The sequence below is a fragment of the Coregonus clupeaformis genome, chromosome 7 (genome assembly GCF_020615455.1).
Source record: "Coregonus clupeaformis isolate EN_2021a chromosome 7, ASM2061545v1, whole genome shotgun sequence".
NCBI classification, from domain to species: domain Eukaryota; kingdom Metazoa; phylum Chordata; class Actinopteri; order Salmoniformes; family Salmonidae; genus Coregonus; species Coregonus clupeaformis.
The window spans coordinates 53,231,395-53,375,573 of NC_059198.1; the positions used below are offsets into that span (position 1 = coordinate 53,231,395).

A 144,179-nucleotide genomic window follows, 5' to 3' on the forward strand; every position below is an offset into this window, starting at 1 on the left:
ATATACTTAAGTATCAAAAGTAAAAGTATAAATCATTTCAATTCTTATATTAAGCAAACCAAATGGTACGATTTTTTAAATTAATTTTTTATTTACGGATAGTCAGGGGCACACTCCAACACTCAGACATAATTTACAAACCAAGCATTTGTGTTTGGTGAGTCCGACTGATCAGAGGCAGTAGGGATGACCAGGGATGTTCTCTTGATAAATTAGACAATTTTCCTGTCCTGCTAAGCATTAAAAATGGAATGAGTAAAAATGGAAAATGTATCGAGTAAAAAGTACATTATTTTCTTTAGGAATGTAGCGAAGTAAAACATGAGTCAATAGTAAAATGAAGTACAGATACCTAAAAAAACTACTTAAGTAGTACTTTAAAGTATTTTTACTTAAGTACTTTACACCACTGTCTATATGAGAGCACATTTGGCAATACAAATATACATTTGTCTCATGGAAAATAAACATTTCATATTATTGGGATTGGTGCGATGGACCCAGTTTGATTGACACTGACATCGTCCAATAAAAATACGAAGTTTCCCCTTAGACAAGCAATAGGAGCGGTGCATCGTGAACAGGGTGGGAACAACTCTGAGAGCTAGCTCTGAGGGAAGCTAGCTAGCTGTTTCCAAAAAGCCATATGATAACAGCCAGCAAGCCAAGTTGTGAAAGGTTATCTCAGCAAGCTAGGGTTTTTTGGGGTCCTAGCTAGCCACCATCCATCTCCACGGGCGTTTCAAATACCCCTTTTTCGGTATAATATGGTAATTTCATCAAGCGAAAAAGGACAGGTACGGCCGATCAGCTACTAAGTTCGCAGGTAAGAAGACCAGATGGATCTGTGATGTTCATTATTGCCAGCGTTTTAATTAGCTTCGCCAACTAGCCTGTTATGGTCTAACGGTAGCTGGCTGGGTAGCTAGATAGGTATGTTAGCTACAAACTGTGACCTCAAATCTGGAATAGAGGCACAGCCTGACAATAAAATACACTCCTTATTTAACGTTGTAGCTAAACGCTGAGAAATAGCATCTCGTTTAGCTACACACCAACGCTTACTTCACAAGCTAACTAACTGGCTAGATGGCTAACGTTAGTGTTAGCCATCTAGCTAGCTCGTCGAGCCAGGGTACCGACGGGTTAGCTTGGCTGGCTTTGATTGTTGCTGTCTCACGGATTCAGTTTCATGCAATACCCTCAGTTAGAAAACAATTAAATGATTATTGGTCAGAACCCGTCGTAATTGGGGCCCGTCGTCTTACATTTTGTCAAGGCATTTTAAACTTGGAATGCTTGCTTAGTTAACCAGCCAATTTACTGCATAACTAGTTAACTAGCTAGGCGACTTTTTTTGTAAAATGTCCCAAGCCATTTGCCACTCAATCACGGATCACCGGGTGCCCCTATCAAGAGCTTCTTAGCTAACTGATCTTTCACTCATGACTCTGTGGAAAAGCATTGATTGTCATCTGGACCTTGTCATGTTTTCCTAACGACCTAGCTAGTTAAGTTATTATTATTATTATTATTATTATTATTATTATTATTATTATTATAATTATTAACCCCACCAAGCTGGGTTAGCTTTACTGTCTGGCACGTTACCTGTGTTTACCTGTTTAACCTCTAGCCAACCAACATGTTATCAAGCTTATCTTTTGACAAAACGGGTTGGATCAAAGACATTGTTTTAATGCAGAAGTCATCATTCAAATAGTTACGTCTGTATCTGTGAGCGGAAACAACAGACAGAATGAGATGCAGTCACTGTGACTGCCCATCACAATATCATAAATGGGTTATGTTCCATGTTTGGCTTGTCAGAAGGAAATCCTGGACTAAAACATTATGTGTTACATGCTCATAGTGAATATGCAGGGTGCAAATGCCAAGTATCTATTGTCCTTGTCACCGTAAGAGAAATCCGAGCATCTGCGCCTGCAATTTAACGTCACTATCAGAAACCGCTATCGTTGAGGGGGTTCGATTAATCTCGCCCGGGCGCCCGTTCTTCCGTGTTTTGCTTCGGCTGAAAGTTGATTGCATTAGATTTGGAACTGGGCTGCCTCCCGGGCGTGAGCTAGGTTCCCCGTTCAAAGCCCACGGCGAAGTCGGCTCAAAACCAAAATTGTGTAATTAAGCACGTGTAGTAATTAGTAGGATTCTGGGTTTTCCCATGCAAAAAGGGATTGCTTTCAATAAAAACGCTTTATCAGAAAATTCAAACATTTATTTTAATAGAAAACATATGTTGTATGTGTCTGAACGATGCACCATGCTGCCTTGTTGACAACATGACCAAACGGCACAGATCACTGTTCTATTTGAGAAGGGCTTTCGCCCTTTTGACGTGACGGGCCTATGCCCGGTGCCCCGCGGCTCAGCATAATCGAATCCGCTCAGGGTCCTGTCCTGCGACAGCACTGTGAACGGCGGCACATTGAAGCATATGATTGGTCTGGTTATGTAAGGGATCAAGGGGATTGGATGCGCGTTTTTAAAGAAACGCCCCTCAAGATTAGTGTCGGAGCTCGATGGAGAGGGAACGCGGCAGCGCTGTGTTATGAACAATGTTGTCAACAAAATGAGGTTGCTGTTACTCTCGTCCCGATTACAGAATGCAGCCTTTTGACAGCGTAAAGTCGATTTAATCCTCACATGTATTAGTCCCCTCGTTTGGTGATTGGCATTTAGGCTGGGACAACGAAAAGGCACTAGGCTGACCTACAGTGTAGTATGTTTTAGCAGGTAAGTTTGGTAAAGTGGACAGATTATTATTATTTTTTTAACTATCAAAATACATTTATCAAACACTGGGAACCCAGAAGTGTAATTTGACATTTTAGTATTGTGGAGATGGTAGGGGGGACTCACAACTCATAAACATAATATTATGTCTATGTAGAGTAAGATGATGACAGGGCTCTTCAACTAGTAGGAATAAACCACCTGAATAATGATTTTCATTAGATTTTTCTTTAAGGTTGGGTGATTTTGAGAAATGTAATTGTTATAACAAGAACATTTTCAAACACCCGGCACTTGGGAAACAGGTCAGGGGTCAGGGGTGGCCAACCCCTCCTGGAGAGCAAGCAGGATTTTCTTCCAGCCCTATTTTTTTTAAAGAGAGTTCACCTAAAAATACAAAATGTTTGTGACCTCTTGTGATGGTTGTGAGGTTGCTTTGGGCCCCTCAATTCAGCCATTTCCAACACCAGGTGCTCTCGGGAGGCCAACTGGGCGAGAGGGGTTTGACCTTTTGCTTTGGCCATCTGCTTGTGGAGAATCAAAGCATGTACTGTAGCAATGTCCGCAAAGTGGTTAAAAAAAAGAGTCTTATACCACTTCCTGGTCTTGTGGAGGACCTTGTAGTAGCCTATCAGAGCATCAGATAGGTCGACACCCCCCCCACGCTGGCATTGCAGTCCTTCACAGAAACAGGAATGGGGACATTCTTCCTTTTTCACCCTCCTTGAGACATGGTTGTTATTGAATGCCTTATGCTGCAAGGTTACTTCCCTAGTGTCCTTCCATTTCACAACAAGCAGCTTGTTAGTCCTGATGCAACATATTGTCCCCCTCGCCGCTGTCTTGGTCATGTGGTTTACCTTGGTCTTGGGGAAACCCATTCTGATAGGATGAATGGTGCCACAAGCCCCTATTGTATTTTTCAAGAGATCTATGAAAAGTGGATGTAGAACCATCAGACGGGGTGATTGACACAGCAGTGGGGGGTGAAGACCCAAATGTCATCATCCAAATCCTCTGCATCCTCCACTCTGTGGTGAATAAAATAAAGGGATATATTGTTGTAAGACACACAGAATTACAGTTGACTAAATTTACAAAACGACATTACTGTAAAGTAAAAACACCAAGCCTAAACTTTATCTGTACAGTGATGCTGGCATTAAGATTGCACTCAATGAATGAGCTGTATAAGACCATAAGTAAACAGGAAAACGCTCATCCAGAGGCAGCGCTCCTAGTGGCCGGGGACTTTAATGCAGGGAAACTTAAATCTGTTCTACCTAATTTCTACCAGCATGTTAAATGTGCAACCAGAGGGAAACAAACTCTAGACCACCTTTACTCCACACACAGAGACGCGTACAAAGCTCTCCCTCGCCCTCCATTTGGCAAATCTGACCATAACTCTATCCTCCTGATTCCTGCTTATAAGCAAAAACTAAAGCAGGAAGCACCAGTGACTCGGTTAATAAAAAAGTGGTCAGATGATGCAGATGCTAAACTACAGGACTGTTTTGCTAGCACAGACTGGAATATGTTCCAGGGATTCTTCAAATAGCATTGAGGAGTACACCACATCAGTTACTGGCTTCATCAATAAGTGCATCGATGACGTCGTCCCATTAGTGACTGTACGTACACACCCCAACCAGAAGCCATGGATTACAGGCAACATCCGCACTGAGCTAAAGGGTAGCGCTGCCGCTTTCAAGGAGCGGGACTCTAACCCGGACACTTATAAGAAATCCCGCTATGCCCTCCGACGAACCATCAAACAGGCAAAGAGTCAATACCGGACTAAGATTTAATCGTACTACACCGGCTCTGACACTCGTCAGATGTGGCAGGGCTTGAAAACTACTACAGACTACAAAAGGAAGCACAGCCGCGAGCTGCCCAGTGACACAAGCCTACCAGACGAGCTAAATCACTTCTATGCTCGCTTCGAGGGAAGCAACACTGAAGCATGCATTAGAGCACCAGCTGTTCCGGATGACTATGGGATCACTCTCCGTAGCCGATGTGAGTAAGACTTTTAAGCAGGTCAACATTCACAAGGCCGCAGGGCCAGACGGATTACCAGGACGTGTACTCCGAGCATGTGCTGACCAACTGGCAAGTGTCTTCACTGACATTTTCAACATGTCCCTGACTGAGTCTGTAATACCAACATCTTTCAAGCAGACCACCATAGTCCCTGTGCTCAAGGACACTAAGATAACCTGCCTAAATGACTACCGACCCGTAGCACTCACGTCTGTAGCCATGAAGTACTTTGAAAGGCTGTTCATGGCTCACATCATCACCATTATCCCAGAAACCCTAGACCCACTCCAATTTGCATACCGCCCCAACAGATCCACAGATGATGCAATCTCTATTGCACTCCACACTGCCCTTTCCCACCTGGACAAAAGGAAAACCTACTTGAGAATGCTATTCATTGACTACAGCTCAGCGTTCAACACCATAGTGCCTTCAAAGCTCATCACTAAGCTAAGGATCCTGGGACTAATCACCTCCCTCTGCAACTGGATCCTGGACTTCCTGACGGGCCGCCCCCAGGTGGTAAGGGTAGGTAACAGACCATCTGCCACACTGATCCTCAACACGGGGGCCCCTCAGGGGTGCGTGCTCAGTCCCCTCCAGTACTCCCTGTTCACTCATGACTGCATGGCCAGGCACGACTCCAACATCATCATTAAGTTTGCTGACGACACAACAGTGGTAGGCCTGATCACTGACAACGATGAGACAGCCTATAGGGAGGAGGTCCAAGACCTGGCCGTGTGGTGCCAGGATAACAACCTCTCCCTCAATGTGATCAAGACAAAGGAGATGATTGTGGACTACAGGAAAAAAAAAGAAGAGGACTGAGCACGCCCCCATTGTCATCGACGGGGCTGTAGTGGAACAGGTTGAGAGCTTCAAGTTCCTTGGTGTCCACATCACCAACAAACTATCATGGTCCAAACACACCAAGATAGTCGTGAAGAGGGCACGACAAAGCCTATTCCCCCTCAGGAGACTGAAAAGATTTTGCATGGGTCCTCAGATCCTCAAAAAGTTATACAGCTGCACCATCAAGTCCTGTGTAGCTCAGTTGGTAGAGCATGGCGTTTGCAAGCCAGGGTTGTGGGTTCGATTCCCACGGGAGGCCAGTATGAAAAATGTATGCACTCACTAACTGTAAGTCGCTCTGGATAAGAGCGTCTGCTAAATGACTAAATCGAGAGCATCCTGACTGGTTGCATCACCGCCTGGTATGGCAACTGCTCGGCCTCCGACCGCAAGGCACTACAGAGGGTAGTGTGTACGGCCAGGTACATCACTGGGGCCAAGCTTCCTGCCATCCAGGACCTCTATACCAGGCGGTGTCAGAGGAAGGCCCTCAAAATTGTCAAAGACTCCAGCCACCCTAGTCATAGACTGTTCTCTCTGCTACCGCACAGCAAGCGGTACCGGAGCGCCAAGCCTAGGTCCAAAAGGCTTCTCAACAGCTTCTACCCCCAAGCCATAAGACTCCTGAACAGCTAATCATTGCTACCTCGACTATTTGCACTGCCCCCCCACCCCCTGCTATCTTTTTACGTTGCTGCTACTCTGTCTATTATTTATGCATAGTCACTTTAACTCTACCCACATGTACATATTACCTCAACTACCTCAACTAGCCGGTGCCCCCGCACATTGACTCTGTACCGGTACCCCCCTGTATATAGCCTCCCTACCTGTTATTTTATTTTACTGCTGCTCTTTTTCGTTATTTGCTTTTTAAAAATTTTTTTACTTAACACTTAGAAGAAAAAAAAAAATATATATATATATACACACACACACACAGTGGGGAAAAAGTATTTAGTCAGCCACCAATTGTGCAAGTTCTCCCACTTAAAAAGATGAGAGAGGCCTGTAATTTTCATCATAGGTACACATCAACTATGACAGACAAATTGAGAAAAAGAAATCCAGAAAATCACATTGTATGATTTTTAATGAATTTATTTGCAAATTATGGTGGAAAATAAGTATTTGGTCAATAACAAAAGTTTCTCAATACTTTGTTTAATACACTTTGTTGGTAATGACACAGGTCAAACGTTTTCTGTAAGTCTTCACAAGGTTTTCACACACTGTTGCTGGTATTTTGGCCCATTCCTCCATGCAGATCTCCTCTAGAGCAGTGATGTTTTGGGGCTGTCGCTGGGCAACACGGACTTTCAACTCCCTCCAAAGATTATCTATGAGGTTGAGATCTGGAGACTGGCTAGGCCACGTTTCGCTGGGTCTTTCAGCATGACAATGATCCCAAACACACCGCCCAGGCAACGAAGGAGTGGCTTCGTAAGAAGCATTTCAAGGTCCTGGAGTGGCCTAGCCAGTCTCCAGATCTCAACCCCATAGAAAATCTTTGGAGGGAGTTGAAAGTCCGTGTTGCCCAGCGACAGCCCCAAAACATCACTGCTCTAGAGGAGATCTGCATGGAGGAATAGGTCAAAATTGGGCCAGCAACAGTGTGTGAAAACCTTGTGAAGACTTACAGAAAACGTTTGACCTGTGTCATTACCAACAAAGTGTATTAAACAAAGTATTGAGAAACTTTTGTTATTGACCAAATACTTATTTTCCACCATAATTTGCAAATAAATTCATTAAAAATCCTACAATGTGATTTTCAGGATTTTTTTTTCTCATTTTGTCTGTCATAGTTGACGTGTACCTATGATGAAAATTACAGGCCTCTCTCATCTTTTTAAGTGGGAGAACTTGCACAATTGGTGGCTGACTAAATACTTTTTTTCCCCACTGTATATATATTAGTGTAACAGTCAAAAGTTTGGACACCTACTCATTCAAAGGTTTTTCAATATTCCTACATTTTTTTTACATTGTAGAATAATAGTGAAGACATCAAAACAATTTGCTGCAGGAGGGACTGGTGCACTTCACAAAATAGATTGCATCATGAGGAAGGAAAATTATGTGGATATATTGAAGCAACATCTTAAGACATCAGTCAGGAAGTTAAAGCTTGGTCGCAAATGGGTCTTCCAAATGGACAATGACCCCAAGCATACTTCCAAAGTTGTGGCAAAATGGCTTAAGGACAACAAAGTCAAGGTATTGGAGTGGCCATCACAAAGCCCTGACCTCAATCCTGTAGAAAATGTGTGGGCAGAACTGAAAAAGCGTGTGCGAGCAAGGAGGCCTACAAACCTGACTCAGTTACACCAGCTCTGTCAGGAGGAATGGGCCAAAATTCACCAAACTTATTGTGGGAAGCTTGTGGAAGGTTACCCAAAACGTTTGACCCAAGTTTAACAATTTAAAGGCAATGCTACCAAATACTAATTGAGTGTATGTAAACTTCTGACCCACTGGGATTGTGATGAAATAAATAAAAGCTGAAATAAATCATTCTCTGTACTATTATTCTGACATTTCACATTCTTAAAATAAAGTGGTGATCCTAACTGACCTAAGACAGGGAATTTATATTAGGATTAAATGTCAGGAATTGTGAAAAAAATGGAGTTTAAATGTATTTGGCTAAGGTGTATGTAAACTTCTGATTTCAACTGTGTATATATGTGTGTGTGTATATATATGTATGTGTATATATATATATATATGTGTGTGTGTGTGTGTGTGTGTGTGTATGTGTGTATATATATATTTGTATCTGTAATATTAGTTAGTTATTTCAGTTGTGCTACCAGTTATCAACATTATGTTTGAAAAAAGATAAAGCCCAGTAGTTATTCTGTGACTTTAGCTAATACGCTTTATTTTTGCTAACCATGTTAACGTTTCGAAACTAAACCTGGTATCTGTATCGAAGTAAGTTCTGTTATGGTGACAACACTACCTAAGACTACATTGAGTCAGTCGATACGAGGAACAGTCGGTTGTATTTGACAAAAATGTTACTACAAACTATTGCAAACAAAGGCCTGCCTTTACACAGGACTAACAAAGGTACACAGCAAAGGTTTAAGAATTTAAAGTATCGACTGATAGCGACTCAATGTAGTCTGTGGTAGTGTTGTCATGGGTTCAGTCCTCCCTGTCGTCGCCAGTCAACTCCATCGAGAATCTCCGCTATGTAGATTACTGCTATTGTTGGTCTGAAATATAGTATCTGACTCTCTCCTTTTTTGAAACTTTTTTTTTCTTGAACAAGTCATCACTCAAAATATAGGCCTATCTGTTTGTGTTTTTAGCATTATGAAGATTACATGCCAGCAGGTGCACTTATCTTATTCCAGCCGGTTTCCTGTAGCTGGATGAAAGCGTAGCTAGATGACTGAATGGAATGGAAATGTTGAGCGGCTTCACTGCAGGTAGATTGTAAATAATAAAGTCCTCTGTTTTCATACCCAGTCTGCTCTGCTCAACATGATCTTCTTTTGAGTTCAATATTTCCCTTTCTGTCCTCACTGGAAAAAACATTTTGTGACTGGGTCGCCGTGTGAGAGCGAGGGGGAGGCGTGTGCGGAGCAGGGGGTGAAGTGTAGTTTCTGTAATTATTGTCACACTTGACAGGCCTCTTCACAGTCTCAAATGTAAGGTTCCTTGGATGGGAAGAGGGAGACTGTATCCCAGTGCGCTGGGAGTCTAGGGGGAGGAAAGAGGGGGAGGGGGAAGCTATAGCTCGCCAGGGGAAGGGGGTCAGGCTATTTATAAAGGGCCATTTCCTTTAAGGCTAAAAGTCACCCCAGTCCATGGAGAGATTTACTGGACTGGCGATAACTGGTCATTGGGAGCCTCTCTAGCCCTGTGGAGAAGAAGGCCTTTCCCTCTCCCAGGCCTCAGCCCCTTCCCCAGGCTCTAGCCCCTTCCCCAGGCTCTAGCCCCTTCCCCAGGCTCTAGCCCCTTCCCCAGGCTCTATCCCCTTCCCCAGGCTCTAGCCCCCTCCCCAGGCCTCAGCCCCTTCCCCAGGCCTCAGCCCCTTCCCCAGGCTCTAGCCCCCTCCCCAGGCTCTAGCCCCTTCCCCAGGCCTCAGCCCCTTCCCCAGGCTCTAGCCCCCTCCCCAGGCTCTAGCCCCTTCCCCAGGCTCTAGCCCCTTCCCCAGGCCTCAGCCCCTTCCCCAGGCTCTAGCCCCCTCCCCAGGCCTCAGCCCCTTCCCCAGGCTCTAGCCCCCTCCCCAGGCTCTAGCCCCTTCCCCAGGCTCTAGCCCCCTCCCCAGGCCTCAGCCCCTTCCCCAGGCTCTAGCCCCTTCCCCAGGCTCTAGCCCCTTCCCCAGGCTCTAGCCCCCTCCCCAGGCTCTAGCCCCCTCCCCAGGCCTCAGCCCCTTCCCCAGGCTCTAGCCCCCTCCCCAGGCTCTAGCCCCCTCCCCCAGGCCTCAGCCCCCTTCCCCAGGCCTCAGCCCCTTCCCCAGGCTCTAGCCCCTCCCCAGGCCTCAGCCCCTTCCCCAGGCTCTAGCCCCTTCCCCAGGCTCTAGCCCCCTCCCCAGGCTCTAGCCCCCTCCCCAGGCCTCAGCCCCTTCCCCAGGCTCTAGCCCCTTCCCCAGGCTCTAGCCCCCTCCCCAGGCCTCAGCCCCTTCCCCCAGGCCTCAGCCCCTTCCCCAGGCTCTAGCCCCTCCCCAGGCCTCAGCCCCCTTCCCCAAGCTCTAGCCCCTTCCCCAGGCTCTGGCCCCCTCCCCCAGGCTCTAGCCCCTTCCCCAGGCTCTAGCCCCTTCCCCAGGCTCTAGCCCCTTCCCCAGGCCTCAGCCCCTTCCCCAAGCTCTAGCCCCCTCCCCAGGCTCTAGCCCCTTCCCCAGGCCTCAGCCCCTTCCCCAGGCTCTAGCCCCCTCCCCAGGCCTCAGCCCCTTCCCCAGGCTCTAGCCCCTTCCCCAGGCTCTCAGCCCCCTTCCCCAGGCTCTAGCCCCCTCCCCAGGCCTCAGCCCCTTCCCCAGGCCTCAGCCCCTTCCCCAGGCTCTAGCCCCCTCCCCAGGCCTCAGCCCCCCTCCCCAGGCTCTAGCCCCTCCCCAGGCTCTAGCCCCTTCCCCAGGCTCTAGCCCCCTCCCCAGGCTCTAGCCCCTTCCCCAGGCTCTAGCCCCCTCCCCAGGCCTCAGCCCCTTCCCCAGGCTCTAGCCCCCTCCCCAGGCCTCAGCCCCTTCCCCAGGCTCTAGCCCCTTCCCCAGGCTCTAGCCCCTTCCCCAGGCTCTAGCCCTTTCCCCAGGCTCTAGCCCCCTCCCCAGGCCTCAGCCCCCTCCCCAGGCCTCAGCCCCTTCCCCAGGCTCTAGCCCCCTCCCCAGGCTCTAGCCCCTTCCCCAGGCTCTCAGCCCCCTCCCCAGGCCTCAGCCCCTTCCCCAGGCTCTAGCCCCTTCCCCAGGCCTCAGCCCCTTCCCCAGGCCTCAGCCCCTTCCCCAGGCTCTAGCCCCCTCCCCAGGCTCTAGCCCCTTCCCCAGGCTCTAGCCCCCTCCCCAGGCCTCAGCCCCTTCCCCAGGCTCTAGCCCCTTCCCCAGGCCTCAGCCCCCTCCCCAGGCTCTAGCCCCCTCCCCAGGCCTCAGCCCCTTCCCCAGGCTCTAGCCCCCTCCCCCAGGCCTCAGCCCCTTCCCCAGGCTCTAGCCCCTTCCCCAGGCTCTAGCCCCTTCCCCAGGCTCTAGCCCCTTCCCCAGGCTCTAGCCCCCTCCCCAGGCCTCAGCCCCTTCCCCAGGCTCTAGCCCCTTCCCCAGGCCTCAGCCCCTTCCCCAGGCTCTAGCCCCCTCCCCAGGCTCTAGCCCCTTCCCCAGGCCTCAGCCCCTTCCCCAGGCTCTAGCCCCCTCCCCAGGCCTCAGCCCCTTCCCCAGGCTCTAGCCCCTTCGCCAGGCTCTAGCCCCTTCCCCAGGCTCTAGCCCCTTCCCCAGGCTCTAGCCCCTTCCCCAGGCTCTAGCCCCTTCCCCAGGCTCTATCCCCTTCCCCAGGCTCTAGCCCCTTCCCCAGGCCTCAGCCCCTTCCCCAGGCTCTAGCCCCCTTCCCCAGGCTCTAGCCCCTTCCCCAGGCTCTAGCCCCTTCCCCAGGCCTCAGCCCCTTCCCCAGGCTCTAGCCCCCTCCCCAGGCCTCAGCCCCTTCCCCAGGCTCTAGCCCCTTCCCCAGGCTCTAGCCCCCTTCCCCAGGCTCTAGCTCCTTCCCCAGGCTCTAGCCCCTCCCCCAGGCCTCAGCCCCTTCCCCCAGGCTCTAGCCCCTTCCCCAGGCCCCAGCCCCTTCCCCAGGCCCTAGCCCCTCCCCCAGGCTCTAGCCCCTTCCCCAGGCTCTAGCCCCCTCCCCAGGCCTCAGCCCCTTCCCCAGGCCTCAGCCCCTTCCCCAGGCTCTAGCCCCCTCCCCAGGCCTCAGCCCCTTCCCCAGGCTCTAGCCCCTTCCCCAGGCTCTAGCCCCTTCCCCAGGCTCTAGCCCCCCTCCCCAGGCTCTAGCCCCCTTCCCCAGGCTCTAGCCCCCTCCCCAGGCCTCAGCCCCTTCACCAGGCTCTAGCCCCTTCCCCAGGCCTCAGCCCCTTCCCCAGGCTCTAGCCCCTTCCCCAGGCTCTAGCCCCTTCCCCAGGCTCTAGCCCCTTCCCCAGGCTCTAGCCCCTTCCCCAGGCCTCAGCCCCTTCCCCAGGCCTCAGCCCCTTCCCCAGGCTCTAGCCCCCTCCCCAGGCCTCAGCCCCTTCCCCAGGCTCTAGCCCCTTCCCCAGGCTCTAGCCCCTTCCCCAGGCTCTAGCCCCTTCCCCAGGCTCTAGCCCCCTCCCCAGGCCTCAGCCCCTTCCCCAGGCTCTAGCCCCTCCCCAGGCCTCAGCCCCTTCCCCAGGCTCTAGCCCCTTCCCCAGGCTCTAGCCCCTTCCCCAGGCTCTAGCCCCTTCCCCAGGCTCTAGCCCCTCCCCAGGCCTCAGCCCCCTTCCCCCGGCTCTAGCCCCTTCCCCAGGCTCTAGCCCCTTCCCCAGGCTCTAGCCCCTTCCCCAGGCTCTAGCCCCTTCCCCAGGCTCTAGCCCCTTCCCCCAGGCCCCAGCCCCCTCCCCAGGCCTCAGCCCCTTCCCCCAGGCTCTAGCCCCCTCCCCAGGCTCTAGCCCCTTCCCCAGGCTCTAGCCCCCTCCCCAGGCCTCAGCCCCTTCCCCAGGCTCTAGCCCCCTCCCCAGGCTCTAGCCCCTTCCCCAGGCCTCAGCCCCTTCCCCAGGCCTCAGCCCCTTCCCCAGGCCTCAGCCCCTTCCCCCAGGCCTCAGCCCCTTCCCCAGGCTCTAGCCCCCTCCCCAGGCTCTAGCCCCCTCCCCAGGCTCTAGCCCCTCCCCCAGGCTCTAGCCCCCTCCCCAGGCCTCAGCCCCTTCCCCAGGCTCTAGCCCCCTCCCCAGGCCTCAGCCCCTTCCCCAGGCTCTAGCCCCTTCCCCAGGCGCTAGCCCCTCCCCAGGCCTCAGCCCCTTCCCCAGGCTCTAGCCCCCTTCCCCAGGCTCTAGCCCCTTCCCCAGGCTCTAGCCCCCTCCCCAGGCCTCAGCCCCCTCCCCAGGCTCTAGCCCCCTTCCCCAGGCTCCTAGCCCCTTCCCCAGGCTCTAGCCCCCTCCCCAGGCTCTAGCCCCTTCCCCAGGCCTCAGCCCCCTTCCCCAGGCTCCTAGCCCCCTCCCCAGGCCTCAGCCCCCTCCCCAGGCTCTAGCCCCCCTCCCCAGGCCTCAGCCCCTTCCCCAGGCTCTAGCCCCTTCCCCCAGGCCTCAGCCCCTTCCCCAGGCCTCAGCCCCTTCCCCAGGCTCTAGCCCCCTCCCCAGGCCTCAGCCCCTTCCCCAGGCTCCTAGCCCCCTTCCCCAGGCTCTAGCCCCTTCCCCAGGCTCTAGCCCCTTCCCCAGGCTCTAGCCCCCTCCCCAGGCCTCAGCCCCTTCCCCAGGCTCTAGCCCCTTCCCCAGGCTCTAGCCCCTTCCCCAGGCTCTAGCCCCTTCCCCAGGCTCTAGCCCCTTCCCCAGGCTCTAGCCCCCTCCCCAGGCTCTAGCCTGCTCCCTGAGGTCTACAGTGTACAGCAACAGTCAGCAGCCCTGCCATTCAGTCAAGGGGGGGGCCCCTGCTCCACTTCCCAGCCCTCCTCTCCACGTCCCAGCCCTCCTCTCCACTTCTCAGCCCTCCTCTCCAGAGCCTCTTGGTGGAGTGCAGATCTTGGTGGAGTGCAGTGACGTGGCCTCATTTACTAAATGTGTGTCTCATTCACAAGCCCTGCATCCTGCCTCGCGCCGCACAGCTCTGCCTAGAGGGCAAGGCTAGCTAGCATTAGCCACTTTGTACAGACTAGATTTGAGCTGAAACAGTATCAAAAGCAGTCCAGACAAAGTGGTGACTAGCCTAACGGGTGGCAGGTAGAGTCCTGGTTGGATTTCTGGAGGCAAAAATGTCACTGTGCCCTTGAGCAAGGCACTTTACCCCAATAGGATAATAAAAATGACGGCCTCATTGGCTAAGTGTACATTTCTACTCTGTATTGCATGAGCACAGTATACATGATCTCAATTTGAGCTCCAAGACGGCGACAATTTATAAAAGTGAAAAAATAGATTGCTCTGATTTTTATAGGCTTGCCGTAGTTTTAAGAACTCCGTAGCTTGTTCTCAAACGATGACGTCATATCTGAATTCCTCCGTCTTTATGCACCTTCGACATTGCTACAGTGGCACCTTGACCCCTGACCCCACTCCCTGCGAGTGTCTCTGGGAGATGGGATATACAATAAAAACATTTATAAAATGACTAATATAAGCACCCCCAAATAATACAAATATGAATTATTAGCATCGAGTCTTCTTGGGTATGACGCTACAAGCTTGGCACACCTGTATTTGGAGAGTTTCTCCCATTCTTCTAAGCAGATCCTTTCAAGCTCTGTCAGGTTGGATGGGGAGCGTTGCTGCACAGCTATTTTCAGGTCTCTACAGAGATGTTCGATCGGGTTGAAGTCCGGGCTCTGGCTGGGCCACTCAAGGACATTCAGAGACTTGTCCTGATGCCACTCCTGCGTTTTCTTGGCTGTGTGCTGAGTGTCGTGGTGAACCTTCGCCCCCAGTCCAGTCTGAGGTTGCCTTTTGGCAAACTCCAAGCGGGCTGTCATGTACCTTCTACCGTAAAGTCCTGATTGTTGGAGTGCTGCAGAGATGGTTGTCCTTCTAGAAGGTTCTCCCATCTCCACAGAGGAAATCTGGAGCTCTGTCAAAGTGACCATCGAGGTCTTGGTCACCTCCCTGACCAAAGCCCTTCTCCCCCCGATTGATCAGTTTGGCCGGGCGGCCAGCTCTAGGAAGTCTTGGTGGTTCTAAACTTCTTCCATTTAAGAATGATGGAGGCCATTGTGTTCTTGGGGACCTTCAATGGAAACCGGATGCACCGGAGCTCAATTTCGAGTCTCCTAGCAAAGGGTCTGCATACTTATGTAAATAAGCTATGTCGGTTTTAGATTTTATATACATTTGCAAAACATTCTAAAAACCTGTTTTCGCTTTGTCATTATTGGGGTATTGTGTGTAGATTGAGGGAAAATAATTAATCCATTTTAGAATAAGGCTGTAACATAACAAAATGTGGGAAAAGTCAACGGGTCTGAATCGTTTCCGAATGCACTGTATGTCAATAATAATAATATTAGGGACTCATAAAATCTTATTTTTTGCCTGATTTGCTAGATTCCCCCCCCCCCCCCCCCTCCCCAAATTCAGTTTTATCAGATTTTTGTTTTTCCAGGTTTCTGTTTTTTCACTTTTTTTCAGGTTTTCAAAAAAATAAAATAAAATAAATAATGTCCAATTTTGTAGTTTTTTCTAATTTCACAACAATGCTTAAACCACATCAAGAGACCACCTTTTGAGGTCTGGGAAAAATAGATATTTAGATTTTTGTGATTAGTTACCCTTTAATGCAAGTGTGCACCAGCCAGAGACCGTTGTTTGGTTAGTGATGTTGCCGTAGCGATCGTGATTGCAAAGTTTGATAAACAAATGGCCACTGGATTGATGCAAATAATCATGATATCATTCTGCCAGGTCGGCCTTTCCATCTCTACCAGAAGAAGGTTATCATTAGCATCATCGCTAACGGCTACACAAAATGTATACATGCGCGCGCAGACAGACAGACAGACAGACCGACAGACAGACAGACAGATTGGGGCATTCCTGTGCCGTTTCAGAAAGTTGCAGGGAAAATACCAATCACTGACGCATTTTGTTAATGTCTTTATTAACTTGGGCAAATTTAATGCATTGTGTGTAATAAGTTGAATACATTTAGTTGATTTCCTACTAGGTTCAATACATTTTTGAATATTGTTGATCTCCGTAATTCCGTCCTCGTTCTCCACAACACCAATTATATAGGGTCCTATAAGATGTGGTTCAGTTTTAATCTAATTGTTTCTGCTTTAGCTCCACTTCCTGTAAATTCCTTTTACCAGTCTGTCTAAAGCTCTGGTTACCTCAGAGAGAACACTCACTTTTCTCTGGTAAGATGTGGCTGAAAACTCCCTCTGGTCAAATGATAACTCTGCTCTATTAGGTGGTTCACGTTTTGGACTAAATTGAGTAATGGAGGAAAAAAGAAGCTCACCGCAATCTTACCTCACTTCTCTAATGCACTTGCCAGATCCAATATTGCATAAAGCTGAGCTGCCTTTCACTTCCTCATTTCTGGTTGATGATATGTCTCTCTGGCTGACTGGTTTTACTATGGCTGCTCATGCGTGTGGACACATGTCTCAACACTCATTTAATAACCTGGGGTTGGAACTAAAATGTATTTTCCAATCGTTTCGTTCTGAACAGAACCCACATTTTTGTTTTGTTTTATTCCACTGTCAAAACCAGCAAAATAAAGTTCTGAACTGGTTCGAACCCCAAGTTTATATCATACCTTTCTGTTCCTTTTTTAACCTGTGAAGTCAACAGTTTTTTTCACATTTAGCTCATTAAATGACTTCACTAATCGGTGTGGATAGAGCAGGCGAGCTGGTTGTTTACATGACTTCACTAATCGGTGTGGATAGAGCAGGCGAGCTGGTTGTTTACATGACTTCACTAATCGGTGTGGATAGAGCAGGCGAGCTGGTTGTTTACATGACTTCACTAATCGGTGTGGATAGAGCAGGCGAGCTGGTTGTTTACATGACTTCACTAATCGGAGTGGATAGAGCAGGCGAGCTGGTTGTTTACATGACTTCACTAATCGGTGTGGATGGAGCAGGCGAGCTGGTTGTTTACATGACTTCACTAATCGGTGTGGATGGAGCAGGCGAGCTGGTTGTTTACATGACTTCACTAATCGGTGTGGATGGAGCAGGCGAGCTGGTTGTTTACATGACTTCACTAATCGGTGTGGATAGAGCAGGCGAGCTGGTTGTTTACATGACTTCACTAATCGGTGTGGATAGAGCAGGCGAGCTGGTTGTTTACATGACTTCACTAATCGGTGTGGATAGAGCAGGCGAGCTGGTTGTTTACATGACTTCACTAATCGGTGTGGATAGAGCAGGCGAGCTGGTTGTTTACATGACTTCACTAATCGGTGTGGATAGAGCAGGCGAGCTGGTTGTTTACATGACTTCACTAATCGGTGTGGATAGAGCAGGCGAGCTGGTTGTTTACATGACTTCACTAATCGGTGTGGATAGAGCAGGCGAGCTGGTTGTTTACATGACTTCACTAATCGGTGTGGATAGAGCAGGCGAGCTGGTTGTTTACATGACTTCACTAATCGGTGTGGATGGAGCAGGCGAGCTGGTTGTTTACATGACTTCACTAATCGGTGTGGATGGAGCAGGCGAGCTGGTTGTTTACATGACTTCACTAATCGGTGTGGATAGAGCAGGCGAGCTGGTTGTTTACATGACTTCACTAATCGGTGTGGATAGAGCAGGCGAGCTGGTTGTTTACATGACTTCACTAATCGGTGTGGATAGAGCAGGCGAGCTGGTTGTTTACATGACTTCACTAATCGGTGTGGATAGAGCAGGCGAGCTGGTTGTTTACATGACTTCACTAATCGGTGTGGATAGAGCAGGCGAGCTGGTTGTTTACATGACTTCACTAATCGGTGTGGATAGAGCAGGCGAGCTGGTTGTTTACATGACTTCACTAATCGGTGTGGATAGAGCAGGCGAGCTGGTTGTTTACATGACTTCACTAATCGGTGTGGATAGAGCAGGCGAGCTGGTTGTTTACATGACTTCACTAATCGGTGTGGATAGAGCAGGCGAGCTGGTTGTTTACATGACTTCACTAATCGGTGTGGATAGAGCAGGCGAGCTGGTTGTTTACATGACTTCACTAATCGGAGTGGATAGAGCAGGCGAGCTGGTTGTTTACATGACTTCACTAATCGGTGTGGATAGAGCAGGCGAGCTGGTTGTTTAAATTACTTCACTAATCGGTGTGGATAGAGCAGGCGAGCTGGTTGTTTACATGACTTCACTAATCGGAGTGGATAGAGCAGGCGAGCTGGTTGTTTACATGACTTCACTAATCGGTGTGGATAGAGCAGGCGAGCTGGTTGTTTAAATTACTTCACTAATCGGTGTGGATAGAGCAGGCGAGCTGGTTGTTTACATGACTTCACTAATCGGAGTGGATAGAGCAGGCGAGCTGGTTGTTTACATGACTTCACTAATCGGTGTGGATAGAGCAGGCGAGCTGGTTGTTTACATGACTTCACTAATCGGTGTGGATAGAGCAGGCGAGCTGGTTGTTTAAATTACTTCACTAATCGGTGTGGATAGAGCAGGCGAGCTGGTTGTTTAAATTACTTCACTAATCGGTGTGGATAGAGCAGGCGAGCTGGTTGTTTACATGACTTCACTAATCGGTGTGGATAGAGCAGGCGAGCTGGTTGTTTACATGACTTCACTAATCGGTGTGGATAGAGCAGGCGAGCTGGTTGTTTGCATGACTTCACTAATCGGTGTGGATAGAGCAGGCGAGCTGGTTGTTTACATGACTTCACTAATCGGTGTGGATAGAGCAGGCGAGCTGGTTGTTTACATGACTTCACTAATCGGTGTGGATAGAGCAGGCGAGCTGGTTGTTTACATGACTTCACTAATCGGTGTGGATAGAGCAGGCGAGCTGGTTGTTTACATGACTTCACTAATCGGTGTGGATGGAGCAGGCGAGCTGGTTGTTTACATGACTTCACTAATCGGTGTGGATAGAGCAGGCGAGCTGGTTGTTTACATGACTTCACTAATCGGTGTGGATGGAGCAGGCGAGCTGGTTGTTTACATGACTTCACTAATCGGTGTGGATAGAGCAGGCGAGCTGGTTGTTTACATGACTTCACTAATCGGTGTGGATAGAGCAGGCGAGCTGGTTGTTTACATGACTTCACTAATCGGTGTGGATAGAGCAGGCGAGCTGGTTGTTTACATGACTTCACTAATCGGTGTGGATAGAGCAGGCGAGCTGGTTGTTTACATGACTTCACTAATCGGTGTGGATAGAGCAGGCGAGCTGGTTGTTTACATGACTTCACTAATCGGTGTGGATAGAGCAGGCGAGCTGGTTGTTTACATGACTTCACTAATCGGTGTGGATAGAGCAGGCGAGCTGGTTGTTTACATGACTTCACTAATCGGTGTGGATAGAGCAGGCGAGCTGGTTGTTTACATGACTTCACTAATCGGTGTGGATGGAGCAGGCGAGCTGGTTGTTTACATGACTTCACTAATCGGTGTGGATAGAGCAGGCGAGCTGGTTGTTTACATGACTTCACTAATCGGTGTGGATAGAGCAGGCGAGCTGGTTGTTTAAATGCGTGATGGATGGACAGTGTAGCCCATGGCGCAAGGGTCTTCAGAATTTTTGCAAGTGGGGAGAGGGGGTTGAGGAGGAGGCTTGACGCGCTGGGCATCTTGTTATGAAATGCATTATATGAATTAGGAACACAGAATTCTATCTAGGTGGAGCGGCCTCTATGGAGCTTAGCTAGCTCTTTGAGCTTAGCTAGCTAACGAGCTTGTGTGTGTGTGCAGAGCGGCACCAGAATTGAAAACACGTCATACCCTTTTGTAGGTACAGGAGCCTCTGCTTCGGAGGGGGGAGGGGCTACAGGAGCCTCTGCTTCGGAGGGGGGAGGGGCTACAGGAGCCTCTGCTTCGGAGGGGGGAGGGGCTACAGGAGCCTCTGCTTCGGAGGGGGGAGGGGCTACAGGAGCCTCTGCTTCGGGGGGGGGAGGGGCTACAGGAGCCTCTGCTTCGGAGGGGGGGGGGCTACAGGAGCCTCTGCTTCGGAGGGGGGAGGGGCTACAGGAGCCTCTGCTTCGGAGGGGGGAGGGGCTACAGGAGCCTCTGCTTCGGAGGGGGGAGGGGCTACAGTAGCCTAAACACGCATAGGCAAATATTTTCAGCTTGCAGGCAGACACTGGAATACGTTTCTGAGTGAGGGGCTTTGCATGCGTGTTTTGTTGTGGGACTAGAAAAAAATGGCTGTAACGTTTAAAAACATTATTAAACGGTTCTCAAGCTTTTAACATAACAGTTCTCGTCCGCAGCAGTATGGATCATTTTCGTTCCGTTTCAGTTCCTTGAAAATGTTCTTTTGTTTTCGGTTCTGTTTCCTGAACTGGTTCCAACCCCTGTTAATAACAGAGGAATGAACAGTCATCAATAGGAGATACAGTGGGGGAAAAAAGTATTTAGTCAGCAACCAATTGTGCAAGTTCTCCCACTTAAAAAGATGAGAGGCCTGTAATTTTCATCATAGGTACACGTCAACTATGACAGACAAATTGAGAAAAAAAATCCAGAAAATCACATTGTAGGATTTTTAATGAATTTATTTGCAAATTATGGTGGAAAATAAGTATTTGGTCAATAACAAAAGTTTCTCAATACTTTGTTATATACACTTTGTTGGTAATGACACAGGTCAAACGTTTTCTATAAGTCTTCACAAGGTTTTCACACACTGTTGCTGGTATTTTGGCCCATTCCTCCATGCAGATCTCCTCTAGAGCAGTGATGTTTTGGGGCTGTCGCTGGGCAACACGGACTTTCAACTCCCTCCAAAGATTTTCTATGGGGTTGAGATCTGGAGACTGGCTAGGCCACTCCAGGACCTTGAAATGCTTCTTACGAAGCCACTCCTTCGTTGCCCGGGCAGTGTGTTTGGGATCATTGTCATGCTGAAAGACCCAGCCACGTTTAATCTTCAATGCCCTTGCTGATGGAAGGAGGTTTTCATTCAAAATTTCACGATACATGGCCCCATTCATTCTTTCCTTTACACGGATCAGTCGTCCTGGTCCCTTTGCAGAAAAACAGCCCCAAAGCATGATGTTTCCACCCCCATGCTTCACAGTAGGTATGGTGTTCTTTGGATGCAACTCAGCATTCTTTGTCCTCCAAATACGATGAGTTGAGTTTTTACCAAAAAGTTCTATTTTGGTTTCATCTGTCCATATGACATTCTCCCAATCCTCTTCTGGATCATCCAAATGCACTCTAGCAAACTTCAGACGGGCCTGGACATGTACTGGCTTAAGCAGGGGGACACGTCTGGCACTGCAGGATTTGAGTCCCTGGCGGCGTAGTGTGTTACTGATGGTAGGCGTTGTTACTTTGGTCCCAGCTCTCTGCAGGTCATTCACTAGGTCCCCCCGTGTGGTTCTGGGATTTTTGCTCACCGTTCTTGTGATCATTTTGACCCCACGGGGGTGAGATCTTGCGTGGAGCCCCAGATCGAGGGAGATTATCAGTGGTCTTGTATTTCTTCCATTTCCTAATAATTGCTCCCACAGTTGATTTCTTCAAACCAAGCTGCTTACCTATTGCAGATTCAGTCTTCCCAGCCTGGTGCAGGTCTACAATTTTGTTTCTGGTGTCCTTTGACAGCTCTTTGGTCTTGGCCATAGTGGAGTTTGGAGTGTGACTGTTTGAGGTTGTGGACAGGTGTCTTTTATACTGATAACAAGTTCAAACAGGTGCCATTAATACAGGTAACAAGTGGAGGACAAAGGAGCCTCTTAAAGAAGAAGTTACAGGTCTGTGAGAGCCAGAAATCTTGCTTGTTTGTAGGTGACCAAATACTTATTTTCCACCATAATTTGCAAATAAATTCATAAAAAATCCTACAATGTGATTTTCTGGATTTCTTTTTCTCAGTTTGTCTGTCATAGTTGACGTGTACCTATGATGAAAATTACAGGCCTCTCTCATCTTTTTAAGTGGGAGAACTTTCACAATTGGTGGCTGACTAAATACTTTTTTCCCCACTGTAAATGTAGGGAACACTAATAGAGGTAAATGTAGGGAACACTAATAGAGGTAAATGTAGGGAACACTAATAGAGGTAAATGTAGGGAACACTAATAGAGGTAAATATAGGGAACACTAATAGAGGTAAATGTAGGGAACACTAATAGAGGTAAATGTAGGGAACACTAATAGAGGTAAATATAGGGAACACTAATAGAGGTAAATGTAGGGAACACTAATAGAGGTAAATGTAGGGAACACTAATAGAGGTAAATGTAGGGAACACTAATAGAGGTAAATGTAGGGAACACTAATAGAGGTAAATGTAGGGAACACTAATAGAGGTAAATGTAGGGAACGCTAATAGAGGTAAATGTAGGGAACACTAATAGAGGTAAATGTAGGGAACACTAATAGAGGTAAATGTAGGGAACACTAATAGAGGTAAATGTAGGGAACGCTAATAGAGGTAAATGTAGGGAACACTAATAGAGGTAAATGTAGGGAACGCTAATAGAGGTAAATGTAGGGAACGCTAATAGAGGTAAATGTAGGGAACACTAATAGAGGTAAATGTAGGGAACGCTAATAGAGGTAAATGTAGGGAACACTAATAGAGGTAAATGTAGGGAACGCTAATAGAGGTAAATGTAGGGAACACTAATAGAGGTAAATGTGGGGAACACTAATAGAGGTAAATGTGGGGAACACTAATAGAGGTAAATGTAGGGAACGCTAATAGAGGTAAATGTAGGGAACGCTAATAGAGGTAAATGTAGGGAACGCTAATAGAGGTAAATGTAGGAAACGCTAATAGAGGTAAATGTAGGGAACGCTAATAGAGGTAAATGTAGGGAACGCTAATAGAGGTAAATGTAGGGAACACTAATAGAGGTAAATGTGGGGAACACTAATAGAGGTAAATGTAGGGAACACTAATAGAGGTAAATGTAGGGAACACTAATAGAGGTAAATGTAGGGAACACTAATAGAGGTAAATGTAGGGAACACTAATAGAGGTAAATGTAGGGAACACTAATAGAGGTAAATGTAGGGAGGGTGTGTAGCTTGTACATTATCAGCCAGGTCTCCTAGTCTGGCTAGCTAACATGTCCATGTTGACAGAACAACTTGAATCATCCATAGGCAAGTTCATTTTGCATGGCCATATGTAATGCTGTCTGAACTGGTGGGACTGAGTTTCTCTCCTATAATTAGAGATGCACAGTCTGCACTGATTTATCTGGCGGCGTCTGAAACGATACCCTGTGGCCTCTGGTCAAAGGCAGTGCAGTGCATGGTGTATAGGGTGCCATTATAACACAACCTCTGTGTGCAGCGGAAAGTTCTCAACAGTTCATCTTGACTTATCATGCAGAAGACTGAAACAGCAGTGGTTTAACTTCCTCTTTCTGTGTAGGGAAGTTGTCTGTCTGTCTTTCTTTCGTGGTTTTAATTACGTAGTTAGAATGATGTGTCCACTGTTCATGTTGGAGGTCTTTCTATGAAGAGATTTTATATCGCAACCAAAGTAACTTCCCATATTTCATTTCATCTAGTGGTTCTCTAGAGATTGAGACATATTGTTTTATTTGCTCAAAAGAAAACAAGTGATAGACGACAATACACTTTTTTTTTTTTTTTTGGTGTGGTTGGAAGCCTTATATAAAAACTACACCACAAAAAAACAATATACAATGTATAATTACTAAAGTAAAAAATGTTTGTTCAAACAGATGATTAAACCTACTAATTATGAATGTATAAATGAATTGATCAGTAATCACAACATTCTGATGGACTACAGATCTGCCAAACCTAGCCTACAGCAGTCTAACCTAGCCTACAGCAGTCTAACCTAGCCTACAGCAGTCTAACCTAGCCTACAGCAGTCTAACCTAGCCTACAGCAGTCTAACCTAGCCTACAGCAGTCTAACCTAGCCTACAGCAGTCTAACCTAGCCTACAGCAGTCTAACCTAGCCTACAGCAGTCTAACCTAGCCTACAGCAGTCTAACCTAGCCTACAGCAGTCTAACCTAGCCTACAGCAGTCTAACCTAGCCTACAGCAGTCTAACATTTCATGGTTTAGTGAAGGACAATGTCTTCAAGGTGGTAACAGTTGAAGGGGGAAGATTAGGCTACTCCATGGGAGATGTGGTGGTACATGAAGACTAGGCTACTCCATGGGAGATGTGGTGGTACATGAAGGGGGAAGACTAGGCTACTCCATGGGAGATGTGGTGGTACATGAAGGGGGAAGACTAGGCTACGCCATGGGAGATGTGGTGGTACATGAAGGGGGAAGACTAGGCTACTCCATGGGAGATGTGGTGGTACATGAAGGGGGAAGACTAGGCTACTCCATGGGAGATGTGGTGGTACATGAAGGGGGAAGACTAGGCTACGCCATGGGAGATGTGGTGGTACATGAAGGGGGAAGACTAGGCTACTCCATGGGAGATGTGGTGGTACATGAAGACTAGGCTACGCCATGGGAGATGTGGTGGTACATGAAGGGGGAAGACTAGGCTACTCCATGGGAGATGTGGTGGTACATGAAGGGGGGGAAGACTAGGCTACGCCATGGGAGATGTGGTGGTACATGAAGGGGGGAAGACTAGGCTACTCCATGGGAGATGTGGTGGTACATGAAGGGGGGAAGACTAGGCTACTCCATGGGAGATGTGGTGGTACATGAAGGGGGAAGACTAGGCTACTCCATGGGAGATGTGGTGGTACATGAAGGGGGAAGACTAGGCTACTCCATGGGAGATGTGGTGGTACATGAAGGGGGAAGACTAGGCTACTCCATGGGAGATGTGGTGGTACATGAAGGGGGAAGACTAGGCTACGCCATGGGAGATGTGGTGGTACATGAAGGGGGAAGACTAGGCTACGCCATGGGAGATGTGGTGGTACATGAAGGGGGAAGACTAGGCTACGCCATGGGAGATGTGGTGGTACATGAAGGGGGAAGACTAGGCTACTCCATGGGAGATGTGGTGGTACATGAAGGGGGAAGACTAGGCTACTCCATGGGAGATGTGGTGGTACATGAAGGGGGAAGACTAGGCTACTCCATGGGAGATGTGGTGGTACATGAAGGGGGAAGACTAGGCTACGCCATGGGAGATGTGGTGGTACATGAAGACTAGGCTACGCCATGGGAGATGTGGTGGTACATGAAGGGGTAGACTAGGCTACGCCATGGGAGATGTGGTGGTACATGAAGACTAGGCTACGCCATGGGAGATGTGGTGGTACATGAAGGGGTAGACTAGGCTACGCCATGGGAGATGTGGTGGTACATGAAGACTAGGCTACTCCATGGCAGTTGTTGTGGTACATAACGAGATTAGGCTTCAACGGTTTCACTATTAAGCAGTTAAGACTTAAGAAAACTGATCTCACCAGCACATTGGAGGAGATAGGAGTGCTCCCAGAACAGGAAACAGAGGCCTACAGTTTGTGTGTCAGTGTGCACGTGTACAGGAAGTGTGCACACCTCCAACCTGATTTCTATATGGAAGGAACATTGCCAGGTGTGGTTCTGTGTGAGAGAAATGAAACGTCTGTTTCCTTCTCTCTCTTTCACCCGTCTTTCAAACATTTCCCTGGTTGTATTTAACTGGCCTCCATCTGGGCCGGGACCACCCCATTATCACCAGACTCCTCAGTATCGTGGCAAGGAAACAAAACACCAAGCAGATTTATCTTCTTTAGGAAAACAGCCCTAATGTTGGGAACAAAATCATTATGTTGTCATCCAGAGTCTGATTTATTTTCCAAGCTATAGATCACAATATTTTACATACAGCAGGTTTTTAAAGGACTGAAGAGATCTGTCTGCTTGGTGTTTTAATTTTTGCCTAACATGTGTATGGCATCTTGCCTTCCAGAATAGCTCCCTCTGCTTCAGAGTTCCGTCGGTCCCAAGTGGCTCGTTTATTCCTATAGTGACAGCCTGACAGCAGCCCGGGGCTTGTTTATTCCTATAGTGACAGCCTGACAGCAGCCCGGGGCTGGTTTATTCCTATAGTGACAGCCTGACAGCAGCCCGGGGCTTGTTTATTCCTATAGTGACAGCCTGACAGCAGCCCGGGGCTTGTTTATTCCTATAGTGACAGCCTGACAGCAGCCCGGGGCTTGTTTATTCCTATAGTGACAGCCTGACAGCAGCCCGGGGCTGGTTTATTCCTATAGTGACAGCCTGACAGCAGCCCGGGGCTTGTTTATCCCTATAGTGACAGCCTGACAGCAGCCCGGGGCTGGTTTATTCCTATAGTGACAGCCTGACAGCAGCCCGGGGCTGGTTTATTCCTATAGTGACAGCCTGACAGCAGCCCGGGGCTTGTTTATTCCTATAGTGACAGCCTGACAGCAGCCCGGGGCTGGTTTATTCCTATAGTGACAGCCTGACAGCAGCCCGGGGCTTGTTTATTCCTATAGTGACAGCCTGACAACAGCCCGAGGCTCATTCCTGTCAGGCAGTCACTATTTGAGGACAGTCACTGGATCCATTTTCATCTCACACAACCTGTCCAGATCATTATCTCTCTGCTGTTTTACACATGAGCTGCTATTTTGGCTGCAACAATGGATCCTTCCAGGAGTGTAGTATGGTGAAGAGGTGTTCAGCAACAGCTAGCCTATATCTGACTTCATGTTGATTTGGATACCATCACCTTCCTCCATGAATGACGCTAGCTACTTAGCTTTACTCAGTTTAACAGACAACTGAAAACCCTCTAACGGTCTCTCCAATGTCTCATTGTCTCTACTGGAAACGACAGTTGATATCATGACCATCCTGTGTTTTGTCCATTTCTGGACAGTCAGTCTGTCAGGTCAGTGATGGAGGAAATCCCCCCCTGGAGTGGAGCAGAGCAGAGCAGCCTAGCCTAGCCTAGCCTAGCCTAGCCTAGCCTAGCCTAGCCTGCCGGTCGATCGATCACCATGAGATACTTTTCCTGGTTTATTTGTATTTCTCCTGTTACCCCGGTTGGACGGATGACCTGGATTGTTGTGGAGAGCAGATGGAGCTGGCAGGGTGGTGTTGTGGAGAGCAGATGGAGCTGGCAGGGTGGAGAGGTGGATGTGCAAGCTGTGCTGACGCAGGAAGGCTTTGGTTGGTTGGTAACAGAGGATTCAGGAAACAGAGGATTCAGGAAACAGAGGTTTCAGGAAACAGAGGTTTCAGGAAACAGAGGATTCAGGAAACAGAGGATTCAGGAAACAGAGGTTTCAGGAAACAGAGGATTCAGGAAACAGAGGATTCAGGAAACAGAGGTTTCAGGAAACAGAGGATTCAGGAAACAGAGGATTCAGGAAACAGAGGTTTCAGGAAACAGAGGATTCAGGAAACAGAGGTTTCAGGTGGTGACTGACTGACGGAGGAGATTCAGGCCTATAGGCCTATATCAAGGTAGTATAGGGACAAGCTTTTCTATCCTATCCAATTGTAGGACCCTATAAACTCTGTGTTGCGGAGAACGCATACGAAATCACGGAATCCAGACATTAAAAACGGAATTCAATCATATTTAAAAAATGTATTGAACTTAGTAGGAAATCGAATAAATGTATTGAACTTATTAGAAAATTCATTTAATTTGCCCAAGTTAAATCATAAGACACTAACAAAATGCATCAGTGATTGATATTTTCCTGCAACTTTCTGAAATGGCTCAGGAATGCCCGTGTGTGTGTGTGTGTGTGTGTGTGTGTGTGTATGTCTAAACGGTGTGTATATGAAGAGAATTTGCATCAATCCAGTGGCCATTTGTTTTTCAAACTCTGCAATCACATGAGCGCTACAGAAGCATCGCTAACCAAACAACGGTCTCTGGCTGGTACGCAGTTCAATTGTAGGTCAACAAAAAAAATGTGGTCGCCTGGTGTGTTCTTTTAGCATTGTTGTGGACTTAACATCCAATTTGGTTGTTTTTCTATAAAAACGAAGTGTGCTTTTGCGAGTTGGGGAAAACCGAAACCTGGAAAAACTAAACTGAGAGAATTTAATTTAGGGAAAAACTAAACTGAATAAAAAATACACCAGATTTTATTGGGCCCTACATTTGTCTACAAGGGATATAGTGTGTAAGAGGAGACTTCAGATATTGTTATTTAAAAAAAAAAATATTTCACCTTTATTTAACCAGGTAAGCCAGTTGAGAACAAGTTCTCATTTACAACAGCGACCTGGCCAAGATAAAGCAAAGCAGTGCGATAAAAAACAACAGCACAGAGTTACATATGGGGTAAAACAAAACATACAGTCAAAAATACAACAGAAAATATATATAAAGTGTGTGCAAATGTAGCAAGTTATGGAGGTAAGGCAATAAATAGGCTACAGTGCAAAATAATTACAATTAGTATTAACACTGGAATGCTAGATGTGCAGAAGATGATGTGCAAATAGAGATACTGGGGTGCAAATGAGCAAAATAAATAACAATATAGGGATGAGGTAGTTGGGTGGCTAATTTCAGATGGGCTGTGTACAGGTGTAGTGATCGGTAAGCTGCTCTGACAACTGACGCTTAAAGTTAGCGAGGGAGATAAGTCTCCAGCAGATTTGGAAAGGCACACACCTGTCTATATAAGGTCCCACAGTTGACAGTGCATGTCAGAGCAAAAACCAAGCCATGAGGTTGAATGAATTGTCTGTAGAGCTCTGAGACAGGATTGTGTCGAGGCACAGATCTGGGGAAGGGTACCAAAAATGTTTGCAGCATTGATGGTCCCCAAGAACACAGTGGCCTCCATCATTCTTAAATTGAAAAAGTTTGGAACCACCAAGACTCTTCCTAGAGCTGGCTGCCCGGCCAAACTGAGCAATCGGGGGAGAAGGGCCCAATGGTCACTCTGACAGAGCTCCAGAGTTCCTCTGTGGAGATGAGAGAACCTTCCAGAATGACAACCATCTCTGCAGCACTCCACCAATCAGGCTTTAATGGTAGAGTAGCCAGACGGAAGCGACTCTTCATTAAAAGGCACATGACATCCCGCTTGGAGTTTGCCAAAAGGCACCTCAAGGCTCTCAGACCATGAGAAACAAGATTCTCTGGTCTGATGAAACCAAGATTGAACTCTTTGGCCTGAATGCCAAGCGTCACGTCTGGAGGAAACCTGGCACCATCCCTACGGTGAAGCATGGTGGTGGCAGCATCATGTTGTGGGGATGTTTTTCAGCGTCAGGGACTGGGAGACTAGTCAGGATCGAGGCAAAGATGAACGGAGCAAAGTACAGAGCGATACTTGATGAAAACCTGCTCCAGAGCGCTCAGGACCTCAGACTGGGGGCGAAGGTTCACCTTCCAACAGGACAACGACCGTAAGCACATAGCCAAGACAACACAGGAGTGCCTTCGGGACAAGTCTCTGAATGTCCTTGAGTGGCCCAGCCAGAGCCCGGACTTGAACCCGTTCGAACATCTCTGGAGAGACCTGAAATTAGCTGTGCAGCGATTCTCCCCCTCCAACCTGGCAGAGCTTGAGAGGATCTGCAGAGAAGAATGGGAGAAACTCTCCAAATACAGGTGTGCCAAGCTTGTAGCGTCATACCCAAGAAGACTCAAGGCTGTAATCGCTGCCAAAGGTGTACATGTCGTATTGAATTTTTTTATTATTAAACTTGTTTTTGCTTTGTCATTATCGGGTATTGTGTGTAGATTGATGAGGAGGGGGGGAAACAATTTAATCCATGTTAGAATAAGGCTGTAATGTAACAATGTGGAAAAAGTCAAGGGATCTGAATTCTTTCCGAATGCACTGTATTTAGCCTTCATTATTATGAGGTGGAACCTAATCGTGAATTTCCTCTCTACGACAGGAAATTACGTCGAAATAGTGGGGGCAACTTCCTCTGGGGGGGTCGTTTAAACATTTCTGAAGTTTATTTTCATGATGGTCTTTGTCCATAACCGTTGGTTACATGGCTGTGCTGTAATAAGCCTAACTATGAGAGTCATTGGACCTCTGTCTATTCTCAGATGGTCTGATCCAGATGTTGTGTCTATTTCAGGCTTTCCCAACTCTGCAAATGGTTTTCCCAGGGGGTGGCTAGCTAACCAACTGATTTCACATGGTGTTGTTAGCCCTGCTCTCTCTCTCTGTGCTCTCTGTGCTCTCTGTGCTCGCTCTCTCGCTCTCTCGCTCTCTACTCTCTCTACTCTCTCTACTCTCCCTCTACCCTCTCTCTACTTTGGGGTCAACTACAGTTTTTGGGTTCAGATACGTTCCCTTGGGTTAAGTGTAGTCTGTACGATCACACCCACTTGTAACTCTGTCTAGTCTTCTCTGACCTGGTCTGTCCATTCTTGGTTCAGCCACTCCGTGTGTGTTTTAGCCTATACCAGTGTAGTGGAAGGAAGTGCAGCAGCTCTCTGGGCCTTGCTCAGAGCTCACAGAGCAGCACATTACAACAGCCTGATATTAGCAACCTGTCTGAGGGGTTAGGTTACTCTGCTGTCTCCCTGTCTGTCTGTCTCCCTGTCTGTCTGTCTGCTATTTCTGTCTGTCTGCTATTTCTGTCTGTCTGTCTGCTATTTCTGTCTGTCTGCTATTTCTGTCTGTCTGCTATTTCTGTCTGTCTGTCTGCTATTTCTGTCTGTCTGTCTGTCTGTCTGCTATTTCTGTCTGTCTGTCTGTCTGCTATTTCTGTCTGTCTGCTATTTCTGTCTGTCTGCTATTTCTGTCTGCTATTTCTGTCTGCTATTTCTGTCTGTCTGCTATTTCTGTCTGTCTGCTATTTCTGTCTGCTATTTCTGTCTGTCTGTCTGTCTGCTATGTCTGTCTGTCTGCTATTTCTGTCTGTCTGCTATTTCTGTCTGTCTGCTATTTCTGTCTGCTATTTCTGTCTGTCTGCTATTTCTGTCTGTCTGCTATTTCTGTCTGTCTGTCTGCTATTTCTGTCTGCTATTTCTGTCTGTCTGTCTGCTATTTCTGTCTGCTATTTCTGTCTGTCTGTCTGCTATTTCTGTCTGTCTACCATTTCTGTCTGTCTGCTATTTCTGTCTGTCTGCTATTTCTGTCTGTCTGCTATTTCTGTCTGCTATTTCTGTCTGCTATGTCTGTCTGTCTGCTATTTCTGTCTGCTATGTCTGTCTGTCTGTCTGCTATGTCTGTCTGTCTGTCTGCTATGTCTGTCTGTCTGTCTGCTATTTCTGTCTGTCTGCTATTTCTGTCTGCTATTTCTGTCTGCTATTTTTGTCTGTCTGCTATTTCTGTCTGTCTGCTATTTCTGTCTGTCTGCTATTTCTGTCTGTCTGCTATTTCTGTCTGTCTGTCTGCTATTTCTGTCTGTCTGTCTGCTATGTCTGTCTGTCTGTCTGCTATTTCTGTCTGTCTGTGCTATTTCTGTCTGTCTGCTATTTCTGTCTGTCTGCTATTTCTGTCTGTCTGTCTGCTATTTCTGTCTGTCTGTCTGCTATTTCTGTCTGTCTGCTATTTCTGTCTGTCTGCTATTTCTGTCTGCTATTTCTGTCTGCTATTTCTGTCTGTCTGCTATTTCTGTCTGTCTGCTATGTCTGTCTGTCTGCTATGTCTGTCTGTCTGTCTGCTATTTCTGTCTGTCTGCTATTTCTGTCTGTCTGCTATTTCTGTCTGTCTGCTATTTCTGTCTGCTATTTCTGTCTGCTATTTCTGTCTGTCTGTCTGCTATTTCTGTCTGTCTGTCTGCTATGTCTGTCTGTCTGTCTGCTATGTCTGTCTGTCTGTCTGCTATGTCTGTCTGTCTGTCTGCTATGTCTGTCTGTCTGTCTGCTATTTCTGTCTGTCTGCTATTTCTGTCTGCTATGTCTGTCTGTCTGTCTGCTATGTCTGTCTGTCTGTCTGCTATGTCTGTCTGTCTGTCTGCTATTTCTGTCTGCTATTTCTGTCTGTCTGTCTGCTATTTCTGTCTGTCTGCTATTTCTGTCTGCTATTTCTGTCTGTCTGCTATTTCTGTCTGCTATATCTGTCTGCTATTTCTGTCTGCTATTTCTGTCTGTCTGCTATTTCTGTCTGTCTGTCTGCTATTTCTGTCTGTCTGTCTGCTATTTCTGTCTGTCTGTCTGCTATTTCTGTCTGTCTGTCTGCTATGTCTGTCTGTCTGTCTGCTATTTCTGTCTGCTATTTCTGTCTGTCTGTCTGCTATTTCTGTCTGTCTGCTATTTCTGTCTGCTATTTCTGTCTGCTATTTCTGTCTGTCTGCTATTTCTGTCTGCTATATCTGTCTGCTATTTCTGTCTGCTATATCTGTCTGCTATTTCTGTCTGCTATTTCTGTCTGTCTGCTATTTCTGTCTGTCTGTCTGCTATTTCTGTCTGTCTGTCTGCTATTTCTGTCTGCTATTTCTGTCTGCTATTTCTGTCTGCTATTTCTGTCTGTCTGCTATTTCTGTCTGCTATTTCTGTCTGCTATTTCTGTCTGCTATTTCTGTCTGCTATTTCTGTCTGCCTGCTATTTCTGTCTGCCTGCTATTTCTGTCTGCCTGCTATTTCTGTCTGCCTGCTATTTCTGTCTGTCTGCTATTTCTGTCTGTCTGCTATTTCTGTTTCACTGTTTCCGAGCCCCGGCACAGATTCTACAATCTACTTTGAAGATGGAGGAGTAGAGATATGTGGTATTAATCTGATCCCGAGATTACCTTGTTTTCTTCTACTGAATGTGTCTTATGTAGGCCAATCAAATCAAATCAAATCAAATCAAATTTTATTGGTCACATGCGCCGAATACAACAGGTGCAGACATTACAGTGAAATGCTTACTTACAGCCCTTAACCAACAGTGCATTTATTTTAAACAAAAAAGTAAGAATAAAACAACAACAAAAAAAAGTGTTGAGAAAAAAGAGCAGAAGTAAAATAAAGTGACAGTAGGGAGGCTATATATACAGTAAAATAAAGTGACAGTAGGGAGGCTATATATACAGGGGGGTACCGTTGCAGAGTCAATGTGCGGGGGCACCGGCTAGTTGAGGTAGTTGAGGTAATATGTACATTTGGTTAGAGTTAAAGTGACTATGCATATATACTTAACAGAGTAGCAGCAGCGTAAAAATGATGGGGTGGGGGGACAGTGCAAATAGTCCGGGTAGCCATGATTAGCTGTTCAGGAGTCTTATGGCTTGGGGGTAGAAGCTGTTGAGAAGTCTTTTGGACCTAGACTTGGCACTCCGGTACCGCTTGCCGTGCGGTAGCAGAGAGAACAGTCTATGACTAGGGTGGCTGGAGTCTTTGACAATTTTGAGGGCCTTCCTCTGACACCGCCTGGTATAGAGGTCCTGAATTGCAGGGAGCTTTGCCCCAGTGATGTACTGGGCCGTACGCACTACCCTCTGTAGTGCCTTGCGGTCAGAGGCCAAGCAGTTGCCATACCAGGCGGTGATGCAACCAGTCAGGATGCTCTCGATGGTGCAGCTGTAGAATTTTTTGAGGATCTGAGGACCCATGCCAAATCTTTTTAGTCTCCTGAGGGGGAATAGGCTTTGTCGTGCCCTCTTCACGACTGTCTTGGTGTGTTTGGACCATGATAGTTCGTTGGTGATGTGGACACCAAGGAACTTGAAGCTCTCAACCTGTTCCACTACAGCCCCGTCGATGAGAATGGGGGCGTGCTCAGTCCTCTTTTTTTTCCTGTAGTCCACAATCATCTCCTTTGTCTTGGTCACGTTGAGGGAGAGGTTGTTGTCCTGGCACCACACGGCCAGATCTCTGACCTCCTCCCCATAGGCTGTCTCATCGTTGTCGGTGATCAGGCCTACCACGGTTGTGTCGTCGGCAAACTTAATGATGGTGTTGGAGTCGTGCCTGGCCATGTAGTCATGGGTGAACAGAGAGTACAGGAGGGGACTGAGCACGCACCCCTGAGGGGCCCCCGTGTTGAGGATCAGTGTGGCAGATGTGTTGTTACCTACCCTTACCACCTGGGGGCGGCCCGTCAGGAAGTCCAGGATCCAGTTGCAGAGGGAGGTGTTTAGTCCCAGGATCCTTAGCTTAGTGATGAGCTTAGAGGGCACTATGGTGTTGAATGCTGAGCTGTAGTCAATGAATAGCATTCTCACGTAGGTGTTCCTCTTGTCCAGGTGGGAAAGGGCAGTGTGGAGTGCGATAGAGATTGCATCATCTGTGGATCTGTTGGGGCGGTATGCAAATTGGAGTGGGTCTAGGGTTTCTGGGATTATGCTGTTGATGTGAGCCATGACCAGTCTTTCAAAGCACTTCATGGCTACAGACGTCAGTGCTACGGGTCGGTAGTCATTTAGGCAGGTTATCTTAGAGTTCTTGGGCACGGGGACTATGGTGGTCTGCTTAAAACATGTTGGTATTACAGACTCAGTCAGGGACATGTTGAAAATGTCAGTGAAGACACTTGCCAGTTGGTCAGCACATGCTCGGAGTACACGTCCTGGTAATCCGTCTGGCCCTGCGGCCTTGTGAATGTTGACCTGCTTAAAAGTCTTACTCACATCGGCTACGGAGAGCGTGATCACATAGTCATCCGGAACAGCTGGTGCTCTCATGCATGCTTCAGTGTTGCTTGCCTCGAAGCGAGCATAGAAGTGGTTTAGCTCGTCTGGTAGGCTTGTGTCACTGGGCAGCTCGCGGCTGTGCTTCCCTTTGTAGTCTGTAATAGTTTTCAAGCCCTGCCACATCCGACGAGCGTCAGAGCCGGTGTAGTATGATTCAATCTTAGACCTGTATTGACTCTTTGCCTGTTTGATGGTTCGTCGGAGGTCATAGCGGGATTTCTTATAAGCGTCCGGGTTAGAGTCCCGTTCCTTGAAAGCGGCAGCTCTACCCTTTAGCTCAGTGCGGATGTTTCCTGTAATCCATGGCTTCTGGTTGGGGTATGTACGTACGGTCACTGTGGGGGACGACATCATCGATGCACTTATTGATGAAGCCAGTGACTGATGTGGTGTACTCCTCAATGCTGTCTGAAGAATCCCGGAACATGTTCCAGTCTGTGCTAGCAAAACAGTCCTGTAGCTTAGCATCTGCGTCATCTGACCACTTTTTTATTAACCGAATCACTGGTGCTTCCTGCTTCAGTTTTTGCTTATAAGCAGGAATCAGGAGGATAGAGTTATGGTCAGATTTGCCAAATGGAGGGCGAGGGAGAGCTTTGTATGCGTCTCTGTGTGTGGAGTAAAGGTGGTCTAGAGTTTTTTTCCCTCTGGTTGCACATTTAACATGCTGGTAGAAATTAGGTAGAACGGATTTAAGTTTCCCTGCATTAAAGTCCCCGGCCACTAGGAGCGCTGCATCTGGATGAGCGTTTTCCTGTTGATTAATGGCCTTGTACAACTCATTCAGAGCAATCTTAATGCCAGCATTGGTTTGTGGTGGTAAATAGACAGCTATGAAAAATATAGATGAAAACTCTCTTGGTAAATAGTGTGGTCTACAGCTTATCATAAGATACTCTACCTCAGGCGAGCAAAACCTCGAGACTTCCTTAGTATTTGATTTTGTGCACCAGCTGTTGTTTACAAATATACACAGACCGCCACCCCTTTGTCTTACCAGAGTCAGACGTTCTGTCCTGCCGATGTAGCGTATAGCCTGCTAGCTGAATGTTATCATTGTTGTCGTTCAGCCACGACTCCGTGAAACATAAGATATTACAGTTTTTAATGTCCCGTTGGTAGGATAACCGTAATCTTAACTCGTCCATTTTATTCTCAAAAGATTGAACGTTGGCTAGTAGGATTGATGGGAGAGGCAGTTTACTCGCTTCGCCGTCGGATCCTTACAAGGCACCCGGATCTGCGTCCGCGATATCTCCGTCTCTTCCTCACGCGAATGACGGGGATCTGGGCCTTGTCGGGTGTCTGTAGGATATCCTTCGCGACCGCCTCGTTGAAGAAAAAATCTTCGTCCAATGCGAGGTGAGTAATCGCTGTCCTGATATCCAGAAGCTCTTTTTGGTTATAAGAGACGATGGCAGAAACATTATGTACAAAATAAATTACAAATAACGCGGAAAAACACACATAATAGTACAATTGGTTAGAGGGCTGTAAAACGGCAGCCATCTTCCCGGCGCTGTTCTGGTGTTCACTGGATCTGAAGCCACTCTCCTTAGTAGGGCTGGGACCTCACCATATGATATTATCACCATACTTAGGTGCCGATAATAATATGTATTGCGATTTGATGTTCCAAACATATTGCTCACTATAGTCTACTGCAGAGAGACGACAGAGGGCATGAGAACATGTCAGGGAAATAAAAGTGCTGAAAACATGTTGGCTCACTAGGAGAACAAGCTATAGGTTGAAAAAAATACAGGCGTTTTGGCGCAGGTAAAACAGACTTATATTTTTTAAACAAATTGATACTTTCAGTCAAATATCAATATAATATCGTGCAAAAATAGTGAAATGAACCACTTCAAACTCTAGTCTGTGGACAATCTATTTGATTCCATTCATCAAGTCTTCTCCTCTCTCTGAACTATCATCATAAAGAGATGACATCTCTATCTCACCAGCCCTGTGTTGGGAGGAAGCTGTGCACCATGTTGCTTTTGATACCCAGACCATTGTTGTGGTGGAAGGGTTGCAACGCTCTGAAAACTGCTGTAGTTTTGGTTTGCGTTCAATTTGCACACTGCAGTGCACTTTTCCTGCTTCCTCTAACTAACCTGCTGATGATTGATGCAGCCGTACTAGAGATAAGCATTAGGGTTAACATCATTAAGGTGTAAGAGGTGAGAGTTAGGGTGGTGTTATCCTGCAAGAAGAGAATGTTGAGAGGATTACTGTTTTAATGAGGGGGTCAGGAGGCTAGGTGGGCTATGACCTGGTGTTGGTCCACAACCACCACCTCTACAGGGGGTCAGGAGGCTAGGTGGGCTATGACCTGGTGTTGGTCCACAACCACCACCTCTACAGGGGGTCAGGAGGCTAGGTGGGCTATGACCTGGTGTTGGCCCACAACCACCACCTCTACAGGGGGTCAGGAGGCTAGGTGGGCTATGACCTGGTGTTGGTCCACAACCACCACCTCTACAGGGGGTCAGGAGGCTAGGTGGGCTATGACCTGGTGTTGGCCCACAACCACCACCTCTACAGGGGGTCAGGAGGCTAGGTGGGCTATGACCTGGTGTTGGCCCACAACCACCACCTCTACAGGGGTCAGGAGGCTAGGTGGGCTATGACCTGGTGTTGGTCCACAACCACCACCTCTACAGGGGGTCAGGAGGCTAGGTGGGCTATGACCTGGTGTTGGTCCACAACCACCACCTCTACAGGGGGTCAGGAGGCTAGGTGGGCTATGACCTGGTGTTGGTCCACAACCACCACCTCTACAGGGGGTCAGGAGGCTAGGTGGGCTATGACCTGGTGTTGGTCCACAACCACCACCTCTACAGGGGGTCAGGAGGCTAGGTGGTGGGCTATGACCTGGTGTTGGTCCACAACCACCACCTCTACAGGGGGTCAGGAGGCTAGGTGGGCTATGACCTGGTGTTGGTCCACAACCACCACCTCTACAGGGGGTCAGGAGGCTAGGTGGGCTATGACCTGGTGTTGGTCCACAACCACCACCTCTACAGGGGGTCAGGAGGCTAGGTGGGCTATGACCTGGTGTTGGTCCACAACCACCACCTCTACAGGGGGTCAGGAGGCTAGGTGGGCTATGACCTGGTGTTGGCCCACAACCACCACCTCTACAGGGGGTCAGGAGGCTAGGTGGGCTATGACCTGGTGTTGGCCCACAACCACCACCTCTACAGGGGTTCAGGAGGCTAGGTGGGCTATGACCTGGTGTTGGTCCACAACCACCACCTCTACAGGGGGTCAGGAGGCTAGGTGGGCTATGACCTGGTGTTGGCCCACAACCACCACCTCTACAGGGGGTCAGGAGGCTAGGTGGTGGGCTATGACCTGGTGTTGGTCCACAACCACCACCTCTACAGGGGGTCAGGAGGCTAGGTGGGCTATGACCTGGTGTTGGTCCACAACCACCACCTCTACAGGGGTCAGGAGGCTAGGTGGGCTATGACCTGGTGTTGGTCCACAACCACCACCTCTACAGGGGGTCAGGAGGCTAGGTGGGCTATGACCTGGTGTTGGTCCACAACCACCACCTCTACAGGGGGTCAGGAGGCTAGGTGGGCTATGACCTGGTGTTGGTCCACAACCACCACCTCTACAGGGGTTCAGGAGGCTAGGTGGGCTATGACCTGGTGTTGGCCCACAACCACCACCTCTACAGGGGGTCAGGAGGCTAGGTGGGCTATGACCTGGTGTTGGTCCACAACCACCACCTCTACAGGGGGTCAGGAGGCTAGGTGGGCTATGACCTGGTGTTGGTCCACAACCACCACCTCTACAGGGGTCAGGAGGCTAGGTGGGCTATGACCTGGTGTTGGTCCACAACCACCACCTCTACAGGGGGTCAGGAGGCTAGGTGGGCTATGACCTGGTGTTGGTCCACAACCACCACCTCTACAGGGGGTCAGGAGGCTAGGTGGTGGGCTATGACCTGGTGTTGGCCCACAACCACCACCTCTACAGGGGGTCAGGAGGCTAGGTGGGCTATGACCTGGTGTTGGCCCAGCGTCGTCCAGGGTAGGGGAGGGAATGGCCGGCAGGGATGTAGCTCAGTTGGTAGAGCATGGCGTTTGCAACGCCAGGGTTGTGGGTTCGAGTCCCACGGGGGGCCAGTATGAAAAAAAATATATATGTATGCATTCACTAACTGTAAGTCGCTCTGGATAAGAGCGTCTGCTAAATTACTAAAATGTAAAATGATGGAGAGTGGGTAAGCAACACTCACGGTGTGATGGAGAGTGGGTAAGGAACACTCACGGTGTGATGGAGAGTGGTAAAGCAACACTCACGGTGTGATGGAGAGTGGTAAAGCAACACTCACGGTGTGATGGAGAGTGGTAAAGCAACACTCACGGTGTGATGGAGAGTGGTAAAGCAACACTCACGGTGTGATGGAGTGGTAAAGCAACACTCACGGTGTGATGGAGAGTGGTAAAGCAACACTCACGGTGTGATGGAGAGTGGTAAAGCAACACTCACGGTGTGATGGAGAGTGGTAAAGCAACACTCACGGTGTGATGGAGAGTGGGTAAGCAACACTCACGGTGTGATGGAGAGTGGTAAAGCAACACTCACGGTGTGATGGAGAGTGGTAAAGCAACACTCACGGTGTGATGGAGAGTGGTAAAGCAACACTCACGGTGTGATGGAGAGTGGTAAAGCAACACTCACGGTGTGATGGAGAGTGGTAAAGCAACACTCACGGTGTGATGGAGAGTGGGTAAGCAACACTCACGGTGTGATGGAGAGTGGTAAAGCAACACTCACGGTGTGATGGAGAGTGGTAAAGCAACACTCACGGTGTGATGGAGAGTGGTAAAGCAACACTCACGGTGTGATGGAGAGTGGTAAAGCAACACTCACGGTGTGATGGAGAGTGGTAAAGCAACACTCACGGTGTGATGGAGAGTGGTAAAGCAACATTCATGTGAGCTTCATGAGAACCACATGAACGCCAAGAAGGAAGCTACAGCCCCTAAACAGGCCGGCAAGTCAGCCGGTCCTCCTCTCCTCCTTCCCCAAGCACCACAGTTGTCAAGGCAACACGAAACAAGGCCCATGAAAACGGAGCGTAGTGCAACCCATTTGTTTGTGGGGCTTGCTCACACAAAGCCCTGAAGCTTGTGTTAAGGGACGGCTATAAGGGCACAGTACAATGTCTGATACAGTCAACAAATGACTGTTTTTATATGTTGTCATGTATATATTTTCACAAATATTCTTTACAATTGTTCATGCACTGGTGCTTTTGTTTAGGAATACAGCAAATCATTTACCTGCACACCTGACTGGTTATATTATAATAATAATAATAATAATAATAATAATAATAATAATAATAATAATAATTATTATTATTATTATTATTTCTATTTTGTCAAAAGAAGCTGTAACTGGACTTTATTAATTACTGTAACTCTATTACTAATTGAATCTACAGATCAAGTTATAAAATGGATGACACTAATGTTGTTATTGTAAGGGAAACCAAAATGGGCTATAGACCAGTGATCATCAACTAGATTCAGCTGTGGGCCGATTTTAAAATAAAATATATATACATGTTTTTGAGCGGGTGTTTGGGTGGCCAGAACATAATTACAAATAATTTGTAGACTGCAAATTGACCACAAGACGCCCAAACAGATATATTTGACCAAAACATAATCATTTCAAACCTTGCTTCCATTTGTATATGATCACGTGTGTCTATTATGTGTGAGAATACTTGAACAGATTTACAAAATTAAAATCACTTAGAGCTGATGTTCAGTCTACACTGGGGTGGGAGAGGGTCTGTCTACAGTGGGGTGGGAGACGGTCTGTCTACACTGGGGTGGGAGACGGTCTGTCTACACTGGGGTGGGAGACGGTCTGTCTACACTGGGGTGGGAGACGGTCTGTCTACACTGGGGTGGGAGACGGTCTGTCTACACTGGGGTGGGAGACGGTCTGTCTACACTGGGGTGGGAGACGGTCTGTCTACACTGGGGTGGGAGACGGTCTGCCAGTTGGGGTGGGAGAGGGTCTGCCAGTTGGGGTGGGAGACGGTCTGTCTACACTGGGGTGGGAGACGGTCTGTCTACACTGGGGTGGGAGATGGTCTGTCTACACTGGGGTGGGAGACGGTCTGTCTACACTGGGGTGGGAGACGGTCTGTCTACACTGGGGTGGGAGATGGTCTGTCTACACTGGGGTGGGAGAGGGTCTGCCAGTTGGGGTGGGAGACGGTCTGTCTACACTGGGGTGGGAGACGGTCTGTCTACACTGGGGTGGGAGATGGTCTGTCTACACTGGGGTGGGAGACGGTCTGTCTACACTGGGGTGGGAGACGGTCTGTCTACACTGGGGTGGGAGATGGTCTGTCTACACTGGGGTGGGAGACGGTCTGCCAGTTGGGGTGGGAGAGGGTCTGCCAGTTGGGGTGGGAGACGGTCTGTCTACACTGGGGTGGGAGACGGTCTGTCTACACTGGGGTGGGGAGATGGTCTGTCTACACTGGGGTGGGAGACGGTCTGCCAGTTGGGGTGGGAGAGGGTCTGCCAGTTGGGGGTGGGAGACTGTCTGTCTACACTGGGGTGGGAGACGGTCTGTCTACACTGGGGTGGGAGAGGGTCTGTCTACACTGGGGTGGGAGAGGGTCTGTCTACACTGGGGTGGGAGAGGGTCTGTCTACACTGGGGTGGGAGACGGTCTGTCTACACTGGGGTGGGAGACTGTCTGCCAGTTGGGGTGGGAGAGGGTCTGTCTACAGTGGGGTGGGAGACGGTCTGCCAGTTGGGGTGGGAGAGGTTCTGTCTACACTGGGGTGGGAGAGGGTCTGTCTACAGTGGGGTGGGAGACGGTCTATCTACAGTGGGGTGGGAGACGGTCTGTCTACAGTGGGGTGGGAGACGGTCTGCCAGTTGGGGTGGGAGACGGTCTGTCTACAGTGGGGTGGGAGAGGGTCTGTCTACACTGGGGTGGGAGACGGTCTGTCTACACTGGGGTGGGAGACGGTCTGTCTACACTGGGGTGGGAGACGGTCTGTCTACACTGGGGTGGGAGACGGTCTGCCAGTTGGGGTGGGAGAGGGTCTGCCAGTTGGGGTGGGAGACGGTCTGTCTACACTGGGGTGGGAGACGGTCTGTCTACACTGGGGTGGGAGACGGTCTGTCTACACTGGGGGTGGGAGACGGTCTGCCAGTTGGGGTGGGAGAGGGTCTGCCAGTTGGGGTGGGAGACGGTCTGTCTACACTGGGGTGGGAGACGGTCTGTCTACACTGGGGTGGGAGAGGGTCTGTCTACACTGGGGTGGGAGAGGGTCTGTCTACACTGGGGTGGGAGACGGTCTGTCTACACTGGGGTGGGAGAGGGTCTGTCTACACTGGGGTGGGAGAGGGTCTGTCTACACTGGGGTGGGAGACTGTCTGCCAGTTGGGGGTGGGAGAGGGTCTGTCTACAGTGGGGTGGGAGACGGTCTGCCAGTTGGGGTGGGAGAGGGTCTGTCTACACTGGGGTGGGAGACGGTCTGTCTACACTGGGGTGGGAGACGGTCTGTCTACACTGGGGTGGGAGACGGTCTGTCTACACTGGGGTGGGAGACGGTCTGTCTACACTGGGGTGGGAGACGGTCTGCCAGTTGGGGTGGGAGAGGGTCTGCCAGTTGGGGTGGGAGACGGTCTGTCTACACTGGGGTGGGAGACGGTCTGTCTACACTGGGGTGGGAGATGGTCTGTCTACACTGGGGTGGGAGACGGTCTGTCTACACTGGGGTGGGAGACGGTCTGTCTACACTGGGGTGGGAGATGGTCTGTCTACACTGGGGTGGGGAGACGGTCTGCCAGTTGGGGTGGGAGAGGGTCTGCCAGTTGGGGTGGGAGACGGTCTGTCTACACTGGGGTGGGAGACGGTCTGTCTACACTGGGGTGGGAGATGGTCTGTCTACACTGGGGTGGGAGACGGTCTGCCAGTTGGGGTGGGAGAGGGTCTGCCAGTTGGGGTGGGAGACGGTCTGTCTACACTGGGGTGGGAGAGGGTCTGTCTACACTGGGGTGGGAGAGGGTCTGTCTACACTGGGGTGGGAGAGGGTCTGTCTACACTGGGGTGGGAGACGGTCTGTCTACACTGGGGTGGGAGACTGTCTGCCAGTTGGGGTGGGAGAGGGTCTGTCTACAGTGGGGTGGGAGACGGTCTGCCAGTTGGGGTGGGAGAGGTTCTGTCTACACTGGGGTGGGAGAGGGTCTGTCTACAGTGGGGTGGGAGACGGTCTGTCTACAGTGGGGTGGGAGACGGTCTGTCTACAGTGGGGTGGGAGACGGTCTGCCAGTTGGGGTGGGAGACGGTCTGTCTACAGTGGGGTGGGAGAGGGTCTGTCTACACTGGGGTGGGAGACGGTCTGTCTACACTGGGGGTGGGAGACGGTCTGTCTACACTGGGGTGGGAGACGGTCTGTCTACACTGGGGTGGGAGACGGTCTGCCAGTTGGGGTGGGAGAGGGTCTGCCAGTTGGGGTGGGGAGACGGTCTGTCTACACTGGGGTGGGAGACGGTCTGTCTACACTGGGGTGGGAGACGGTCTGTCTACACTGGGGTGGGAGACGGTCTGCCAGTTGGGGTGGGAGAGGGTCTGCCAGTTGGGGGTGGGAGACGGTCTGTCTACACTGGGGTGGGAGACGGTCTGTCTACACTGGGGTGGGAGAGGGTCTGTCTACACTGGGGTGGGGAGAGGGTCTGTCTACACTGGGGGTGGGAGACGGTCTGTCTACACTGGGGTGGGAGAGGGTCTGTCTACACTGGGGTGGGAGAGGGTCTGTCTACACTGGGGTGGGAGACTGTCTGCCAGTTGGGGTGGGAGAGGGTCTGTCTACAGTGGGGTGGGAGACGGTCTGCCAGTTGGGGTGGGAGAGGGTCTGTCTACACTGGGGTGGGAGAGGGTCTGTCTACAGTGGGGTGGGAGACGGTCTGTCTACAGTGGGGTGGGAGACGGTCTGTCTACAGTGGGGTGGGAGACGGTCTGCCAGTTGGGGTGGGAGACGGTCTGTCTACAGTGGGGTGGGAGAGGGTCTGTCTACAGTGGGGTGGGAGAGGGTCTGTCTACACTGGGGTGGGAGAGGGTCTGTCTACACTGGGGTGGGAGACGGTCTGTCTACACTGGGGTGGGAGACGGTCTGTCTACACTGGGGTGGGAGACGGTCTGTCTACAGTGGGGTGGGAGAGGGTCTGTCTACAGTGGGGTGGGAGAGGGTCTGCCTACACTGGGGTGGGGAGACGGTCTGTCTACACTGGGGTGGGAGACGGTCTGCCTACACTGGAGTGGGAGACGGTCTGCCTACACTGGAGTGGGAGACGGTCTGCCTACACTGGGGTGGGAGACGGTCTGTCTACACTGGGGTGGGAGACGGTCTGTCTACAGTGGGGTGGGAGAGGGTCTGCCAGTTGGGGTGGGAGAGGGTCTGTCTACACTGGGGTGGGAGAGGGTCTGTCTACACTGGGGTGGGAGACGGTCTGTCTACACTGGGGTGGGAGAGGGTCTGCCTACACTGGGGTGGGAGACGGTCTGTCTACACTGGGGTGGGAGACGGTCTGTCTACACTGGGGGTGGGAGACGGTCTGTCTACACTGGGGTGGGAGACGGTCTGCCAGTTGGGGTGGGAGAGGGTCTGCCAGTTGGGGTGGGAGACTGTCTGTCTACACTGGGGTGGGAGACGGTCTGTCTACACTGGGGTGGGAGAGGGTCTGTCTACACTGGGGTGGGAGAGGGTCTGTCTACACTGGGGTGGGAGAGGGTCTGTCTACACTGGGGTGGGAGACGGTCTGTCTACACTGGGGGTGGGAGACTGTCTGCCAGTTGGGGGTGGGAGAGGGTCTGTCTACAGTGGGGTGGGAGACGGTCTGCCAGTTGGGGGTGGGAGAGGTTCTGTCTACACTGGGGTGGGAGAGGGTCTGTCTACAGTGGGGTGGGAGACGGTCTATCTACAGTGGGGTGGGAGACGGTCTGTCTACAGTGGGGTGGGAGACGGTCTGCCAGTTGGGGTGGGAGACGGTCTGTCTACAGTGGGGTGGGAGAGGGTCTGTCTACACTGGGGTGGGAGACGGTCTGTCTACACTGGGGTGGGAGACGGTCTGTCTACACTGGGGTGGGAGACGGTCTGTCTACACTGGGGTGGGAGACGGTCTGCCAGTTGGGGTGGGAGAGGGTCTGCCAGTTGGGGTGGGAGACGGTCTGTCTACACTGGGGTGGGAGACGGTCTGTCTACACTGGGGTGGGGAGACGGTCTGTCTACACTGGGGTGGGAGACGGTCTGCCAGTTGGGGTGGGAGAGGGTCTGCCAGTTGGGGTGGGAGACGGTCTGTCTACACTGGGGTGGGAGACGGTCTGTCTACACTGGGGTGGGAGAGGGTCTGTCTACACTGGGGTGGGAGAGGGTCTGTCTACACTGGGGTGGGAGACGGTCTGTCTACACTGGGGTGGGAGAGGGTCTGTCTACACTGGGGTGGGAGAGGGTCTGTCTACACTGGGGTGGGGAGACTGTCTGCCAGTTGGGGTGGGAGAGGGTCTGTCTACAGTGGGGTGGGAGACGGTCTGCCAGTTGGGGTGGGAGAGGGTCTGTCTACACTGGGGTGGGAGACGGTCTGTCTACACTGGGGTGGGAGACGGTCTGTCTACACTGGGGTGGGAGACGGTCTGTCTACACTGGGGTGGGGAGACGGTCTGTCTACACTGGGGTGGGAGACGGTCTGCCAGTTGGGGGTGGGAGAGGGTCTGCCAGTTGGGGTGGGAGACGGTCTGTCTACACTGGGGTGGGAGACGGTCTGTCTACACTGGGGTGGGAGATGGTCTGTCTACACTGGGGGTGGGAGACGGTCTGTCTACACTGGGGTGGGAGACGGTCTGTCTACACTGGGGTGGGAGATGGTCTGTCTACACTGGGGTGGGAGACGGTCTGCCAGTTGGGGTGGGAGAGGGTCTGCCAGTTGGGGTGGGAGACGGTCTGTCTACACTGGGGGTGGGAGACGGTCTGTCTACACTGGGGTGGGGAGATGGTCTGTCTACACTGGGGTGGGAGACGGTCTGCCAGTTGGGGTGGGAGAGGGTCTGCCAGTTGGGGTGGGAGACGGTCTGTCTACACTGGGGTGGGAGAGGGTCTGTCTACACTGGGGTGGGAGACGGTCTGCCTACACTGGAGTGGGAGACGGTCTGCCTACACTGGAGTGGGAGACGGTCTGCCTACACTGGGGTGGGAGACGGTCTGTCTACACTGGGGTGGGAGACGGTCTGTCTACAGTGGGGTGGGAGGGGGTCTGCCAGTTGGGGTGGGAGAGGGTCTGTCTACACTGGGGTGGGAGAGGGTCTGTCTACACTGGGGTGGGAGACGGTCTGTCTACACTGGGGTGGGAGAGGGTCTGCCTACACTGGGGTGGGAGACGGTCTGTCTACACTGGGGTGGGAGACGGTCTGTCTACACTGGGGGTGGGAGACGGTCTGTCTACACTGGGGTGGGAGACGGTCTGCCAGTTGGGGTGGGAGAGGGTCTGCCAGTTGGGGTGGGAGACTGTCTGTCTACACTGGGGTGGGAGACGGTCTGTCTACACTGGGGGTGGGAGAGGGTCTGTCTACACTGGGGGTGGGAGAGGGTCTGTCTACACTGGGGTGGGAGAGGGTCTGTCTACACTGGGGTGGGAGACGGTCTGTCTACACTGGGGTGGGAGACTGTCTGCCAGTTGGGGTGGGAGAGGGTCTGTCTACAGTGGGGTGGGGAGACGGTCTGCCAGTTGGGGTGGGAGAGGTTCTGTCTACACTGGGGTGGGAGAGGGTCTGTCTACAGTGGGGTGGGAGACGGTCTATCTACAGTGGGGTGGGAGACGGTCTGTCTACAGTGGGGTGGGAGACGGTCTGCCAGTTGGGGTGGGAGACGGTCTGTCTACAGTGGGGTGGGAGAGGGTCTGTCTACACTGGGGTGGGAGACGGTCTGTCTACACTGGGGGTGGGAGACGGTCTGTCTACACTGGGGTGGGAGACGGTCTGTCTACACTGGGGTGGGAGACGGTCTGCCAGTTGGGGTGGGAGAGGGTCTGCCAGTTGGGGTGGGAGACGGTCTGTCTACACTGGGGTGGGAGACGGTCTGTCTACACTGGGTGGGAGACGGTCTGTCTACACTGGGGTGGGAGACGGTCTGCCAGTTGGGGTGGGAGAGGGTCTGCCAGTTGGGGTGGGAGACGGTCTGTCTACACTGGGGTGGGAGACGGTCTGTCTACACTGGGGTGGGAGAGGGTCTGTCTACACTGGGGTGGGAGAGGGTCTGTCTACACTGGGGTGGGAGACGGTCTGTCTACACTGGGGTGGGAGAGGGTCTGTCTACACTGGGGTGGGAGAGGGTCTGTCTACACTGGGGTGGGAGACTGTCTGCCAGTTGGGGTGGGAGAGGGTCTGTCTACAGTGGGGTGGGAGACGGTCTGCCAGTTGGGGTGGGAGAGGGTCTGTCTACACTGGGGTGGGAGACGGTCTGTCTACACTGGGGTGGGAGACGGTCTGTCTACACTGGGGGTGGGAGACGGTCTGTCTACACTGGGGTGGGAGACGGTCTGTCTACACTGGGGTGGGAGACGGTCTGCCAGTTGGGGTGGGAGAGGGTCTGCCAGTTGGGGTGGGAGACGGTCTGTCTACACTGGGGTGGGAGACGGTCTGTCTACACTGGGGTGGGAGATGGTCTGTCTACACTGGGGTGGGAGACGGTCTGTCTACACTGGGGTGGGAGACGGTCTGTCTACACTGGGGTGGGAGATGGTCTGTCTACACTGGGGTGGGAGACGGTCTGCCAGTTGGGGTGGGAGAGGGTCTGCCAGTTGGGGTGGGAGACGGTCTGTCTACACTGGGGTGGGAGACGGTCTGTCTACACTGGGGTGGGAGATGGTCTGTCTACACTGGGGTGGGAGACGGTCTGCCAGTTGGGGTGGGAGAGGGTCTGCCAGTTGGGGTGGGAGACGGTCTGTCTACACTGGGGTGGGAGAGGGTCTGTCTACACTGGGGTGGGAGAGGGTCTGTCTACACTGGGGTGGGAGAGGGTCTGTCTACACTGGGGTGGGAGACGGTCTGTCTACACTGGGGGTGGGAGACTGTCTGCCAGTTGGGGTGGGAGAGGGTCTGTCTACAGTGGGGTGGGAGACGGTCTGCCAGTTGGGGTGGGAGAGGTTCTGTCTACACTGGGGTGGGAGAGGGTCTGTCTACAGTGGGGTGGGAGACGGTCTGTCTACAGTGGGGTGGGAGACGGTCTGTCTACAGTGGGGTGGGAGACGGTCTGCCAGTTGGGGTGGGAGACGGTCTGTCTACAGTGGGGTGGGAGAGGGTCTGTCTACACTGGGGTGGGAGACGGTCTGTCTACACTGGGGTGGGAGACGGTCTGTCTACACTGGGGTGGGAGACGGTCTGTCTACACTGGGGTGGGAGACGGTCTGCCAGTTGGGGTGGGAGAGGGTCTGCCAGTTGGGGTGGGAGACGGTCTGTCTACACTGGGGTGGGAGACGGTCTGTCTACACTGGGGTGGGAGACGGTCTGTCTACACTGGGGTGGGAGACGGTCTGCCAGTTGGGGTGGGAGAGGGTCTGCCAGTTGGGGTGGGAGACGGTCTGTCTACACTGGGGTGGGAGACGGTCTGTCTACACTGGGGTGGGAGAGGGTCTGTCTACACTGGGGTGGGAGAGGGTCTGTCTACACTGGGGTGGGAGACGGTCTGTCTACACTGGGGTGGGAGACGGTCTGTCTACACTGGGGGTGGGAGAGGGTCTGTCTACACTGGGGTGGGAGACTGTCTGCCAGTTGGGGTGGGAGAGGGTCTGTCTACAGTGGGGTGGGAGACGGTCTGCCAGTTGGGGTGGGAGAGGGTCTGTCTACACTGGGGTGGGAGAGGGTCTGTCTACAGTGGGGTGGGAGACGGTCTGTCTACAGTGGGGTGGGAGACGGTCTGTCTACAGTGGGGTGGGAGACGGTCTGCCAGTTGGGGGTGGGAGACGGTCTGTCTACAGTGGGGTGGGAGAGGGTCTGTCTACAGTGGGGTGGGAGAGGGTCTGTCTACACTGGGGTGGGAGACGGTCTGTCTACACTGGGGTGGGAGACGGTCTGTCTACACTGGGGTGGGAGACGGTCTGTCTACACTGGGGTGGGAGACGGTCTGTCTACAGTGGGGTGGGAGAGGGTCTGTCTACAGTGGGGTGGGAGAGGGTCTGCCTACACTGGGGTGGGAGACGGTCTGTCTACACTGGGGTGGGAGACGGTCTGCCTACACTGGAGTGGGAGACGGTCTGCCTACACTGGAGTGGGAGACGGTCTGCCTACACTGGGGTGGGAGACGGTCTGTCTACACTGGGGTGGGAGACGGTCTGTCTACAGTGGGGTGGGAGAGGGTCTGCCAGTTGGGGTGGGAGAGGGTCTGTCTACACTGGGGTGGGAGAGGGTCTGTCTACACTGGGGTGGGAGACGGTCTGTCTACACTGGGGTGGGAGAGGGTCTGCCTACACTGGGGTGGGAGACGGTCTGTCTACACTGGGGTGGGAGACTGTCTGTCTACACTGGGGTGGGAGACGGTCTGTCTACACTGGGGTGGGAGACGGTCTGCCAGTTGGGGTGGGAGAGGGTCTGCCAGTTGGGGTGGGAGACGGTCTGTCTACACTGGGGTGGGAGACGGTCTGTCTACACTGGGGTGGGAGATGGTCTGTCTACACTGGGGTGGGAGACGGTCTGTCTACACTGGGGTGGGAGACGGTCTGTCTACACTGGGGTGGGAGATGGTCTGTCTACACTGGGGTGGGAGACGGTCTGCCAGTTGGGGTGGGAGAGGGTCTGCCAGTTGGGGTGGGGAGACGGTCTGTCTACACTGGGGTGGGAGACGGTCTGTCTACACTGGGGTGGGAGATGGTCTGTCTACACTGGGGTGGGAGACGGTCTGCCAGTTGGGGTGGGAGAGGGTCTGCCAGTTGGGGTGGGAGACGGTCTGTCTACACTGGGGTGGGAGAGGGTCTGTCTACACTGGGGTGGGAGAGGGTCTGTCTACACTGGGGTGGGAGAGGTCTGTCTACACTGGGGTGGGAGACGGTCTGTCTACACTGGGGTGGGAGACTGTCTGCCAGTTGGGGTGGGAGAGGGTCTGTCTACAGTGGGGTGGGAGACGGTCTGCCAGTTGGGGTGGGAGAGGTTCTGTCTACACTGGGGTGGGAGAGGGTCTGTCTACAGTGGGGTGGGAGACGGTCTGTCTACAGTGGGGTGGGAGACGGTCTGTCTACAGTGGGGTGGGAGACGGTCTGCCAGTTGGGGTGGGAGACGGTCTGTCTACAGTGGGGTGGGAGAGGGTCTGTCTACACTGGGGTGGGAGACGGTCTGTCTACACTGGGGTGGGAGACGGTCTGTCTACACTGGGGTGGGAGACGGTCTGTCTACACTGGGGTGGGAGACGGTCTGCCAGTTGGGGGGGGGAGAGGGTCTGCCAGTTGGGGTGGGAGACGGTCTGTCTACACTGGGGTGGGAGACGGTCTGTCTACACTGGGGTGGGAGACGGTCTGTCTACACTGGGGTGGGAGACGGTCTGCCAGTTGGGGGTGGGAGAGGGTCTGCCAGTTGGGGTGGGAGACGGTCTGTCTACACTGGGGTGGGAGACGGTCTGTCTACACTGGGGTGGGAGAGGGTCTGTCTACACTGGGGTGGGAGAGGGTCTGTCTACACTGGGGTGGGAGACGGTCTGTCTACACTGGGGTGGGAGACGGTCTGTCTACACTGGGGTGGGAGAGGGTCTGTCTACACTGGGGGTGGGAGACTGTCTGCCAGTTGGGGTGGGAGAGGGTCTGTCTACAGTGGGGTGGGAGACGGTCTGCCAGTTGGGGTGGGAGAGGGTCTGTCTACACTGGGGTGGGAGAGGGTCTGTCTACAGTGGGGTGGGAGACGGTCTGTCTACAGTGGGGTGGGAGACGGTCTGTCTACAGTGGGGTGGGAGACGGTCTGCCAGTTGGGGTGGGAGACGGTCTGTCTACAGTGGGGTGGGAGAGGGTCTGTCTACAGTGGGGTGGGAGAGGGTCTGTCTACACTGGGGTGGGAGACGGTCTGTCTACACTGGGGTGGGAGACGGTCTGTCTACACTGGGGTGGGAGACGGTCTGTCTACACTGGGGTGGGAGACGGTCTGTCTACAGTGGGGTGGGAGAGGGTCTGTCTACAGTGGGGTGGGAGAGGGTCTGCCTACACTGGGGTGGGAGACGGTCTGTCTACACTGGGGTGGGAGACGGTCTGCCTACACTGGAGTGGGAGACGGTCTGCCTACACTGGAGTGGGAGACGGTCTGCCTACACTGGGGTGGGAGACGGTCTGTCTACACTGGGGTGGGAGACGGTCTGTCTACAGTGGGGTGGGAGAGGGTCTGCCAGTTGGGGTGGGAGAGGGTCTGTCTACACTGGGGTGGGAGAGGGTCTGTCTACACTGGGGTGGGAGACGGTCTGTCTACACTGGGGTGGGAGAGGGTCTGCCTACACTGGGGTGGGAGACGGTCTGCCTACACTGGGGTGGGAGACGGTCTGCCTACAGTGGGGTGGGAGACGGTCTGCCTACACTGGGGTGGGAGACGGTCTGTCTACACTGGGGTGGGAGAGGGTCTGTCTACACTGGGGTGGGAGACGGTCTGCCAGTTGGGGTGGGAGAGGGTCTGCCAGTTGGGGTGGGAGAGGGTCTGCCAGTTGGGGTGGGAGAGGGTCTGCCAGTTGGGGAACTAGAGGCTATAGGCCTACCTTTTTTTCTAGGACTTTGTAGAATTATGCAAAACATATCCTTGACTGTATCTAAACAATTATATCTATTTTTTTATATATTTCCATTAATATATCTTCATGCAATTAATCCTTTACAATAGTTTATACACTATTTATCAAGCGTTTATTTATCGAGCATGTTTGCGCGCTTTGCTGGTTGATATGCATCTGATGCTAAAGGAGTCACCTGGCAACGTTCTCTAGCAGGTACCTATATGCTGAAAGGAGACACCTGGCAACGTTCTCTAGCAGGTACTTATATGCTGAAAGGAGACACCTGGCAACGTTCTCTAGCAGGTACTTATATGCTGAAAGGAGACACCTGGCAACGTTCTCTAGCAGGTACTTATATGCTGAAAGGCCAGGCGGTTCTAGTGTTAAGTCACATAAGTTGCATGGACTCACTCTGTACAATAATAGTGTTTAACATGATTTTTGAATGACTACCTCATCTCTGTACCCCACACATACAATTATCTGTAAGGTCCCTCAGTTGAGCAGTGAATTTCAAACACAGATTCAACCACAAAGACCAGGGAGGTTTTCCAATGCCTCGCAAAGAAGGGGACCTATTGGTAGTTTGGTAAACATAACAAAAAGCAGACATTGAATATCCCTTTGAGCATGGTGAAGTAATTAATTACGCTTTGGATGGTGTATCAATAAACTGAATCACTACAAAGATACAGGCGCCCTTCCTAACTCAGTTGCCAGAGAGGAAGGAAACCGCTCAGGTATTTCACCATGAGGCCAATGGTGACTTTAAAACAGTTAGAGTTTAATGGTTGTAGTAGGTGAAAACCGAGGATGGATCAACAACATTGCAGTTACTCCACAATACTAAACTAAATGATAGGGTTAAAAGAAGGAAGACTGTACAGAATACAAATATTCAAAAACATGCATTTTTTCACTTTGTCATTATGGGGTATTGCGTGTAAGTGGGTAAAACATTTAAAATCAATTTTGAATTCAGTCTCTACGCCCCAGAATGTGGATTAAGTCGTGAGGTATGAATACTTTCTGAAGGCACTGTAAATGTCAGTGTTTGCGGGACGACAGAGCCGGAGAGATCGCAGGAAGATCCCCCCCCCCCTCCCCTGACAGGTGTCTGTCTTTCTGTCTGTGGAACAGATGCAAACAGAGCAGTTAAAGACATGCTGCTGTGGCGCTTCCTTCCTCCATGTTCCTCACATTCACTAGCTGAAGTAAGACAACATTCTCCTTTATCAGAACCACAGAACAGCCTCCCTGAATACCTCCTGGGTCTCAGCCTCCCTGAATACCTCCTGGGTCTCAGCCTCCCTGAATACCTCCTGGGTCTCAGCCTCCCTGAATACCTCCTGGGTCTCAGCCTCCCTGAATACCTCCTGGGTCTCAGCCTCCCTGAATACCTCCTGGGTCTCAGCCTCCCTGAATACCTCCTGGGTCTCAGCCTCCCTGAATACCTCCTGGGTCTCAGCCTCCCTGAATACCTCCTGGGTCTCAGCCTCCCTGAATACCTCCTGGGTCTCAGCCTCCCTGAATACCTCCTGGGTCTCAGAACAGTAACATCATCAAAGGCTCCTGGCCTAGTTACGTGATGCTACAGGATTACATCGCATTTACATTTGGAATCTGCAAAAGTGACAAGTTAATCCGTTGGTGATTTCAGATCAAAAGTGTGTGGAGGGAAGCATCAATTATGCGGAGGAAAAAAGTATTTGATCCCCTGCTGATTTTGTATGTTTGCCCACTGACAAAGAAATGAACAGTGAGAGACAGAATAACAACAAAATGAGGGAAATAAGTATTTGACCCCCTCTCAATCAGATAGATTTCTGGCTCTCAGGTGTCTTTTATACAGGTAACGAGCTGAGATTAGGAACACACTCTTAAAGGGAGCAGGAGAGGCTATATGGACACAGTTCACTCGGCCCGCAAAACAATGACGTATCACACAGTTGCGAGCCGAGTGAACTGAATCACACAGGGTTGTGACAGCTAAGGACAGGTTGTGGTTGCCGTTCATGGTCTCCCCATTGAGTAGACTGTGACCATCTAGATGGCTACCAATATTAGTTATTTATTGTGTAGGCTGCTATAAATTGGCCATGTACAGTGGGGAGAACAAGTATTAGAAAAATTTGCAAAATCGGCAGTGTATCAAATACTTGTTCTCCCCACTGTAGCTAGCTACTGCTGGCCGGTGGGAGCACCTTCGAGCACCTCGATACAACACTGGTCATTCACACCGGCTTTAGTGAAGTGTAACAGCCCTTCAATCTCCGAAAAACGTAAAAAATTGGTAATATTTTTTGAACTGCTAGAAACAAGCCATTTTCTCTGTAGTAATGGTGAAAACGGTCACCAATCCGCACTCAATGGCACTGCACAGAGGCTAGGCTAGGCTAGCTCAGCGAAGCCGATCATCACAACATTTTACTAGCTGGATATTTACAGCTGGATATTTACAAGCAACTTGGAGCAGACCAAAATGGCTTGTGTCAACTTGAGTTAGCTAAGAACACATGCAGTAATGCAATAAAGATACTAATAAACAAGTTAAGGTGCTTAAAATATTATTCCACTTCAAGAAGATATTTACTAAAATAGTAATGTGTCAACACCAACAGCCTGAAACGGATCATTTTAATCTACATAAGCTATTACAGCTATTACTGTAAAGAAAGGATGTTAGATTAATTTTACAGCAGGCTTCCAATTACAGTTAACAGTATTTTTCAGCATTTTACTCAATGCACTGCAATCTACAGAATTAACGCTGTAAAACACATTTACGGTATTTTACTGTGCATTCTACAATGTTTTTTACTGTTGAAAGTACAGACAATTCTTGGTGTGGTTATTTCAATATTCCCACATACAGTGGGGAGAACAAGTATTTGATACACTGCCGATTTTGCAGGTTTTCCTACTTATAAAGCATGTAGAGGTCTGTAATTTTTATCATATGTACACTTCAACTGTGAGAGACAGAATCTAAAACAAAAATCCAGAAAATCACATTGTATGATTTTTAAGTAATTACTTTGCATTTTATTAACAGAGGGTAGCAGCAGTGTAAAAAAGGGGGTTGGGGGGGGGACAATGGAAATAGTCCGGGTAGCCATTTGATTAGCTGTTCAGGAGTCTTATGGCTTGGGGGTAGAAGCTGTTAAGGAGCCTTTTGGACCTAGACTTGGTGCTCCGGTACCGCTTGCCGTGCGGTAGCAGAGAGAACAGTCTATGACTACGGTGGATGGAGTCTTTGGCAATTTTTAGTGCCTTCCTCTGACACCGCCTGGTATAGAGGTCCTGGATGGCAGGAAGCTTGGCCCCATTGATGTACTGGGCCATACACACTACCCTCTGTAGTGCCTTGCGGTCGGAGGCCGAACAGTTGCCATACCGGGCGGCCCTGCGGCCTTGTGAATGTTGACCTATTTAAAGTTCTTACTTACGTCGGCTATGGAGAGCGTGATCTCACAGTCGTCCGGAACAGCTGATGCTCTCTTGCATGCGTCAGTGTTGCTTGCCTTGAAGCGAGCATAGAAGTAATTTAGCCCGTCTGGTAGGCTCGTGTCACTTGGCAGCTCTCGGCTGTGCCTCCCTTTGTACTCTGTAATAGTTTGCAAGCCCTGCCACATCCGACGAGCGTCGGAGCCGGTGTAGTAAGATTCAATCTTAGTCCTGTATTGACGCTTTGCATGTTCGATGGTTCGTCGGAGGGCATAGCGGGATTTCTTATAAGCGTCCGGGTTAGAGTCCCATTGTTTGAAAGCGGCAGCTCTACCCTTTAGCTCAGTGCGGATGTTGCCTGTAATCCATGGCTTCTGGTTGGGGTATGTACGTACGGTCACTGTGGGGACGACGTCATCGACGCACTTATTGATGAAGCCAGTGACTGATGTGGTGTACTCCTTAATGCCATCGGAAGAATCCCGGAACATGTTCCAGTCTGTGCTAGCAAAACAGTCCTGTAGCTTAGCATCTGCATCATCTGACCACTTCCGTATTGAGCGAGTCACTGGTACTTCTTGCTTTAGTTTTTGCTTGTAAGCAGGAATCAGGAGGATAGAATTATGGTCAGATTTACCAAATGGAGGGCGAGGGAGAGCTTTGTATGCGTCTCTGTGTGTGGAGTAAAGGTGGTCTAGAGTTTTTTTCCCTCTGGTTGCACATTTAACATGCTGGTAGAAATGAGGTAAAACGGATTTAAGTTTCCCTGCATTAAAGTCCCCGGCCACTAGGAGCGCTGCCTCTGGATGAGCATTTTCTTGTTTGCTTAAGGCCTTATACAGCTCATTGAGTGCAATCTTAGTGCCAGCATCAGTTTAGTGTGTAGATTGATGAGGCTGTAACTTAACAAAAAGTTTAAAAAGTAAAGGGACACACCTACTCATTCCAGGGTTTTTCTTTATTTTTTACTATTTTCTACATTGTAGAATAATAGTGAAGACACCAAACTATGAAATAACACATGGAATCATGTAGTAACCAAACAAGTGTTAAACAAAGTAGCCACCCTTTGCCTTGATGACAACTTTGCACACTCTTGACATTCTCTCAACCAGCTTCATGAGGTAGTCACCTGGAATGCATTTCAATTAACAGGTGTGCCTTGTTAATACTTAATTTGTGGATTTTCTTTCCTTCTTAATGCGTTTGAGCCAATCCGTTGTGTTGTGACAAGGTAGGGGGGGTATACAGAAGATAGCCCTATTTGGTAAAATACCAAGTCCATATTATGGCAAGAATAGCTCAAATAAGCAGAGAGATACGACAGTCCATAATTTCTTTAAGACATCTGTCAATACGGAAAATTTCAACAACTTTGAAAGTTTCTTCAAGTACAGTTGCAAAAACCATGAAGCGCTATGATGAAACTGGCTCTCATGAGGACTGCCACAGGAATGGAAGACCCAGAGTTACCTCTGCTGCAGAGGATAAGTTCATTAGAGTTACCAGCCTCAGAAATTGCAGCCCAAATAAATGCTTCACAGAGTTCAAGTAACAGACACATCTCAACATCAACTGTTCAGAGGAGACTGTGTGAATCAGGCCTTAATGGTCGAATTGCTGCAAAGAAACCACTACTAAAGGACACCAATAATAAGAAGAGACTTGCTTGGGCCAAGAAACACAAGCAATGGACATTAGACCGGTGGAAATGTGTCCTTTGGTCTGGAGTCCAAATGTGAGATTTTTGGTTCCAACCGCCGTGTTTTTGTGAGACACGGTGTTGGTGAACGGATGATCTCCGCATGTGTGGTTCCCACCGTGAAGCATGGAGGAGGAGGTGTGATGGTGTGGGGGTGCTTTGCTGGTGACACTGTCAGTGATTTTATTTAGAATTCAAGGCACACTTAACCAGCATGGCTACCACAGCATTCTGCAGCGATTTGCCATCCCATTTGGTTTGCATTGAAGGGTCTAAGTGTGGATGCTGCAGAATGCATGTAAATAACATCCCCATTATCCAATACAGACATAAAAGTGGCCTGAACCAATTTCTTTTTATTAACAGATGACAAACAGGCTTTGTTTCTGGAAAAGAAACCAAACTTAAACTTTCTTACCAGCTCAGATATGTGTTTTGAAAGACAACTTGTGATCTAGCCATATACCAATATATTTGTAATAAGGAACTAGTTTAACTTCTATACCATTTAGACTAATAATTTTATAGTCATTTAGATTTAAATTATCTAGAGAATAGCATATTTTTTGTTTTGTTGGCATTTTGCACCAACTTCAAATCAGAAAGTGTCTTCTGCAGTACCAGAAAATCAGATTTCAAATTTGAAAATGCCGATATAGTATAACACAGTATAAATGAATTTGACACTTTTCCATGATCAACAAAGCTTTGGATAGGTCAATAAACAGCACACCTTTTTCTATTATCCAAGGTGTTTGTCCTTCACAACAAGCATTGTGGCGTTAGTAGTGTTTAGGTCTAAAGCCACGTTTTGATTTATATTGATTCATTTACATATAGAAAAGAGCTCACGGCCTTCTGCATTATTTTGGTGACGTTGTCAGCCAACCCATCTATGGCTCAATAACGCGTTTTACTATCCTTGTGGGGACCAAGAAATGTATTCCCATTTTTTAAAATCCTATTTTCTCTAAACCTTAATTCTAACACATTGTAACCCTAAACCCCTAAGCCTAAAATAGTTTTTTTCCCTTGTGGGGACTGTGCTTGTCTGAACTTTTCCTTGCTTTGCTATCTTTGTGAGGACTTCTGGTCCAAACCACACACACTTCTCTTAGCTGAGGGCAACTCGGCGTAGAGAAGTTATCCCATTAGCAGCACACATTCATTTAAAATGTATGTGTTCATGCAAAACATTTTAGGGCATCGAATCGCACAGAATCGTTTCAAACAAAAAATAGTCGTTGCTGAATCATATCGGAGCGGATTGAGTTGTTCATCAAAGGAGAGATGCACATCCCTAACAGTCTTATTGACCAAGCCTCTCCTCTCCTCTCCTCTCCTCTCCTCTCCTCTCCTCTCCTCTCCTCTCCTCTCCTCTCCTCTCCTCTCCTCTCCTCTCCTCTCCTCTCCTCTCCTCTCCTCTCCTCTCCTCTCCTCTCCTCTCCTCTCCTCTCCTCTCCTCTCCTCTCCTCTCCTCTCCTCTCCTTGATCAACATGATCTCATCTACATGCCTCTGTCTTGAGTGGCGAGGAGGAGACTTGGATGTAGCATAGCCTATTCATGAAATATGAGCTCTTTGGCCTCAATGCTGTGATTAGTCTTGTATTTGAACAGACACCGTCTTATTGACCAAGCCTGGCTTTGCTCCGATCAACATGACAGTGTGGACTCTCTGGGGACACAGGGTGATAATCTGATGTAGGCCTACTAGCTAGTTACTTACAGTTGTCTCTTCTTTATTGATTTAGTTTAGTTTCTGGACAGCAACGATGTAATTCTCAGTATACTGTTGCACCAGACAACAGAGTGATGTTGAGAATACAATTTTTCACTTTGAAAATGCATGTCAAACAAAAACCAATAATTGACAAGTTAAACCATAACTCTGTGCACAAGGACTAGTTTGAACAATTTCCACAGATGTTTCCAAAAACACATTACTTGAAGAACAGTACAGATGCAAAGTTTGGTAACAGAATGACGGCACCATCAGCACAAACCCTCATTCTGTGCGGTTTTGTTTAACTTTGCGATCATAGTTTTTTGTTTGACATACATTTTAAAGAGACAAATCTGAGGCTCAGCATCACTCTGTTACCATGGACTTGCCCACAAGCTAGGACTAATTTCCAACTGCAGTCCCTAACAGAGTACTACTCCTTCCAACTCTGTTGCTCCGCCATCCTCTTCCTGACTGATATATCCCTGGGTTGTAACAACAGACAATAGACATGTCTGGACACCAGCGGAGAGGAAACCCTTCCCTTCTCTTCTGTAATGAGGAGCAGGCGACTGGATGATAAAACTGTAATCTGTCTGTTTGCAGTGATCAGTGTTGAAGTCAACTTCATCTGCTATTTACCCATGTGAATGTCAGTCACACAATAGATGGGAAGACTGCATCACCTGGGTTTATGATGATGAATTGAACAATATCAGAATTATTTCATGGTAGTGTTGGTTTAAGATGGGCAATCAATATTATATTAACCACAGGATATATCTCCAAGGAAAATAACAGAATTGTTGAGAAATGTTTTTCTGTTTTCTTTATTCAGGTCATCAGAGGAGCATCACAACTTTGAAGTTGACAGCTTTGATGCAGTACAGGTAAGATGCTCAGTGTTTCCTCTATATTAAGTTAGCAGCAGCCACTGCTAAATCATTGCTGACAATAATTCTGCTGAGAGGTGTTTTTTAAACGCCCACACCAGTAGAAATACACTTTATCGAGCTGAAAGACGATGGCCAGAGCTTACCCATGATGTTGCACAACGATTTCAGTCAGTAAGGCATCGTCTTAGTCAAAGTATGATATATTTGGGCTTGCAGAGACAAATCCGAACTGCCCACAAATCCGTGTGAATGCGGTGTCTTTTCCTATGATATGACACACACATTATTTTCAGCCTACGTTTTGTTTTATTTGAATGTTACCACCCACCAGCATTGTTTATTAATCAGAAACAGCTGCAAAGGTATTCCTCTTCATGACAGAGATGAGCCAAACAGGCTTGACTTGGCCGCCTGAGCCAAGGACAAAATAAACGTGGTGCAAACTTGTTTGGCCCGCCACCTTCATAATCCATTCCATCATTTGTCAATTTTCACTTATTTTTGAGCTAGTCTTTATGAAACATAGACACTCAGTGGCCAGTTTATTATGCATGAGAGAAAAACAATCTTACCATCTTTTTGTGTTTTTTTGTAAACTTGTGTTTTTGCGCCTCCACTGTTTTCCTCCAGTAATGTTCCATAATCCATTGCATCATTTGTCAATTTTCATGTATTTTTTAGCTGGTCGGTATTTAAAGATATACACTACCGGTCTAAAATTTTAGAACACCTACTCATTCAAGGGTTTTTCTCTATTTGTACTACATTGTAGAATAATAGTGAAGACATCAAAACTATGAAGTAACACATATGGAATCATGTAGTAACCAAAAAAGTGTTAAACAAATCAAAATATATTTGAGATTCTTCAAATAGCCACCCTTTGCCTTGATGACAGCTTTGCACACTCTTGGAATTCTCTCAGCCAGCTTCATGAGGTCGTCACCTGGAATGCATTTAAATTAACAGGTGTGCCTTCTTAAAAGTTAATTTGTGGAATTTCTTTCCTTCTTAATGCGTTTGAGCCAATCAGTTGTGTTGTGATAAGGTAGGTGGGTATACAGAAGATAGCCCTATTTGGTAAAAGACCAAGTCCATATTATGGCAAGAACAGCTCAAATAAGCAAAGAGAAATGACAGTCCATCATTACTTTAAGACATGAAGGTCAGTCAATCCGGAAAATGTCAAGAACTTTGAAAGTTTCTTCAAGTGCAGTCGCAAAAACAATCAAGCACTATGATGAAACTGGCTCTCAGGAGGACAACCACAGGAAGACCCAGAGTTACCTCTAAATTCTTCGTAGCTGTCTATTTGTCCAATTATAATGTAGAAAAACTCATATCAGCCGTCTTTCAATAGTTATCCATATTACTGGCGCTTCAGCTTATTCTTTCTAACCGTTTCTATGGCGGATTTATGGAAGATGCCAGAATAATAATAATAATAATAATAATAATAATAATAAAAGCCATTTAGCAGACGCTTTTATCCAAAGCGACTTACAGTCATGTGTGCATACATTTTTACGTATGGGTGGTCCCGGGGATCGAACCCACTACCCTGGCGTTACAAGCGCCATGCTCTACCAGCTGAGCTACAGAGGACCACGGCGATAACAATAAATGGCGAAATCAAAGATAGGCTGGTTTCCATCTGTGGCAAAGTTTTCCCTAAATCAATGCTTATGACACATCTAGCTGCAGAACCAGCCATAGACCCGTCTGGCTAATCTTTTGAAAATGGTGTAGATAAAAAAAAAAATAAATACAGCAACATTAGCTAGCTAGATTAAGGTTAGCAAGATAGCTAGATAAGGTTAGCATGCTATCTTGCTACACTGAGGTGGAACCTAAACATGCATTTCAAATCAAATCCAATTCTGTCACATGCTTGGTAGAAAACGGGTGTAGACTCATGCTGAACCCACCGCCCGCGTTCCTATAATGCTGAACCCACCGCCCGCGTTACTATCATGCTGAACCCACCGCCCCCGTTACTATCACGCTGAACCCAATGCCCGCGTTACTATCATGCTGAACCCACCGCCCCCGTTACTATCACGCTGAACCCACCGCCCCGTTACTATCATGCTGAACCCACCGCCCGCGTTACTATCATGCTGAACCCACCGCCCCCGTTACTATCATGCTGAACCCACCGCCCGCGTTACTATCACGCTGAACCCACCGCCCGCGTTACTATCACGCTGAACCCACCGCCCGCGTTACTATCACGCTGAACCCACCGCCCGCGTTACTATCACGCTGAACCCACCGCCCGCGTTACTATCATGCTGAACCTACCGCCCGCGTTACTATCATGCTGAACCCACCGCCCGCGTTACTATCATGCTGAACCCACCGCCCAGCGTTACTATCATGCTGAACCCACCCACCGCCCCGTTACTATCATGCTGAACCCACCGCCCTCGTTACTATCATGCTGAACCCACCGCCCCGTTACTATCACGCTGAACCCACCGCCCTCGTTACTATCACGCTGAACCCACCGCCCCGTTACTATCATGCTGAACCTACCCACCGCCCCCGTTACTATCATGCTGAACCCACCGCCCCCGTTACTATCATGCTGAACCCACCGCCCCCGTTACTATCACGCTGAACCCACCGCCCGCGTTACTATCACGCTGAACCCACCGCCCGCGTTACTATCACGCTGAACCCACCGCCCGCGTTACTATCACGCTGAACCCACCGCCCGCGTTACTATCATGCTGAACCTACCGCCCGCGTTACTATCATGCTGAACCCACCGCCCGCGTTACTATCATGCTGAACCCACCGCCCGCGTTACTATCATGCTGAACCCACCCACCGCCCCCGTTACTATCATGCTGAACCCACCGCCCTCGTTACTATCATGCTGAACCCACCGCCCCCGTTACTATCACGCTGAACCCACCGCCCTCGTTACTATCACGCTGAACCCACCGCCCCGTTACTATCATGCTGAACCTACCCACCGCCCCGTTACTTATCATGCTGAACCCACCGCCCCTGTTACTATCATGCTGAACCCACCGCCCCGTTACTATCATGCTGAACCCACCGCCCCGTTACTATCATGCTGAACCCACCGCCCCGTTACTATCATGCTGAACCCACCGCCCAGCGTTACTATCATGCTGAACCCACCGCCCCGTTACTATCATGCTGAACCCACCGCCCCGTTACTATCAAGCTGAACCCACCGCCCCCGTTACTATCATGCTGAACCCAATGCCCGCGTTACTATCATGCTGAACCCAATGCCCGCGTTACTATCATGCTGAACCCACCGCCCGCGTTACTATCATGCTGAACCCACCGCCCGCGTTACTATCATGCTGAACCCACCGCCCGGCGTTACTATCATGCTGAACCCACCGCCCTCGTTACTATCATGCTGAACCCACCGCCCTCGTTACTATCATGCTGAACCCACCGCCCGCGTTACTATCATGCTGAACCCACCGCCCGCGTTACTATCATGCTGAACCCACCGCCCGCGTTACTATCATGCTGAACCCACCGCCCCCGTTACTATCATGCTGAACCCACCGCCCCCGTTACTATCATGCTGAACCCACCGCCCGCGTTACTATCATGCTGAACCCACCGCCCCCGTTACTATCATGCTGAACCCACCCACCGCCCCCGTTACTATCATGCTGAACCCAATGCCCCCGTTACTATCATGCTGAACCCACCGCCCCCGTTACTATCATGCTGAACCCACCCACCGCCCCCGTTACTATCATGCTGAACCCACCCACCGCCCGCGTTACTATCATGCTGAACCCACCGCCCCCGTTACTATCATGCTGAACCCACCGCCCCCGTTACTATCATGCTGAACCCAATGCCCGCGTTACTATCATGCTGAACCCACCGCCCCCGTTACTATCATGCTGAACCCACCGCCCCGTTACTATCATGCTGAACCCACCGCCCCCGTTACTATCATGCTGAACCCACCGCCCCCGTTGCTATCATGCTGAACCCACCGCCCGCGTTACTATCATGCTGAACCCACCCACCGCCCCCGTTACTATCATGCTGAACCCACCGCCCCCGTTACTATCATGCTGAACCCACCCACCGCCCCCGTTACTATCATGCTGAACCCACCGCCCCCGTTACTATCATGCTGAACCCAATGCCCCGTTACTATCATGCTGAACCCACCGCCCCCGTTACTATCATGCTGAACCCACCGCACCGCGTTACTATCATGCTGAACCCACCGCCCGCGTTACTATCATGCTGAACCCACCGCCCGCGTTACTATCATGCTGAACCCAATGCCCCCGTTACTATCATGCTGAACCCACCGCCCGTTACTATCATGCTGAACCCACCGCCCGCGTTACTATCATGCTGAACCCACCGCCCGCGTTACTATCATGCTGAACCCACCGCCCCGTTACTATCATGCTGAACCCACCGCCCGCGTTACTATCATGCTGAACCCACCGCCCCCGTTACTATCATGCTGAACCCACCGCCCGCGTTACTATCATGCTGAACCCAATGCCCGCGTTACTATCATGCTGAACCCACCGCCCCCGTTACTATCATGCTGAACCCACCGCCCGCGTTACTATCATGCTGAACCCACCGCCCAGCATTACTATCATGCTGAACCCACCCACCGCCCCCGTTACTATCATGCTGAACCCAATGCCCCGTTACTATCATGCTGAACCCACCGCCCCGTTACTATCATGCTGAACCCACCCACCGCCCGCGTTACTATCATGCTGAACCCACCGCCCCCGTTACTATCATGCTGAACCCACCGCCCCGTTACTATCATGCTGAACCCAATGCCCCCGTTACTATCATGCTGAACCCACCGCCCCCGTTACTATCATGCTGAACCCACCACCCGCGTTACTATCATGCTGAACCCAATGCCCCCGTTACTATCATGCTGAACCCACCGCCCGCGTTACTATCATGCTGAACCCACCGCCCCCGTTACTATCATGCTGAACCCACCGCCCGCGTTACTATCATGCTGAACCCACCGCCCCCGTTACTATCATGCTGAACCCAATGCCCCCGTTACTATCATGCTGAACCCACCGCCCCCGTTACTATCATGCTGAACCCACCCACCGCCCGCGTTACTATCATGCTGAACCCAATGCCCCCGTTACTATCATGCTGAACCCACCGCCCGCGTTACTATCATGCTGAACCCACCGCCCCCGTTACTATCATGCTGAACCCAATGCCCCCGTTACTATCACGCTGAACCCACCGCCCGCGTTACTATCACGCTGAACCCACCGCCCGCGTTACTATCATGCTGAACCCACCGCCCCCGTTACTATCATGCTGAACCCACCGCCCGCGTTACTATCATGCTGAACCCACCGCCCCCGTTACTATCATGCTGAACCCACCGCCCCGTTACTATCATGCTGAACCCACCGTCCCCGTTACTATCATGCTGAACCCACCGCCCTCGTTACTATCATGCTGAACCCACCGCCCCGTTACTATCATGCTGAACCCAATGCCCCCGTTACTATCATGCTGAACCCACCGCCCGCGTTACTATCATGCTGAACCCAATGCCCCCGTTACTATCATGCTGAACCCACCGCCCCCGTTACTATCATGCTGAACCCACCGCCCCCGTTACTATCATGCTGAACCCAATGCCCGCGTTACTATCATGCTGAACCCACCGCCCCCGTTACTATCATGCTGAACCCAATGCCCCCGTTACTATCATGCTGAACCCACCGCCCCGTTACTATCATGCTGAACCCACCGCCCCCGTTACTATCATGCTGAACCCACCGCCCCCGTTACTATCATGCTGAACCCAATGCCCGCGTTGTGTTCACGAGCGCTGCAAAATACATTTACACGTCATTCAATTATTTCATCGAAACTGCTCACGCGCTTCAACGTGCGTCTGTGGAGACAACGTCCTCTGGGGGAGCCCTTTTTTTTATGATCAGTTACAATTTACAAGTTACCTATCTTCCTCAGATTCTCATCAGCTAGCTAGCTACCTTGTAATCCCGGAAGTGAAGCCAACCCTATTAATGGATATTTAATATTTGTTCGCTAAAATGCAGTAACGGAATTAATATAGATTTGGCTGGTGATGTCATTGAGATCAAGAGGTCAGATTACTACTTATTATTATTATTATTATTATTATTAGAACATAATAAAATGCTAATGCATTTGGAGTAGAAAAAATAAATAAATAAAAAATCACCAGAAGTGATGTCACGGACCCCCCGAGGAAGACCCCCCTACATTTGCCACTGCTGCTGAAAAAAAAAAAAAAACCCCTAGGGGAAACACTGATGCTTATATTATTAATCATTCCTTTGGCCACACTGTGTGAACTCCCAATGTTCCCTCTAGTGATTGGCCACATAACCAACTCCCAATGTTCCCTCTAGCGATTGGCCACATAACCAACTCCCAATGTTCCCTCTAGTGATTGGCCACATAACCAACTCCCAATGTTCCCTCTAGTGATTGGCCACACTTGGAACTCCCAATGTTCCCTCTAGTGATTGGCCACATAAGCAACTCACAATGTTTCCTCTAGCGATTGGCCACATAACCAACTCCCAATGTTCCCTCTAGCGATTGGCCACATAACCAACTCCCAATGTTCCCTCTAGTGATTGGCCACATAACCAACTCCCAATGTTCCCTCTAGTGATTGGCCACATAACCAACTCCCAATGTTCCCTCTAGTGATTGGCCACATAACCAACTCCCAATGTTCCTCTAGCGATTGGCCACATAACCAACTCCCAATGTTCCCTCTAGTGATTGGCCACACTGTGTGAACTCCCAATGTTCCCTCTAGTGATTGGCCACATAACCAACTCACAATGTTTCCTCTAGCGATTGGCCACATAACCAACTCCCAATGTTCCCTCTAGTGATTGGCCACATAACCAACTCCCAATGTTCCCTCTAGTGATTGGCCACATAACCAACTCCCAATGTTCCCTCTAGTGATTGGCCACATAACCAACTCCCAATGTTCCCTCTAGTGATTGGCCACATAACCAACTCCCAATGTTCCCTCTAGCGATTGGCCACATAACCAACTCCCAATGTTCCCTCTAGTGATTGGCCACATAACCAACTCCCAATGTTCCCTCTAGCGATTGGCCACATAACCAACTCCCAATGTTCCCTCTAGTGATTGGCCACATAACCAACTCCCAATGTTCCTCTAGTGATTGGCCACATAACCAACTCCCAATGTTCCCTCTAGTGATTGGCCACATAACCAACTCCCAATGTTCCCTCTAGTGATTGGCCACATAACCAACTCCCAATGTTCCCTCTAGTGATTGGCCACATAACCAACTCCCAATGTTTCCTCTAGCGATTGGCCACATAACCAACTCCCAATGTTTCCCTCTAGCGATTGGCCACATAACCAACTCCCAATGTTTCCCTCTAGCGATTGGCCACATAACCAACTCCCAATGTTTCCTCTAGCGATTGGCCACATAACCAACTCCCAATGTTCCCTCTAGTGATTGGCCACATAACCAACTCCCAATGTTTCCTCTAGCGATTGGCCACATAACCAACTCCCAATGTTCCCTCTAGCGATTGGCCACATAACCAACTCCCAATGTTTCCTCTAGCGATTGGCCACATAACCAACTCCCAATGTTCCCTCTAGCGATTGGCCACATAACCAACTCCCAATGTTTCCTCTAGCGATTGGCCACATAACCAACTCCCAATGTTTCCTCTAGCGATTGGCCACATAACCAACTCCCAATGTTCCCTCTAGCGATTGGCCACATAACCAACTCCCAATGTTTCCTCTAGCGATTGGCCACATAACCAACTCCCAATGTTCCCTCTAGCGATTGGCCACATAACCAACTCCCAATGTTTCCTCTAGCGATTGGCCACATAACCAACTCCCAATGTTCCCTCTAGCGATTGGCCACATAACCAACTCCCAATGTTCCCTCTAGTGATTGGCCACATAACCAACTCCCAATGTTCCCTCTAGTGATTGGCCACATAACCAACTCCCAATGTTCCCTCTAGTGATTGGCCACATAACCAACTCCCAATGTTCCCTCTAGTGATTGGCCACATAACCAACTCCCAATGTTCCCTCTAGTGATTGGCCACATAACCAACTCCCAATGTTCCCTCTAGTGATTGGCCACATAACCAACTCCCAATGTTCCCTCTAGTGATTGGCCACATAACCAACTCCCAATGTTCCCTCTAGTGATTGGCCACAGAACCAACTCCCAATGTTCCCTCTAGTGATTGGCCACATAACCAACTCCCAATGTTCCCTCTAGTGATTGGCCACATAACCAACTCCCAATGTTTCCTCTAGCGATTGGCCACATAACCAACTCCCAATGTTCCCTCTAGCGATTGGCCACATAACCAACTCCCAATGTTCCCTCTAGTGATTGGCCACATAACCAACTCCCAATGTTCCCTCTAGTGATTGGCCACATAACCAACTCCCAATGTTCCCTCTAGTGATTGGCCACATAACCAACTCCCAATGTTCCCTCTAGTGATTGGCCACATAACCAACTCCCAATGTTCCCTCTAGTGATTGGCCACATAACCAACTCCCAATGTTCCCTCTAGTGATGCATCCCAAAAATATTTCCTTTCTCCTGAAGTGACTCATTTACTACATACCACAAATCTCAAAGCATCGTATTAGTGGAGGCAGAACATACAAGTTGAGGATGCAACGATGTGAGGTCCTTCTTACCGAATGTTGATGCGCACTGGGAATTAAGGTGAATGTCCACATTAACTTTTCCTCAGCCAACAAGACGAGTAACGAACAGCTGAGTCTCTAGCCTATCTAATATCCCCTATAGTAGGTCAGCTTGTTGAGAAAGAAATCGCCTGTTCCAAACTGACTCCGGGACAGTTGTGACACGATAGATCCTAAATTCATCCAACCAGTAGGCCTCGGATACATTACAAAAATAAAACGTTAAAAAGCAATGAGTCTGATGTAACAGATCAGAACGTTGAGCTTAAAGTGTTGGTACAGTATTACTTTGTCGCAGAAGGCTACGCGCAGATGTTCGTTCCATAAAGCAATTAGCGGGAAAATATGGTTGTCAAAAGCGCACTGCATGTGAGTGGTTTCATGTGACAGAGATGTAAAAACATCTGTTAGACATTTTAGAAAGAGAAATATGCAACAACTAGGATGGGTTGCTAATATGACTAGGAGTGTGCCTCTGGCTACTGGACAATTAAATAAAGTGTGTTTTATAAAATAATTAATTGCCTCTACGGATATGGTCTGATTTTTTGGCAAAGGCTATTTTGAAGCAAGGTAAGACATGCCTCGTATTAAAACAATGAAGTATATGTTTTCAAAATGCCTACTGCCTCCAGCTCATTGCGAAGGGGTGTGACGCGCTGATGAAGCCTGTCTATACATTTACTGATGCTGTAGCAGCAGCTCTTGCGCTGTCTGACAGATTTTCAGCTCACAGGCTGTATATCTGAACGCGTGTGATGAGATACATAACGAATATACTGTACACACCCAATTTAATGCCACGAAATCATGCAAATTAACCTATAGACCCTCCACCAATGAAGAGGCTAAAAAGCAATGGAATGTTTTCCTTCTTCTCTCTGACAATTGGCCGTAAACATTTTTATTTATCGGCTTTTCAATTTTTTTTATTGGCCAAAAGTCGGCTGTTACCGGCTAACGGAAACCCTGTGTCCTTTATGAAATTACCCCGTTAGTGTAAAAAAAAGACCAAATACACTGACTGTTTAAAGCAACTACCAAAACTATCTCTAATGGTGAACCTGAACAATCTTATTAAAATCTGAATGATTGAAAACCCCAATCAGTAGTTGCGTAAAACACCTTTTTTCTACAGCGAGTTTGGTAACAATGACCCAGCAAATTACATTGGTTCTCACTCAACTAATAAAGTCAATGATTTGACATTGCGAAAGCCATTTTACAAGCACCTGAATGCTGAGGGTGCCGTGCAGATATCTAATTAGAACAGGGATAGGCCTACCTGTCATTGGTGCCAGAAGCGCTCCCACGCTGTGCGCATAGTTGTTATCTGACAGTTACATGCATAAAGTTGGATAGGCTACTGAACTGAAGAGGAGGACACCTACATTGAGTTACAACAGATAGGAGGTTTGGCTGTTTTCGGAATAAAACAATAGGAGTGAAAAAACATTAGTGAACCAGCAATTTGTAATGTTTGAATCGGTTTTCTGACCAATGCTTTATTTGTATGGTTTGGAATCCCGTAGACTACCATCTTAAACATTTGAACCGGGGACCGATGCATATTGGTGAATCCTTACAATCCCTACTAAACTGTACTCTCTCTCTCTCCCCAGGTCCAGAGGTCCAAGATGACGGAAGAGGTGATTGTCATCGCCAAGTTTGACTACCTGGCTCAGCAGGACCAGGAGTTGGACATTAAGAAGAACGAGCGGCTGTGGTTGTTGGACGACAGTAAGTCCTGGTGGAGGGTCCGCAACGCCATCAACAAGACCGGCTTCGTACCCTCCAACTATGTCGAGAGGAAGAACAGCGCCAGGAAGGCATCCATCGTCAAGAACCTCAAAGACACACTAGGTCAGAAACTGTCCTAACCCTGACCCACACTAGGTCAGAAGCTGTCCTAACCCTGACCCACACTAGGTCAGAAACTGTCCTAACCCTGACCCACACTAGGTCAGAAACTGTCCTAACCCTGACCCACACTAGGTCAGAAACTGTCCTAACCCTGACCCACACTAGGTCAGAAACTGTCCTAACCCTGACCCACACTAGGTCAGAAACTGTCCTAACCCTGACCCACACTAGGTCAGAAACTGTCCTAACCCTGACCCACACTAGGTCAGAAGCTGTCCTAACCCTGACCCACACTAGGTCAGAAACTGTCCTAACCCTGACCCACACTAGGTCAGAAACTGTCCTAACCCTGACCCACACTAGGTCAGAAACTGTCCTAACCCTGACCCACACTAGGTCAGAAACTGTCCTAACCCTGACCCACACTAGGTCAGAAACTGTCCTAACCCTGACCCACACTAGGTCAGAAACTGTCCTAACCCTGACCCACACTAGGGTTAACAACTCTAACATATTAAGTGAAACTTCTCTTTGTAAACATTTGTAACAGTTTTGAACATCCGTGGCTGGTCTACCCTAGTGATGGGGGTTAGGGTTAGGGTTAGAAATTGATAGTTACATATCGAGATATTATTTGACTATTTATCAAATAGTTTTGACAATATTGCAATATTTTTTTGCGCTATTTCGCTGTACCTGCACCAAAACAACTTTTCCTTCATATGGTATCATGAGAATCACAATACATATGATATCATGAGAATCACAATACATATGATATCATGAAAATCACAATACATATGGTATCATGAGAATCACAATACATATGATATCATGAAAATCACAATACATATGGTATCATGAGAATCACAATACATATGGTATCATGAGAATCACAATACATATGATATCATGAGAATCACAATACATATGGTATCATGAAAATCACAATTCATATGATATCATGAGAATCACAATACATATGGTATCATGAGAATCACAATACATATGATATCATGAGAATCACAATACATATGATATCATGAGAATCACAATACATATGATATCATGAGAATCACAATACATATGATATCATGAGAATCACAATACATATGTTATCATGAGAATCACAATACATATGGTATCATGAGAATCACAATACATATGGTATCATGAGAATCACAATACATATGATATCATGAGAATCACAATACATAATGTATCATGAGAATCACAATACATATGATATCATGAGAATCACAATACATATGATATCATGAGAATCACAATACATATGGTATCATGAGAATCACAATACATATGGTATCATGAGAATCACAATACATATGATATCATGAGAATCACAATACATATGATATCATGAGAATCACAATACATATGATATCATGAGAATCACAATACATATGATATCATGAGAATCACAATACATATGTTATCATGAGAATCACAATACATATGGTATCATGAGAATCACAATACATATGGTATCATGAGAATCACAATACATATGGTATCATGAGAATCACAATACATATGATATCATGAGAATCACAATACATATGGTATCATGAGAATCACAATACATATGATATCATGAGAATCACAATACATATGATATCATGAGAATCACAATACATATGATATCATGAGAATCACAATACATATGTTATCATGAGAATCACAATACATATGGTATCATGAGAATCACAATACATATGGTATCATGAGAATCACAATACATATGGTATCATGAGAATCACAATACATATGGTATCATGAGAATCACAATACATATGATATCATGAGAATCACAATACATATGGTATCATGAGAATCACAATACATATGGTATCATGAGAATCACAATACATATGGTATCATGAGAATCACAATACATATGATGAAAGATAAAAAGTGTTCATGGTAAATGTAACTATTGTTCTCAATTTCATAAAATACAACGATGACTAAATATTTTTAGTAGACAGTTACTTTACATTAGCGGCTCTAGCTAAATGATGGAATATATCCAGGAAATGCATGGTTGATGTTTTGAATTGCAACCTGTCAAAATATGATCCAGAATGATCAGATTTATTTTTGGCTCTTCAGAGATTTTGCCGACAACTTTGTGCATATTGGTCTGTAGGCTGTTATTCACCGCCTGAGGAAGTGGGAACTAGGGATGCAAATTTTGGTCCATTTTGCTGCTGACTTAACCGACCCTCATTAACCGGTCAACAAACGTTACATTTTTCCCAAACAATAAAATGACTGGACCACCAGAAAATACTATGCCTGCATTAAGAGCATAATGTCAACATGCAACAATAGCAAGCCTATCATCTTACGGTTAAAAGGCTATAGCCTATTATTGAACATGCAACTCCTGTAATGAAGCAGTTAATAAAACTTTTCAAACATTTGCCAAAATGCAATTTGCGGGAAAACACCGTCCTAAACAGGACTCCTAATGCGAGCGGTTCCATATGTGACAGATGAACATTTCCGTAAGAAACCTCTAAAAAAGGGCTTCTGGACAACGAAAGAAAGTTGATATTAAAACCAATAGAACAGGAGAGAAATGCTGATTAATACCATGAAGAAGTCTTTAGAGAATAATCGCCTCCACGTTTTTATGGTTTTGATTTTGGCTGCTTTGAAGCAAGGCAAGACATTCCTCATTCAAGTTTCAAACAATTATACTGCCTCGAGCTCACATTTACATGATACTGCCTCGAGCTCACATTTACATGATACTGCCTCGAGCTCACATTTACATGATACTGCCTCGAGCTCACATTTACATGATACTGCCTCGCGCTCACATTTACATGATACTGCCTCGAGCTCACATTTACATGATACTGCCTCGAGCTCACATTTACATGATACTGCCTCGAGCCCACATTTACATGATACTGCCTCGCGCTCACATTTACATGATACTGCCTCGAGCTCACATTTACATGATACTGCCTCGCGCTCACATTTACATGATACTGCCTCGCGCTCACATTTACATGATACTGCCTCGAGCTCACATTTACATGATACTGCCTCAAGCTCACATTGTAAAGTGGTAGGTGACGGGCTGATAGGCTGCCTACCGTGGTCCTCTGTAGCTCAGCTGGTAGAGCACGGCGCTTGTAACGCCAAGGGTAGTGGGTTCGATCCCCGGGACCACCCATACGTAAAAATGTATGCACACATGACTGTAAGTCGCTTTGGATAAAAGCGTCTGCTAAATGGCGTATTATATATTATATTAGACTATAGCATATGCACTCAAATGGCGAATGGGAGGCGCACTTCAATTACGAGATGATGATATTTTGAAATAAAAATAGTAGCTCTTTTTAATCGTGGCCATCAAAACAGTTTTTAACACGCGATTTGCATTTAGAATTGTTATTTGTTGTACCAATGACTGGGCTTATAAAAGCACCCTAGTGGGAGCTCAAAACACTTGCTAACTCTAAACATGATGCTGTTGCAATAGAGCCATGCAGGCTAATTGATCTATCAGTTAAATAAAGGCTAATGTCCTACTAGAACGTTCCAGTGCTAAGCCTAGGCTACTTGATGTAGCCCTATTCACTGGGATCGGCTCCACATCAAAACCAGACTACACAGCCTACTCCGGTTGTAACGTGGCGCCATGAACGCAATAGTAACCGGTGAGAAATGCATGATATACTCACAGAACGCTGTGACTCTCCTCTCTGTAACTAGAACAACAGTAGTTGCTTTGAAAACTGTATTTTTCCCGCAATTGCATTTTGAGCAACGGTCATATGCTTGTTCGTCCCTCCTCCGTGTCACCGTGGGTAGAGTCAGCGGTCGTCAGACAAACAGGGGCATGCAGATACTTTCATAGCAGGAATCGTCATAATGCGTAGGCTATTAACTGTTGACCAAGTAATGGTTCTAGAACAATCTACAGCCGTGGTCACCAACCGGTCGATCAAGATCTACTGGTCGATCTTCAAGGCATTTCTAGTCGATCACCAAACATTTCTGTAGAAAAGCCAACGATTTTAAGGCTTGCCCTCCTTTTAAAAATAAATACATGTATTGGTGTTGCGCTGTTGGCAGTAGGTGAACTAGATTAAAATAATTCAAAGAATACAGCAAAGAGCTGCTGTTTTTATGAGTGAGTTCATGTTTAAGTTTATATTCACCTCTGTCAACACTGTTTATATTCACCTCTGTCAACACTGTTTATATTCACCTCTGTCAACACTGTTTTTATTCACCTCTGTCAACACTGTTTATATTCACCTCTGTCAACACTGTTTATATTCACCTCTGTCAACACTGTTTATATTCACCTCTGTCAACACTGTTTTTATTCACCTCTGTCAACACTGTTTATATTCACCTCTGTCAACACTGTTTATATTCACCTCTGTCAACACTGTTTATATTCACCTCTGTCAACACTGTTTTTATTCACCTCTGTCAACACTGTTTGTATTCAACACTATTACAAAACATAAACCGCACTTGTCCCTACTTCCACTAGCGCTTCAGCTGCAATGAATGAGGAGCCAAGTGTATTATTATTATTAGCAGCTCGTGTCTATTTTAATATCGAGGAATATTGAACTTTCTCTGGTCATAGGAACAAAATGAGTTTGTGCATGAGGCAAATACGGTGTGACTAGAGTTTGGCCATCGGTTGGAAGACTGTGTCCCTTCTCTCTGTTGTTGTGTTGGGGGGGTGTTGTTGTGTTGGGGTGTTGTTGTTGTTGTGTTGCGGGGTTGTGTTGGGGGGTTGTTGTTGTGCTGGGGGGGTGTTGTCGTGTGAATGTTGATTGTTTGTGCCTTTCTTCCCATTGCCACCGGGAACAGAGGTCTTACCTGGACTTGAAGAACGCACTGCCACCTTTACCACCTTTCCAGGTTCCAACTATAGCCTAGAGATTCAACCATGTTGTCCCACCCAGACTGTCTCTCCTGCTTAGTGTCCCTGTGTTTCAGCTACCTACTGCAGTCTCTTATAGGCTGGTAGATAGGTACTGGTTCGAATCCCCGAGCCGAAGAGGTGAAAATCTGTCAACGTGCCCTTGAGCAAGGCACTTAACCTTAATTGCTCCTGTAAATTGCTCTGGATTAGAGCATCTACTAAATGACTAAAATATAAAATGTTTCCAGAAGCTTCCATTCCTGTGTCCCATACAGTAGTTCTCCTCTCTCCTCCTGGTGGTGTTGATGTGTATAGTAGCCTATAGTAGCCTAGCTTAACAGAGCCACAGATGGTGAAATCTCTATTGCACTCCACACTGCCCTTTCCCACCTGGACAAGAAGAACACTTACGTGAGAATGCTGTTCATTGACTACAGCTCAGCGTTCAACACCATAGTGCCCTCAAAGCTCATCACTAAGCTAAGGACCCTGGGACTAAACTCCTCCCTCTGCAACTGGATCCTGGACTTCCTGATGGGCTGCCCTCAGTTGGTAAGGGTAGGTAACAACACATCTGCCACGCTGATCCTCAGCACGGGGACCCCTCAGGGGTGCGTGCTCAGTCCCCTCCTGTACTCCCTGTTCACCCATGACTGCATGGCCAGGCACGACTCCAACACCATCATTAAGTGTGCCGACGACACAAAAGTGGTAGGCCTGATCACCGACAACGATGAGACGGCCTATAGGGAGGAGGTCAGAGACCTGGCCGTGTGGTGCCAGGACAACAACCTCTCCCTCAATATGATCAAGACAAAATAGATGATTGTGGAGGACTGAGCACACCCCATTCTCTTCGACTATCATCGTCCGAACACACCAAGACAGTTGTGAAGAGGGTATGACAAAGCCTATTCCCCCTCAGGAGACTGAAAAGATTTGGCATGGGTCCTCAGATCCTCAAAAAGTTCTATAGCTGCACCATCGAGAGCATCCTGACTGGTTGCATCACCGCCTGGTATGGCAACTGCTTGGCCTCCGACCGCAAGGCGCTACAGAGGGTAGTGCATACGGCCCAGTACATCACTGGGGCCAAGCTTCCAGGTGGTGTCATAGGAAGGCCCTAAAAATGGTCAGAGTCATAGACTGTTCTCTCTGCTACCGCACGGCAAGCGGTGAATACATGTATTTTTTTTATACTGGCCCCCCGTGGGAATCGAACCCACAACCCTGGCGTTGCAAACGCCGTTGCAAACGCCATGCTCTATCAACTGAGCTACATCCCTGCCGGCCATTCCCTCCCTTCCCGGCCATTCTCTCCCCTACCCTGGACGAATTGTGCACCGCCCATGAGTCTCCCGGTCGCGGCCGGCTGCGACAGAGCCTGGATTCGAACCAGGATCTCTAGTGGCACAGTTAGCACTGCGATGCAGTGCCTTAGACCACTGCGCCACTCAGGAGCACTCAGGAGTTCTTTTACAGCTTCTACCCCCAAGCCATAAGACTCCTGAACAGCTAAGCATGGCTACCCGGACTATTTGCATTGTTGGTTAAGGGCTTGTAAGTAAGCATTTCACTGTAAGGTCTACACCTGTTGTATTCGGCGCATGTGGCAAATAACAATTGATTTGATGTGTATAGTAGCCTAGCCCGTCCTGGATGTCCTAGCTGCGTCCTGGCTGCATCCTGGCTGTGACTCTGTGAGGGAAAACTAGAGCTTTGCACAAGAACCAGGTCTTCCCAATCCCAGGAAACCCACACAGCACAGAGGGCATTAGTTAGTTCTGACTCAAACCCAGGAAATCCTAAACACAAACCACTCACTGGGTCCTGATCCACCTCGCGCAACGCGCATCAACACTGCCTGGCTGGGGAGCTGTGCACACTGTGATTTATATCAAGATTCAGTTTTAGAAGCGCTGCACAAAGGCATAAAAGTTGGTGTAATTTACTCAAGTCTACTAATGTGAGCCTCTGTCCTTTTTGTTGGCTATTTACATTGTTTTGTTAGGTTGGTTTTAAAAAGTTTGAGCGTATGCTTCAGCGAAGACATGGCAGGCACACTGTAACTGTTGACTCCAGCTGGTCAAGTGCCCTCATTGCCACGGTAACCTCTTGTCCTTTAAATGGGCAGCTGAACATTTGTCTAATCTGTGATATTTTGGTTAAAAGACTGGTCACAAAAAATGAAATAAAATGATGCTACAGTGAGGGTAAAAAAGTATTTGATCCCCTGCTGATTTCATACGTTTGTTTCCTTCCTCCATGTTCCTCACATTCACTAGCTGAAGTAAGACAACATTCTCCTTTATCAGCCTCCCTGAATACCTCCTGGGTCTCAGCCTCCCTGAATACCTCCTGGGTCTCAGCCTCCCTGAATACCTCCTGGGTCTCAGCCTCCCTGAATACCTCCTGGGTCTCAGCCTCCCTGAATACCTCCTGGGTCTCAGAACAGTAACATCATCAAAGGCTCCTGGCCTAGTTACGTGATGCTACAGGATTACATCGCATTTACATTTGGAATCTGCAAAAGTGACAAGTTAATCCGTTGGTGATTTCAGATCAAAAGTGTGTGGAGGGAAGCATCAATTATGCGGAGGAAAAAAGTATTTGATCCCCTGCTGATTTTGTATGTTTGCCCACTGACAAAGAAATGATCAGTCTATAATTTTAATGGTAGGTTTATTTGAACAGTGAGAGACAGAATAACAACACAAAAATCCAGAAAAACGCATGTCAAAAATGTTATAAATTGGTTTGCATTTTAATGAGGGAAATAAGTATTTGACCCCCTCTCAATCAGAAAGATTTCTGGCTCCCAGGTGTCTTTTTATACAAGTAACGAGCTGAGATTAGGAGCACACTCTTAAAGGGAGTGCTCCTAATCTCAGCTTGTTACCTGTATAAAAGACACCTGTCCACAGAAGCAATCAATCAATCAGATTCCAAACTCTCCACCATGGCCAAGACCAAAGAGCTCTCCAAGGATGTCAGGGACAAGATTGTAGACCTACACAAGGCTGGAATGGGCTACATGACCATCGCCAAGCAGCTTGGTGAGAAGGTGACAACAGTTCGTGCGATTATTCGCAAATGGAAGAAACACAAAATAACTGTCAATCTCCCTCTGCCTGGGGCTCCATGCAAGATCTCACCTCGTGGAGTTGCAATGATCATGAGAATGGTGAGGAATCAGCCCAGAACTACACGGGAGGAGCTTGTCAATGATCTCAAGGCAGCTGGGACCGTAGTCACCAAGAAAAGAATTGGTAACACACTACGCCGTGAAGGACTGAAATCCTGCAGCGCCCGCAAGGTCCCCCTGCTCAAGAAAGCACATATACAGGCCCGTCTGAAGTTTGCCAATGAACATCTGAATGATTCAGAGGAGAACTGGGTGAAAGTGTTGTGGTCAGATGAGACCAAAATGGAGCTCTTTGGCATCAACTCAACTCGCCGTGTTTGGAGGAGGAGGAATGCTGCCTATGACCCCAAGAACACCATCCCCACCGTCAAACATGGAGGTGGAAATATTATGCTTTGGGGGTGTTTTTCTGCTAAGGGTACAGGACAACTTCACCGCATCAAAGGGACGATGGACAGGGCCATGTACCGTCAAATCTAGGGTGAGAACCTCCTTCCCTCAGCCAGGGCATTGAAAATGGGTCGTGGATGGGTATTCCAGCATGACAATGACCCAAAACACACAGCCAAGGCAACAAAGGAGTGGCTCAAGAAGAAGGACATTACGGTCCTGGAGTGGCCTAGCCAGTCTCCAGACCTTAATCCCATAGAAAATCTGTGGAGGGAGCTGAAGGTTCGAGTTGCCAAACGTCAGCCTCAAAACCTTAATGACTTGGAGAAGATCTGCAAAGAGGAGTGGAACAAAATCCCTCCTGAGATGTGTGCAAACCTGGTGGCCAACTACAAGAAACATCTGACCTCTATGATTGCCAACAAGGATTTTGCCACCAAGTACTAAGTCATGTTTTGCAGAGGGGTCAAATACTTTTTTCCCTCATTAAAATGCAAATCAATTTATAACATTTTTGACATGCATTTTGTTGTTGTTATTCTGTCTCTCACTGTTCAAATAAACCTACCATTAAAATTATATAGACTGATCATGTCTTTGTCAGTGGGCAAACGTACAAAATCAGCAGGGGATAAAATACTTTTTTCCCTCACTGTATATACCACATCACTACTTACTATTTGTTGTAGAGACATTATAAAGCATGCTCATCTGTTTTTTGTTTTTGGTGTAATTATGGCACAAAAATATTTGGGCTGGTAAAATATTTAAGTAGCTGGTAGATTTTTTAATCTACCTGCCACATTGGCTATAGGTTGGTGACCACTGATATAGAGGATAACTATAGGTTGGTGACCACTGATATAGAGGATAACTATAGGTGGGTGACCACTGATATAGAGGATAACTATAGGTGGGTGACCACTGATATAGAGGATAACTATAGGTGGGTGACCACTGATATAGAGGATAACTATAGGTGGGTGACCACTGATATAGAGGATAACTATAGGTGGGTGACCACTGATATAGAGGATAACTATAGGTTGGTGACCACTGATATAGAGGATAACTATAGGTTGGTGACCACTGATATAGAGGATAACTATAGGTGGGTGACCACTGATATAGAGGATAACTATAGGTGGGTGACCACTGATATAGAGGATAACTATAGGTGGGTGACCAATGATATAGAGGATAACTATAGGTGGGTGACCACTGATATAGAGGATAACTATAGGTTGGTGACCACTGATATAGAGGCTAACTGTAGGTTGGTGACCACTGATATAGAGGATAACTATAGGTTGGTGACCACTGATATAGAGGATAACTATAGGTTGGGGACCACTGATATAGAGGATAACTATAGGTGGGTGACCACTGATATAGAGGATAACTATAGGTGGGTGACCACTGATATAGAGGATAACTATAGGTTGGGGACCACTGATATAGAGGATAACTATAGGTGGGTGACCACTGATATAGAGGATAACTATAGGTGGGTGACCACTGATATAGAGGATAACTATAGGTGGGTGACCACTGATATAGAGGATAACTATAGGTGGGTGACCACTGATATAGAGGATAACTATAGGTGGGTGACCACTGATATAGAAGGTAACTGTAGGTTGGTGACCACTGATATAGAGGATAACTATAGGTGGGTGACCACTGATATAGAGGATAACTATAGGTGGGTGACCACTGATATAGAGGATAACTATAGGTGGGTGACCACTGATATAGAGGATAACTATAGGTGGGTGACCACTGATATAGAGGATAACTATAGGTGGGTGTCCACTGATATAGAGGATAACTATAGGTGGGTGACCACTAGAGGATAACTATGGGTGGGTGACCACTGATATAGAGGATAACTATAGGTGGGTGACCACTGATATAGAGGATAACTATAGGTTGGTGACCACTAGAGGATAACTATAGGTTGGTGACCATAGATATAGAGGATAACTATAGGTGGGTGACCACTGATATAGAGGATAACTATAGGTGGGTGACCACTGATATAGAGGATAACTATAGGTGGGTGACCACTGATATAGAGGATAACTATAGGTTGGTGACCACTGATATAGAGGATAACTGTAGGTTGGTGACCATTGATATAGAGGATAACTATAGGTGGGTGACCACTGATATAGAGGATAACTATAGGTGGGTGACCACTGATATAGAGGATAACTATAGGTTGGTGACCACTGATATAGAGGATAACTATAGGTTGGTGACCACTGATATAGAGGATAACTATAGGTTGGTGACCACTGATATAGAGGATAACTATAGGTTGGTGACCACTGATATAGAGGATAACTATAGGTGGGTGACCACTGATATAGAGGATAACTGTAGGTTGGTGACCACTGATATAGAGGATAATTATAGGTGGGTGACCACTGATATAGAGGATAACTATAGGTGGGTGACCACTGATATAGAGGATAACTATAGGTTGGTGACCACTGATATAGAGGATAATTATAGGTGGGTGACCACTGATATAGAGGATAACTATAGGTGGGTGACCACTGATATAGAGGACAACTATAGGTTGGTGACCACTGATATAGAGGATAATTATAGGTGGGTGACCACTGATATAGAGGATAACTATAGGTGGGTGACCACTGATATAGAGGATAACTATAGGTGGGTGACCACTGATATAGAGGATAACTATAGGTTGGTGACCACTAGAGGATAACTATAGGTTGGTGACCACTGATATAGAGGATTACTATAGGTTGGTGACCACTGATATAGAGGATCAACTGAGACATAGGATTCATCCCAAAAGGCACCTTATTCCCTATATAGTGCATTACTTTAGACCAGAGCACTATGCACAAAGCACTATGCACCCTGGTCAAAAGTAGTGCACTAAATAGGAAATAGTGTGCCATTTGGGTCGCATTCATGTTCTAGTTTAACAACTGCTGGTCTGTAGCTGGGTGTGGGTTGGATGGCGTCAGTGTGTGTCATGGGGTGAGCTTTCTGCATATGGTTGTGTGTGTGTGTGTGTGTGTGTGTGTGTGTGTGTGTGTTTCTGTGTGTGTGTGTGCGTGCGTGTTAGTGTGTGTGTGTGTGTGCGTACGTGTTAGTGTGTGTGTGTGTGTGTGTGTGTGTGTGTGTGTGTGCGTGCGTGTTAGTGTGTGTGTGTGTAGAGTTTCCTGGGTTTGTTATATGTTATGAGCGCGTCTCTACAGGCAACTGGAGCCGTAACACACCATGTGACATGACTCACTGACTGTGTAGCTAACGCACAGACAGACCGACAGACCGACAGACCGACAGAGACACAGACAGACCGACAGAGACACAGACAGACCGACAGACCGACAGACCGACAGAGACACAGACAGACCGACAGACAGACCGACAGACACACAGACACACAGACAGACCGACAGAGACAGACAGACATTACTAAAGTATCCGTTTGGGAAGCCCCTCTCACTTCTTATTTCTGAACTGAGCGCTCCCCCCTTCCTTCCTTCCCTCCCTCTCCCCTTCCTTCCCTCCCTCTCCCCTTCCCTTCCCTCTCTTCCTCTTTCAATTCAATTCTCTTTCTCCTCCCCCTCTTCCCCTGTCTCTCTCTCGGTCTCCACTCTTTCCCTCACTTCTCTTTATGCCCCCTCTTGCTCACCCCTCCCCCCTCTCTCTCTGTATCTTCTCTCTCTCTCTCTCTCTCTCTCTCTCTGTGTCTCTCTCTCTCTCTCTCTCTCTCTCTCTCTCTCTCTCTCTCTCTCTCTCTCTCTCTTGTGTCTCTCTCTCTCTCTCTCTCTCTCTCTATGTCTCTCTCTCTCTCTCTCTCTCTCTCTCTCTCTCTCTCTCTCTCTCTCTCTCTCTCTCTCTCTCTCTCTCTCTCTCTCTCTCTCTCTCTCTTTGTGTCTCTCTCGCTCTCTCTCTCTGTCTCTGTCTCTGTGTGTGTGTCCTCCCTCAGAGAGGCCTGTACTGGGCTCAGCAGGCAGTTAGCTGAAGCCTAACAGTTAGTTGAAGCCTCTCTCCTTGCTCTCTATTGGCTGTGGCAGGTCACATGTCCAGGGAGTGGGCTGCCTTCCCTGCTCCTCTCTCTCTGGGTGTTCACATGGAATAATGCTGTAGTGGGAAGTGGAGAGAGAGTGAGGCCGGGGGCGAGATAGAGAGAGAAAGGGAGCGCCCAAAATGAACATGGCTAACCTCTTCAAGCACTTTTTCCGTGAGTTTTAGCATTTCTGGTCTTACCCAGATTCTCTGGCTTTCTGGAAAATGTTTCTGGTGTGATTTTACTTAGAAAAAGCTCAAGCTGTTTGAGAAAGTTTTAATAGTTCAGTATTAGTTTGGAGAGGAGAGGGGGTTTAGTTTTTTCTTTCTGTGTCTGATTAGGCTGTATAGAGACCAGTTTATATAGAGACCAGTTTATATAGAGACCAGTAGTGTTGTCTGTTTGCACCAACTAACTATATATTAAGTAACTGTCTGTGTGTGTTAACCGAGCTGGTAAAACGGGGCGGATATGAGTCTGAAAGCCTGATGCTAAAGCCTGTAATTGCAGCCTAACACACACACACACACACACACACACACACACACACACACACACACACACACACACACGACCCTCTGTAATCCTACTGCATTTTTCTCTACTTGTACACTAAACTTGAGGAGGTTGTAGTTTTCTACGCTAGAGTAGGTTGTAGTTTTCTACGCTAGAGTAGGTTGTAGTTTTCTACGCTAGAGTAGGTTGTAGTTTTCTACGCTAGAGTAGGTTGTAGTTTTCTACGCTAGAGTAGGTTGTAGTTTTCTACGCTAGAGTAGGTTGTCGTTTTCTACGCTAGAGTAGGTTGTAGTTTTCTACACTAGAGTAGGTTGTAGTTTTCTACACTAGAGTAGGTTGTAGTTTTCTACGCTATAGTAGGTTGTAGTTTTCTACGCTATAGTAGGTTGTAGTTTTCTACACTAGAGTAGGTTGTAGTTTTCTACACTAGAGTAGGTTGTAATTTTCTACACTATAGTAGGTTGTAGTTTTCTACACTATAGTAGGTTGTAGTTTTCTACACTATAGTAGGTTGTAGTTTTCTACACTAGAGTAGGTTGTAGTTTTCTACACTATAGTAGGTTGTAGTTTTCTACACTAGAGTAGGTTGTAGTTTTCTACACTATAGTAGGTTGTAGTTTTCTACGCTAGAGTAGGTTGTAATTTTCTACACTAGAGTAGGTTGTAGTTTTCTACACTATAGTAGGTTGTAGTTTTCTACACTAGAGTAGGTTGTAGTTTTCTACACTATAGTAGGTTGTAGTTTTCTACGCTAGAGTAGGTTGTAGTTTTCTACACTAAAGGAGGTTGTACTTTGTGCTCTAGTGGTCTGTAGCGCTGTAGTTTTACTGGAGAATAATCCTTTCTAAATTGCTGTCCATGTTTTGGAACTGTACAAGAGTATTTGGAAAGATGACTAAACAGTAAACTAGGCTGGTTTCAGTCTGTAGAGTTGAACTCATGTAAAGGTGGGTGGAGGTAGTCTGACTCCCCTGTAGCCCAGGGAGGGTCTCTGCTGGGAGGGTCTCTGCTGGGAGGGTCTCTGCTGGGAGGGTCTCTGCTGGGAGGGTCTCTGCTGGGAGGGTCTCTGCTGGGAGGGTCTCTGCTGGGAGGGTCTCTGCTGGGAGGGTCTCTGCTGGGAGGGTCTCTGCTGGGAGGGTCTCTGCTGGGAGGGTCTCTGCTGGGAGGGTCTCTGCTGGGAGGGTCTCTGCTGGGAGGGTCTCTGGGATGTGGGTCACCCCTCCCGCTGTCTGTCTGTCGATTGATGATTCAAGGGTATCTTTTTCAATGTAAGGGTTTTATTGGCATGGGAAACGTATGTTAACATTGCCAAAGCATGTGAAGTAGATAGTAAACAAAAAAAACTCACAAAAGTATAAAGACATTTCAAATATCATGTGCAAATAGCTAAAGTACAAAAGGGAAAGTAAATAAACATAAATATTGTTCTTCACTGGTTGCCCTTCTCTTATTTTATTTATTTATTTAACCTTTATTTAACCTTTATTTAACCTTTATTTAACTAGGCAAGTCAGTTAAGAACTAATTCTTATTTATATTGACGGCCTACACCGGCCAAACCCGGACGACGCTGGGCCAACTGTGCGCCACCCTATGGGACTCCCAATCACGGCCGGTTGTGATACAGCCTGGAATCGAACCAGGGGGTCTGTAGTGACGCCTCAAGCACTGAGATGCAGTGCCTTAGACCGCTGTGCCACAGACCGCTGTGCCACTTCGGGAGCCCAGGTCACAAATCTTGCTGCTGTGATGGCACACTGTGGTATTTCACCCAATAGATATGGGAGTTTATCAAAATTGGGTTTGTTTTTGGAATTCTTTGTGGGTCTGTGTAATCTGAGGGAAATACAGTGGCTTGCGAAATTATTCACCCCCCTTGGCATTTTTCCTATTTTGTTGCCTTAAAACATGGAATTAAAATGGGATTTTTGGGGGTTTGTATCGATTTGATTTACAAAACATGCCTACCACTTTGAAGATGCAACATATTTTTGATTGTGAAACAAACAAGAAATAAGACAAAAACTGAACTTGAGCGTGCATAACTATTCACCCCCCCAAAGTCAATACTTTGTAGAGCCACCTTTTGCAGCAATTACAGTGGAAGTCTCTACAGCTGCAAGTCTCTCTGATATGTTCATAAAAATATTTACACATGTTAAGTTTGCTGAAAATAAATTCTGTTGACAGTGGGAGGACATTTATTTTTTTGCTGAGTTTATATTAATAAGGAAATTATCTCAATGGAGAAAAATTTCCTCGTGTGCTACCTATATCCCCCCCAGTAGAATCCCCATACTTTAACAATGACAGCTTCTCCATGTTAGAGGGGGATATCAACAATTTCCAGGCCCAGGGACATGTACTAGTCTGTGGCGACCTAAATGCCAGAACTGGACAAATACCTGACACCCTCAGCACACAGGGGGACAAACACCTACCTGGAGGTGACAGCATTCCCTCCCCCATATGCCCCCCTAGGCACAACTACGACAACATAACCAACAAAAACGGGTCACAACTTCTGCAGCTCTGTCCCACACTCGGTATGTACATAGTCAATGGTAGGCTTCGAGGGGACTCCTATGGTGGGTACACCTATAGCTCATCTCTTGGCAGTAGTACTGTAGACTACTTTATCACTGACCTCAACCCAGTCTCTCTGAGTGTTCAGTCAGTCCACTGACACCCCTATCAGATCACAGCAAAATCACACACTACTTGAACAGAGCAATACTCAATCATGAGGCATCAAAGCCAAAGGAACTGAATAATACATAGAAATACTATAGATGGAAGGAAAGTAGTGTTGAAACCTACCAAAAAACAATTAGGAAACAACTAATTCAATCCATTCTAGACAACTTCCTGGACAAAACGTTCCACTGTAATAGTGAAGGTGTAAACTTGGCAGTAGAAAACCTAAACAGTATATTTGACCTCTCAGCTTCCCTATCAAATCTAAAAATCTCTAACAGAAAACCAAAGAAAAGTAACAACAGTGATAAATGGTTTGATGAAGAATGCAAAAAACCTAAGAAAGAAATTGAGAAACCTATCCAACCAAAAACATGGAGACCCAGAAAACCTGAGCCTACACCTTCACTATGGTGAATCACTAAAATCATACAGAAATACGGAAAAATAAGGAACAGCATGTCAGAAATCAGCTCAATGTAATTGAAGAATCCATAGAATCTAACCACTTCTGGGAAAACAAACAACAACACGAAGAGTAATCTATCCAAAACGGCCCTCGAACAAACAGCAAAAACATATACGTGATCAAATACAAATCTTAGAATCAACTATTAAAGACTACCAGAACCCACTGGATTCTCCAATTACATTGAATGAACTACAGGACAAAATACAAACCCTCCAACCCAAAAAGGCCTGTGGTGTTGATGGTATCCAAAATGAAATGATTAAATATACAGACCACAAATTCCAATTGGCTATACTTAAACTCTTTAACATCATCCTCAGCTCTGGTATCTTCCCCAATATTTGGAACCAAGGACTGATCACCCCAATCCACAAAAGTGGAGACAAATTTGACCCCAGTAACTACCGTGGCATATGCGTCAACAGCAACCTTGGGAAAATCCTCTGCATTATCATTAACAGCAGGCTCGTACATTTCCTCAGCGAAAACAATGTACTGAGCAAATGTCAAATTGGCTTTTTACCAAATTACCATATGACAGACCACGTATTCACCCTGCACACCCAAATCGACAAACAAACAAAACAAAACAATGTCAAATTCTTCTCATGCTTTGTTGATTTCAAAAAAGCTTAAAACAATTTGGCAGGAGGGCCTGCTATACAAATTGATGGAAAGTGGGGTTGGGGGAAAAACACATGACATTATAAAATCCATGTACACAAACAACAAGAGCCGAGGGGTGAGACAGGGATGCAGCTTAAGCCCCACCCTCTTCAACATATATATCAACGAATTGGCGAGGGCACTAGAACAGTCTGCAGCACCCGGCCTCACCCTACTAGAATCTGAAGTCAAATGTTTACTGTTTGCTGATGATCTGGTGCTTCTGTCCCCAACCTAGGAGGGCCTACAGCAGCACCTAGATCTTCTGAACAGATTCTGTCAGACCTGGGCCCTGACAGTAAATCTCAGTAAGACAAAAATAATGGTGTTCCAAAAAAGGTCCAGTTGCCAGGACCACAAATACAAATTCCATCTAGACACAGTTGCCCTAGAGCACACAAAAAAACTAAACACACCTTGGCCTAAACATCAGCGCCAAAGGTAACTTCCACAACGATGTGAACGATCTTAGAGAAAAGCAAGAAGGGCCGTCTATGCCATCAAAAGGAACAAAACATTTGACATCCCAATTAGGATCTGGCTAAAAATACTTGAATCCGTTATAGAACCCATTGCCCTTTATGGTTGTGAGGTCTGGGGTCCGCTCACCAACCAAGAATTGACAAAATGGGACGAACACCAAATTGAGACTGCATGCCGAATTCTGCAAAAATATCCTCACCAAATAATGTATGCAGAGCAGAATTAGGCCGATACCCACTAATGATCAAAATCCAGGAAAGATCCGTTAAATTCTACAACCACCTAAAAGGAAGCGATTCCCAAACCTTCCATAACAAAGATATCACCTACAGAGAGATGAACCTGGAGAAGAGCCCCCTAAACAAGCTGGTCCTGGGGCTCTGTTCACAAACACAAACAGACCCCACAGAGCCCCAGGACAACAACACAATTAGACCCAACCAAATCATGAGATAACAAAAAGATTATTACTTGACACATTGGAAAGAATTTACAAAAAAACAGCGCGAACTAGAATGCTATTTGGCCCTAAACAGAGAGTACACAGTGGCAGAATACCTGACCACTGTGACTGACCCAAACTTAAGGAAAGCTTTGACTATGTACAGACTCAGTGTGCAAAGCCTTGCTATTGAGAAAGGTCGCCGTGGGCAGACCTGGCTCTCAAGAGAAGACAGGGTATGTGCGCACTGGCCACAAAATAAGGTGGAAACTGAGCAGCACTTCCTAACTTCCTGCCAAATGTATGACCATATTAGAGACACATTTTTCCCTCAGATTACACAGACCCACAAAGAATTCGAAAACATATCCAATTTTGATAAACTCCCATATCTACTGGGTGAAATACCACAGGGTCCCATCACAGCAGCAAGATTTGTGACCTGTTGCCGCAAGAAAAGGGCAACCAGTGAAGAACAAACACCATTGTAAATACAACCTATATTTAGGTTTATTTATTTTCCCTTTTGTACTTTAACTATTTGCACATTGATACAACTGTATATAGACATAATATGACATTTGAAATGTCTTTATTCTTTTGGAGTGTAATACTGTTCATTTTTTATTTGTTTCACTTTTGTTTACTATCTATTTCACTTGCTTTGGCAATGTAAACATGTGTTTCCCATGGAGAGAGGGAGAGGGAGGGGGAGGGGGAGAGGGAGGGAGAGAGAGACCTAGTTGTGGTGAGGGATACACACAACAAGTCCTCTCTTCCCTCTCCCTCTCCCTACCCTCTCCCCCTCCCTCTCCCTACCCTCTCTCCCCCCCCCTCTCCCTACCCTCTCTCCCCCTCCCTCTCCCTACCCTCTCTCCCCCTCCTCTCCTACCCTCTCCCTACCCTCTCTCCCCTCCTCTCCCCTACCCTCTCCCCTCCCTCTCCCTACCCTCTCTCCCCCTCCCTCTACCTACCCTCTCTCCCCCTCCCTCTCCCCTACCCTCTCTCCTCCTACCCTCTCTCCCCCTCTCCCTACCCTCTCTCCCTCTCCCTCTCACTACCCTCTTCCCCCTCCTCTCCCTCTCCCTACCCTCTCTCCCTCCCTCCTACCCTCTCTTCCCCCCCCCCCTCCCTCTCCCTACCCTCTCTCCCCCTACCTACCCTCTCTTCCCCCTCCCTCTCCCTACCCTCTCTTCCCCCCTCTCCCTACCCTCTCTTCCCCCCTCTCCCTACCCTCCCTCTCCCCCTCCCTCTCCTACCCTCTCTACCCTCCTCTCCCTACCTCTCTTCCCCTCCTCTCCCTACCCTCTCTTCCCCTCCCTCTCCCTACCCCTCTCTCCCTCCCTTTCCCTACCCTCTCTTCCCCCCTCCCTCCCTACCCTCTCTCTCCCTCCCTACCCTCTCTTCCCTCCTCCCTCTCCTACCCTCTTTCCCCTCCTCTCCCTACCCTCTCTCCCCCTCTCCCTACCCTCTCTCCCCCCTCCCTCACCCTCTTCCCCCCCCCTCCCCTCCTCTCCCCCCCTCTCCTACCCCCTCCCTCTCCCTACCCTCTCTTCCCCCCTCTCCCTACCTCTCCCCTCTACCTCTCTCCCCTCCTACCCTCTCTTCCCCCCTCTCCCTACCCTCCTCCCTCCCTCTCCTACCCTCTTCCCTCCTCCTCTTCTTCCCCTCTCTCTCTCTCCCTACCTCTTCCCCCTCTCCCTACCCTCTTCTCCCCCTCCCTTACCTCTCCCCCTCCCCTCTCCCCCTACCCTCTCTCCCCTCCCTACCCTCTCTTCCCCCTCTCCCTACCCTCTCTTCCTCCCTCTCCTACCCTCTCTTCCCCCTCCCTACCCCTCCCTACCCTCTCTTCCCCCTCTCCCTACCCCTCTCTCCCTACCCTCTCCTTCCCTCTCCCCCCCTCTCTACCCTCTCTTCCCCCCTCCCTACCTCTCTCCCTCTCCCTACCCTCTCTTCCCCCTCCTACCCTCTCTTCCCCCCCCTCTCCCTACCCTCTCTTCCCCCCTCCCTACCCTCTTCCTCCCTCTCCCTCTCTCTCTCCCCCTCTCTACCCTCTCTCCCCTCTCCCTACCCTCTCTCCCCTCTCCCTACCCTCTCTTCCCCCTCCTCTCCCTACCTCTCTCCTCCCTACCCTCTCTTCCCTCTCCTACCCTCTCTTCCCCTCCCTCTCCCTACCCTCTCTCCCCTTCCCTACCCTCTCTCCCTCCCTCCCTCTCTTCCCCCCTCTCCCTACCCTCTCTTCCCCCCTCTCCCTACCCTCTCTCCCCTCCCTACCCTCTCTCCCCTCCCTACCCTCTCTTCCCCTCCCTCTCCTCCCTTTCTCCCCCTCTCCCTACCCTCTCTCTCCCTACCCTCTCTTCCTCCCTACCCTCCCTCCCTCTCTTCTCCCTCCCCTCCCTACCCTCTTCCCCTCCCTACCCTCTCTTCCCCTCTCCTCCCTCTCTTCCCCTCCTCCCTACCCCTCCCTCTCCCTACCCTCTTTCTCCCCTCTCCCTACCCTCTCTTCCCCCCCCCTCTCCCTACCCTCTTCCCCCCCTCTCCCTACCCTCTCTCCCCCTCTCTACCCTCTTCCCCCTCTCCCTACCCTCTCTTCCCCCCTCCCTCTCCCTACCCTCTTCCCTCCCTACCCTCCTTCTCCCCCTCCCTACCCTCTCTTCCCTCCTCTCCCTACCCTCTCTTCCCCTCCTCTCCCTACCCTCTCTTCCCCTCTCCCCTACCCTCTCTTCCCCCCTCTCCCTACCCTCTCTCCTCCCTCTCCCTACCCTCTCTCCTCCCCCTACCCTCTCTCCTCCCCCTCCCTCTCTTCCCTCCCTCTCCCTACCCTCTCTTCCCTCTCTCCCTCTCTACCCTCTCTTCCCCCTCTCCCTACCCTCTCTTCCCCCTCTCCCTACCTCTCTTCCCTCCCTACCCTCTCTTCCCCCCTCTCCCTACCCTCTCTTCCCCTCTCCTACTCTCTTCCCCCCCTCCCTACCCTCCTTCTCCCCTCTCCTACCTCTCTCCCTCTCCCTACCCTCTCTTCCCCCCTCCCTACCCTCTCTTCCCCTCTCCCTACCCTCTCTTCTCCCCCCTCTCCCTACCCTCTCTTCTCCCCCTCTCCCTACCCTCTCTTCTCCCCCTCTCCCTCTCCCTCTTCCCCCCCTCTCCCTACCCTCTCTTCCCCCCCCCTCTCCCTACCCTCTCTTCCCCCTCCCTACCCTCTCTTCCCCCTCTCCCTACCCTCTCTTCTCCCTCCCTCTCCCTACCCTCTCTTCCCCCCTCTCCCTACCCTCTCTTCCCCTCCTCTCCCTACCCTCTCTCCTCCCTACCCTCTCTTCTCCCCTACCCTCTCCCCCCCCCTCTCCCTACCCTCTCCCCCTCTCCCCTACCCTCTCTTCCCCCCTCCCCTACCCTCTCTTCTCCCTCCCTCTCCCTACCCTCTCTCCTCTCTCCCCACCTCCTCTCCCTCCCCCCTCTCCCTACCCTCTCTTCCTCCCCCTCTCCCTCTCTTCCTACCCTCTCTCCCCTCCCTCTCCTACCCTCTCTTCCCTCCCCCTCTCTCCTCCCCCTCCCTCTTCCCCTCCCCCTCTCTCCCCCCCCCTTCCCTACCTCTCCCCTCTCCCCTACCTCTCTTCTCTCTTCCTCTCCCTACCCTTCTCCTCCTCTCCTACTCCCCCTCTCCCTACCCTCTCTTCCCCCTCCCCTCCCTCTCCTCCCCCTCCCCTTCCTACCCTCTTCCCCCCTCTCCTACCTCTCTCCTCTCTTCCCCTCTCCACCTTCCCTCTCTTCCCCCCTCCCCCTCCCTCTCCCTACCCTCTCTCCCCTCTCCCTACCTCTCTTCCCCCCCTCCCTCCTCCCTCTCCCTACCCTCTCTCCTCCCTCTCCCTACCCTCTCTTCCCCCTCCCTCTCCCTACCCTCTCTCCCCCTCCCTCTCCTACTCTCTCCCCCCTCTCCCTACCCTCTCTTCCCCCTCCCTCTCCCCCTCCTCCCCTCCCTACCCTCTCTTCCCCCTCCCCTCTCCCTACCCTCTCTTCCCCCCCTCCCTCTCCCTCTCTCTTCCCCCTCCCTCTCCCCCTCCCTCTCTCCCCCTCCCTCTCCCTACCCTCTCTTCCCCCTCCCTCTCCTCCCTCTCTTCCCCTCCTCTCCCTACCCCTCTCTTCCCCCCTCTCCCTCCCTCTCTCCCCCTCCCTCTCCCTACCCTCTCTTCCCCCTCTCCCTACCCTCTCCTCCCTCTCCCTACCCTCTCTTCCCCCTCTCCCTATCCCCTCTCTCCTCCCTCCCCCTCTCCCTACCCTCTCTCCCTCCCTCTCCCTACCCTCTCTCCTCCCTCTCCTACCTCTCTCCCCCCTCCTCTCCCTACCCTCTCTCCCCCCCCCTCTCCTACCTCTCTCCCCTCCCTCCCTACCCTCTCTCCCTCCCTCTCCCTACCCCTCCCCCTCCCTCTCCCCTACCCTCTCTCCCCCCTCCCTCTCTCCTACCCTCTCTCTCCCTCCCTCTCCCTACCCTCTCTCCCCCCCTCCTCCCTACCCTCTCTCCCCCCCTCTCCTACCCTCTCTCCCCCTCCTCTCTCTACCCTCTCTCCCCCTCTCTCCCTACCCTCTCTTCCCCCTCCCTCTCCCTACCCTCTCTCCCCCCCTACCCTCTCCCCTCCCTACCCTCTCTTCCCTCCCTCTCCCTACCCTCTCTTCCCCCTCTCCCTACCCTCTCTTCTCCCTCCCTCTCCCTACCCTCTCTTCCCCCCTCTCCCTACCCTCTCTCTCCCCCTCCCTACCTCTCTTCTCCCTCCCTCTCCCTACCTCTCTCTCCCTCCCTCTCCCCTCTCCCTACCCTCTCTTCCTCCCCCCTCTCCCTACCCTCTCTTCTCCCCTCTCCCTACCCTCTCTCCCCCTCCCTCTCCCTACCCTCTCTCCCCCCCCTCTCTTCCTCCCCTCTCCCTACCCTCTCTTCCCCTCCTCTCCCTACCCTCTCTTCCCTCCCTCTCCCTATCCCCCCCCCTCTCCCTACCTCTCTTCCCCTCTCCCTACCCTCTCTTCCCTCTCCCTTCCCTCTCCCTCCACCTCCCCTCCCCCCTCCCTCCCCTCCTCCCTCTCCCTACCCTCTCTCCCCCCTCTCTCTCCCCTCCCTCCCTCCCCCTCCCTCCTCCTCCCTCTCCCCTACCCTCCCCTCCCCTCTCCTCCCTCTCCCTCCCCCTCTCCTTCCCTTCCCTCTCCCCTACCCTCTCTTCCCCTCCCTCTCCCTACCCTCTCTCCCCTCCCTCTCCCCTCCCCCTCTCCCCCTCTCCCCTCCCTCTCCTCCCCTCCCTCTCCCTCCCTCTCTCCCCTCCCTCTCCCTACCCTCTCTCCCCTCCCTCTCCCCCTCCTCTCTTCCCCTCCTCTCCCTACCCTCTCTTCCCCTCCCTCTCCCTCCTCTCTTCCCCCTCTCTCTACCCTCTCCCCCTCCCTCTCCCTACCCTCTCTTCCCCTCTCTCCCTACTCTCTCCCCCCTCTCCTACCTCTCTCCCTCTCCCTACCCTCTCTCCCCCTCCCTCTCCCTACCCTCTCTCCCCCTCCCTCTCCTACCTCTCTCCCCCCTCTCCCTACCCTCTCTCCCCCTCTCTCTACCCTCTCTCCTCCCTCTCCCTACTCTCTCCTCCCTCTCCCTACCCTCTCTCCCCTCCCTCTCCCTACCCTCTCTCCCCCTCCCTCTCCCCTACCCTCTCTCTCCCCCCCTCCCCCCCTCCCTCTCCCTACCCTCTCTCCCCTCCTCTCCCTACCCTCTCTCCCTCTCCCTACCCTCTCCCTCCCTCTCCCTACCCTCTCTCCCCCTCCCTCTCTCTACCCTCTCTCCCCCTCCCTCTCCCTACCTCTCCCTACCCTTTTCAGACGCTGCAGTTGATGCATTCATGATTTGTTTCTTCCAGTTATTGATAAGAATGCACCTATTAAACTGTCTGTATAACTGCTAAGGCCCTTTGGATTGATGAGGAATTTAAAAGCTGTATGGTTGAGGGACCAGGCCAAAGGATTGGTGAATAAGTCTGTCTGCACATCTGATTGGCAAACTTACTGTAAATTGAGAAATTATGTGACTAAACTGAACAAAAAGAAGAAGAAATTGTATTATGAAACCAAGATAAATGACAAAGTATGATGGCAAAAAGCTTTGGAATAGGAATACTTTAAATGAAATTATGGGCAGAAAGAATAATTTAACTCCATATTTCATTGAATCAGATGGCTCATTTATCACAATCTTTTGATGTTGCTAATTACTTTAATGACTTTAATTGGCAAAGTAGGCAAACTTAGGCATAAAATGCCAACAACAAACTGTGAGCCATCATACTCATGCATAAAAAACTTTACAGAATTCTAAATTACAATGCTTTTCTTTCATTATTAGGTGGTGAGGTGGAAAGATTATTGTTTTCCATCAATACTGAGAACAAACCTGGTATTGACAACTTGGATGAAAGCTACTGAGGACTATTGTCTCTCCTATTTGTCATGTTTTTCATCTGAGTCTGGAGAAAAGTCTTTGTCCTCAGACCTGGAGGGAAGCTAAAGTCATTCCCTTTACTGGTTCTAACAGCCGACCAATCAGCTTGCTGCCGACTCTTGGCATACTTCTGGAAAAAAAAATAGTGTTTGACCAGATTCTCTGTAACCAGATTAACAGCAGACTTTAAGCATGGCTATAGAGACGGGCACTCAACATGTACTGCACGGACACAAATGACTGATGATTGGTTGAAAAACAAATTATAATACGAAGATAGTGGGATCTGTGCTGTTACAGTTCAGATCAGCTTTCGATATTATTGTTGTTGAAGAAACATACGTTATGGCTTTTCAAGCTCAGCTCTGAATCCACAATATGGCAATATATCTAATAGAACAGAGGGTTTTCTTTCATGGAAGCTTCCCTTATGTTAAACATTTAAAGTGTGGTGTATCGCAGGGCAGCTCTCTTGGCCCTCTACTCTTTTCAATTTTTACTAATGACCTGCTATTGGAATTAAACAAAGCCTGTGTGTATATGTATGCTGATGAGTAACCACAGCTAGTGAATCACTGCAACCCTAAACAAAGAGTTTTAGAATGGGTGGCCAGTAATAAACTGGTCCTGAACATCTCTAAAACTGAGAGCATTGGATTTGGTACAAATCATTCCCTCAGTTCTAGACCTCAGCTGAATCTGATAATGTCCACAAAGCAAGTCCTGCAGGCTCTAGTTTTATCTTATCTTGATTATTGTCCAGTCGTGTGGTCGAATGCTGCAAGGAAAGACAGTTAAGCTGCAGCTGGTCCAGAACAGAGCGACATGTCTTGCTCTTCATTATAACCAGAGGGCTAATATAAATACTATGCATGTCAGTCTCTCTTGGCTAAGAGTTGAGGAGAGACTGGCTGCATCTCTATTTTTTTATAAGAAACGTGTTGAAAATTCTAAATTGTTTTCATAGTCAACTTACACACAGCTCTGACACACACACTTACCCCACCAGACATGCCACCAGGGGTCTTTTCACAGTCCCCAAATCCAGAACAAATTCAAGAAAGTGTACAGTATTATATAGTGCCATTATTGCATGGAACTCTGTTCCATCTCATATTGCTCAAATGAACAGCAAACCTGGTTTCAGAAAACAGATAAAGCAGCACCTCACGGTACAACGCCTCTCCCCTATTTGACCTAGATAGTTTGTGTGTATGTGTTGATATGTGGGTTGTGTGATGTTTTAAATTGATGTAATGTAGTTCTGTCCTTGAGCTGTTCTTGTCTATTAATGTTCTGTATTATGTCATGTTTCATGTTCTGTGTGGAACCCAGGAAGAGTAGCTGCTGCTTTCACAACAGCTAATGGGGATCCCTAATAAACCCCAGGAAGAGTAGCTGCTGCTTTCACAACAGCTAATGGGGATCCCTAATAAACCCCAGGAAGAGTACGCTGCTTTCACAACAGCTAATGGGGATCCCTAATAAACCCCAGGAAGAGTAGCTGCTGCTTTCACAACAGCTAATGGGGATCCCTAATAAACCCCGGGAAGAGTAGCTGCTGCTTTCACAACAGCTAATGGGGATCCCTAATAAACCCCAGGAAGAGTAGCTGCTGCTTTCACAACAGCTAATGGGGATCCCTAATAAACCCCAGGAAGAGTAGCTGCTGCTTTCACAACAGCTAATGGGGATTCTAATAAAATACCAAATACCCCCATTCTCTCCCTCCCTCCCCCATTCTCTCCCGCCCTCCCTCCCCCCCCCATTCTCTCCCCCCCATTTTCTCCCTCTCCCCCCCATTCTCTCTCTCCCTCCCTCCCTCCCCCCATTCTCTCCCTCCCTCCCTCTCCCCCCCATTCTCTCTCCCCCTCCCTCTCCCCCCCATTCTCTCCCTCCCTCCCCCCATTCTCTCCCTCCCTCTCCAATTCCCTCCCACCCCCATTCTCTCTCTCCCTCCTCTCCCCCATTCTCTCCCTCCCTCCCTCTCCCCCCCATTCTCTCCCTTTCTGTTTCCTGCCTTGGCCTCCCCAGCGAGGGAGGGAAGCTCTAATTTGAGACACATTTCTCCTGAGCAACAGGAAGTGAGGGGGAGAGAGATGGCCGGGGTCTGTTGAAGAATAGCTAGCTCCATAAACCTGTTTGTCTAGATAGACAGACAGTGGAAACATCCACACCACCATTTGTCTGCTGGATAGATATATCCCGAAGGTCACAACCACTGCATTAGTCCATAACCCAAGGAGAAGTCTCAATAGGCAAGTTGCTATAACACTAGGATAAGTTTCTATAGTCAGAAAAGCTAATATATATATATATACAGTGGGGAGAACAAGTATTTGATACACTGCCGATTTTCCAGGTGTTCCTACTTACAAAGCATGTAGAGGTCTGTAATTTTTATCATAGGTACACTTCAACTGTGAGAAACGGAATCTACAGCAAAAATCCAGAAAATCACATTGTATGATTTTTAAGTAATTAATTTGCATTTTATTGCATGACATAAGTATTTGATACATCAGAAAAGCAGAACTTAATATTTGGTACAGAAACCTTTGTTTGCAATTACAGAGATCATATGTTTCCTGTAGGTCTTGACCAGGTTTGCACACACTGCAGTAGGGGTTTTGGCCCACTCCTCCATACAGACCTTCTCCAGATCCTTCAGGTTTCGGGGCTGTCGCTGGCCAATATGGATTTCAGCTCCCTCCAAAGATGTTCTATTGGGTTCAGGTCTGGAGACTGGCTAGGCCACTCCAGGACCTTGAGATGCTTCTTACGGAGCCACTCCTTAGTTGCCCTGGCTGTGTGTTTCAGGTTGTTGTCATGCTGGAAGACCCAGCCACGACCCATCTTCAATGCTCTTACTGAGGGAAGGAGGTTGTTGGCCAAGATCTCGCGATATATGGCCCCATCCATCCTTCCCTCAATACGGTGCAGTCGTCCTGTCCCCTTTGCAGAAAAGCATCCCCAAAGAATGATGTTTCCACCTCCATGCTTCACGGTTGGAATGGTGTTCTTGGGGTTGTACTCATCCTTCTTCTTCCTCCAAACACGGCGAGTGGAGTTTAGACCAAAAAGCTATATTTTTGTCTCATCAGACCACATGACCTTCTCCCATTCCTCCTCTGGATCATCCAGATGGTCAAAGGCAAACTTCAGACGGGCCTGGATATGCGCTGGCTTGAGCAGGGGGGACCTTGCGTGCGCTGCAGGATTTTAATCCATGACGGCGTAGTGTGTTACTAATGGTTGTCTTTGAGACTGTGGTCCCAGCTCTCTTCAGGTCATTGACCAGGTCCTGCCGTGTAGTTCTGGGCTGATCCCTCACCTTCCTCATGATCATTGATGCCCCACGAGGTCAGATCTTGCATGGAGCCCCAGATCGAGGGTGATTGACCGTCATCTTGAACTTCTTCCATTTTCTAATAATTGCACCAACAGTTGTTGCCTTCTCACCAAGCTGCTTGCCTATTGTCCTGTAGCCCATCCCAGCCTTGTGCAGGTCTACAATTTTATCCCTGATGTCCTTACACAGCTCTCTGGTCTTGGCCATTGTGGAGAGGTTGGAGTCTGTTTGATTGAGTGTGTGGACACGTGTCTTTTATACAGGTAACAAGTTCAAACAGGTGCAGTTAATAAAGGTAATGAGTGGAGAACAGGAGGGCTTCTTAAAGAAAAACTAACAGGTCTGTGAGAGCCGGAATTCTTACTGGTTGGTAGGTGATCAAATACTTATGTCATGCAATAAAATGCAAATGAATTACTTAAAAATCATACAATGTGATTTTCTGGATTTTTGTTTTAGATTCCGTCTCTCACAGTTGAAGTGTACCTATGATAAAAATTACAGACCTCTACATGCTTTGTAAGTAGGAAAACCTGCAAAATCGGCAGTGTATCAAATACTTGTTCTCCCCACTGTATATAACACACACACACAGTGAGGGAAGTAAGTATTTTATCCCCTGCTGATTTTGTACGTTTGCCCACTGACAAAGAAATGATCAGTCTATAATTTGAATGGTAGGTTTATTTGAACAGTGAGAGACAGAATAACAACAACAAAATTCAGAAAAACGCATGTCAAAAATGTTATAAATTGGTTTGCATTTTAATGAGGGAAATAAGTATTTGACCCCCTCTCAATCAGAAAGATTTCTGGCTCCCAGGTGTCTTTTTATACAAGTAACGAGCTGAGATTAGGCGCACACTCTTAAAGGGAGTGCTCCTAATCTCAGTTTGTTACCTGTATAAAAGACACCTGTCCACAGAAGCATTAAATCAATCAGATTCCAAACTCTCCACCATGGCCAAGACCAAAGAGCTCTCCAAGGATGTCAGGGACAAGATTGTAGACCTACACAACGCTGGAATGGGCTACAAGACCATCGCCAAGCAGCTTGGTGAGAAGGTGACAACAGTTGGTGCGATTATTCGCAAATGGAAGAAACACAAAAGAACTATCAATCTCCCTCGGCCTGGGGCTCCATGCAAGATCTCACCTCGTGGAGTTGCAATGATCATGAGAACGGTGAGGAATCAGCCCAGAACTACACGGGAGGAGCTTGTCAATGATCTCAAGGCAACTGGGACTATAGTCACCGAGAAAACAATTGGTAACACACTACGCCGTGAAGGACTGAAATCCTGCAGCGCCCGCAAGGTCCCCCTGCTCAAGAAAGCACATATACATGCCCGTCTGAAGTTTGCCAATGAACATCTGAATGATTCAGAGGAGAACTGGGTGAAAGTGTTGTGGTCAGATGAGACCAAAATGGAGCTCTTTGGCATCAACTCTACTCGCCGTATTTGGAGGAGGAGGAATGCTGCCTATGACCCCAAGAACACCATCCCCACTGTCAAACATGGAGGTGGAAACATTATGCTTTGGGGGTGTTTTTCTGCTAAGGGGACAGGACAACTTCACCGCATCAAAGGGACGATGGACGGGGCCATGTACCGTCAAATCTAGGGTGAGAACCTCCTTCCCTCAGCCAGGGCATTGAAAATGGGTCGTGGATGGGTATTCCAGCATGACAATGACCCAAAACACACGGCCAAGGCAACAAAGGAGTGGCTCAAGAAGAAGCACATTAAGGTCCTGGAGTGGCCTAGCCAGTCTCCAGACCTTAATCCCAAAGAAAATCTGTGGAGGGAGCTGAAGGTTCGAGTTGCCAAACGTCAGCCTCGAAACCTTAATGACTTGGAGAAGATCTGCAAAGAGGAGTGGAACAAAATCGCTCCTGGATGTGTGCAAACCTGGTGGCCAACTACAAGAAGCGTCTGACCTCTGTGATTGCCAACAAGGGTTTTGCCACCAAGTCGTAAATCATGTTTTCCAGAGGGGTCAAATACTTATTTCCCTCATTTAAAATGCAAATCAATTCATAACATTTTTGACATGTCTTTCTGGATTTTGTTGTTGTTATTCTGTCTCTCACTGTTCAAATAAACCTACCATTCAAATTATAGACTGATCATGTCTTTGTCAGTGGGCAAACGTACAAAATCAGCAGGGGATCAAATACTTAATTCCCTCACTATATATATATATCCACTACCAATCAAAAGTTTGGATACACCTACTCATTTTTCTTTATTTTATTCTCTCTCTCTCTCTCTCTCTCTCTCTCTCTCTCTCTCTCTCTCTCTCTCTCTCTCTCTCTCTCTCTCTCTCTCTCTCTCTCTCTCTCTCTCTCTCTCTCTCTCTCTCTCTCTCTCTCTCTGTCTCTCTCTCTCTCTGTCTCTCTCTCTCTCTGTCTCTCTCTCTCGCTCTCTCTCTGTCTCTCTCTCTGTCTCTCTCTCTCTCTGTCTCTCTCTCTCTCGCTCTCTCTCTGTCTCTCTCTCTCTGTGTCTCTCTCTCTCTGTGTCTCTCTCTCTCTGTCTCTCTCTCTCTTTGTCTCTCTGCTCTCTTTTTTTTGTATCTCTCTCTCTCTCGCTCACAAACATGCAACGCACGCACACACTTTCACTGGCTGTAACAGTGTTCGTGGCAACATGCCTAAACTAATTGCTAAGTGTCCATCCATCTGGTAGTGTGTGTGTGTGTGTGTGTCATGGTTTCCGTTAGCTGGTAATAGCTGGCTTTTGTCCGTTAAAAGAAGAAAAGCAGATAAATAAAATTGGTGATGGTCAGGGAGAAGAAGAAAACAACGTCCTATATAGATTGACATTGATTCATAGGCTGGTGATTCATAGGCTGGTGATTCATAGGCTGGTGATTCATAGGCTGGTGATTCATAGGCTAGTGATTCATAGGCTAGTTGACATAGGCTAGTGATTCATAGGCTGGTGATTCATAGGCTGGTGATTCATAGGCTAGTGATTCATAGGCTGGTGATTCTTAGGCTAGTGATTCATAGGCTAGTTGACATAGGCTAGTGATTCATAGGCTAGTGATTCATAGGCTAGTGATTCATAGGCTAGTGATTCATAGGCTGGTGATTCATAGGCTGGTGATTCATAGGCTGGTGATTCATAGGCTGGTGATTCATAGGCTAGTGATTCATAGGCTAGTTGACAGGCTAGTGATTCATAGGCTGGTGATTCTTCTGTCTTGTTGACTGAGGAAAGGTAAATGTGGACAGTTATTCTAACATGTTTAAAGTGCTCATCAGAATTCGGTGAGAAGGACGGCAAATCAAATCAAATTTTATTGGTCACATACGCATATTTATCAGATGTTATTGTGGTTGTAGTGAAATGCTTGTGTTCCTAGCTTCAACAGTGCAGTAATATCTAACTACACAACAATACACACTAATCTAAAAAGTAAAAGAATGGAATTAAGAAATATAGAAAATATTAGGATGAGTGATGTCGGAGTCCGGAGTGTAAATGTATGTGATATATAGACAATATGGACAGCATATGGATAGAATATGTAGGGTATCTGAAGAATAGTTTACAGTGCAATCGGAAAGGATTCAGACCCCTTGACTTTTTCCACTTTTTATGTTACAGCCTTTTTCTAAAATTGATTAAATAGTTTTTTTCCTTATCAATCTACACACAGTACCCCATAATGACAAAGCAAAGACAGGTTTTTAGATATTTTTTGCAAATGTATTAAAAATAAAAAACTGATATCACATTTACATAAGTATTCAGACCCTTTACTCAGTACTTTGTTGAAGCACCTTTGGCAGCGATTACAGCATCAAGTCTTTTTGGTTATGATGCTACAAGCTTGGCACACCTGCATTCGGGGAGTTTCTCCCATTCTTCTCTGCAGATCTTCTCAAGCTCTGTCAGGTTGGATGGGGAGCGTTGCTGCAAAGCTATTTTCAGGTCTCTACATAGATGTTCGATCGTGTCCGGACTCTGGCTGGGCCACTCAAGGACATTCAGAGACGTTGTCTTGGCTGTGTGCTTAGGGTCGTTGTCCTGTTGGAAGGGAAATCTTCACCCCAGTCGAAGGTCCTGAGCGCTCTGGAGCAGGTTTTCATCAAGGATCTCTCTGTACTTCGCTTCTTTCATCTTTCCCGCAATCCTGACTAGTCTCCCAGTCCCTACCGCTGAAAAACATCCCCACAGCATGATGCTGCCACCATCATGCTTCACCGTAGGGATGGTGCCATGTTTCCTCCAGACGAGACGATTGTCATTCAGGCCAAAGAGTTCAATATTGGTTTCATCAGACCAAATAATCTTGTTTCTCATGGTCTGAGAGTCTTTAGGTGCCTTTTGGCAAACTCCAAGCGGGCTGTCATGTGCCTTTTACTGAGGAGTGGCTTCTGTCTGGCCACTCTACCATGAAGGCCTGATTGGTGGAGTGCTGCAGAGATGGTTGTCCTTCTGGAAGGTTCTCCCATCTCCACAGAGGAACTCTGGAGCTCTGTCAGAGTAACCATCAGGTTCTTGGTCACCTCCTGACCAAAGCCCTTCACCCCTGATTGCTCAGTTTGGCGGCCAGCTCTAGGAAGACTCTTGGTGGTTCTAAACTTCTTCCATTTAAGAATGATGGAGGCCACTGTGTTCTTGGGGACGTTCAATGCTGCAAACATTTGTTGGTAGCTCAATTTCCAGTCTCATAGCGAAGGATCTGAATATTTATGTAAATATATTGTTTATATGTTTGTAAACATTTCTAAAAACGTGTTTTTCGCTTTGTCATTATGGGGTAATGTGTCATTATGGGGTATTGGGTGTAGATTGAGTATTTGTGTTTATTTAATCCATTTTAGTATAAGGCTGTAACTTAACAAAATGTGGAAAAAGTCAAGAGGGTCTGAATACTTTCCCAATGCACTGTATGTACAGCAGTAGTTAAATAGGATAGCCTTGACTAGAATACAGTTTATACATACGACGTGGGTAAAACGGTATGTAAACATTATTAAAACGACGTGGGTAAAACGGTATGTAAACATTATTAAAGTGACCAGTGTTCATTGTCTATGTACAGTGCCTTGCGAAAGTATTCATCCCCCTTGGCGCTTTTGCTATTTTGTTCCATTACAACCTATAAATTTAAATAGATTTAATAACTTAATTAACTTTATGTCCTGAATACAAAGCGTTATGTTTGGTGCAAATCCAACACATCACTGAGTACGGCTTTTCATATTTTCAAGCATTGTGGTGGCTGTATCATGTTATGGGTATGCTTATCATAGGCAAGGACTGGGGAGTTTTTCAGGATGAAAAAAAAATGAATATAGCTAAGCACCGGCAACATCCTGGAGGAAAACCTGATTCAGTCTGCTTTCCACCAGACACTGGGAGACAAATTCATCTTTAAGCAGGACAATAACCTAAAACACAAGGCCAAATATACAATGGGGTTGCTTACCAAGAAAACGGTGAATGTTCGTGAGTGGCAGAGTTACAGTTTTAACTGAAATCTGCTTGAAAGTATATTGCAAGGTTTTAAAATGGCTGTCTAGCCATGATAAACAACCGATTTGACAGAGCTTGAAGAATTTTGAAAATAATAATGAGCACATTTTTCACAATCCAGGTGTGGGAAGCTCTCGGAGACTTACCCAGAACGACTCACAGCTGTAATTGCTTTCAAAGTTGTTTCTAGCATTTATTGATGCAGGGGGTTAATACTTATCTAATCAAGATTTGACATTAGATTATTTTGTTTAGATCATTTGACATAAATGGACAATTAAATAAATGTAATCCCACTTTGTAGGGTCTATGACAAGACTGCAGTGGTTCCCGGTAGGCAGTGGTTCCCGGTAGGCAGTGGTTCCCGGTAGACAGAGATGAGGGTCTAACTGGAAGTGTTAAGGAGTGACAGAGGGAAAGTGGTTAGCTGTTGAAGTGTTAAGGAGTGACAGTGGTTAGCTGTTGAAGTGTTAAGGAGTGACAGTGGTTAGCTGTTGAAGTGTTAAGGAGTGACAGTGGTTAGCTGTTGAAGTGTTAAGGAGTGACAGAGGGAAAGTGGTTAGCTGTTGAAGTGTTAAGGAGTGACAGTGGTTAGCTGTTGAAGTGTTAAGGAGTGACAGTGGTTAGCTGTTGAAGTGTTAAGGAGTGACAGAGGGAAAGTGGTTAGCTGTTGAAGTGTTAAGGAGTGACAGTGGTTAGCTGTTGAAGTGTTAAGGAGTGACAGTGGTTAGCTGTTGAAGTGTTAAGGAGTGACAGAGGGACAGAGGGACAGTGGTTAGCTGTTGAAGTGTTAAGGAGTGACAGAGGGAAAGTGGTTAGCTGTTGAAGTGTTAAGGAGTGACAGAGGGACAGTGGTTAGCTGTTGAAGTGTTAAGGAGTGACAAAGGGACAGTGGTTAGCTGTTGAAGTGTTAAGGAGTGACAGAGGGACAGTGGTTAGCTGTTGAAGTGTTAAGGAGTGACAAAGGGACAGTGGTTAGCTGTTGAAGTGTTAAGGAGTGACAGAGGGACAGTGGTTAGCTGTTGAAGTGTTAAGGAGTGACAAAGGGACAGTGGTTAGCTGTTGAAGTGTTAAGGAGTGACAGAGGGACAGTGGTTAGCTGTTGAAGTGTTAAGGAGTGACAAAGGGACAGTGGTTAGCTGTTGAAGTGTTAAGGAGTGACAGAGTGACAGTGGTTAGCTGTTGAAGTGTTAAGGAGTGACAGAGGGACAGTGGTTAGCTGTTGAAGTGTTAAGGAGTGACAGAGGGACAGTGGTTAGCTGTTGAAGTGTTAAGGAGTGACAGAGGGACAGTGGTTAGCTGTTGAAGTGTTAAGGAGTGACAGAGGGACAGTGGTTAGCTGTTGAAGTGTTAAGGAGTGACAAAGGGACAGTGGTTAGCTGTTGAAGTGTTAAGGAGTGACAGAGGGACAGTGGTTAGCTGTTGAAGTGTTAAGGAGTGACAGAGGGAAAGTGGTTAGCTGTTGAAGTGTTAAGGAGTGACAGTGGTTAGCTGTTGAAGTGTTAAGGAGTGACAGTGGTTAGCTGTTGAAGTGTTAAGGAGTGACAGAGGGACAGTGGTTAGCTGTTGAAGTGTTAAGGAGTGACAAAGGGACAGTGGTTAGCTGTTGAAGTGTTAAGGAGTGACAGTGGTTAGCTGTTGAAGTGTTAAGGAGTGACAGTGGTTAGCTGTTGAAGTGTTAAGGAGTGACAGTGGTTAGCTGTTGAAGTGTTAAGGAGTGACAGTGGTTAGCTGTTGAAGTGTTAAGGAGTGACAGTGGTTAGCTGTTGAAGTGTTAAGGAGTGACAAAGGGACAGTGGTTAGCTGTTGAAGTGTTAAGGAGTGACAGAGGGACAGTGGTTAGCTGTTGAAGTGTTAAGGAGTGACAAAGGGACAGTGGTTAGCTGTTGAAGTGTTAAGGAGTGACAGAGGGACAGTGGTTAGCTGTTGAAGTGTTAAGGAGTGACAAAGGGACAGTGGTTAGCTGTTGAAGTGTTAAGGAGTGACAGAGGGACAGTGGTTAGCTGTTGAAGTGTTAAGGAGTGACAAAGGGACAGTGGTTAGCTGTTGAAGTGTTAAGGAGTGACAGATGGACAGTGGTTAGCTGTTGAAGTGTTAAGGAGTGACAAAGGGACAGTTGTTAGCTGTTGAAGTGTTAAGGAGTGACAGAGTGACAGTGGTTAGCTGTTGAAGTGTTAAGGAGTGACAGAGGGACAGTGGTTAGCTGTTGAAGTGTTAAGGAGTGACAAAGGGACAGTGGTTAGCTGTTGAAGTGTTAAGGAGTGACAAAGGGACAGTGGTTAGCTGTTGAAGTGTTAAGGAGTGACAAAGGGACAGTGGTTAGCTGTTGAAGTGTTAAGGAGTGACAGATGGACAGTGGTTAGCTGTTGAAGTGTTAAGGAGTGACAGAGGGACAGTGGTTAGCTGTTGAAGTGTTAAGGAGTGACAGAGTGACAGTGGTTAGCTGTTGAAGTGTTAAGGAGTGACAGAGGGACAGTGGTTAGCTGTTGAAGTGTTAAGGAGTGACAGAGGGACAGTGGTTAGCTGTTGAAGTGTTAAGGAGTGACAGAGGGACAGTGGTTAGCTGTTGAAGTGTTAAGGAGTGACAAAGGGACAGTGGTTAGCTGTTGAAGTGTTAAGGAGTGACAGAGGGACAGTGGTTAGCTGTTGAAGTGTTAAGGAGTGACAGAGGGACAGTGGTTAGCTGTTGAAGTGTTAAGGAGTGACAGAGGGACAGTGGTTAGCTGTTGAAGTGTTAAGGAGTGACAGAGGGACAGTGGTTAGCTGTTGAAGTGTTAAGGAGTGACAGAGGGACAGTGGTTAGCTGTTGAAGTGTTAAGGAGTGACAGAGGGAATACCTGGGATAGGATAAAGTAATCCTTCTACCCCCCCTTACCCCCCCCCCCAAAACAAAATAAAAAAAATACATTGTAAAGTGGTTATCCCACTGGCTATAAGGTGAATGCACCAATTTGTAAGTCGCTCTGGATAAGAGCGTCTGCTAAATGACGTAAATGTAATGTAAATGGTTAGCTGTTGAAGTGTTAAGGAGTGACAGAGGGACAGTGGTTAGCCTAACTGGAGAATTAAGGAGATAGGATTGTTCCACACCTGCACTTTAGACAGGTGGGAGAGTGAGGAGGCATCTTAGGATGTCCAGGGCTAGGAAGAGGAGCAGGGAGAACCACCATCGGAATACTTCCTGGTCCTCCTCCCATGTTCGTCATGATTCATATAGGCTATTCATATTTCTCCCATGACTGGACACCTGATGAGTTTTCATTGTTCCCATTAATGCTGTTTTTTAGCTACTCTGTTCTGTTTGAAAGTGATTTCACTTCAGCTCAGTCAGAGATTGGGTTATTGCAACACCCCAGACCAACAACACAAACCTCTCTACTGGTCACATGATGAGGGTTCTGCCCACAATGGCTCCACAGATAGAATGCACACACACTCCTCCACAGAACAGCAGTGCTGCTTCTCTATAGAACCAGGAAGTGTTTGCTGTTGTATTAGTGAACGTTAGTTCTACCTCTTCCTACAGTGATACCATAATGAATGTGTTGAGGTATTTCAGTTCCAGTTTAGCTTCTGTGATTCATGAACATGTTTGAAGGTAAACATAACTTGTGTCTGAATGTTGGCAATGTGGCTTTAGAAGTTTGTCAGGTGGCACAGTGTCTGTGTTGGAATGGTTTAGAGAGCCTTGTACAGTACAATGCATCAGGGCTGTCCCCGACATGTGTTGACCGAGAGTCACCTGTTCTTTCGACCAATCGATTGGTAGAAATGTAAAAATTTGTATTTTTCCATATATAGACACATCCTATGTCTTTTAATCAAATCAACTATATGCACTGAGGTTGTCTGAGGCCTTAAGCAAACTGTTTGATAAAAATAATTAAGACACACATGACTAGAGGGTGTCCGACCGCAATTGATTTGATTGTGCTCAGACTTGCTGCGCTGTTAAAAAACACACTACAGCGAGTTACTGTGTGACTAGCGCCCGTTGTCCTCTCCTCCATGCTGCAGCGACCACCACAGAACTTCAACAACGTTTATGGCGCTGTCCGTGTTGCAGCATAATTACAGCCATTTCTGACTGAAAAGTTCTGTTACTGAAATCCCTCATGTGTTTAGGAAAAACATTCCCTCAACCCTTTGCTCTCTTTACGTGACACGTGTATGCATGCGCATGCACGTGACCAATAGGGCCTGACCACATCATGATCACATCAATTTATTGGTAATAACAAACTCCGAACACATGTGACAGCAACATGGATGCAGAGGATGTGACGAATAAATTCAAAATGGGGGAATGTTTACTGGTTGCTCAGGAGGTAAAGGGGAATGTTTACTGGTTGCTCAGGAGGTAAAGGGGAATGTTTACTGGTTGCTCAGGAGGTAAAGGGGAATGTTTACTGGTTGCTCAGGAGGTAAAGGGGAATGTTTACTGGTTGCTCAGGAGGTAAAGGGGAATGTTTACTGGTTGCTCAGGAGGTAAAGGGGAATGTTTACTGGTTGCTCAGGAGGTAAAGGGGAATGTTTACTGGTTGCTCAGGAGGTAAAGGGGAAGTCAGATGTGTGGAATAAATGTGACTAGTTTTGGAAAATACTGGAGATCAAGAAAAAGAAGGTAAGGAGCGCTGCTGCATCTTAATATAATTTTTCTGACCTTTTGGAACAATGCAAACAACACTAAATATATCATAAGCGAACCAGAGAGTCAGTTGTAATGTTTTTTTTTGTAAAGCCTTTATTACAGCAAAGACTAAAAACAGTCGCATTCATTAGCGAATGGAACGGTTTATTTATCGTTTACGCTAATTATTCAAGGGTCGCTTGATTTTATTTTAAAACAAAAATGCTTGATTGCATTTCAAATCGTGAATGACTCATATGCTGTGTGATGACATGAACGAATTAATAATTGATTGATACAGTAGCCTATATAAGCCTATGTGGTCCTCTTGTAGCTCAATTGGTAGAGCATGGTGCTTGTAACGCCAGGGTAGTGGGTTCGATCCCCGGGACCACCCATACGTAAAAATGTATGCACACATGACTGTAAGTCGCTTTGGATAAAAGCGTCTGCTAAATGGCTTATTATTATTATTATTATTATTATTATTATTATTATTATTATTATTATATAAGTATTGAAATATAGGCCTAAGTAACTTATGGTATTAGGACTAAAAGGACTGTAGGATGTCAGGCCTACAGCTCGATGGTGGTTATACAAGGCTGCTACACAAAGCCTATTAATGATAACAACATTACTTATTATTATAATGATGATCCTAATAACAATAACAAGGAGATCAAGAAATGTGGACAATTTGGAAGAGTGTAAATAACAGTAAATGAGTTATAAGTAATACCAGAGAGGCTGTTCTAACGGAACAAAGCCTTTATTACAGCATAGCAAAGATTACAAATAGCACAATTTGTAAAATTGTTTATCCGACATGTTGTGGTTGCCAAGCCTCACGGAATCAGTAGGCTATTAAACAAAACACTCAAACAGAAGCAGGATCTGTCTTATTTTTGTAGATATACAGTACCAGTCAAAAGTGTGGACACACCTACTCATTCAAGGGTTTTTCTTAATTTTTTACTATTTTCTACATTGTAAAATAATAGTGAAGACATCAAAACTATGAAATAACACATGGAATCATGTAGTAACCAAAAAAAGTGTTAAACAAATCAAAATATATTTGAGATTCTTCAAATAGCCACCCTTTGCCTTGATGACAGCTTTGCACACTCTTGGCATTCTCTCAACCAGCTTCATGAGATAGTCACTTGGAATGCATATCAATTAACAGGTGTGCCTTCTTAAAAGTTAATTTGTGGAATATCTTTCCTTCTTAATGCATTTTAGCCAATCAGTTGTGTTGTGACAAGGTAGGGGGGGTATACAGAAGATAGCCCTATTTGGTAAAAGACCAAGTGCATATTATGACAAGAATAGCTCAAATAAGCAAAGAGAAACAACATTCCATCATTACTTTAAGACATGAAGGTCAGTCAATACGGAACATTTCAAGAACTTTGAAAGTTTCTTCAAGTGCAGTCACAAAAACCATCAAGCGCTATGAGGAAACTGGCTCTCATGAGGACCGCCACAGGAAAGGAAGACCCAGAGTTTCCTCTGCTGCAGAGAATATGTTCATTAGAGTTACCAGCCTCAGAAAGCCCAAATAAATGCTTCACAGATTTCAAGTAATAGACACATCTCAACATCAACTGTTCAGAGGGGACTGTGTGAATCAGGCCTTCATGGTCGAATTGCTGCAAAGAAACCACTACTAAAGGACACCAATAAGAAGAAGAGACCTGCTTGGGCCAAGAAACACGAGCAATGGACATTAGACCGGTGGAAATATGTCCTTTGGTCTGGAGTCCAAATTTGAGATTTTTGGTTCCAACCGCCTTGGCTTTGTGAGACGCGGTGTGGGTCAACGGATGATCTCTGCATGTGTATTTCCCACCGTAAAGCATTGAGGAGGTGTTATGGTGTGGGAGTGCTTTGCTGGTGACACTGTCTGTGATTTATTTAGAATTCAAGGCACACTTAACCAGCATGGCTACCACAGCATTCTGCAGCGATATGCCATCCCATCTGGTTTGGGCTTAGTGGGACTATCATTTGTTTTTAAACAGGACATTGATCCAACACCTCCAGGCTGTGTAAGGGCTATTTTACCAAGAAGGAGAGTGATGGAGTGCTGCATCAGATGACCTGGCCTCCACATTCCCCCGACCTCCACCCAATTGAGATGGTTTAGGATGAGTCGGACCGCAGAGTGAAGGAAAAGCAGCCAACAAGTGCTCAGCATATGTGGGAACTCCTTCAAGACTGTTGGAAAAGCATTCCAGGTGAAGCTGGCTGAGAGAATGCCAAGCGTGTGCAAAGCTGTCATCAAGGCAAAGGGTGGCTACTTTGAAGAATATAAAATATATTTGGATTTGTTTGACACTTTTTTGGTTACTACATGATTCCATATGTGTTATTCCATAGTTTTGATGTCTTCACTATTATTCTACAATGTAAGAAATAGTAAACATAAAGAAAAACTCTGGAATGAGTAGGTGTGTCCAAACTTTTGACTGTTACTGTATGTGGATGATTTATAAAGCCAGGCCCATTTAACAGTTAGGTTATTGATTATAGACCTAATTTATTTATTTTTTTTATTTTTTTATTTCACCTTTATTTAACCAGGTAAGCCAGTTGAGAACAAGTTCTCATTTACAACTGCGACCTGGCCAAGATAAAGCAAAGCAGTGCGATAAAAACAACACAGAGTTACATATGGGGTAAAAAACATAAAGTCAAAAATACAACAGAAAATATATATACAGTGTGTGCAAATGTAGCAAGTTATGGAGGTAAGGCAATAAATAGGCTATAGTGCAAAATAATTACAATAGTATTAACACTGGAATGCTAGATGTGCAAGAGATTATGTGCAAATAGAGATACTGGGGTGCAAAAGAGCAAAATAAATAACAATATAGGGATGAGGTAGTTGGGTGGGCTAATTTCAGATGGGCTGTGTACAGGTGCAGTGATCGGTAAGGTGCTCTGACAACTGATGCTTAAAGTTAGTGAGGGAGATAAGAGTCTCCAGCTTCAGAGATTTTTGCAATTCGTTCCAGTCATTGGCAGCAGAGAACTGGAAGGAATGGCGGCCAAAGGAGGTGTTGGCTTTGGGAATGACCAGTGAGATATACCTGCTGGAGCGCAGACTACGGGTGGGTGCTGCTATGGTGACCAATGAGCTAAGATAAGGCGGGGATTTGCCTAGCAGTGATTTATAGATGGCCTGGAGCCAGTGGGTTTGACGACGAACATGTAGTGAGGACCAGCCAACAAGAGCGTACAGGTCACAGTGGTGGGTAGCGTATGGGGCTTTGGAGACAAAATGGATGGCACTGTGATAGACTACATCCAATTTGCTGAGTAGAGTGTTGGAGGCTATTTTGTAAATGACATCGCCGAAGTCAAGGATCGGTAGGATAGTCAGTTTTACGAGGGCATGTTTGGCAGCATGAGTGAAGGAGGCTTTGTTTGCGAAATAGGAAGCCGATTCTAGATTTAACTTTGGATTGGAGATTCTTTATGTGAGTCTGGAAGGAGAGTTTACAGTCTAACCAGACACCTAGGTATTTGTAGTTGTCCACATACTCTAGGTCAGACCCGTCAAGAGTGGTGATTCTAGTCGGGTGGGCGGGTGCCAGCAGCGTTCGATTGAAAAGCATGCATTTAGTTTTACTAGTGTTTAAGAGCAGTTGGAGGCTACTGAAGGAGTGTTGTATGGCATTGAAGCCCGTTTGGAGGTTTGTTAACACAGTGTCCAATGAAGGGCCAGATGTATACAAAATGGTGTCGTCTGCGTAGAGGTGGATCTGAGAGTCACCAGCAGCAAGAGCGACATCATTGATATACACGGAGAAAAGTGTCGGCCCAAGAATTGAACCCTGTGGCACCCCCATAGAGACTGCCATAGTAATTAAGGTTAGGTTATTGATTATAGACCTAATTAAGGTTAGGTTATTGATTATAGACCTAATTAAGGTTAGGTTATTGATTATAGACCTAATTAAGGTTAGGTTATTGATTATAGACCTAATTAAGTTGGGGTTTCTGTTTTTTCTCCTCAATTTTCTTAGACAATTAAGGCAAGGGGCTGTTTTCTCATCTCCTAACTCCGCTGCTGGTTCCGCCACATTGTCCTCAACACCAATATGCTGGTTAACTTTGCTATTATGCACATAGCAACATGGTCTAGGAATAGGCGCCAATTCAACAGCTCTCTGATGTTTCAGAACCGTGGACAAGGGACCGCTATCCAACGCTGGAGAAAGCGCATTTGTTATAAAATAGTATTATTTTTATTAGTGTTGCACCATTTGTTCTTACGTAATGTAACCATGTACAATTGCAGTAGCACGTCTTTATTGATGGCCATCCCCACAGCCTCCACAATGGACAGGTGCCAATCAGAACGGTATCTTGTACACCAGGACATTTTTTTTTCTGTGTGTGACTGCTAAAGAAATCTCGGTCGACCGACAGCCTATTGACCAAACAATGGACCGGTCTGCAAAATGGGATCAGCCCTAGTGGCTGTAAAAGGTTGTATGGTGTCTATGTTGGAGTGGTTTAGACTGGCTCAGTGGTCGCTCTGACGAAGGCTCTGAGGCCGACGTCTAAGCTACATTTAAGTGATACTGGCAAGCACAATGTGCAAGTTTTTCCTGATCTATCGCAAGCCTGCCACAGCCCCGTACATTGGTGATATTGTTGGTTCCTGAGATCAGTTGGGTACTTTGAATGAATGTAACCCTTTTAGATCAGGTCAGGACAGGCTGGCTTCTCATCTTAGACAACCAGGCTGAAACTTGACTACTTCTATCTAGCAGCACAGCCCTGAACTGACGAGCTCAGACACGTTGAAATCACGACAGACACACGCACACAAGATGCCCTAGATACCAACTCTTATCTTCCTCCAGTGTCACTCCAGAGGATGCAAACTACCATTGACCGCCATAACTACCTGATATTACCGGGGGTGTGGGTGGGTTGGTGTGGGACACCAGCTAGCCAGGCAAACGCAGTGATCAGTCTCTGCCTCCATGCTGTTTTAATGCAAAGTGGTTGTTTTGAATAGTGGAGGAAGAGCCAATTCCCTTGATGCCCAGTGTGATAACACTACTGTCACCTCGGTGTTAGAAAAGTAGTTCTATATCAAAAACCAAAAATGGTTATCACTTTCTCCATGTATGGTCCCCTAAAGGTTCCACATAGAACCCCAATGAAACGAAACAGGGTACATTGAGGTTATATATAGAATATGTAAGGGTGCCATATATGAAGCAAGCTTTTATTTTTTTTCTAAGAGTGTAGTAAGGCCTTTATAGAGGGTTAGAGTCAGTTAGATACTGAGGTGTTGAGTTGACTTTTGACCTTTAGTTGTGAGTTAACAGGGTCTAACAGGTAGAGGAGACAGGGTCTAACAGGTAGAGGAGACAGGGTCTAACAGGTAGAGGAGACGGGGTCTAACAGGTAGAGGAGACGGGGTCTAACAGGTAGAGACGGGGTCTAACAGGTAGAGGAGACGGGGTCTAACAGGTAGAGGAGACGGGGTCTAACAGGTAGAGGAGACGGGGTCTAACAGGTAGAGGAGGAGACGGGGTCTAACAGGTAGAGGAGGAGACGGGGTCTAACAGGTAGAGGAGGAGACGGGGTCTAACAGGTAGAGGAGGAGACGGGGTCTAACAGGTAGAGGAGGAGACGGGGTCTAACAGGTAGAGGAGGAGACGGGGTCTAACAGGTAGAGGAGGAGACGGGGTCTAACAGGTAGAGGAGACGGGGTCTAACAGGTAGAGGAGACGGGGTCTAACAGGTAGAGGAGACGGGGTCTAACAGGTAGAGGAGACGGGGTCTAACAGGTAGAGGAGACGGGGTCTAACAGGTAGAGGAGACGGGGTCTAACAGGTAGAGGAGACGGGGTCTAACAGGTAGAGGAGACGGGGTCTAACAGGTAGAGGAGACGGGGTCTAACAGGTAGAGGGGACGGGGTCTAACAGGTAGAGGAGACGGGGTCTAACAGGTAGAGGAGACGGGGTCTAACAGGTAGAGGAGACGGGGTCTAACAGGTAGAGGAGACGGGGTCTAACAGGTAGAGGAGACGGGGTCTAACAGGTAGAGGAGACGGGCTCTAACAGGTAGAGGAGACGGGGTCTAACAGGTAGAGGGGACGGGGTCTAACAGGTAGAGGAGACGGGGTCTAACAGGTAGAGGAGACGGGGTCTAACAGGTTGAGGAGACGGGGTCTAACAGGTTGAGGAGACGGGGTCTAACAGGTAGAGGAGACGGGGTCTAACAGGTTGAGGAGACGGGGTCTAACAGGTAGAGGAGACGGGGTCTAACAGGTAGAGGAGACGGGGGTCTAACAGGTAGAGGAAAAGGGGTCTAACAGGTAGAGGAGACGGGGTCTAACAGGTAGAGGGAGACGGGGTCTAACAGGTAGAGGAGACGGGGTCTAACAGGTAGAGGAGACGGGGTCTAACAGGTAGAGGAGACGGGGTCTAACAGGTAGAGGAGACGGGGTCTAACAGGTAGAGGAGACGGGGTCTAACAGGTAGAGGAGACGGGGTCTAACAGGTAGAGGAGACGGGGTCTAACAGGTAGAGGAGACGGGGTCTAACAGGTAGAGGAGACAGTTGTTGTTGTTGTTTTTCTCTTCCCACTGTGTTGTGGCTCTCTCCATGTGGAGTCTGATGCTGTCTAATGATGGGGTCTACCTGCCTGGCCTTAGTTCTGCTGGCTCATCAAACTACCATGGGACTCTGGCTGGCTGGCTGGCTGGCTGGCTGGCACAACAACAGCCTGAAGGGGTAATCTAGATTGAGGCCCAAATAGCACCCTACTACCTATGGGCTCTGGTCTAAAGTAGTGCACTATATAGGGAATAGGGTGCCATTCTCTGGTCTAAAGTAGTGCACTATATAGAGAATAGGGCTGTGGAAGGAGACAAGTTGGCTGGATCCCGCTACGCCCACCGTCGAACCATCAAACAGGAAAAGCGTCAATACTGGACCAAGATCGAATCCTGCTACACCGGCTCTGACGCTCTTCGGATGTGGCAAGGCTTGCAAACTATCACGGAATACAAAGGGAAACCCAGCCACGAGCTGCCCAGTGATGTGAGCCTACCAGACGAGCCAAATGCCTTCTATGCTTGCTTCGAGGCAAGCAACACTAAACCATGCATGAGAGCACCAGCTGTTCCGGACGAGTGTGTGATCACGCTCTCCGTAGCCGATGTGAGTAAGACCTTTAAACAGGTTAACATTCACAAGACCGGTTTACCAGGACGCGTACTCTGAGCATGCGCTGACCAGCTGGCATCTGTCTTCACTGACATTTCCAACGTCTCCCTGACCCAATCTGTAATACATACATGTTTCAAGCAGACCATGATAGTCTCTGGCTCACATTAACACCATCATCCCAGACACCCTGGACCCACTCCATTTCACATACCGCCCCAACAGATCCACAGATGACGCAATCTCTGTTGCACTCCACACTGCCCTTTCTAACCTGGACAAAAAGAACACCTATATGAGAATTCTGTTCATTGACTACAGCTCAGCGTTCAACACCATAGTGCCCTCCCAAGCTCATCACTAAGCTAAGGACCCTGGGACTAAACATCTCCCTCTGCAAATGGATCCTGGACTTCCTGACTGGCCGCCCCCAAGTGCTGAGATTGTCTTGACTGGCTGCATCATCTCTACACCAGGCAGTGTCAGAGGAAGGCCCTAAAAATTGTCAGACTCCAGCCACCCAAGTCTTAGACTGAAAGAAAATCGTGCCATCTGGTTTGTGTTATATAAGACATTTGAAATAATTTATACTTTTACTTTTGATACTTAAGTATATTTGAGCAATTACATTTACTTTTGATACTTAAGTATATTTAAAACCAAATACTTTTAGACTTTTACTCAAGTAGTATTTTACTGGGTGACTTTCACTTTTACTTGGTTTTCTATTAAGGTATCTTTACTTTTACCCAATTGTACTTTTTCCACCACTGCTGGTGATGATGGTAGTAGGTTACTACTGTGGTCATGTGTCGCTCCCTTGGTAGAGTTTGATTCACGCATGACTGTAAGTCACTTAGGATGATGATGAAAGTGTCTGCTGAATGATATATATTATTTATGATTATATTACCTATGATCACACACACAAGTTTCACCCTTTATAAGATTTCATGGTGCATCTCTCCCTGTCCTAACAAACCATAATATAAATGTCTGAATACCCTCTCAGTAACCATGACAACCTCTCCTGGTGTTTCCCGACAGGCATTGGGAAGGTGAAACGGAAAACGGGGACGCGTGACGCTGCCTCCAACGCCGACGCCGACATGTACTCCGACAACGGCGAGCGCCTGTACGACCTCAACCTGCCGGCGCTCGTCAAGTTCAGCTACACCGCCGAGCGGGAGGACGAGCTCTCATTGGTCAAGGGCACGCATGTCATCGTCATGGAGAAGTGTAGCGACGGCTGGTGGCGTGGGGGGTACCAGGGGCGTTCCGGGTGGTTCCCTTCCAACTACGTAACGGAGGACGCAGATGGGACAGCGTGGGGAGGAGGGGGTGAAAGTTTGGGGGACCCAGTAGGGTCGCTGACGGCGAAGCTAGCAGCAGTGATTCACAGTGCGTCTAACGGGAACCGGGTACTCCACACGGTGCAGGCGCTGTACCCCTTCAGCTCGGGGAACGACGAGGAGCTGAACTTTGAGAAGGGAGAGGTGATGGAGGTGGTAGAGAAACCAGACAACGACCCTGAGTGGTGGAAGTGTCGTAAAGCAGACGGGCAGCTGGGACTAGTGCCTAAGAACTACGTCACTGTGCTGCCTCCCCAGCAGGACTCCACTACCCAGAATGCCTCACCGGGCCCCGCGGGCCCGCCCACGCCTGACTGTGACTACATCTCTCCAGCCACGGTGGGGCGGTTTGCGGGGAAGCAGTGGTACTATGGCAAGGTGACGCGTCATCAGGCAGAGGTGGCTCTCAACCAGAGAGCAGAGGAGGGAGACTTCCTCATCAGAGACTCTGAGTCATCGGTGAGTGGTGACCTTCATATACAGTTGAAGTTTACAAATATCTTAGCCAAATACATTTAAACTCAGTTTTTCACAATTCCTGACATTTAATCATAGTAAAAATTCCCTGTTTTTAGGTTTATAAAAAATAAATAACTGAAATATGACATTTACATTTACAAGTATTCAGACCCTTTACTCAGTACTGTGTTGAAATACCTTTGGCAGTGATTACAGCCTTGAGTCTTCTTGGGTATGACGCTACAAGCTTGGCACACCTGTATATGGGGAGTTTCTCTCATTCTTCTCTGCAGATCTTCTCAAGCTCTGTCAGGTTGGATGGGGAGTGTTGCTGCACAGCTATTTTCAGGTCTCTCCAGAGATGTTGGATCGGGTTCAAGTCCAGGCTCTGGCTGGGCCACTCAAGGACATTCAGAGACTTGTCCCGAAACCACTTCCGCGTTGTCTTGGCTGTTTGCTTAGGGTCGTTGTCCTGTTGGAAGGTTAACCTTCGCCCCAGTTTGAGGTCCTGAGTGCTCTGGAGCAGGTTTTCATCAGGAATCTCTCTGTACTTTGCTCCGTTCATCTTTGCCTCGATCCTGACTAGTCTCCCAGTCCCTGCCGCTGACAAACATCCCCACAGCATGATGCTGCCACCACCATGCTTCACCGTAGGGATGGGTGTTCTCGGGGTAATGAGAGGTGTTGGGTTTGCGCCAGACATAGCATTTTCCTTGATGGCCAAAAAGCTCAATTTTAGTCTCATCTGACCAGAGTACCTTCTTCCATATGTTTGGGGAGTCTCCCACATGCCTTTTGGCGAACACCAAACATGTTGGCTTCTTTTCTTTAAGCAATGGCTTTTTTCTGGCCACTCTTCTGATGTTTTTCATCGGCAGGGACTGGGGAACTGGTCAGAATTGAAGGAATGATGGATGAAAAATCCCAGTGGCTAGATGTGCCAAGCTTATAGAGACATACCCCAAGAGACTTGCAGCTGTAATTGCTACAAAAGGTGGCTCTGCAAAGTATTGATTTTGGGGGGTGAATAGTTATGCACGCTCAAGTTTTCAGTTTTTTTGTCTTATTTCTTGTTTGTTTCACAAGAAAACATATTTTGCATCTTCAAAATTGTAGGCATGTTGTGTAAATCAAATGATAAAAAAAAAAAAACATCAATTTTAATTCCAGGTTGTAAGGTAACAATTAGGAAAAATTCCAAGGGGGGTGAATACTTTCGTAAGCCACTGTATACCATATATATTATTATTATTATTATTATTATTATTATTATTATTATTATATACCATGTGTATCCTGTACATACGACTAATTAACTTGAAACTGTTGGTGCTCATGGGTCCTTTTAGATGAAAATGCCACATTGCAGTCACAAGTAGTAGAATCTGGTATGAGATATATAGGGCTGCATTTACTGTCTGCTCAGTTTACAGCTTGACCTGTCTCTCTCTCTCGCTCTCTCCCTCTCTCCCCCTCTCTCTCTCTCTCTGTCTCTCTCTGTCTCTCTCCCTCTCTCTCTCCCTCTCTCTCTCTCTCTCTCTCTCTCTCTCTCTCTCTCTCTCTCTCTCTCTCTCTCTCTCTCTCTCTCTCTCTCTCTCTCTCTCTCTCTCTCTCTCTCTCTCTCTCTCTCTCTCTCTCTCTCTCTCGGTTTGTCTCTCTCTCGTCTCGCTCTCTCTCGGTCTCTCTGTCTGTCTCTGTCTCTCTCTGTCTCTCTCTTTCTCTCTCTCTCTCTCTCTCTCTCTCTCTCTCTCTCTCGCTCTCTAGCCCAATGATTTCTCCATCTCTCTGAAGGCCCAGGGGAAGAACAAGCATTTCAAGGTTCAGCTGAAGGATGGTCTGTACTGCATTGGCCAGAGGAAGTTCAGTACCCTGGAGGACTTGGTGGAACACTACAAGAAGGCTCCCATCTTCACCAGCGAGCAGGGAGACAAGCTCTACCTGGTTAAAGCCCTGGCCGCCTCTTGATCACACACTTAAACACACAGGTGAACACACACACACACACACACACACTGACATACACACACACACACACACACACACACACACACACACACACACACAGAGACAAACGTACAGTCACACTCAAAGACTGGAGACTTCACATCACCAGGACTTCTTATGTGCCAGGAGACGTGAGCATTCTGTCAGACCTGCAGGTGGATTCTGTCAGACCTGCAGGTGGATTCTGTCAGACCTGGAGGTGGATTCTGTCAGACCTGGAGATGGATTCTGTCAGACCTGCAGGTGGATTCTGTCAGACCTGCAGGTGGATTCTGTCAGACCTGCAGGTGGATTCTGTCAGACCTGCAGGTGGATTCTGTCAGACCTGCAGGTGGATTCTGTCAGACCTGCAGGTGGATTCTGTCAGACCTGCAGGTGGATTCTGTCAGACCTGGAGGTGGATCAAATGTTTAGGTCTTCTAAGCCGTTATGCCATCTACTACATCTATATAGATATAGATATATAGACACTGATCAAAAATATAAACGTAACATGTAAAGTTTTGGTCCCATGTTTCATGAAATAAAAGATCCCAGAAATGTTCCATATGCACAAAAAGCTTATTTATCTCAAATGTTTGTGCACAAATGTCTTTACATCCTGTAAGTGAGCATTTCTACTTTGTCAAGATAATCCATCCACCTGACAGCTGTGGCATATCAAGAAGCTGATTAAACAGCATGATCATTACACAGGTGCACTTTGTGCTGGGGACAATAAAAGGCCACAGTTATGTCACAACACAATGTCACAGATGTATGTATATATATATCATATGTATATACAGTGCCCTCCACTATTATTGGCACCCCTGTTTAAGATGTGGTCGAGGACTTCCAAAAATTCTCCTTTTTTTTTTTAAAACAACATAGAACCCAAATGCAAAAAAAGAGAAAAATCCATCCTTTTATTTAAGTACATTACTTTGGTGTAAAAAAAAAATCACACATTTAGAAAAAAAAAACTTGAAATCATGTGTCCCACAATTATTGGCACCCCTGCTGTTAATACTTTGTACAACCCCCTTTTGCCAACAAGACAGCACTTAATCTCCTCCTATAACATTTCACAAGATTGGAGAACACAGAGAGAGGGATCTTTGACCATTCTTCTTTGCACAATCTTTCTAGATCATCCAGTGTCCTGGGTCCTCTCTTATGCACTCTCCTCTTTAGCTCGCCCCACAGGTTTTCGATTGGGTTGAGGTCTGGGGACTGAGATGGCCATGGGAGGACCTTGAGTTTGTGACTGCTGAACCATTTTTGTGTAGATTTTGCCACATGTTTTGGATCATTATCCTGCTGAAAGACCCAATGACGACCCATCTTCAGCTTTCTGGCAGAGGCCATCAGGTTTTTATTTAAAATGTCCTGGTAGTTCAAAGCGTTCATAATGCCATGCACCCTAACAAGGTAACCAGGGCCTTTGGAAGAGAAACAGGCCCACAGCATCACAGATCCTCCACCATACTTCACGGTGGGCATGAGGTGCTTTTCGGCATACTCATCTTTTGTTTTACGCCAGACCCACTTAGAGTGTTTGTTGCCAAAAAGCTCAATCTTAGTCTCATCTGACCAAAGCACACGATCCCAGTTGAAGTCCCAGTGCCGCTTAGCAAACTCCAGACGTTTACGTTTGTGAGTGTTAGTGAGAAAAGGCTTTTTCCTTGCATGCCTCCCAAACAGCTTGTTGGCATGTAGAGAGCGTCTGATGGTTGTTTTGGAGACTTTGTGACCCCAAGATGCCACTCTTTGGTGCAATTCTGTGACAGTGAGCTTAGGACTTTTTTTTACTTCTCTTACCATCCTCCTCACTGTGCGTTGTGGTAAGATAAACTTGGGACCTCTTCCAGCCTTGTTTGTCACTGTTCCAGTTGTTTTAAACTTCTTAATGATTCCTCTGACTGTAGATACGGGCAAGTTAAGGTGAGTGGCTATTTTCTTGTAGCCATTGCCTGACTTATGAAGGTCGACACAAATCTGCCTTACTTGAATGGTGTGTTCTCTTGTCTTTGCCATGTTGACAAATGGGTAAGAGAATTAGGCCTCTGTGTCACGTCATATTTATACCCCAGGGAAACAGGAAGTCATGAATTACTAATTAAAAGTTCCTAGATACCCTGACCAACTTTAGCAACTACAGAAAAATATCTATAAAAAAAAATCAATTAAAATCTTCAGCGGAATTGTTAGGGGTGCCAATAATTGTGGGACACATGATTTCAAGTTTTCTTTTTTCAAAATGTGTGATTTTTTTTTTACCACCAAAGTAATGTACTTAAATAAAAGGTTGGATTTTTCTCTTTTTTTGCATTTGGGTTCTATGTTGTTTTAAAAAAAAAAAGGAGAATTTTTGGAAGTCCTCGACCACATCTTAAACAGGGGTGCCAATAATAGTGGAGGGCACTGTATATATATCATATATGTATATATATATCATATAAAATGTCTCAAGTTTTGAGGGATCGTGCAATTGGCATGCTGACTGCAGGAATGTCCATCAGAGCTGTTGCAAGATAATTTAATGTTAATTTCTCTACCATAATCCGCATCCAATGTCGTTTTAGAGTATTTGTCAGTACATCCCAGCGGCTTCACAACCGCAGACCACGCGTAACCACGGCAGCCCAGAACCTTCACATCCGGCTTCTCCACCAATGGTGTACCAATATGATGTATTTAAATTGACTGATTTCCTTATTTGAACTGTGAATTCAGCAAAATCTTTGAAATTGTTGCATGTTGCGTTTATATTTTTTTCAGTATACATTTAGGGGGGGGGGGGTACTGCAGCACCCTCAGCATATGAAGCCTTTTTGTTGAGGATCCAGAATCTAGCCGAGCTACACATTTGAAAGGACTTGTTGTATCGTTGTCAACGTCGTACAACAACTGATATGTTGTGGACAATAATCCACATCCCTGCTAATTTACTGTTCAACGTGAATAAAAATGATTAGGTGACCAGGGTTTCATTTCATCCTAGGTCATTGATATATTTAGGATATTGTACTGCTCATATAAAATATAATGTTATGCTTGAGGTCAGGAGAGATGCTGTATGGATCTCTGCTCTCCTTTCTGTCTGTAGTTGAGGTTAGAGGTCAGGTTCTGTTCTGAACAGCTTGTCTGCACCAACATTATGGTGGATGGTGTTACCTGAACATGTCTTACCTGTAGCAGTGATGATGTCACTTGTTTAAGCACCAGTACATGATGTGGTGCTTCCACTTCCTCCCATAGACATTTTTTTGGGGGTTATTTTATTAGGATCCCCATTAGCTGTTGTGAAAGCATCAGCTACTCTTCCTGGGTTCCACACAGAACATGAAACATGACATAATACAGAACATTAACAGACAAGAACAGCTCAAGGACAGAACTACATTACATCAATTTAAAACATCACACAACCTACATATCAACACATACACACAAACTATCTAGGTCAAATAGGGGAGAGGCGTTGTGCCGTGAGGTGTTGCTTTACCTGTTTTCTGAAACCAGGTTTTCTGTTCATTTGAGCAATATGAGATGGAACGGAGTTCCATGCAATAATGGCTCTATATAATACTGTACGCTTTCTTGAACTTGTTCTGGATTTGGGGACTGAAAAGACCCCTGGTGGCATGTCTGGTGGGGTAAGTGTGTGTGTCAGAGCTGTGTGTAAGTTGACTATGAAAACAATTTGGGATTGTCAACACATTAATGTTTCTTCAAAAAAGAAGTGATGCAGTCAGTCTCTCCTCAACTCTTAGCCAAGAGAGACTGGCATGCATAGTATTTATATCAGCCCTCTGATTACAATGAAGAGCAATACATGTTCTGGGACAGCTGCAGCTTAACTAGGTCTTTACTTGCAGCACTCGACCACATGGCAGAAAAAAATTGCTAAGGATCATGGTTGATGTAGTCATTTTCATCCTGCCTCAGAGAGTCAACTAGAGCCTCCTCCTCGTAACCTGCCGGCCTGTGATTGGTCTGTGTCAGCACGTGGTCCTGTGTGATGACACATTTAGTCAGAATGGATCACTATTTAATTAGATATCTTGATTTGTGCGAAATGTAAAATAATTCACAGTGGGGAATCGAACTTGATCATAATAAACACATTTTAATAAAGACATTTTTTTCTTCTTCTGCCGATCGTAATTTACATATATATACATACATACATATAGGCTTTCTAGGGCAGACCAGGCCTTTTGGAACCACTAGGTTGATATACAGTAGCTGACCAGCAGAGCTCGTGACCTCACCCTCCAGACCAGACTCTGGGGGACCCCAGCAGAGCTCGTGACCTCACCCTCCAGACCAGACTCTGGGGGACCCCAGCAGAGCTTGTGACTTCATCCTCCAGACCAGACTCTGGGGGACCCCAGCAGAGCTCGTGACTTCATCCTCCAGACCAGACACTGGGGGACCCCAGCAGAGCTGGTCGGGGGGAAGTAGGGTTACAATGGGGTCAGGTCGTGTGTGTGTGTGTGCGTACGTGTGCTCCAATCCAAGCAAGACAACTCTCGTACCCAGGAATCCTCCGTTCTTCACAATAGCTTCCCTCAAGTAGATGGTTGCCACTGTGTGTGTTGTATGATATGATGAGAGATAGGGGTGTATGTCAGTTTGGTGCCATGAGTTAGTGGGGTATACTCTTCTCCTTTAACTTTTGCTAGAGGAGAGAGAGAGAGAGGGGGTAGAGGAGAGAGAGAGAGAGGGGGGTAGAGGAGAGAGGGGGGTAGAGGAGAGAGAGGGGGTAGAGGAGAGAGGAGAGAGAGGGGGGTAGAGGAGAGAGAGAGAGAGGGGTAGAGGAGAGAGGGAGAGGGGGTAGGGGAGAGAGATAGAGGGGGGTAGAGGAGAGAGAGGGGGGATAGAGGGAGGGTAGGAGAGAGAGAGGGGTAGAGGAGAGAGAGAGGGGGTAGAGGAGAGCGAGAGGGGGTAGAGGAGAGAGAGAGAGAGAGAGGGGGTAGAGGAGAGAGAGGGGGTAGAGGAGAGAGAGGGGGTAGAGGAGAGAGGGGGGTAGAGGAGAGAGAGAGTGGTAGAGGAGAGAGAGGGGGGTAGAGGAGAGAGAGGGGGGTAGAGGAGAGAGAGGGGGGTAGAGGGAGAGAGAGAGAGAGGGGGTAGAGGAGAGAGAGGGGGGTAGAGGAGAGAGAGAGAGAGGGGTAGAGGAGAGAGGGGGGGGTAGAGGAGAGAGGGGGGTAGAGGAGAGAGGGGGGTAGAGGAGAGAGGAGAGAGAAGGGGGGTAGAGGAGAGAGAGAGAGAGGGTAGAGGAGAGAGAGAGGGGGTAGAGGAGACAGAGCGAAGTAAAGAGACAGGAGAGAGAGAGAGAGGGAGGGGTAGAGGAGAGTCTGTCCCCCTCCGTCCCCTGTGCTTCCCTCTAGCCTGTCATAGCAGTGTGTTATCTGATTACAGCTTTGCATGTACGTACAGTTCTGATCTGGTAGAGATGTTGAACTGATGATTTCCTCAACCCAGCACTTCTCAAAACTTCCTCTTACATCCAGACAGATCACTTTTCTTATCAATACTTTATTTTGGTTGAAGTGTAACATTTTGATTTGTATCTCTGTCAATGGAAAATATTAGATGCTAAATAATGTGTGGTTTGTATCAAGTGACCTTAAACTCTAGCTGATGCTAAAGCTAAATCCCAAATTGCACCCTATTCCCTATATAGTGCACTACTTTTGACCAGGGCCCATAGCGGTCTAGTGCACTATGTAGGGAATAGGGTGCCATTTGGGATGCATGCCATGATTAATCTGAACTCAAACAGTTACAGCTTTACAGTGAATGTATGTTATGTCCAGGCCTGCTGCTCTGTCTCTCTCTCTCTCTGTCTCTCTCTCTCTCTGTCTCTCTCTCTCTCTGTCTCTCTCTCTCTCTCTCTCTCTCTCTCTCTGTCTCTCTCTCTGTCTCTCTCTCTCTGTCTCTCTCTCTCTCTGTCTCTCTCTCTCTCTCTCTCTCTCTCTCTTCTCTCTCTCTCTCTCTCTCTCTCTCTCTCTCTCTCTCTCTCTCTCTCTCTCTCTCTCTCTCTCTCTCTCTCTCTCTCTCTCTCTCTCTCTCTCTCTCTCTCTCTCTCTCTCTGTCTCTCTCTGTCTCTCTCTGTCTCTCTGTCTCTCTCTCTCTCTCTCTCTCTGTCTCTCTCTCTCTCTGTCTCTCTCTCTCTCTCTGTCTCTCTCTCTCTCTCTCTCTCTGTCTCTCTCTCTCTCTCTCTCTCTCTCTCTCTCTCTCTCTCTCTCTCTCTCTCTCTGTCTCTCTGTCTCTCTCTCTGTCTCTCTCTCTCTCTCTCTGTCTCTCTCTCTCTCTCTCTCTCTCTCTCTCTCTCTCTCTCTCTCTCTCTCTCTCTCTCTCTCTCTCTCTGTCTCTCTCTCTCTCTCTCTCTCTCTCTCTCTGTCTCTCTCTCTCTCTCTCTCTGTCTCTCTCTCTCTGTCTCTCTCTGTCTCTCTCTCTCTCTCTCTCTCTCTGTCTCTCTGTCTCTGTCTCTCTGTCTCTCTCTCTCTCTCTCTCTGTCTCTCTCTCTGTCTGTCTCTCTCTCTCTCTCTCTCTCTGTCTCTCTCTCTCTCTCTCTGTCTGTCTCTCTCGCTGCTCTCTCTCTCTCTGCACACCGCTGGAGGATGCATGAGCACAGCCTGTTACATGCTGACCACACCGCTCGCGTTACAATCATTGCACCCACGTCTACGTAGCCTGGGGCTAAAATATAACTTGGTTCTATTGCAAGTCCCGCCTCTCCCATCTCCTCATTGGTTTTTAGGAGCATACACCCACGTGAGTGATGAAAAGATGAACGAGGTCCACACTCCAGTCCAGTTGGTGGCGGTAATGCACTTTAAAGTTGGTTGCCAACTGCCATATAAAGTCCAAAGAAGAAGACGGAAGGCGGAGAGATTACTAGAAACTAACTAGGTTTAACTAACTCCCCTTTTATCTGTGGATTAATTGTCGGAGTAGAGGACCTTGTGCATTTCAGGTAAAATAACAACCCAATGTTTATATCCCAGGACAAATTAGCAGTGGTGTAAAGTACGTAAGTAAAAATACTAGAAAGTACGCAATTATCCCTGGTCATCCTGACTGCCTCTGATCTGGCGGACTCACTAAACACACATGCTTCATGTTTAAATGATGTCTGAGTGTTGGAGTGTGCTCCTGGCTATCTGTAAATAAATAAAAAACAAGAAAATGGTGCCGTCTGGTTTGCTTAATATAAGGAATTTATTTTTACTTTTGATACTTAAGTATATTTTAAACCAAATACTTTTAGACTTTTACTCAAGTAGTATTTTACTGGGTGACTTTCACTTTTACAGGTCATTTTCTATTAAGATATCTATACTTTTACTGAAGGATTACAATTGGGTAATTTTTCCAACACTGCAAATTAGCTAGCAACAGCAAGCTAGCTAGATAAGTTGCCATGAATGTTTCATGTATTTGTATTTATTATGGATCCCCATTAGCTGCAGCAGCTACTCTTCCTGGGGTCCAGCAAAATTCAGGCAGTTATACAATTTAAAAAACATTACAATACATTTCACAACAGATTTCACAACATATTAAGTGTGTTCCCTCAGGCCTCTACTCTACTACCATATATCTACAACACAAAATCCATGTGTACGTGTGTTTATAGTGTGTATGTTATTGTGTGTTTGTATACATGTGTCTATGTCTATGTTTGTGTTGCTTCACAGTCCCCGCTGTTCCATAAGGTGTATTTTTATCTGGTTTTTAATCTGATTCTACTGCTGTCATGAGTTACCTGATGTGGAATAGAGTTCCATGTAGTCATGGCTCTATGTAGTACTGTGCGCCTCCCATAGTCTGTTCTGGACTTGGGGACTGTGAAGAGACCTCTGGTGGCATGTCTTGTGGGGTATGCATGGGTGTCCGAGCTGTGTGCTAGTTGTTTAAACAGACAGCTCGTTGCATTCAACATGTCAACACCTCTCACAAATACAAGTAGTGATGAAGTCAATCTCTCCTCCACTTTGAGTCATGAGAGATTTACATGCATATTATTGTTTGTTCTCTGTGTACATTCAAGGGCCAGCCGTGCTGCCCTGTTCTGAGCCTATTACAATTTTCCTAAGTCCCTCTTTGTGGCACCTGACCACACGACTGAACAGTAGTCCAGGTGCGACAAAACTAGGGCCTGTAGGACCTGCCTTGTTGATAGTGTTGTTAAGAAGGTAGAGCAGCGCTTTATTACGGACAGACTTCTCCCCATCCTAGCTACTGTTGTATCAACATGTGTTTCGACCAAATTCCCAAAATAATATAGTTGGCTCAGAGTTTGTTTTGATATTTCAACCTGTGTGTCCTGATTGCGTCTGGCGTGACAAAATCAACATGCGTGTGTAACATTCCGACCAGGCCGCCCGCGTTGGGCGAGCGTTGCAAAAATAAATGTACACATATTATTCAATCCTTTCATCGAAACTTCTGGTTCCATTTTAGACGCTTGACGCGCTGCAAGTTCCGCCTCTCCCATCTACACATTGGTTTTTACGAGCATACACTACCGGTCAAAAGTTTTAGAACACCTACTCATTCAAGGGTTTTTCTTTATTTTTACATTTTCTACATTGTAGAATAATAGTGAAGACATCAAAACTATGAAATAACACATATGGAATCATGTAATAACCAAAAAAGAGTTAAACAAATCAAAATATATTTTATATTTGAGATTCTTCAAATAGCCACCATTTGCCTTGATGACAGCTTTGCACATTCATGGCATTCGCTCAACCAGCTTCACCTGGAATGCTTTTCCAACAGTCTTGAAGGAGTTCCCACATATGCTAAGCATTTGTTGGCTGCTTTTCCTTCACTCTGCGGTTCGACTCATCCCAAACCATCTCAATTTGATTGAGGTTAGGGGATCTGATGCAGCACTCCATCACTCTCCTTCTTGGTAAAATAGCCCTTACACAGCCTGGAGGTGTGTTGGGTCATTGTCCTGTTGAAAAACAAATGATAGTCCCACTAAGTCCAAACCAGATGGGATGGTGTATTGCTCCAGAATGATGTGGTAGCCATACTGGTTAAGTGTGCCTTGAATTTTAAATAAATCACAGAGCGTGTCACCAGCAAAGCACCCCCACACCATATCACCGCCTCCTCCATGCTTCACGGTGGGAAATATACATGCGGAGATCATCCGTTCACCCACACCGCACTCACACTCACAAAGCCAAGGCGGTTGGAACCAAAAATCTCAAATTTGGACTCCAGACCAAAGGACACATTTCCACCGGTCTAATGTCCATTGCTCGTGTTTCTTGGCCCAAGCAAGTCTCTTCTTATTATTGGTGTCCTTTAGTAGTGGTTTCCTTGCAGCAATTCGACCATGAGGGCCTGATTCACACAGTCTCCTCTGAACCGTTGATGTTGAGATGTGTCTGTTACTTGAACTCTGTGAAGCATTTATTTGTGAAGCATTTATTTGCACAAACTGTCAGAAACCTTCTCAGGGAAGCTCATCTGCGTGCTCGTCATCCTCACCAGGGTCTTGACCTGACTGCAGTTCGGCGTCGTAACCGACTTCAGTGGGCAAATGCTCACCTTCGATGGCCACTGGCACGCTGGAGAAGTGTGCTCTTCACGGATTAATCACGGTTTGAATTGTACCGGACAGATGGCAGACAGAGGGCAAGCGTTTTGCTGATGTCAACATTGTGAACAGAGTGCCCCATGGTGGCGGTGGGGTTATGGTATGGGCAGGCATAAGCTGCGGACAATAAACACAATTGCATTTTATCGATGGCAATTTGAATGCACAGAAATACCGTGTCGAGATCCTGAGGCCCATTGTCGTGCCATTCATCCACCGCCATTACCTCATGTTTCAGCATGATAATGCACGGCCCCATGTCGCAAGATCTGTAAACAATTCTTTCATGACCAGCATACTCACCAGACAGGTCATCCATTGAGCATGTTTGGGATGCTCTGGATTGACCTGTACGACAGGGTGTTCCAGGTCCCGCCAATATCCAGCAACTTTTATGTGATGATTATACAGTGGGGAAAAACAGTATTTAGTCAGCCACCAATTGTGCAAGTTCTCCCACTTAAAAAGATGAGAGAGGCCTGTAATTTTCATCATAGGTACACGTCAACTATGACAGACAAATTGAGATTTTTTTTCTCCAGAAAATCACATTTGTAGGATTTTTAATAAATTTATTTGCAAATTATGGTGGAAAATAAGTATTTGGTCACCTACAAACAAGCAAGATTTCTGGCTCTCACAGACCTGTAACTTCTTCTTTAAGAGGCTCCTCTGTCCTCCACTCGTTACCAGTATTAATGGCACCTGTTTGAACTTGTTATCAGTATAAAAGACACCTGTCCACAACCTCAAACAGTCACACTCCAAACTCCACTATGGCCAAGACCAAAGAGCTGTCAAAGGACACCAGAAACAAAATTGTAGACCTGCACCAGGCTGGGAAGACTGAATCTGCAATAGGTAAGCAGCTTGGTTTGAAGAAATCAACTGTGGGAGCAATTATTAGGAAATGGAAGACATACAAGACCACTGATAATCTCCCTTGATCTGGGGCTCCACGCAAGATCTCACCCCGTGGGGTCAAAATGATCACAAGAACGGTGAGCAAAAATCCCAGAACCACACGGGGGGACCTAGTGAATGACCTGCAGAGAGCTGGGCCCAAAGTAACAAAGCCTACCATCAGTAACACACTACGCCGCCAGGGACTCAAATCCTGCAGTGCCAGATGTGTCCCCCTGCTTAAGCCAGTACATGTCCAGGCCCGTCTGCATCCAAAGAACACCATACCTACTGTGAAGCATGGGGGTGGAAACATCATGCTTTGGGGCTGTTTTTCTGCAAAGGGACCAGGACGACTGATCCGTGTAAAGGAAAGAATGAATGGGGCCATGTATCGTGAGATTTTGAGTGAAAACCTCCTTCCATCAGCAAGGGCATTGAAGATTAAACATGGCTGGGTCTTTCAGCATGACAATGATCCCAAACACACCGCCCGGGCAACGAAGGAGTGGCTTCGTAAGAAGCATTTCAAGGTCCTGGAGTGGCCTAGCCAGTCTCCAGATCTCAACCCCATAGAAAATCTTTGGAGGGGAGTTGAAAGTCCGTGTTGCCCAGCGACAGCCCCAAAACATCACTGCTCTAGAGGAGATCTGCATGGAGGAATGGGCCAAAATACCAGCAACAGTGTGTGAAAACCTTGTGAAGACTTACAGAAAACGTTTGACCTGTGTCATTGCCAACAAAGGGTATATAACAAAGTATTGAGAAACTTTTGTTATTGACCAAATACTTATTTTCCACCATAATTTGCAAATAAATTCATTACAAATCCTACAATGTGATTTTCTGGATTTTTTTTCTCATTTTGTCTGTCATAGTTGACGTGTACCTATGATTAAAATTACAGGCCTCTCTCATCTTTTTAAGTGGGAGAACTTGCACAATTGGTGGCTGACTAAATACTTTTTTTCCCCACTGTAGTTGGTTCACAGTTCTTTTTTTATATTTTAACCTGCATGTCCTGAACGCATCTGGTGGGGATCGACAAAGTCAACATGCGCACGATGGCTCACGTGCGGAGCCGGTTAGGTCGTCATGTTACTGTAATGTAACTAATGTTACGGTTTGCAAAATTACATTAACTTTCCCCAAATTCCCTGGTTTTCCAGAAATCCTGGTTTGAGAATTCCCGGATTTCCTGCTTATTCCCTTGTATTTCCAGGAATTTTCCAACCAACATTTCTGGAAAACTGGGGAATTTTGGGAAAATTGCAGGAATTTTGCAACCCTAATCGATGCACATCAATGGAGGATGTTGAGCACAGACTTACTGATGTATAGGTAGATCCTGATACACACAGGATGTCATAGTTTAATATCACCTCCAACTTTAAAATGCATCTTTCTGTTTGTTATTCAGAGTTAACTATTTGTGAAAGCTGCCTCTGAATGTGTATTGCATTGTATCTGCTTGGAAGGTTTACTAAAACTGCAAATGAATTTGAATTAGATACTGTATAAACTGTATGAGGTGGACTTGGACAGATACGTCTGGGCTCAAGCCAGATGTAGTAGATATTCTGATGATGTTGATAACAGACAGATGATCTGTGATAACTTGGTGCTGCTTCAATGTTGGTTTCCCCTACTCTAATCTCATCGCCAGGCACAGCTCATATAATCCTGGGTTAAAATTGGCCTTAGTGGGAGTGACCGTAGAATTCTATGGGAGTGACCTCACTGAGTAAAGTATTTGTCATTTAATTTTATCAAATCACACGACTGCTATACGTGGGAAGGGTTAGGGGGAAGGTATTATGGGAGATTATTGGTTGGTAGATTAAGCTGATTAAACCAAAGCCTATGAGCAGGGAGATTTCCCTGGTCTTTCTGTATTGGTAAACAAAGGCCAAGTTATCAATTGTGAAATCAGTGGAGACATGTCAACTCCCATGGGGCTTTGGGGCTGACATCTGCAGGGCTGTGTGTGACTCCTCTGTGATGACTCAGACAGAAATGCATCATGATTCCAACATAGAGAGTTTGTTCCTGAGAAGAGTAGGCCTATATTAAGTATGCAGTCTTTGGAGGATTACGTTTGGGATTATGAGCACTAGTAAATGCATGTAAATTCATTGACATGTTTTTGTGGCTAAAACATATGGTCTATATACTCTCTCTCCTGGAACACTGCTGCTGATACAGAACATCATGATAACTGAACTGGAACACTGCTGCTGATACAGAACATCATGATAACTGAACTGGAACACTCCTGCTGATACAGAACATCATGATAACTGGAACACTGCTGCTGATACAGAAAATCATGATAACTGGAACACTGCTGCTGATACAGAACATCATGATAACTGAACTGGAACACTGCTGCTGATACAGAACATCATGATAACTGAACTGGAACACTGCTGCTAATACAGAACATCATGATAACTGAACTGGAACACTGCTGCTGATACAGAACATCATGATAACTGAACTGGAACACTCCTGCTGATAATGAACATCATGATAACTGGAACACTGCTGCTGATACAGAACATCATGATAACTGGAACACTGCTGCTGATACAGAACATCATGATAACTGAACTGGAACACTGCTGCTGATACAGAACATCATGATAACTGGAAACTCCTGCTGATACAGAACATCATGATAACTGAACTGGAACACTGCTGCTGATACAGAACATCATGATAACTGAACTGGAACACACCTGCTGATACAGAACATCATGATAACTGGAACACTGCTGCTGATACAGAACATCATGATAACTGAACTGGAACACTGCTGCTGATACAGAACATCATGATAACTGAACTGGAACACTCCTGCTAATACAAAAAAATCATGATAACTGGAACACTGCTGCTGATACAGAACATCATGATAACTGAACTGGAACACTGCTACTGATACAGAACATCATGATAACTGAACTGGAACACTGCTGCTGATACAGAACATCATGATCACTGAACTGGAACACTGCTGCTAATACAGAACATCATGATAACTGAACTGGAACACTGCTGCTGATACAGAACATCATGATAACTGAACTGGAACACTACTGCTGATACAGAACATCATGATAACTGGAACACTGCTGCTGATACAGAACATCATGATAACTGAAATGGAACACTGCTGCTGATACAGAACATCATGATAACTGAACTGAAACACTGCTGCTGATACAGAACATCATGATAACTGAACTGGAACACACCTGCTGATACAGAACATCATGATAACTGGAACACTGCTGCTGATACAGAACATCATGATAACTGAACTGGAACACTGCTGCTGATACAGAACATCATGATAACTGGAACACTGCTGCTGATACAGAACATCATGATAACTGAACTGGAACACTGCTGCTGATATAGAACATCATGATAACTGGAATACTGCTGATGATACAGAACAATTCAATAACTGGAACACTGCACTGATACAAAACATAATGATAACTTGAACACTGCTGCTGATACAGAACATCATGATAACTGGAAACTCCTGCTGATACAGAACATCATGATAACTGGAACACTGCTGCTGATACAGAACATTATGATAACTGGAACACTGCTACTGATACAAAACATCATGATAACTGGAACACTGCTGCTGATACAGAACACACTGATAACTGGAACATAGCTGCGGATACAGATATCATGATAACTGAACTGGAACACTCCTGCTGATACAGCACATCATGATAACTGGAACACTGCTGCTGATACAGAACATTATGATAACTGAACTGGAACACTGCTGCTGATACATAACATCATGATAGCTGGAACACTCCTGCTGATACAGAACATTATGATAACTTAACTGGAACACTGCTGCTGATACAGAACATCATGATAACTGGAACACTGCTGCTGATACAGAACATCATGATAACTGGAACACTTCTGCTGATACAGAACACCGTGATAACTGGAACACTGCTGCTGATACAAAACATCATGATCACTGGAACACTGCTGCTGATACCGAACATCATGATCACTGGAACACTGCTGCTGATACAGAACATCATGCTCACTGAACTGGAACACAGCTGCTGATACAGAACATCATGATAACTGAACTGGAACACTCCTGCTGATACAGAAAATCATGATAACTGGAACACTGCTGCTGATACAGAACATCATGATAACTGAACTGGAACATTGCTGCTGATTCGGAACATCATGATAACTGAACTGGAACACTGCTGCTGATACAGAACATCATGATAACTGAACTGGAACACTGCTGCTAATACAGAACATCATGATACCTGAACTGGAACACTGCTGCTGATACAGAACATCATGATAACTGAACTGGAACACTCCTGCTGATACAGAACATCATGATAACTGGAACACTGCTGCTGATACATAAAATCATGATAACTGAACTGGAACACTGCTGCTGATACAGAACATCATGATAACTGAACTGGAACACTCCTGCTGATACAGAACATCATGATAACTGGAACACTGCTGCTGATATAGAACATCATGAAACTGGAACACTGCTGCTGATACAGAACATCATGATAACTGAACTGGAACACTGCTGCTAATACAGAACATCATGATCACTGGAACACTGCTGCTGATACAGAACATCATGATCACTGGAACACTGCTGCTAATACAGAACATCATGATAACTGGAACACTGCTGCTGATACAGAACATCATGATCACTTTAAAACTGCTTCTGATACAGAACATCATGATACTGGAACACTGCTGCTGATACAGAACATCATGATAACTGGAACACTGCTGCTAATACAGAACATCATGATAACTGGAACACTGCTACTGATGCAGAACATAATGATAACTAAACTGGAACACTGATGCTGATACAGAACATCATGATAACTGAATTGGAACACTGCTGCTGATACAGAACACAATGATAACTAAACTGGACCACTCCTGCTAATAAAGAACATCATGATAACTTAACTGGAACACTGCTGCTGATACAGAACATCATGATAACTGAACTGGAACACTGCTGTTGCTGATACAGAATATCATGATAACTGAACTGGAACACTGCTGCTGATACAGAACATCATGATAACTGAACTGGAACACTCCTGCTGATACAAACATCATGATCACTGGAACACTGCTGCTGATACAGAACACCGTGATAACTGGAACACTGCTGCTGATACAGAACATCATGATAACTGAACTGGAACACTGCTGCTGATACAGAACATCATGATAACTGGAACACTTCTGCTGATACAGAACATCATGATCACTGGAAAACTGCTGCTGATACAGAACATCATGATAACTGGAACACTGCTGCTGATACAGAACATCATGATAACTGGAACACTGCTGCTAATACAGAACATCATGATAACTGGAACACTGCTACTGATGCAGAACATAATGATAACTAAACTGGAACACTGCTGCTGATACAGAACATCATGATAACTGAACTGGAACACTGCTGCTGATACAGAACATCATGATAACTGAATTGGAACACTGCTGCTGATACAGAACATCATGATAACTGAACTGGAACACTCCTGCTAATAAAGAACATCATGATAACTTAACTGGAACACTGCTGCTGATACAGAACATCATGATAACTGAACTGGAACACTGATGCTGCTACAGAACATCATGATAACTGAACTGGAACACTGCTGCTGATACAGAACATCATGATAACTGAACTGGAACACTCCTGCTGATACAAACATCATGATCACTGGAACACTGCTGCTGATACAGAACATCATGATAACTGGAACACTGCTGCTGATACAGAACATCATGATAACTTAACTGGAACAATCCTGCTGATACAGAACATCATCATAACTGGAACATTGCTTCTGATACAGAACATTATGATACCTGAACTTGAACACTGCTTCTGATACAGAACATCATGATAACTTAGCTGGAACACTCCTGCTGATACAGAACATCATGATAACTTAACTGGAACACTGCTGCTGATACAGAACATCATGATAACTGGAACACTGCTGCTGATATAGAAAATCATGATAACTGGAACACTGCTGATGATACAGAACATCATGATAACTGAACTGAACACTGCTGCTGATACAGAACATCAAGATAACTGAACTGGAACACTGCTGCTGATACAGAACATCATGATAACTGAACTGGAACACTGCTGCTGCTACAGAACATCATGATAACTGAACTGGAACACTGCTGCTGGTACAGAAAATCATGATAACTGAACTGGAACACTGCTGCTGATACAGACCATCATGATAACTGAACTGGAACACTCCTGCTGATACAAACATAATGAACACTGGAACACTGCTGCTGATACAGAACATCATGATAACTGGAACACTGCTGCTGATACAGAACATCATAACTTAACTGGAACAATACTGCTGATACAGAACATCATGATAACTGGAACACTGCTGCTGATACAGCACATCATGATAACTGAAACACTGCTGCTGATACAGAAGATCATGATAACTGGAACACTGCTGCTGATACAGAACATCATGATAACTGGAACACTGCTGATGATACAGAACATCATGATAACTGAACTGAAACACTGCTGCTGATACAGAACATCATTATAACTGGAACACTGCTGCTGATACAGAACATCATGATAACTGAAACACTGCTGCTGATACAGAACATCATGATAACTGGAACACTGCTGCTGATACAGAACATCATGATAACTGGAACACTGCTGCCGATACAGAACATCATGATAACTGGAACACTGCTGCTGATACAGAACATCATGATCACTGGAACACTGCTGCTGATACAGAACATCATGATGACTGGAAAACTGCTGCTGATACAGAACATCATGATAACTGGAACACTGCTGCTGATACAGAACATCATGATAACTGGAACACTGCTGCTAATACAGAACATCATGATAACTGGAACACTGCTACTGATGCAGAACATAATGATAACTAAACTGGAACAATGCTGCTGATACAGAACATCATGATAACTGAACTGGAACACTGCTGCTGATACAGAACATCATGATAACTGAACTGGAACACTGCTGCTGATACAGAACATCATGATAACTCAACTGGAACACTGCTGCTGATACAGAACATCATGATAACTGAACTGGAACACTGCTGCTGATACAGAACATCATGATAACTCAACTGGAACACTGCTGCTGATACAGAACATCATGATAACTGGAACACTGCTGCTGATACAGAACATCATGATAACTGGAACACTGCTGCTGATACAGTACATCATGATAACTGGAACACTGCTGCTGATACAGAACATCATGATAACTGGAACACTGCTGCTGATACAGAACATCATGATAACTGGAACACTGCTGCTGATACAGAACATCATGATAACTGGAACACTGCTGCTGATACAGAACATCATGATAACTGAAACACTGCTGCTGATACAGAACATCATGATAACTGGAACACTGCTGCTGATACAGAATATCATGATAACTGGAACACTGCTGCTGATACAGAACATCATGATAACTGGAACACTGCTGCTGATACAGAACATCATGATAACTGGAACACTGCTGCTGATACAGAACATCATGATAACTGAAACACTGCTGCTGAAACAGAACATCATGATAACTGGAACACTGCTGCTGATACAGAATATCATGATAACTGGAACACTGCTGCTGATACATAACATCATGATAACTGAAACACTGCTGCTGATACAGAAGATCATGATAACTGGAACACTGCTGCTGATACAGAACATCATGATAACTGGAACACTGCTGCCGATACAGAACATCATGATCACTGGAACACTGCTGCTGATACAGAACATCATGATCACTGGAACACTGCTGCTGATACAGAACATCATGATGACTGGAAAACTGCTGCTGATACAGAACATCATGATAACTGGTACACTGCTGCTGATACAGAACATCATGATAACTGGAACACTGCTGCTAATACAGAACATCATGATAACTGGAACACTGCTGCTGATACAGAACATCATGATAACTGGAACACTGCTGCTGATACAGAACATCATGATAACTGGAACACTGCTGCTGATACAGAACATCATGATAACTGGAAAACTGCTGCTGATACAGAATATCATGATAACTGGAACACTGCTGCTGATACAGAACATCATGATCACTGGAACACTGCTGCTGATACAGAACATCATGATAACTGGAACATTGCTGCTGATACAGAACATCATGATAACTGGAACACTGCTGCTGATACAGAACATCATGATAACTGGAACATTGCTGCTGATACAGAACATCATGATAACTGGAACACTGCTGCTGATACAGAACATCATGATAACTGGAACAATACTGCTGATACAGAACATCATGATAACTGAAACACTGCTGCTGATACAGAACATAATGATAACTGGAACACTGCTGCTGATACAGAATATCATGATAACGGGAACACTGCTGCTGATACAGAACATCATGATAACTGGAACACTGCTGCTGATACAGAACATCATGATAACTGGAACACTGCTGCTGATACAGAACATCATGATAACTGAAACACTGCTGCTGATACAGAACATCATGATAACTGGAACACTGCTGCTGATACAGAATATCATGATAACTGGAACACTGCTGCTGATACAGAACATCATGATAACTGGAACACTGCTGCTGATACAGAACATCATGATAACTGGAACATTGCTGCTGATACAGAACATCATGATAACTGGAACACTGCTGCTGATACAGAACATCATGATAACTGGAACACTGCTGCTGATACAGAACATCATGATAACTGGAACACTGCTGCTGATACAGAACATCATGATAACTGGAACACTGCTGCTGATACAGAACATCATGATAACTGAAACACTGCTGCTGATACAGAACATCATGATAACTGGAACACTGCTGCTGATACAGAACATCATGATAACTGGAACACTGCTGCTGATACAGAACATCATGATAACTGGAACACTGCTGCTGATACAGAACATCATGATAACTGGAACACTGCTGCTGATACAGAACATCATGATAACTGGAACACTGCTGCTGATACAGAACATCATGATAACTGGAACACTGCTGCTGATACAGAACATCATGATAACTGGAACACTGCTGCTGATACAGAACATCATGATAACTGAAACACTGCTGCTGATACAGAACATCATGATAACTGGAACACTGCTGCTGATACAGAACATCATGATCACTGGAACACTGCTGCTGATACAGAACATCATGATAACTGGAACACTGCTGCTGATACAGAGCACTCACCATTTATCTGTCTAACATGTTGTGCTGTGCAGTTCTATATTCCTCTGGTGGTTTGGATAGAAGTCAATGTGATGAACCCCCACCAAATGGGAATGAAAGAAATTGAGAATTGACTCAAACTGTTATCATATAGTTGTCTATTCCAAATCATTTTTGAAAGGAAATCTGATTGTAGCAATATTTTACTGTGTAGCTCAGTTGGTAGAGCATGGCGCTTGCAATGCCAGGGTTGTGGGTTCCATTCCCACGGGGGGCAGTATGATAAAACACATTTTTTTAATGTTTTGCGCTCTGGATAAGAGCGTCTGCTAAATGACTAAAATGTAAATGTTAACTTTAATCCACAAATATTTCAATCCACAGATTCCAAACACAACGTTTTCATCAAATATAAAGTCTTAACTGTGTAAATATAAAAGGCTTGTTTACATAAGTTTGAAAGGCCAAACTCCTCCCATTATTAAAACCAACCGTGTGGATGAATAGAATCCCAGAGAGCAGCCAGCAACACAAAGCCAGTCTGTTGTCATTTCATAGCCTGGAGTGGGTCTAGCCATGTCTCCCAGGGTCCTGGAGTGGGTCTAGCCATGTCTCCCAGGGTCCTGGAGTGGGTCTAGCCATGTCTCCCAGGGTCCTGGAGTGGGTCTAGCCATGTCTCCCAGGGTCTGTACAGTTGGCAGCCTGGAGTGAGTCTAGCCATGTCTCCCAGGGTCTTGGAGTGGGTCTAGCCATGTCTCCCAGGGTGGCCTGGAGTGAGTCTAGCCATGTCTCCCAGGGTCTTGGAGTGAGTCTAGCCATGTCTCCCAGGGTCTTACAGTTGGCAGCCTGGAGTGGGTCTAGCCATGTCTCCCAGGGTCTTACAGTTGGCAGCCTGGAGTGGGTCTAGCCATGTCTCCCAGGGTCTTGGAGTGGGTCTAGCCATGTCTCCCAGGGTCTTGGAGTGGGTCTAGCCATGTCTCCCAGGGTCTTACAGTTGGCAGCCTGGAGTGGGTCTAGCCATGTCTCCCAGGGTCCTGGAGTGGGTCTAGCCATGTCTCCCAGGGTCCTGGAGTGGGTCTAGCCATGTCTCCCAGGGTCCTGGAGTGGGTCTAGCCATGTCTCCCAGGGTCTTACAGTTGGCAGCCTGGAGTGAGTCTAGCCATGTCTCCCAGGGTCTTACAGTTGGCAGCCTGGAGTGGGTCTAGCCATGTCTCCCAGGGTCTTACAGTTGGCAGCCTGGAGTGAGTCTAGCCATGTCTCCCAGGGTCTTACAGTTGGCAGCCTGGAGTGGGTCTAGCCATGTCTCCCAGGGTCTTACAGTTGGCAGCCTGGAGTGGGTCTAGCCATGTCTCCCAGGGTCCTGGAGTGGGTCTAGCCATGTCTCCCAGGGTCTTACAGTTGGCAGCCTGGAGTGGGTCTAGCCATGTCTCCCAGGGTCCTGGAGTGGGTCTAGCCATGTCTCACAGGGTCTTGGAGTGGGTCTAGCCATGTCTCCCAGGGTCTTGGAGTGGGTCTAGCCATGTCTCCCAGGGTCCTGGAGTGGGTCTAGCCATGTCTCCCAGGGTCTTACAGTTGGCAGCCTGGAGTGAGTCTAGCCATGTCTCCCAGGGTCCTGGAGTGGGTCTAGCCATGTCTCCCAGGGTCTTACAGTTGGCAGCCTGGAGTGAGTCTAGCCATGTCTCCCAGGGTCTTGGAGTGGGTCTAGCCATGTCTCCCAGGGTCTTGGAGTGGGTCTAGCCATGTCTCCCAGGGTCTTGGAGTGAGTCTAGCCATGTCTCCCAGGGTCTTACAGTTGGCAGCCTGGAGTGGGTCTAGCCATGTCTCCCAGGGTCCTGGAGTGGGTCTAGCCATGTCTCCCAGGGTCCTGGAGTGGGTCTAGCCATGTCTCCCAGGGTCTTGGAGTGAGTCTAGCCATGTCTCCCAGGGTCTTACAGTTGGCAGCCTGGAGTGAGTCTAGCCATGTCTCCCAGGGTCTTACAGTTGGCAGCCTGGAGTGAGTCTAGCCATGTCTCCCAGGGTCTTACAGTTGGCAGCCTGGAGTGGGTCTAGCCATGTCTCCCAGGGTCTTTGGCAGACTGGGGGTCTAGCCATGTCTCCCAGGGTCTACAGTTGGCAGCTGGAGTGGGTCTAGCCATGTCTCCCAGGGTCTTACAGTTGGCAGCCTGGAGTGGGTCTAGCCATGTCTCCCAGGGTCCTGGAGTGAGTCTAGCCATGTCTCCCAGGGTCTTACAGTTGGCAGCCTGGAGTGAGTCTAGCCATGTCTCACAGGGTCTTACAGTTGGCAGCCTGGCCTGTTCCGGACTGAGTCACAACAGAACAGCAGGAAACCTCTATTTCTTCTTCTCTAGCTCAGGGCCCGGCTTAGGGACCAGGGCCCGGCTCAGGGACCAGGGCCCGGTTTAGGGACCAGGGCCCGGCTCAGGGACCAGGGCCCGGTTTAGGGACCAGGGCCCGGTTTAGGGACCAGGGCCCGGCTCAGGGACCAGGGTCCGGCTTAGGGACCAGGGTCCGGCTTAGGGACCAGGGTCCGGTTTAGGGACCAGGGCCCGGTTTAGGGACCAGGGTCCGGTTTAGGGACCAGGGTCCGGTTTAGGGACCAGGGCCTGGTTTAGGAACCAGGGCCCGGTTTAGGGACCAGGGCCCGGTTTAGGGACCAGGGCCCGGTTTAGGGACCAGGGCCCGGCTTAGGGACCAGGGCCCGGTTTAGGGACCAGGGCCCGGCTTAGGGACCAGGGCCCGGTTTAGGGACCAGGGCCCGGTTTAGGGACCAGGGTCCGGCTTAGGGACCAGGGCCCGGTTTAGGGACCAGGGCCCGGTTTAGGGACCAGGGCCCGGTTTAGGGACCAGGGTCCGGTTTAGGGACCAGGGCCCGGTTTAGGGACCAGGGTCCGGTTTAGGGACCAGGGCCCGGTTTAGGGACCAGGGTCCGGTTTAGGGACCAGGGCCCGGTTTAGGGACCAGGGCCCGGTTTAGGGACCAGGGCCCGGTTTAGGGACCAGGGTCCGGTTTAGGGACCAGGGCCCGGTTTAGGGACCAGGGCCCGGTTTAGGGACCAGGGCCCGTATCAGGAACCAGGGCCCGGTTTAGGGACCAGGGCCCGGTTTAGGGACCAGGGCCCGGTTTAGGGACCAGGGCCCGTATCAGGAACCAGGGCCCGGTTTAGGGACCAGGGTCCGGTTTAGGGACCAGGGCCCGGTTTAGGGACCAGGGCCCGGTTTAGGGACCAGGGCCCGTATCAGGAACCAGGGCCCGGTTTAGGGACCAGGGCCCGGTTTAGGGACCAGGGCCCGTATCAGGAACCAGGGCCCGGTTTAGGGACCAGGGCCCGTATCAGGAACCAGGGCCCGGTTTAGGGACCAGGGCCCGGTTTAGGGACCAGGGCCCGGTTTAGGGACCAGGGCCCGTATCAGGAACCAGGGCCCGGTTTAGGGACCAGGGTCCGGTTTAGGGACCAGGGCCCGGTTTAGGGACCAGGGCCCGGTTTAGGGACCAGGGCCCGGTTTAGTGACCAGGGCCCGTATCAGGAACCAGGGCCCGGTTTAGGGACCAGGGCCCGGTTTAGGGACCAGGGCCCGGTTTAGGGACCAGGGCCCGTATCAGGAACCAGGGCCCGGTTTAGGGACCAGGGCCCGGTTTAGGGACCAGGGCCCGTATCAGGAACCAGGGCCCGGTTTAGGAACCAGGGCCCGGTTTAGGGACCAGGGCCCGGTTTAGGGACCAGGGCCCGTATCAGGGAACCAGGGCCCGGTTTAGGAACCAGGGCCCGTATCAGGAACCAGGGCCCGGTTTAGGAACCAGGGCCCGGTTTAGGGACCAGGGCCCGGTTTAGGAACCAGGGCCCGGTTTAGGGACCAGGGCCCGGTTTAGGGACCAGGGCCCGTATCAGGAACCAGGGCCCGGTTTAGGGACCAGGGTCCGGTTTAGGGACCAGGGCCCGGTTTAGGGACCAGGGCCCGGTTTAGGGACCAGGGCCCGGTTTAGGGACCAGGGCCCGTATCAGGAACCAGGGCCCGGTTCAGGGACCAGGGCCCGGTTTAGGGACCAGGGCCCGTATCAGGAACCAGGGCCCGGTTTAGGGACCAGGGCCCGTATCAGGAACCAGGGCCCGGTTTAGGGACCAGGGCCCGGTTTAGGGACCAGGGCCCGGTTTAGGGACCAGGGCCCGGTTTAGGGACCAGGGCCCGTATCAGGAACCAGGGCCCGGTTTAGGGACCAGGGTCCGGTTTAGGGACCAGGGCCCGGTTTAGGGACCAGGGCCCGGTTTAGGGACCAGGGCCCGGTTTAGGGACCAGGGCCCGTATCAGGAACCAGGGCCCGGTTTAGGGACCAGGGCCCGGTTTAGGGACCAGGGCCCGGTTTAGGGACCAGGGCCCGTATCAGGAACCAGGGCCCGGTTTAGGGACCAGGGCCCGGTTTAGGGACCAGGGCCCGTATCAGGAACCAGGGCCCGGTTTAGGAACCAGGGCCCGGTTTAGGGACCAGGGCCCGGTTTAGGGACCAGGGCCCGTATCAGGAACCAGGGCCCGGTTTAGGAACCAGGGCCCGGTTTAGGGACCAGGGCCCGGTTTAGGGACCAGGGCCCGGTTTAGGGACCAGGGCCCGTATCCACAAAGCATCTCATAGTAGGACTGCTGATCTATGATCAGTTCTGCCTTTTAGGTCATAATGAATCAGATTATATGGACTGGATCAGCACTCCTACTCTAAGACGCTTTGTGGATACGGCCCTGGTTCCTGATACGGGCCCTGGTTCCTAAGCCAGGCCCTGGTTCCTGATACGGGCCCTGGTTCCTGATACGGGCCCTGGTTCCTGATACGGGCCCTGGTTCCTGATACGGGCCCTGGTTCCTGATACGGGCCCTGGTTCCTGATACGGGCCCTGGTTCCTAAGCCGGGCCCTGGTCCCTAAGCCGGGCCCTGGTTCCTGATACGAGCCCTGGTTCCTGATACGGGCCCTGGTTCCTGATACGGGCCCTGGTTCCTGATACAGGCCCTGGTTCCTAAGCCAGGCCCTGGTCCCTAAGCCGGGCCCTGGTTCCTGATACGGGCCCTGGTTCCTGATACGGGCCCTGGTTCCTGATACGGGCCCTGGTTCCTAAGCCGGGCCCTGGTTCCTAAGCCAGGCTGCCAGCCCAGAGGGGTCCTGGCCAGTCAGAACGAAGGGAGAGGCCTCCCTCTCCCAAGTCAACAGTTAAAACTGGAAGGCTAGTTGCCTCTTTTTGATGATTTGACAACAATGCAAAAAAAAAAAAAATATATATATATATATATATATAAATAATAATAATAATAATCCCCCCAAAAATGCCATTCAAACTAACCTCATTAAAATAAACTAACCCTGCACTCATTAAAAGTCACTACTCCATTCCACCACTTTGACCCTATCTGCTCCTGCAACATGCCAATGGCTTGGGAGGACCGGACACCGCCTGTCAACACACCCTGTAACTCTTCTGAAATTCAAATCTCGTAAACCCAATTACTTTCCTGCAGCTGCCACCACACCATCTATTTTCTGTGATTTACTTTCCATTTCTGCGGTACAGTTGAAAACCATTGCTATGAACACTAAGAAGCCAACCTTATTAAAGCATATATCACTCGTTGGCCTGTCCCTCTGTGCAGGCACAGATCTACTACTCACAGGGATCCTCTCAGGATCCCTCACCTTGACCCTTGACCCTTCCTCCTCTACTCTCTTCACTGCCTCAGCATACGACACCTTCTGCACTACTCAGACTCTGGCCACCTCAACCTGCCTCTCTCGCACCGGACACTTCCGATCCCCAGCAACCTGAGCACCCCTACAGTTGACACACACAACTGCCCTGTTCCTAAATGAGTCAGCATGCTTCAGTTGGGCCTAGCAGAGCTCGTCTA

At 47.8% G+C, this 144,179-nt stretch overlaps 1 protein-coding gene across 2 annotated transcripts; it reads left to right on the plus strand.

The window, feature by feature from the left end:
* Window positions 1–418: 418 nt before the first annotated feature.
* Window positions 419–118,610, plus strand: LOC121569953 (cytoplasmic protein NCK1-like). 2 transcript variants are annotated; one of them, XM_045221431.1, is made up of 5 exons: window positions 419–826; window positions 58,911–58,962; window positions 69,373–69,613; window positions 115,607–116,370; window positions 118,135–118,610. In XM_045221431.1, the coding sequence occupies exons 3-5, from the start codon at window positions 69,388–69,390 to the stop codon at window positions 118,333–118,335; spliced, it is 1,191 nt and encodes a 396-aa protein (XP_045077366.1). In that variant the 5' UTR covers window positions 419–826; window positions 58,911–58,962; window positions 69,373–69,387; the 3' UTR covers window positions 118,336–118,610. The 2 variants fall into 2 exon arrangements, with proteins under 2 accessions (XP_045077366.1, XP_041737252.2); XM_041881318.2 differs by lacking the exons at window positions 419–826; window positions 58,911–58,962; window positions 69,373–69,613 and adding an exon at window positions 82,222–82,315.
* The last annotated feature ends 25,569 nt before the right edge of the window (window positions 118,611–144,179 follow it).

Coding starts and splice junctions, on each gene's coding strand:
- LOC121569953 (XM_045221431.1), top strand. CDS start 69,388: ATGACGGAAGAGGTGATTGTCATCGCCAAGTTTGACTACCTGGCTCAG. Junction 69,614..115,606: donor GAACCTCAAAGACACACTAG/GTCAGAAACTGT, acceptor GTTTCCCGACAG/GCATTGGGAAGGTGAAACGG. Junction 116,371..118,134: donor TCAGAGACTCTGAGTCATCG/GTGAGTGGTGAC, acceptor CTCGCTCTCTAG/CCCAATGATTTCTCCATCTC.